The 144,179-nt window shown below is 35.9% G+C and overlaps 1 protein-coding gene across 1 annotated transcript; it reads left to right on the top strand.

Annotated features, from left to right (window-relative positions):
* Positions 1–59,864: 59,864 nt before the first annotated feature.
* On the top strand, positions 59,865–129,923 carry ANO5 (anoctamin 5). The gene is made up of 22 exons (XM_033120796.1): positions 59,865–60,659; positions 66,938–66,984; positions 78,073–78,123; positions 83,093–83,134; positions 85,648–85,761; positions 90,595–90,663; positions 92,191–92,475; positions 97,363–97,476; positions 100,564–100,679; positions 103,399–103,533; positions 103,888–103,993; positions 104,095–104,155; positions 107,586–107,737; positions 108,882–108,956; positions 110,613–110,835; positions 112,540–112,709; positions 113,385–113,482; positions 119,064–119,194; positions 121,434–121,639; positions 123,222–123,400; positions 124,823–124,928; positions 127,658–129,923. Exons 1-22 carry the CDS (start codon positions 59,984–59,986, stop codon positions 127,877–127,879), a joined length of 3,378 nt encoding a protein of 1,125 aa, XP_032976687.1. The 5' UTR covers positions 59,865–59,983; the 3' UTR covers positions 127,880–129,923.
* The last annotated feature ends 14,256 nt before the right edge of the window (positions 129,924–144,179 follow it).

Here is a 144,179-nt window from a genome sequence, read left to right as displayed (position 1 = left end):
TCTCTCTCTCTCTCTCTCTCTCTCTCTCTCTCTCTCTTTCTCTCTCGTTCTCTTTCAGAGAATGTTTGCTTCTTTATATTTAAATGAGCACAATTTCCTTATAGAAAACATAAGCATTTATAAAGAAAAAATGTTTCCCATAATGTCTCCAATCCAAGAAAACTGCTATTGGTACTTTGGTATATTTTACCCAGTATTTAATATTTAATATAAATAAGAGCATATGATACAGTCTGTGTATATATGTGTGTGCATATACATATTTGTACATATGAATACATATATGGTAACATTAAGATAGCACTGTGGATTTTTTCCTACTAATTTTTCCACATTAAATACAAAACACAATTATTTTAAATGTTCATATGATATTACATTATATATATATTTCACACTTTGTCCAACCAATCTCTAAATGTTATACATTTACATTGTTCTCAATTGTTGACATTATAAATAATGTTGTAATAAATACCCTTGTACATACATTATTGCTCACGTCTCTGATGATTTCCTCAGTTTAGAGTCTTATAAATAAAATTTTACATCTTAACATACAAGTTATTTTAATATAGACATGTATCACTGAATTGCATTCCAGCAGTATTTTATTACTATATCTTTCAATAGCCGTATATGAAAGGAGCCATGACATTACCTCCAGACTAGCAATGAATGTCATCATTAAATTATTCTTTTGCAAATTCAATAAATTAACAAGGCATATTGTTTTATTTAAAAATGTATTTCTTTAATTACTCAAATTGACTATTTAAACTTGTATTATTTATGAGACATAAGCATCAGAATTTTTGACTGTTAATAATTATGTAAGGTCCATTGAGTCAAGCTTATCTGTACAATCATATGTGGAAGGTTTCTTTTGTTTGGAACTTTATGAAAATAAAAATAATTTGTTAAGAACAAATTAATCCAAGATATGTAATATAAATTAAATACATATTATTACAAGGTCAGACAATTAAGTTTGAGAAATTGCCACCATGTGCTTACATTGGCAGCACTGTGCAAACAGCTCGATAAGGTTGCATAACCTTGGTATAGCAGTGTCTCACAGCTGTGTTCATGTCGACATGTGGCAGTGTCTTGCTGAGTGGCATTCATTATTGTTGTGTGAATGTCTGAGCTTGAATTAGAGCAAGGAACAAACATTAGATTTCTTGTTAAACTTGGCAAGAGTGGACGTGAAATCAGGGACATGTTAGTCCAAGTTTATGGGGATAATGCCATGAAGAAAATGGCAGTGTACAAGAGGATTAAATGCTTTTCTGAGGGGAGAGAACACGTCACTGATGAAGAGAGGTCAGGGCAGCCAGTAATGAGCAGAACTGATGAAAACATTGCAAAAATTCATGGAATCATGCGTCAAAATCATCAGCTGACTGAGAAGCATAGCAGACCAACATCAACAGAGAAACAGTTAGGAAAATCTTAACTGAAAATCTTGGCATAAGAAAGGTGTGTGCAGAAATGGTCCCGAAGGAGCTCACCAATGCAAAAAGCAAAGGGAGCTTTTAACCAGTAAACAAGTAACTGTATTGGAACACCCTCCCTATTCACCTAATCTGGTCACCAATGACTTCTTTCTTTACCCACAGATAAAGGAAATATTGAAAGCAAGACATTTTGATGACATTCAGGACATCAAGGGTAATACGACGACAGCTCTGATGGCCATTCCAGACAAAGAGTTCCAAAATTGCTTTGAAGGGTGGACTAGGCACTGATGTCAGTGCATAGCTTCCCAAAGGTAGTATTTTAAAGGTGAGCATAGTGATATTCAGCAATGAGGTATGTAGCTCTTTTTCTGTGATGAATTCGCAAACTTAATTGTCATACCTCATATACAACAACTAAGGAAAACTACTGAAAACAACGTCTAAAATCTATGAAACAGATGTGACTATAAAATTCCATTAAGGAAAAAGTTTGACATGTTTGAGGAATTGAAATATATCCAATATGTAGTCTGGTCCCACATGTCTGTCTATTCCTTGTTCCACAGCTATAATAACGATTTATCTGATGTTCTCTGTCTTTGATTATGCACTAATTTATTCACCTAGTTATAATGTTGAAAATTAGTTTATGCAGAGAGTTACTCATCTAACTTTGGTCTTCTGCTTTTTCTGACTGTTTTATGGAACTCCTATTCTTTCTCTCTCTAACCTGATAATGCTTTCTGGTCTGTACTTCTGAATCCTATAAGTTTTCTGTAGTATTTGATGATGGAGGGCAGTTTCAAGCTCTTAAATTTCACTTTTTTACCACACTGGAACCCTAAGTGAAAATGTCTTTTTTCTTCATCATTACACAGTACCATTATACTTTCTTTATCATACTCTACAAGTAATAGCTCAAGAGTATTTCTCCTTCATTCTTCTATGTCTTGTGTGGCTGGCTACCTAGGTTCTGCTTGTTAAATGAACATGAAATGTATAGATGAAAATTGCTGAAAATATTTCACATAGACAAGGTCAAAAGTTGTGAATTTGGATACCCCTCAGATAATATCTATGGATATTCCCAGAACTGATTATTCAAATATGAGTAGAGAAAGAGAAAAGGGGAGGAAGCAAAAGATTTACAAGGTCTGACAATTAAATTCATGAACTTGTTACAATGATGTTGCTAACCTTTTTTGATATCAGAGGGATTATTCACTATGAATTTGTACCAACTGGACAAAGAGTTAACCAAGTTTACTATTTGGAAGTGCTGAAAAGGCTGTGTGAAAAAATTAGACAACCTGAACTTTTCGCCAACAATCCATGGCTTTACATCACGACAATGAACCAGCTAACATAGCATTGTCTGTGAGGGAGTTTTTAGCCAGTAAACAAATAACTGTATTGGAACACCCTCCCTACTCACCTGATCTGGCCTCCAATGACTTCTTTCTTTACCCGAAGATAAAGGAAATATTGAAAGTGGGACATTTTGATGACATTCAGGACATCATAGTAATATGACAACAGCTCTGATGGCCATTCCAGAAAAAGAGTCCCAGAATTTCTTTGAAGGGTGGACTAGGCACTGGCGTCAGTGCATAGCTTCCCAAGGGGAGTACTTCAAAGGTGACCATAGTGATATTCAGCAATGAGGTATGTAGCACTTTTTCTAGAATGAGTTCTTTAACTTAATTGTCAGACCTCATATATATGAAGAGCTGACTCTATTTAGTTTTTTATAAAGTAAAACCTGAACTAAAGGTAATAGGTTTGATGATGAAAATGGAAGAGAAGTAAAATTTGTCAAACTCCTACTAAGTGCTAGGTACTGTATATTATATACTTGACATTAAGCTAGTGAGGAAAATAAGGATAACACTTATTTTTTAAATCAGCATTTTAGCATGTTACTTATTACATTTAAGCCATATAGCAATCCTAATTATATATATTACGTATAGTATATATTATATATGTATGTGTGTGTCCATTTATAACTGATAAAACTTGGATTTATAAATTCCCAAGATCAAATTGCTAAGTAAATGGTAAACCTAAGATTATGGACACAAATCTGTCTGACTCTAAGAGTCATGCTCCAAATTACTATGCTTTAGTGTCTCCTTGTAAAGTATGTTTAATTACCAGTTTTAGAGTTCAGAAACTAAGGGTCAAATTCATTAAGTAGCATAGCCAAGGACATTAAAATCCAGATCTGTTTTGCGCCAAAGCTCTAAATTACCCAACATCGAGGGAAATAAATAAAAAAATATTCAGTTGTTAAGAACAAATCTCTTGGATCTGAAAATATGGATGGCTAAAAAGAGCTATCAAGCAATGTTAATTAATTGAATAGAAAAGGATTACTCTTCCAGTTAAGAAAAGCAAAGGTCCTCACCAACTCTAAATTGTAAAGAATATTTTTCTACATCCAAGAAGACAAGTTCTGAAAAAACACCTACTCTTTAGGTCAGGATGTTAAATGTAATTGATTATCTCTGCTTTGGTGTGAATCATTAGAATACACACTAATCAACAGGGCAAACCACTTGAAACAAATCATTTGGAAATGCCAATGAAACAAGGAGGAAATTCTGCTCAGAAATACCAACCCCTATAACAAGTGATGGCTCCACTGTGGAAATTCTGATTTACAGGTTTTAGGACAGCTCAGTGTAAATACATGATCAACTACGTATCTCTTTCGAGTCAGAAAAACTCTCTTTCAAAAGACTTTACAGAGATCTAAAATACAGAGAATCAGAGGTTTTTTCAAAGTATAGAATTTACAGATTAGAAGTATTTTTGTTTCTTTCTAAATAAAATTACAATACTGTCCCTTATATGCAAGGGATACATTCCAATGCCCCCAGTGGATGCCTGAAACTACGACAGTACCAAACTCTATGTGTACTATGTTTTTTTCTTATACATTCATACCTTTTCACTTACAAGAAGCACATTATGGCTTCTTTTTGGCATATTCAAATTGCCAGCCTTACTATTCTTGCTCTTTGGAGCCATTATTAAGTAAAATAGGGTTACTTGAACACAAGCACTGCGACACCACAGTCGATCTGATATGTGAGATGACTACTAAGTGACTAAAGGGTAGGTAGTCTACACAGTGTGGATACACTGGACAAAGGCAATTTTCCACTTAATATTTTCAAACTGTGGGTAACTGAAACCATTGCTAAAGGAAATTACCTCACTTCCCTCTCCTAGGGTTTATCAAGTCAAGTGGGTGAAGCCAGCTTGCTCTTTTGAAAGTTAAAAAGACTGTCCACTCTGGTAAACCCTACACCAAAAGTGAATAAAATCAAAGTAAAGGAGTGTGTGATTTTAATCCTCCAGGTTAAAAATATAATTAAAAATAAAAACATCCTTATAACTGAATTGGTTTTGGGGACACATCTCACTTCCTATCTAGGGCAGACACATTCCCAATCTTGATCCTTAATAGGTAACAAATACAAATGAGTTTCATCATAAAAGCAACTTGTATTCATTGTTAATAGCCATTTCTAGTGTTTCCAATGGAACTTTCTAGAGTGAGAAAATGTTCTATATTTGTTCTGTCCAATACACTAGCTATATGTAGTTATTGAGGATTTGTCCTTAATGTTCATTAGTGTGATTGATAAACTAAATTTTAAATTGTATTAAAGTGTAATTGCTTTACACTAAATTTAATAAACAATTTTACACCACTAAATTTGACAATGTAAGGTCAGCTGAAAGACCCAACCTATCAAAACTCACTCAAGAAAAAATAAATAACCAGAATAGCTCTATATCTGTTAAAGAAATTCAATTTAGAGTTAAAAACCTCTGCACAAAGAAAACTCTAAGCTCAGGTAGCTTAATCGGTATCAAACATTTTAAAAAGAAACTATACCAGTTGTACACAAAATCTTCCAGAAAATTAAAAGGGAAGGACTACTCCCAGGTCATTTTATGAAACCAGCATTACCCTGATACCAAAACCAGATAAAAGTATTATAAGAAAACAAAATCATCAACCAATATCCCTCATGAACACAGTTTCAAAAATTTATAACAAATTTTTAGCACATTGAATCCAAAAACGTATATAACGAACATTACATGATAACCAAGTGAGATTTACCCCAGGAATGAAAAGTTGGTTTAATATTAAAAAATGAATGTATGTAACTTACCATATTAGCAAACAAATCCAAAAAAAGATATAATTCTATCAATAAATGCATACAAGTATTTGTTGAAATTCAAAATCCCTTCCTGCTAAAATCTCAGCAAAATAAGACTAGAAAGGATCTTCCTAGACCTGATAAAGTGCATCTATGACAAACCTACAGCTAACTTAATTTTTAATAGTGAGAGACAAAATGCTTTCCCTTGAAGATCAGGAACAAAGGAAGGATATCCACTCTTATACCCTCTATTTTACATTGTATTAGAGGCTCTAGCCAGGGCAATAAGGCAACAAAAAGAAATGAGGCATCCCCTTTGGAAAGGAGAAATTTAAACCATCTCTATTTGTCAACAACATGATTTTCCACATAGCAATAATTATGCTGAGTGTAAAATAGTACATACTGTTTGGCTTAATTTATATAAAATTCTTTAAAAAGCAATTAATTTATAGAGATATAAAGCAGATAATTAATTTATGTAAATACGAAGCAGATAAGTGGGTGCCTGGGGATTGGGGATAGACAGGGAAGGCAGAGCGAGAGGGAGAAATGACAAATGGGCACAAAGAAACTTTGGGAGAAGATGATGGATGTGTTCTTGATTGTGCTGATGTTTTTTACGGGTGTATACACATGTCACATTTACCAAGCTGTAAACTTTAAATATGTGCAGTTTATTGAATGTCAATGAAACCTCAAAAAGCTGTTAACATTTTATGTTTAAATAGTCACATGTAACAAGTGAGTGCAGCAGTAGACAGTGCAGATCTATGCTAGTAAAGCCTTCAAGGTTATTTACGATGCTAATGAAATAAAATGCCATGATCAAATATGATATCTGCTCGGGATATGAGAGAGGAAGCAGAAGCACTTGTGCTGTACTTGTCAGTTTTCATCACTATGTGGCTCCTTCTACTATTCCAATTGCCCATTGCCATCTGATGCAGTCATGGAAATATATAGTCTTTTGTTGGGGTCAAAAAGGAAGTCTGGAGAGGCAGAAAATGAACAATAATATTGTTTTCCAACTTTGGCAACTTTCATGGAGTTTTGCCTATAGTCATTTTATAATAAATCTTTCTTAAATCATAATTGTCATAATTTTATTGAAATGTAATTGGTGCTTAGTTAATTTAAATATGCTACAATTTTTAAAGAATGATCCTGCCTAGGTAAGCTAATGGATCACTTTTTTAAAAAACAATTTTATTCTTATTACCTGAAACAATACCACACTTCAAAAAAAAAAAAAAAGGAGTGTCATGGCTGTAAGCTTGAGGAACACGGATATAAGGTTATCTGGTAAGAGTTATCTTGCTTTTCAAGATTCATAAGAACTGAAGCGTTCATGCTTGTAGGTTATACATGGGGAAGTGAAGACAAGAGTGAACTGACCTCCTTTAGATAAATAAAACATAATTTTGCTTTCTGAGAGTTAAAACTATATAATATAGGGTTAAGTTCAGTGGTCTACACCATCAATATGGAGAGGAAAATATAAGAATATCTTCCATGATAGTAAGATAAGAGTATAACTCAATTTAAGGAATTAGAGTAATGAAAGAAATCCTGTCAAGAATGAGGGCATCAAGTAGTGACTAAAACATACAAAACTAAAAGTCAGAAGGTGTACTTTGCCTATTTCCCTTAAACACAAACCAGGGGAGAGAGTACCCTGTCAAGATGACTGAAGTAGCCTCCCAATGTAAAAGGATTTCAATCTTCAATGGAAGCAGAAGATATGAAATGGATAATCTCATGTACCCTCAGAAGAACAGAATTTAACAACAGAGAGATGGATTTCCTATAAATGCCTGATGTACTGAAGACTCAGGCTTATCTCCTGACTGACGAACACCTGCCAAAAATCCCTCCCTATCTTCAAGAACTTAATGCTTGGACCCTGTCTGGCTGGACTTCCCACTCTGTCCTCCTTGCCCGTCAACACAGCCTGCCCTAAACCCTCAGTAGACTTGTCTGCAGTGTGCTACAGCATGCATCTCAGGAATTGCAATTCCTCTGCTCTTCCCAAATAAACTCAATTTCTGGTAACTCAGGCTTGCCTCACTTCTTCGTTTAGGTTGACACCACCTTTCAGGCTTCTCTATTACTGGGATGCATAGAAGAGCATCAGAATGTTAAAACTCAAGGAAAGCAAGTTGTTTTTCTCTCCAACAACAACTGTTTCCTTTCTTCCTTAGTAAAAACAAACAAACAAACAAACATTGTATTCAAGTATCAAGCTTTAGAGAAATCTAAATCTGTTTCAAGCTTAAGGGGTGAATCCTGATATACTTAAACTAATATTAGTAGAGAGGTTTGGAAAGTATAAGCCAAGTAAAACACCCCCTTATTCTTCGTCTGAGATACTGTCATCTGGAAGTGATACTTGGAGCCATGGCAGCTATCTTGACATAATAAGGTTAGTCAGCAAGAAAGGGCAAGTCAGGAGGACAGAAAGATAGAAATCAGATCTTCAATAACATTGTGCAGCCACTGAATTTCCCAAGTCTGGAACTTCCCTCCAGATCAGGGCTACTCCATTTCATTACTATGGACATTTTGGGGTGGATCATATTTTGCGTGGGGCTGGCTGACCTGTGCACTATAGGATTGTAGGATGGTTAGCAACAGCCCTGGCCTCTGCTCACTAGCAGCACCCTACCCCTAATGGTGACAAGCAACAATGTCTCCAGACATTGCTAAATGTTCTCTGGCTGCCAGAATTGATCCTAGTGGAGAACCACTGCTCTAGGCTTATTGGTATATGAGAGAATATATTTTCCTTATTATTTTTGGCGTTTTAATTGGATATGCAGTCAGAAGCATCCAAATCCAGAACCTCATGGCATCAACCATACCTTTTATCCATTTTAACCTCTTTTTGTTCTGGTATTTTTGCAAAATAATAATAATTAATCCAACATCATCATCATCTTATCTTTCTTCTTCCCTTTTTGTTTTCCTTTCCTTGCTTTCTTCTCTTTTTACTTAGCATGTCCTCTTCCCCCTTTCTTCTTTTCCTTCTCTCTCTCTCCTCTCTTGTCTCTTCATTTCCTTCTTTCTTAATTTCCTTCCTTCCTTCCTTCCTTCCTTCCTTCCTTCCTTCCTTCCTTCCTTCCTTCCATTTTTTTCTTTCTTTCCTTCTTTCTTTTATTTGAATCAGAAAAATCATGAGTCTGAATAAAATAACTATAAGAATTAGCTTTGGTAAAGTTGAGACCATTATGAAGTATGCATTAAATCAAAGAAGTTGGAGCGACGAGGCCACTTATCAATGGATGGTTGAATAGAACGGCAACAAATGAATCACCACATCTGTTCGTCTTTCTCAGAAGTATTGCCAAGCATAAATCATGTATGCTGATTTTGAATCTCCTGGTGAGATATAATAAAATATTCTGCTCAGAAAATGGCTGAGTCACTCCAGGCAAAGCCAGAATAGATGTAGCGTAGTTGAGGAAGAAACCACACTCAAATGACATGGCTCAGCGGTTACCTGTGAATGATCCTTACTCTTCCTCACTCCCCTTGCCATCCTACTGCCACAATCCTTTCATAATGATAACAATCACCTTTATTTTTCTATATGTTTGTGGAAAAGAATTTCTTATATGAAATTACAATGAAGTTTAGCATTACCTAAATGAGTTAGTTTGAAGTGAGTTTAAGGCATGGACTAAAATGTCTGCATTACAATTAGATAATTCCCTGTCTCTAGAAGTCTTCTATGGCAGACGTAGTATACATATAATTTAACATAGTTAAAAGTAGTTCTACCAAATTCAGTGTTCTTTTTTTGTAGCAAGAATAACTTAATGTCTTCCTTCTGTGTTACAAAACCGCAAGTCTAATGGAGCATTTCTATCTCAGAATTAAAGTGCCATGCTTTTCAAAGATGTATATAAATTCAATGCCAAGGATTTCATTAGCCATGTTATGACAATTAAATAACAGCTTTACGCTTTAGGAGGCAAGTAAATATCACCTTTGAATAGAACTTGTAAATAATTGAAATCTTAAAAGACATATATAGCTTTTCATAGAGTGCGTATGATTATACCACCTGGAAGGTTTTATCACCCAAATAAATTTCAGTTCAACTCTACAACAATTCCAGTAAGTGATTATAAAACCAGGGTTCCAAAATTGGTTGCAAAGTATTCTTCCATTCTATTTTTGAAAAACTCTGATGTAATTCTTCCCTCCCTTTCTCCCTTCTTTCTTTCTGTTTTTCTTTCCTTCTTCCCACAATGCTTATTAAATGGTAATATGTAACACGTTTTGTGTGAGGTCTAGGGAGACAATACTGAACAAAGTCCAGTCCCTAATTACAGGGAGCTTACAGTCTATATCCCGAAGCATAGTAGAGTAAAAGGATAATAGAGTATAAAAGTGCCAAGACAGAGATAAACTCAAGTACATCAAGAGAGGAAATCAGCAAATCTTACTGTATTACACCCAGTGTGTCCTACACACTGTGCTTACAGCTAGGGAGCTTACACGACAATTCTTACTCATAGTAAGGCAAAATCTGCCTCTTTGTAACTTTAATTAATTGGGTCTAGTTTTGCCCTCTGAAAACACGCATAATAATTCTACTCCTTGTGCCATGTTCAATAGTCTTGTCAAGGAAGAGATTTTCTTCTTTTTTCCTTGTCAGACACTAATGAGCAAACTCAGATCGTCTATGATTATTACCAAAATGAGTCATTAACATTTTTCTGTTATGGGAAATATGGAGGAAAGGTTGTTTGGAATTTTCTATCTTTGTTCATTTCAGCTGTGAAAACAAAGCACGAAAAGGCTGTGGTCCTTCCCAATCTCCCTTTTCCAGAATATGTTCTACAAACAGTGGCATTGATGAGTCATCCTCACAATTGACACAAAAGTCAGTGATCCAATTAGTATTCCAGTCTGCATTTGAATTTCAGAGGGTAAAAAATGTCAGGCCTTTAGAGGACTACTTTTCTCCAAGTTGAATTTTCTAGATGGTATATAATAGAGACTTTAGCTTATCATCATTTCCTTTCCTTTGGTAAAAAAATTTTTTAAGTATCACAGGGAATGTAGGATTTGGTATATACATTGTTTCAAGAAATGTGAATTCACTGAATAAGCCACTGCTTGTAAATCAGGAGCTTTGGATTCTATTCCCAGTTCTGCCACTAATTAACCATGTAACCTTGGGAAAGTTACTTAATTATTTCAGGTTTTAAATCATCAACTGACTATATTGACGAACCTAATAATTCCCTAACACTGCTTTCTATGATTTTGAATTTTTTAGATTTTGAACAGTATTTATTGAAGAAATACTTTAAAAGTCTGACAATCAAATAAAAAATGATCCCGGATCTACCATGTAAGAGTTGTGGATCTTAGCTTCTGAGAATCAATCTTCTTATCTGAAATAGTAATGATAGCTAACTTTTATTGAATCCTTATTATCCCAAGTACTCTTCTAAATACTTTATATCTACAATTCAATAGTCATTACAACCCCAAGCTAGATATTATTGTTATCCCCATTTAATCTGAGATGACAGAAACTGAGAAAATGGAGGCATAGAGAATAAGAATAAGTAACTTTCTCTAGGTCATAGCTAATATGGAATAAAGTCAGAATTTGACCCTAAACAATCTTTTTCCAGAGTCCACACTCATAACTGCAATGCTATGGGAATAATATAGTACCTATCAGTGAGCGTTGATATCCAGTGGTGGTGATAGTGGTCAAAGAAGTAGTATCTGTTTTCACCTTTGAAAAAGTTACTTCAATTGTCTAGTGTTTGGTTTTCATCCTACCCTACCCATTTCATCGGAGCTATTGGGATATACAAATGAGGTAATTCATAAAACTTTAAGTATACTATAAAACTAGTGCTGTTTTATTAACATTATTATACCAAGAATGATCTCTGTCTTTCCGTCACTAACAAATCCATGAATTTTAAATCTCTTCATGGACCATCATAATCAATGCCAATAATAGATGACCATGGCTTTTAACCTGCCACAGATAACAGATATTGTAAATAACTCAACAGAAAGAATCCCAGGCCAAAACAAAAAACTTAAGTTGGTTTTGTTTTTTGTTTTGTAATGTACAGGGAGGGTATCAATATGAGAAAAAAAAATGTGTAATTTCTACTAGGTTTTAGAAAAATATTTGATGTAAGGTAGACAAAACCCACATTGCCTCATAGATCCCATCTTGGGAATTATTATGTGGGTTGGAATTATTATGAGAGGCTGAGCTGAGATGCACTTCCCTCCACCCATTCTTCCCACAGACTCAGAGATGCCAAATGGCTTCAACTAACTCAGGAAAGTTTTTACTTGCTGTTTTCTAATGTATCTCCAATAGATACGTATATTTGTTTTTACAATCACTCCTATGAGGGCTGCTTTCTCCTATGACTCAAGAGTTACAAAATCTTGCTGTGGATCTGTCCTGACTGTTGAGCTAAAAAAAATGAGTGACAATTCTTCAAGTGAGGTGTTTGAAAGTAGCTGGTGTGAATAGTCCGAGGGAGAGAATTAAATATAGTAGAGCTCTCTTCTGAAATGCAAACACTATCCTGACCTCATAGAGAAGGTAGGTTAGGGGCTACTGGGAGAGATTTCTGCTCAAATAAAATTTGACACGGACTATAGAAAACTGCTCAGGAGTTTCTTTGTTACAACAATCAGGACATACTACCCTGGTAGCTATGAACTCTAGAGTCTTGGAGGGATTCTAACAACTGGCAGCCACCATTTTCTTGGGAGTATATTGGGAAATTGTATTGGTCCTATAGCATTCCCTACACTTTAGGAGCAAAGCAGTATCTTCTTGGATCCAGCCTCAGACTGAAAACATTATTCAAGATTTTATAATTTTAAAAATTACAACAAATTTTCAAGTCCCTCCCAGCTACTACAATCCCCTTCTCAATATAACAGAATAGTCACAGATATAGTTGGGGAGAGGGTATGAGAGCAAGGGGATGATGAAAAAAAACTAGTTACTATAACTTTGTCCTTGCCCTAAGAGTCATTATCTCATCCTTTTAAGTTCTAACTAAACTATTACCAGAACTCTTGGCAGCCTGGGCTAAGCATCAAAAATCCAAAATAATACAATTTTGTTTCCCAAATTGAAGGACACAGAGGGTCTTCCACTTGCTACCTCTAATTTTGTTTATAGAGGATTGTGTCTAGGTATAGAGTATGAACGCATGTTTGTTTAATAGGTGTCATCTAACTTGGCTAGCTATGAAGGAGAGGAACAGAGAAAGCCAATGTACAGCAATGTGGTCATTTAATGCTGTTCGACATGAAGATGAAAAATTTCATTCCCCTCTCCGTTCATTAATAACTTTTTCATTAGATTTCAATATGCTTGATTATAACACAACATTATTCTATTCCAAAATAGTCGCAGCCAATTTTATTTTCCCAAAACAAGTACCAACTGTGAACATGGAGGTTGCTGCCATAGAGAGGATATTCATTAGACTTTCATTTAGAAATAATAATGCCAACAATAGCCTTATTCTCTCTTTTATTCCCCCCAGCTTACTGACCTCTCTTCCTCCAAAATAATAGTACAAACAAACATGAATGAGCCAAACAAAGCTAACCCAGCTTTTGCAGTAGTGAACACGTACTTGAGAAAAGATTTCATTTTTTTTCTAGAGATCAGATACATCATTCTAAGAACTTTGGAAAAGGGGAGAAAATTTCTGAAACACCAAACCTTTAATTCCATCCTGTATTTTTTAAGTGAAGAAAAGAATGACAAAGGATTTAATTTGTTCTTGACAAATGCTGATGAGCAATAACAAACCAACATTAGGGAAAAGTGAAAAGGGAAAGAGAAATCAGTCCTAAAGTTGCCTCTATTTTCATCTCCCCTTTCTTTATATTCCTATAGCAGAGCCTCCCAAACCAGTGTTCTACAGAATCCTGGAATGCCACGTGTGCTGAAGGCCTGCCCAGATACTGATGCCCACCTGCAGCCTTCCTCATGTCCATACGAGGCCTGGGCCAGTCAGAGCTGCAGAGCTGTTCTTCATTTATAGTTATATTCTTTAAGTGTCCCCAATGGGCTTACAAATATCATTTTTTTACATATGCCATTATACAATAAAAATTTAAAAGTACTTGCCTATGGGAATTTTACTTAAGCCTTCTCCATAGGACAGACCATCCTAATGTGGCCAGTTCTCTCTCTCTCTCTCTCTCTCTTTCTCTCTCTCTCTCTGTTATCTTTCAGAATTAGTCTAAACATTCCTAATATTTCTTGAGGGCAACAAATCAATATTATAAAAATTTGTAACTACAATTGTGCATGGTACATTGCTCCCCTCATAGTGAAATTTCACTAATACAATTCTGGTTGATGTAAGTCCATCTTGTGTCAAAATGAATATGGCAGATCACATCACCCACTCACTGAACTGAGCCAGCTCTCAGACAAATCCAGATGAGGAAATGATTCTTAATTTCAGCATTTAAGCCCCATTCCATATGCTAACCTATGTTGCAGAAAACATTTTGCATTCAATGTTTCCAGTTGTACAAATAATGATTGGCATAACAATATTTTATTAGACAAAAGCAAGGGTTAGTATGTAAGACAAATTCAAATTGCTAGCCAGGCAGCTAAAAGCTGGTTGCTGGTCCTCAACATTGCTTTAATTTTTTTTTCTATGTATGCATTTTTTTAAAAAATCTAGTCCTTTTTCTAGTCTGTGGGTTCCCCCTGCTGGCTCTTTAACTGTTAGAATCAGAAGCTAAAACACTTTTATACCTGTACACTGAAAATCAACTTTAGAGAGAGGAAAGGGATCAGAATGGTGTCTGACACTGGAAGATTCTTATTGGCAAGGGCAGAGAGATATGAAGATAGGACTAAGTCTACTTAAGCCAAGAACCAATGAGACTTAGCCCATCCTGTTTGACATGTTCATCCCCTTAGTGTTCTTATAAATTGATTGTATTTAAAATCTAGATATATAGTTTCCCTTGAAAGGCTGACAACAGTGAGCCAAAATTACCCCATGGTGTGGTAAGTAGTCTTCGACCTTCTTAGGTGGAGCACATCCTCTGGAGTTTGCCATGATTACTGGTGTTTCTTTTGACCTGATCCACACTCACCTAATGTCAGTTGCCCATTATCGTTAGGCATGAGCAGTTATTTTTCATACACTTGGCCCATTTCACTCATTATTATCTTGTGCCCAAATTCCACCAGGTATTTGATTCTTGGAATTCTGCTTTGGCACATAATTCAAGTATCACTTTCTCTAAAAACTACTATTAATTCTTCCACACCCTCACACCTCATACCTTTCAAGCTAAGTTTTTATTTTTGTTTTTCTTTTTTGACATAAAAAGGGATAGTATGCCTGGGGGGACAGTATACTATGAAGACTGTAATTCAGGACTTAACTACTTATACTGAGATAGCTCTTATCACTTGGAGTTTAAACATGAGAACATACAGAGAGTTCTCTTAATGAAGAAAAACTATCAAAAGAATATGATTTAGAGATATCATAAATCCATTTCCACAGTTTCACTTCTGAATCCATTTCCACAGTTACAGCAAGGGAGATGAGAGAGAGCAATATCCAGAAAGTTAAATAGTAGAAGAAAAAATGTACTGTAACTGAGAAAGGAATGAAAGGAATATTTGAGGTCTTTCAAGAAAAGACCATATAATCTTGCCAAGATCTGCCCTAGACAGGCTGGAATTTGGGAAACCCAAACCTCCTTTTATATGACATTTGGATAAAAGCAAAGCGTTATTTGGTCTATTATTATGTGGTCCCAAGAAACTTGAACCTGCATCTGGTCTCACTGCTCCTTGGTAATAACAATTCCAGGAGCTCATGGTTCACCAAAGCAGTTGTTAAGTTTACTTCTATATGGAACGTGAAATGAGTTTTTTTGCTTTTGCTTTTGTTTGGTTTGGTTTTGCACTGCAACAGTTAAGTAATGGTTTTCTGAGGACTTTTCTGTTTTAAGTCCCTCCCATCAAGTTCAGTTTCTTTCTTTCATCTACCTCTCACTACAAGTACCTCATTTGCCACATCTCAGAAGTTCTTTTGTTAAGAGATCACAAAATGTAGCAAGATAAAGAGTCCTGTCTGGGACTCAGGATATCTGGGCACAAATCACATTTCTGTCACTGACCAGTTTCTGGGCTGGTTTCTCCCATTGGCAAAATGCAGAATTTAGAATACAGGAAAATGAATTTTGCTTTTCTTTGGTACCTAGTATATAATTAGTTTTCTATGTACATGTGTTTATCTAGTTTAAGATTTTTTAATTGAAAACAGAAGTGAACCAAAGAGTCCACAGTGTATGAGAATTATACATGACCCAAACGTCAGTAAAGTGCATATGGAGGCCTTATTCACATCTATTTTCCTTTTGGAAGGGATCTTTCATAAGAATCTCTGTTGTTTTATGATGAAATGTTAGTAAAATGAAACCTGAACAGCTCAAACTGTATAAGAATTCCTATCATCATCAAATAAAATAATCCCTTTATCCAAGCCACTTAGCTTGGTACCAAAGCAGTCAATCTCATAGAGAAACAGATGGTTGGGTCCCAATGGCTCAAAAGATCATGAGTGGTAATCATGTTTAAAATAAAAATTCAAAAAGTCCCCAAGGCCAAGTAGGACATATCTGGCTCTTGGGGTGAATAGTGGATGCCAGGTATTAAATGATCATTAGTATCTCTTAACATGCTACTGTTCCCTTCCTGGTCCTTCTTGCTAAAGCAGTATTTTTCAAAAGGTATGCCAAGGGGAATTCACTTGGTGTTCTAAGAAAAACAAAGGGGAGTGGAGAATAGAGAGGTTCTATATTTATTTAGGATATGGTGAGTAGAATAAAAACATTTAAAAAAGGAATTCGTCTCAGAGGCTTTCATGTACTAATATACAATACGCTCTGTGAATTTGCATAAAGTGATAGCTTCATTTGTTCTGCTTGAGATTTAGTACCTCTCATCAAGGGTCATTTATAAATGTATTAGAGCAATTTTGTTTATCATGATGGCTGAGTACCTGCACTTACTTTGAAAGGCCAGGGAGCACAGATGCTAAATATCCTTCAATACTTTGGATAATCCCACATACCCAAAAATTGTCTGACCCTAAATGTTAGTAGGCTTTCATTGACATTGGCAGAGAATACAACATTTCCCAAAGGAATCTGACCACAGAGCCTTTAATTTAGAGAACAACTTGTGAGGCTAGTATTTTCTGGAATCCATTTTGGGAAAGTTAGCCTAAGGTGTATTTAAAGACTTAGATTGCAGCGCTAACCAGCCCTCCTACCATCTCACCCTCACCTATATGAATTTTCTCTTTTTTTTCAAATTGAGGTATAATTGACACATAACGTTATATTAGTTTCAGATGTATAACATACTGATATAATATTTGTATATATTACAAAACGATCACCACAATAAGTCTAGTTAACATCCATCACCAGACAGAGTCACAATTTTTTTTTCTTGAGATGAGAACTTTTAAAATTTACTCTCTAAGCAACTTTCAAATATGCAATACTGAATTTCTCTTTTTCACTGGCACTTGGTGAAGACTAAATTTATTTCAATCCCTTAAGCAAGGTGAGATGGAAGCAGTAGAAGAGAGATAGATATTCAAGGTTAGAAATTCTGCCTCAAATCCACTGAATCAGAAAGCCGACTTTGCCTCTAGAGAACATTTGTAGCCCACTCCTCTTTCCTCAAGTGTTAGGATGACTTTATAATCAAAGCCTTTCCACACTGTAGGACGAATTGCTGAAGTGGAAGAAAACCATCGTGTACTTACTGGGACTGGTGTCAGAGAAGGTACAGAATTGGAAATAACATTGAAAAAAAGAGAAAAAATCTGTCTTAAATGTCCCTACACAATCAGCTGTGTGGCACTCCCCCGCCCCCTACATCGAGAAGTCTGTTTCTTTCCACTTTTACAGAAACTTTCTCAAAATTGTGACCCCTTGGAGGCTTTTCCTTCATCTTAATTGCTGCTTGGATACAGTTTATCTGATTTCACTTTTCAATATTGAAGGGATTTTCAGGAGAGTAAAAGCGGGGTAAACCAGAGATGTGATGGCCATTTTCTTTATACTGCCTTCCATAATAATGTCCGTTAACCTCGTTACCCATTACAAAAACACAAAGCTGTGTCATCTTGGGGAAATCATTAATACTTTTGGAGTCTCAGTTTTCCTGTTTCTAAAATAGAGTGACTAAAAATACCCACTTCACAGGGTTGCTATGCAAATGAAGTGAGATCATGTAGCAAAAGTCCCTGGCATACACTTTAGTACTCAACAGATGGTAAAACGGTTACTTGAAGTATTCATAATAATGAGGCAGTTCTTCTGACTCTTAGTGCACAGGTATTTGGCTACCTCAGTGCTCAAGAAGACCCCTACTGCTTCCAGATATAGCTGAGGAGGCAGCTTTTTCATACAGCTCAGACAGTACTGGTGCAAGCAGACAGCAGATACAACCTACTAGCCTGGTGTCTCACTCACCTCCCCAGGCTTCACTTTCTCATTCCCTTCTCATCATTTAAAAAGTCAGTCAGGAAGGCACAGCAGCAGAAGCCACCAAATTAACAACTTCAATATTCAGTTCTGTGGGATTTACTACTCTCTTTTTAATCTGAACTGATCCCCAAGGCAATTTCTAAATACCATTTTACGTTTTAATTTTATTAGCTGGTTCATTTGGCAGTTTGTGGGTAATATTTGCATAACATGACTCTGTATGCTAGAGTAAAGGGATCCACAATCATCAGAAGTGTCTGTGTCTAGCAACTCGCTCACCCTCCACAATCTCAGGCCTAGAGGGGGCAGTCACCTATCCTATCCAGGCCTCACAGTGGGTACATTGTAGAACACGAACTAGAATCTGGTTCTCTTGATTCCCTCAGAACACAGAGAATACTATTTTTAGCTCAGTGTTTCCCACAGCCATAAACCAAAAAACAAACAAACAAACAAACAAACAAACAATCAAAAAAACCCAGGAAACTTCAGTTGTAAGAATCTTAATAAACTAGCAATGTATTTAGCTTAAATTCAGAATGTCTGTACATCATGTCATGTCGGGGATCCTTCCTAAGAGTATTGGACTAAATAAAACTATTTCAACAAAACAAAACTTAGACCCACCAATCGTGGCCATCGGTTATGGGAGGAAACATCCCCAAGAGGAATCTGCCCAAGAGGTCCTGGGGTTCACCCTCCCCTTGGGGTGGGGTGGGGAGAATGCTTCTTAACCAGATTCCCACAGGCAGCTGCCTCTTACATCACCTCCTTGAACACTTTGGCTTAAGAGAAGCAAAGCCATTCTCTTGCTAGACTTAACACAGTGGAGACCCAGGGAGGAATTTTCACTCCTTACCTACCTAGTTAGAGGATGCAAAAAAAAAGTGACTCTCCCCTCCCTAGACTCATCATACAGCCCTTCTTAGGGGTTTGTTTCCTCTCCTGGGCACTCCCAGGAGTCAGAGGTTGGATCTCCACAGTCCCAGGACTCACATACACCTGTTTTCTTTTGTTTGTGCTTTGGGCAGCAAAATTATGCTTAGAGACTGATTTTGTCTTTACCAGGCACTTCGTTAACATAGGTTTGTTGTGGGAATTATAATTATTTTACTGGTCAATGGCATAGAGGATAATATATCTTAATATGCCAAACAATGAAAAACACACTCCAAACAAACGATAGATTTACCACACTATTGTTCTAGGCAAGGGGAGATAAAGGGAAGAAAGTCCAAATTTAACAGGTGTACCTTTATATAGGAGTCTGATTTCTTAGGGGACAGAAGTCTTGACCAACTGCAAGCTGACTTCCAGCTGTCGGTGCGAAAAACAGAAGCAAGTCCACTGTTGCTGGAGCAGACTGCTAGGTATTGACAGACAGACTAAGGCTGCTCCAAAGGTTGTCACTCCAGGGACTGTTGCAGGGTTCATCACCACTGCTGACCAAAGAGTCAACTTGGCCACAGCAGGAGTAAACGTCTCAAGATCTTTGGAGAATGTTTAGGTCAACAAAGGGTGCCTTGCCCAGACTGAAACTCTTAATAGTTCTCACAAACTCTCATATTTCTCATTTAAATTTCTCATTTATTTGCTTCTCTAAATGTTCTCACTGATAAGCCTCCAGTGGGGCCTACTAAGTGCTTATCAATGACAACAGATGAGGTGATGACATCCTGACACAACTGACTTCATTCTTATATCAAAACAATTTTACTTCTAAAAACAACTTTTTTCTTTGTTATCTGCAAGTGGAATAAATGACTTCACTTAAGTCATAAACAAATGAATTTGAAATCATATTAAACCAATACTCAACACTCCCTCTCTTTCTTTTAGCCTTGGACTGAGGGAAGCCCATGTCAGCCTTCCATTTCTCCCATTCTTTTAGCCTCTTTCATCGAAACCTAGCTTCCCTTTTCATTTTTCTCAATGGACTTTGGTGGTTCATTAAAGTCAGATCCTAAATTATCCCCTTTCTTTGAGGGAAAAGAGGATTTAATCTTCAAACCATCCAGGGGGTAAAGAGAAACATTTACAATCAATTCTTATAGGTTAGCAAAAAAAAAAAAAAAAAAAAAAAAAAGGCAAGAAAAGCAAACCAATTAAGTTTCTATTGTAAGATCATCTGAATGTTTATAGTCTGTTCTAATTGTAAATGTTAGGAGAGTGGAGGGGACATAAAATTCTAATCCAAATTTCTCACTCTGCCAGAGCTAACCAGCACTCTGCTCTCAATTTCTGACATCTTTGATAAAGTTTCTAACTGGTAAAACCTCTTACCTTGCTTAACCTTGTTTCTTCCTTCTTGTATTCCTTCTTAGACTTATCAGTTCCAGTTCTTGGGAGGTTACAGTAGGAAAAAAATGGGGATGATCCATGATATAATCTAGGATAAGACAATAACCAACCAGAGCATTACCTTCTGTAATAATAGGTTAGATGTATAGTGTCATTATGAAGATTAAAAGGAGATACTTCATAATGAGGCAGAATAGGGTTAATAAAGTGAAATTGAAGGGGGGCTGCCCAGGCCTGCATCTCCTCCCCAGGAACTTCCCGGGCTCATCCCCTAGACATAAATCAAAATGTCCAAACACACCTAAAAAGAGGAGATAAGACCCACTGGTATTAACTGCTTCTTCACACATGGGCAAACTGTTAAAACTTGTCCATTAGTTGAACACAAGCTCCATTATAATACAATTAAAATAAAATGAACATTAAGGCTTGGCCCCCACTGTGGGTTTTTCTGTATGCATTCTGGGTAAGAGCCTGCACAGAAAGAAACTAGTTATATAACCAACATATGTCAATCAAATGACCTCAGTCTATATAACACATCTCCTGCTGTAAGGAAATTTACCTACCTTCCCCTATATAAGAAAAAGCTAACCTAAAGTTAGGTTGTCTGCCCCAGCAACTTCTATGCCTGCATCTTTCTTCTTGAATAAACTTACTTCCTTGCTCTCCTCATTTCAGGCTGAATCTGTGAATTTGTTCACATTTTGTGAATGACCAGGGGTGAATTCCAACGACACAACAATTCACATGAAGTATTTAGCACAGCTCTTGGCACCTATAATTGTCCAGTGAATGTTTACTATTATTATGTTTTTATAACAGAATTTTTCCCAAAAAAGTAACTGTATAGTGACTACCTTCCATGGAAAAAGCTAACGTTCACACTAGTACATCGCTCTCCAGGTGACAATATGTTATTTGGTATCATTAGAAGAAAAACATTAATGAATCCTTAGTGCTAGTCCCACCAGCTATGAATTTAAAATGAGATTAAAACAGAGACTCTTCCATTCACTTAATAAGGGTCTACTGTTAACCAAATATTGCTGTAGGTGTGTGTTGGCGGGGAGGGGAGAACAAAAATAAGGTAAGCAAAATTCTTGAGATCAAGACTTTACAATGTCACTAGAAAACTAATAACACTTAAACTGGGTATTTTTTTTAGGGGGGTGTTGTAATTGAAGTTTACTTTTCCCTTTTCTTATATGTTATTTATATTTGTATTCAGCAAAATTCCAGGAAAAGTATTATTTACAAGGCTTACTTCCCTGGTGTCTTTTGCCAAGAGTGTGACTTCCTGTCATTTCACTGATTCAGGAAGTAATCACCAAATAGTGATTTATATGGTTCCTGTTTCTCAAATTATCTCATAGGAATGGAATTACCCTAAACTACAAGATTCCTGAACCATTAGACATTTCCAAAAACTTTGTGTTTACTAAAAAATGAATCAGACAACTGTTCCCCCCCCGCAAATATCAATATACTAAGAAGGCCATTGGGTGATACTTCATGAATTTCATTGAACATATGCATAGTCTTCAAGAGATTTGTGTATGTAAGCATTATATAAAATACTATATGAAAGTACTACGTAAAATGTAACTATTTTATTAAATGGTGATTGCCAATGTCAATGAGAATAATGATGAAATATGTCTTCAAACACTCAGCTATAGCTATAGTGCCATGGCAGGAAGCTCCAAAAGAAAAAAATAAATAAGTTCAAGACGTTTCTAGGAATAAAATCTTTACCATACAATTATCTATTATAAGGAAGAAACAAGGGAGGTGTCCAAAACCGCAATTTGGGTCTACACAGAGCACTCAAATGAGTTCTGATTTTGAAAACAAGTATAGAAAAGAGGAGTGTTTAAGAAAACTCACTCCAGGCAAGATGAACAGAGAGAAGTTGATATTATTTCAATACCATTATCAGCAATGGGGTAGAGACAACAGAACAAATCCGTATACTCAAATTCTATAAGAAAAAGAGCTAGAGAGATTTTAATAGCTGGGGTGGGGGAGTAGGCTATCTGTCTTTGCAAAATGACCTTACTCAAAGGTAAAGAAAACTTTCTTGTACCTTCATGACAGAAGATCGTTTTACAATTTGGAGCAAGGGGTCAGCTGAAGTTAGGCCTATACCCTCCTCCAGAAACGTAGAGATAGGAGTCCGGTCTTCCTTGACAATTACATTTGGAAGAAATCATTCTCACGTCCTTGAGAAAGTCATTTTTGGGTGGTAATACTGGCAATAAATAAGTTGTTTAAAATCTTTACATCTCAAAGGAGCTGGGAAAGTACACATTTTCTAAAGTAAATACTCTAAAAAAATGGAAGTCAGGGATGTAGCATCAGGAAAAAACCTGTCCAAAATTTAGTCACGTGGAGAGGGACATTAAGGCTCCCCTGGTAAGGGCCATTCTTTTGCACTTAGGAAGCACATAAGAGGAAACTGAGAACATAGTGGCAAAAAAGCTCAAACCCAGACAGAAACAACATATGTCTGCTACAGAAAGACAGCTAATGGACCAGAAAAGCTTTTGACAAGTTGCATTCGGAACAGGGTAAAATCCTGTACGTGGATTTGAAAAATGGATGCACATTTCATGAATATAGACATTTTACCTAACGTCGTTTCGGGTACATAAAACTTCCAAGTTTCAATTGACTCAAACTCACTATAAGCCCAGAGTTATACTTGGCTTCCTAAAATAATTCAATCCTCACTAAGTAAATGGAAGGATAAAGTGAAACCTACTCTGAACTGCAATTGAATTATGCAGCCATACCTAAAGTGGCATCAAATCTTAGAAGCAGGGTTGCTGAAGTTCTGTCAAATGGAATGAGCAAAAACACAGAAAGACTGTGTTTGGGATTCCAAAAATAATCTTTTAAATAATTAGTGCTTACATCTGACTCCTCAATTTCTCACATAGACTAACTTGTAGCATTCATTCAACAAATGATTACCAAGCGGCTAGTAAGTCCAGACTCCCTTTTTGTTTACCTAACTTTATGTTCTCAAGGTGCTTACATTTATTGGGTATGTACAATAAAATAAAATAAATAAACACAAAAAAACAAGTATGTAAATATATATGAAATGGTTATAAGTGCTAAAATAAGGGAAGATAATGGAGAAGAGAAGGGCAGAGGAAGAAATGATGAGAAGGGGGTAGAACCCTACTAGGCCCTTTTCCACGGTTTGCCCAAGCTGGACTCCATCACAATAACCATGTCCCGTATTCCATTTGCTCTGACAAATGAGTTTTTGCCATGATAATAAAAGGTATAGTAAGCATAACAGATTAATTGGTAAGATAATTTTAAAGTGATCAACAGTCTGCCATTTATCACCAAAATAGATAAAGTCTTAGGCACATTTATTTCAAAACAAGAACAGTGACTTTTCACACCTACAGTGCTTATTTTTATCAATTTCTACAATATACTTTGTGGAGTTGGCCTTAAATGCTGCCTGTTTTCTTTGGAGGTCAGCTCTTCTAAAAACTGCGTTTCCTGGCATGAAAGTAAAAGCTGTACACAGTGCTTAGATTTATGTAGGGGTTTTCCTTTGAAATAATAAAAACAATAAAGGTTATACTACTTTATATATTAGTATACATTGTACTTGTTTTTACTTATGTGACTATATAGTACTTCATATTTTGAAACTACTTTTCTAGCTCTGAATTCATTTAATCCTCACAATAATCCTATAAAGAACATTTATCCCAATTTTACGAAGGAGGTAAGTGAAGGTCACTGATGACAGTGCCTGAAGTCTTACACTTAGCAAATGGCAGAGCTATCAACAGAAAAACAGGACAAACCATTCAGGGTCTTCGTTTGGAGAGGCCGCCACGTTACCAGTGCTCACTCTCCCACATGAGAAAGGAGGAGTTTAGGCTAAGTGAGGTTTAGGTCCCTTTTAGCTCTAAGCTTGTGGTTTGTGCTTTGGTGGTTTTTGTAATTACAACTTCAACTCTTTGTCCCTGTGCTATATCCTGTGGTGATATATTTGCATGATTAAAAACCTTCTGAAGGCATTGTTGTCTATCAGAGGAAAAACAACTTTCAGTTCCCTTTTTTCTGAAATTAAGAGAGTTGATGACAATATAGCTAAGGTATTTCCCAATTCTACTATTCTGCAAATGTCTGGTAAAACTAGTTTTTGTAGAATTTTATAGTTTTTATTATACAGTGCTTTTGTTTTTCTCATCTCTTTCTTCTGTTAAGTATGCTTACCAAGTTTGTATATTTTTTTCCCGTAAATTCACAAGAAAGTCTGTTTGCACCTCCTAGGTAAACATGCACAGATCACTTCAGAGGCTCAGAAACTGCCAACTTGAGTCCCCCAACTAGGAATGAATTGGAGATCTGCCTTTATTGGACAAGCTGATGTAAATACAGCTGATTCGAGAATATTGAAGTGTTCTCTTCCCAACCTCAAATGACATTTCATTCATCTCACTGAAAATTTAGTTTCTAACCAAGGACACAAATAGAACCACATTTCATTGGTTACGCTCTGTGAAAAAGATTGTACCTATACTGCATGTAGTCTGATGATCTTGGCAAAATTTCCAGATCCTTCCACACTGAGAATGTGATTTGTGGTGGCTTTATAACACCAGAGTAATTGACCAAAATCCACACCCTGCCCTTACTTAAATGAGGTAGCCCACTTCCAAATATAAAAACAACATTTATAGCACACACCTAAAGAAGCAAGGCAAAAAGGAGAGAAGAAACTCTACAACTCAGTTGAATTTATGTCCTATAGACTAGGTTCCTTTGCCCTGGAGCAAAGAAAGAAAATGCATTTCACGAAGTCCCTCTATGGCATGAGGCAAATCATGTCTGCTGTCTGGGACCTCAGTTTCTCATCGGTAAAATGAGGGGGTCGGGCCAGCTCAGTGGTTCCCAAACACAGCTGGGCATGAGACTAGGAAGGGAGAGATTAACACTCACTCACTCACGTATTCCCACACCTTATCACAGATCATTGGATCAGACACAGGTGAAGGGAGCAAGCAGAAACCTGTATTTGTAACCAGCTGTGAAAGAGGCATCACTGATCTGTAAAGTCCTCCTGCTTCCTGCAGTCCTACCCCAACACCAGCTGGCCACTGCCCTCCAGCTTCTGCCCAAATGCCAAGAATCAGTGTTCCATTAATTTACACTTGTCTACAACCCCTGCACCACTCATTCCCACCCCTCCATAAACAAGGAAGCAGCCCACCCCTGCTATTACAGCTTTTGCTTTATAGTCGTCTCTCCCTTCCATAATTGCTCCAAAATTATCTGCTTTCCCCTAATCCGAGGAACACTCCCATTTTACTTAGGAAGAATTTCTTGGCTGTAATTAACAAAATATTTGATTTAATTCACATAATGGTGAAGAACAAAGTTTTGGACTCAAACCACTCTGTCACTTACTGTCTGACATTAAGAAATCACTTGATCTCCCTAAACCTTACTTTCTTCATCTGTAAAATGAAGATAATATTATATTTTTCACTGGATCTTTGTAAGTAGATAGCTTCTGCCCCATAAATATAGCCATTGTTTTTGTTGCTCTGACTTTAAAGAGAGAAAATCCTTCCAGACGATAATTTGGAGGGGGAGAAAAAAACCAACGATTTTCAGTTAAATGAACTCATGGTAAAAATACACACACACCCTATACTGGATGGGACCTTGTCCCATCTCCTCATTGTGTAACCTTAGTCAAGTCACTTAACCTCCCAGATAGTAAAATAGCCTATCGTATAGCTTTAAGCTTTTGCCAGTTATGAATTTATTTCTTCTCATATATAAATTTATAATTTATTGCCTGCCATGAGAAAATGGAACTTGGACCTTTTAAACATTTGTTTCTTTGCCAGCTGGCACAATGTTAAGCTATGTCAGTAGAGGGCACTGGAGAAACATTGCTGAAAGAAGGGCTTTCCCTCCTGCAGCACACAGCTTCACCAGCACCCAGCTCATGTAGCAAGTGTGGCTCCCCGACAGCTGGGCTCCTGCAGTGAACAGTGGGTAGCAGCTTCTCCCAGAATCCTCTCACCGAGGCAGTTTTGCATATTGTGCCTCAGGCAAGACAACCTTCTGTGAATAATGTTCCCCAGCCCCTAGAGGGTGAATTTCCTGCAAGTTCAGAGGGCACATTCCAGCAAGTTCCACTAGTGAGACACCACAGCAAATTCTGTACCATCCAGCCAGCCACAGCAGAGCATTCAACAAGGCTGGATCTCAGCCCTTGCTTTGAGGGGAGGATCTCCCTTGGGTGCTCTATTTCAGCCCAAGAAGTGCTGGCTGATGCTTTTATCTGCTCTTCTTCTATTCTTCGGAGCTCTCTTTACCTCTTAATCACTAAAACCTCATTACTCTAATCACATTATGGTTGATAATTCTTTAAATTAAATTTTCCCTATTCAATACTGTGGAGTTTTTTGTCTTCTGATTCGACACGGATTGATATACAGCTCTAAGATTTTGAGACCCAGAAATACTGATTTCAGAGGTGATATTATTAGGAACAGGTTCTTCTAATTTCACTGCTAAGCCTCCCAGAAGGGGATTGGTTCTGAAGTGAGATGTCAGTAGAGGAAAATAAGGTGTTTAGAAGAGAACCATATTTGAAGGACGGATAAAACTTCATTTAGGATGCAAAAGATATATGCTTTTTAGAGTCCAAAATCATCTGAATAATTAAGAGGGGACATTCAAAAGCTTTGATTGATTTCTGAATAGCCAAGATTTAGTCACACTGTGAGGTTAAGGACACAATCCTACAGACTGCCAAGACCTCTGATACCAACTGCAAGTTTGGGGGTTCCCAAAACCACCTTTGGGTTTGATAATTCGCTAGAAAGACTCACAGAACTCACTATTATACTTGAGTTCACATTTATTACAGAGAAAAGATATAAATTAGAACCCGTCAAAGGAAGGGAAGCATAGAGTAAAATCTAGAAGGGGTCCAAACCTGGAGCACTCTGTCCATGAGTCCTCCTCTCCCTACTGATTTATGGACAGGGAGCATTACCTCTTCCTGGCTAAGATGTATGACAATACACATAAGTATTACCAACCAGGGCAGCTTACCTCAGCTTTGTTGTCCAGAGTTGTTATTGGGATTCATTATGTAGGCATGATAGATTGAATTACTGCTTATATGGTTGAACTCAGTCTCCAGTACTCCCTTCCTCCCTGGGATAACATCCCATGGGCCAGAGGGGTCCACTATGAGCCACCTGGATAGCAGGTAACATAAATTATCAGGTGACGTCTAAGGGGCTTCATGAATAACAAAAAGATACCCCTATCACTCAGGAAATTCCGAGGATTTAGTGGTTATCTCCCAGGAATCTGGAACAAAAACCAGAACTCTCTGTGGGCAGGCTAAATTCCGCACTACATGTACACCAAATACACTGGAGAGCTAAAGTAAAAGAAGCTATAGTAATTGTTACACTAAAACCAGATTGTATTGCTTACATAAGATCAGGCTTAGTAAAAGGATAATACAAGGGGTGATCAAAAAATACGGTGAGTGTTTAAATTACCAAAAAAAATTACAGGAAAAGATACACTGTTATCAATCACCCTCAAAATACTCCCCCTTGCTTTAAACACACATCACCCATCATTTTTGTCACTTTCTGAAACAGTGCTGGAAGCCCTATTTCATGAGTGTGCTTAGTTGCGCAGTCGTGGTTGCCTCCATGTCCTGAATCATTTTCACTTTGGGGAAGAGCCAGAAGTCACATAGTACCATATCTGGTGAATAAAGTGGATGAGGATACACTGTAATGTTTTTATTTGACAGAAATTGCCATATACCAGAAGCGATGTGTGACACGGGGCCTTTCCATTGTGATCAACAAATATGGTGAATGCTGCTGCCAAGTGCCATCCAATGGAATAGTAGGCATCTTCAATATGGGAAGTGGTGCATGGAACCTTAGTAACAGTGTGTGACAAGTTTCAGCTTGTTTAGCAGTCAGTGGGGTGTGAGCTATGGTTGAGAGAAGGTATGTTTTAAAGTGTGCCATAAATCATCCTCCATCATGACAACACTCCCTGTCACACATCACTCCTGATATACGGCAATTTCTGTCAAATAAAAACATGATGTTGTGTCCTCATCCACCTTATTCACTGGATCTGGTACCGTGCAACTTCTGGCTCTTCCCCAAAGTCAAAATGATTCAGGACATCGAGGCAGCCACAACAGCACAACTAAAGACATTCACAAAAGAGGACTTCTAGAACTGCTTCAGGAAGTGGCAAGAACTATGGGATGAGTGTGTGTGAAGCGAGGGGGAGTATTTTGAGGGGGATAAATGGCAATGTATCTTTTACTGTAATAATTTTTTTTTTTGTATTTAAACATTTACCGTATTGTTTGATCACACCTCATAGACTGCATATATATATATATATATATATATATATATACATATATACGTATATATATATATATATATATACGTATATATGTGAAAAGGCAGCAGCAAAATGCTATAAGATCTGCTGTCTCATCATTTTTCACCCATCCTTTCAGCTTTAGGACCCAAGGATTTATGCAATGGCATGAAAAATTCATTTAGAAGTGAGATTAGTCTCATTAAATCTTCATTTCCTTTCTTTCATATAACAATATTTACATTTATGTACATTAGCATACTTCATGTCACATGCTTGCCTCAGAATGCATGAAGAAACTATTCTGTGCCTCACTCATCCCTTCCCAACCCAGTGATATTTTAATGATAAAATATCACTGTCCTCATTAGATTCTGTGGTGATGTGGTTTCATCTATCCTCTTCTTGTTCTAAGTGGTTTTATATTCTAAATGATTAAATCAAATATGTTTTACATTTGTACATATTCAGTTACATCAGGAATGGCTCCAGGAAATTTCAAAATGTTATTATATACAGTGAATGGCAGACTGTTGAAACAGACATAAAATTTTATTCCCATGGTTGCCTTCTTTTTATATTTGTTCCAGCTAAACTGTGTGTGGAAAAACACAAAACAAAATAAAGGTAAGTCAGTCAAGGAAAGCAGAGTGGTTACCCATAAATTCATGGTAACCAACATTGATATAAACTCAAAACTGCCAGTCCATCGTTGTATACAGATATCTAGTCAACTCATTCTTCTTGTATTATTTTGACCTAATACTCTAACCTCAAATCTTAACTCTCCCTTCACATGTTTAAAATTATGCACACGATGTCACCACTTACTTTATAAAGTACAAGAATTAAGTACTTATATGCACATACACACACAAATGCCTCCTACACTTGCCACAAATATTCAAACTTGCCCTACATAACCAACTAAACTAACAATGCTTCTCCTTGGTTAAAGTGTATGTACAGCCCCTTGCCTATCTAAGGGCAGTAACTCCCTGCCCTTATATATATAAAAAATATATATATTTTTTTTTTTAATTTATTGGGGTGACAATTGTTAGTAAAGTTACATAGATTTCAGGTGTACAATTCTGTATCACATCATCTATAAATCCCATTGTGTGTTCACCACCCAGCGTCAGTTCTCCTTCCATCACCATATATTTGATCCCTCCCTCTATATTTTCAATCTCATCATCTTTACTCTTCTCTGGAAAATTGCATTATCGATTATCCCTCTTATTCCTTTTCTTTTTTATATATTGCAACAACTTTCTGGATTGTTCCATTGGTGTTTAAACACACTAAGTCTTGCCCGTTTAAAAATAAAACTCTTTTTCTCAGTGCTACATCCTGCATCAGTTAGCACCATACCTCTCTTCACCATTAAGGCCAAACATATATAAAGAAATGTTTCAATTGGTCTCCAATGTACTCCTCTAACTATACTAGTCTGGAGTTTGGCCTCTGTCATTTTATCAAACAGGCACTCAGAATCTCCTGCTGTAACTAGTGGATATTTATAGACCTTATCTTACTTAACTTCTAAGCATTGTTTGAGTCTGTTGACTACTCCTCCCTTCTTATAATACTTTCTTCCCCATCATCCCAGGACATAATCATAATATTTTTTTCATTTGGTTAGATCTATAGCTACTCATTTTAAATGCTTTTGCCCTCTTTACTTGGCCATTTAATGCTGAAACTCCTAAAAGTTCTATCAGAGACCCTATTATATTGTCACTTTGTTATATTATATTTTCTTTCTTGGAACAATCATCTATACTCCAGTCTCCATTGCACCTAAACAAAGACGACTCCCAAATCTGTATTTCCTGCTTAGAGAGCTCCTTTGTATTTTAAGTATGAATTTATAATAGCCAAATTGACAAATTGTCTCAAAAACATCTTCAGAGATAATGTATCCAAATCCATTCATGACTCCCCTTCTTTCATCAAAAATTTTACTGTCTAGTGATGGTCCATGTCTCATCCATTCAATTAAGACAGAAATCTGGGATTTATCCCTGATATCTTCCTCTCCCATATACCCTATATCCAATCCATCACCAAGTTGAGACAATTTTACCCCTTAAGAATTTCTTAAATATATCTACTTTTTCCATCTCCATGGACACAGCCCAGTCCAGGCACCATAGTCTCTCTATCAGACATTAACAAGTCTCCTCACACGTATCCTTGTCCATGTCTGTACTTCTTCTTACTCACACCAGTCTAATAGAGTCAACGTGCTAAAGGCAGAGTGATCTGATGATGCCATCTCTCCTTAAAACATGTTAGTAGCTTTCTATTTTTCTTGAGATATAAATAAAAATCTTGAAGGAGTTTATAAGGCGCTATTTGTTCTGACCCTTGCTCATCCCCATCCTCCCCTACATCTTGCTTTCTTTGTTTTAGCCACATTGACCATCTTCAATTAATTGAAGTGCCATGCTGCTTCTTACCCTGTGGGCCGCATAAAATACTCCTATTTCTTTGCTTTCCTCAGGTAACTCTTAACTTATCTTTAGATCCTGCTTCACTCATCACCCCCCAGAGAAAGCCTTCCTGACATTCCGGTCTAGATCAAATCTTCCTATAATGTGCTTTCATGGTAACATTTGCCTCTCCTTCATTAAATATTTCACCTTCATAATGTTATATTTATTGATATAATCATTTCCTTTATCGTTACCTCCCCTATAGGTCTTATGGAGGACAGGAAACATCAATTTTTTGTACCACCAGACTCTAGCACAATGTCTGGCTATCAATGAGTATTTGTTAAGTACATAAATGAAAGAGATTTTATTAGTGTTTGAAATGCAAAATCATATACAGAAAGCAGACTTTCAGCATTTGAGGGTAACATTTAACCACGGATGGGGAGGGGTATTTTGTAAATTTTCCTTTTGCTGCCCTTATTGGTCAAAATGTGTTCCTTAAGAACTTGGGAAGCCTCAGAGGTGATCCAGACGTCAACTGGGAGATAAACAAGAGGGAAGGTTAAGTGGTTAAGAGGGAAGGTTAAGGAATCAAAACCCCTCCCATGCTCTCCACTCCACTTGAACCAGATTAAATTTTATTTTCCATGTGTTTTACGTTAGACTTCCATGGACTACTTTGTTTGAATAAGTGCCTACTCTTCCTCTTCCCACTCAAAACAGTTTGAAGTTTACTGAACTAGGTATGTCAATGTACAATAGACTGAAAACTGAAGCCCACATTAAATAAGGGAAATAACCACATTAAATAAGTGAAATAACTGCAAGCTGCAGAGGTGGCTAATGTAGAATCTTCATATTAGATTAAATATATATATATATATTTATTTATTTATGTTGTCAAGAGGAAGAAAATCTCCTGGGAAGAATATAGTAGTCCTCTAACAACAAAGAGAAATCACTCCTTCCCCTCTTCTCCTTTCTTCTCCTTGGAAGTTCCCTTTCCCTCTTGCTGCTGTTATTTTCACAATATTTGCTACATTATCAAAAAATGGACTTCATAGATTAAATGTGAATATTTCATTTTCTGACTTTGAAAAGGAGAAGCATTCTGGTAACTAAGTTTCCCAGGCAGTTTTCATTCTCATTTGCCAGATGGAAATCCCAGATATTTTTAAAAGTCAGAACTCTCCCAAAATAACTATAGACTGTGAGTCATTTGTATTTCTGAAGTAAATTTGAATATATTCAAACATTATCTCAATCTATATAGATACATTTCTCCTTTGCCAAGGAATTCTAATAAGCAGAACACAAATTGGAGGCAAAATATGTTATCCCTTCTTTGCAAACACCAGAGGGCACTAAATACTAAAAAAGAAGTCAGAAATCTTACAAAGTGTACATAAATAGATTTGCTCACTAGAGGGAGCAAAGAAAAAGTTAAAATAATACACTGTATACTTGAAGAAATTCTCTCTAAATGGAATATACCTATGCTTCTTTAAGATAAGGGAACACATTATTTTAATCTAGAGAAACATATTACTATCAGGAAAAATATAATAAAAATCAACCAGAAAAGATAATCTCTTCCTCAAGTATCTTAAAGTCATGGAGAACCTGTATCTATATCATACATATCATTGCTATCTTGTCTTTCCCTCTCTGTCTCTCTCCTTCCACTTTCCCTCCCTCTTATCCCTCTATGTCTTTCTCCCTCTCTACACCTTTAGGTCTAGCTTTTTACCTTTATATATCTATAGATATAGATATAACATAAAGCAAATAATAAAACCCTCCAACATCTCAATAGAAAAATGAGCAAGGCATGAAAACAGAATTCACAGAAATAGCATGGAAAAAATGTTCATCTATAATAGTAATATAGCATTGCAATATTAAACAAAAACAAAATTATACTGTTCAATGCTAGTAAGCATATAGAAAAATAGACATTCTCATACACCACTGGCAAGAGTAATGATTGATTTAAAAAAAAAAAAATCTCCAGAAAACAATGTGGAGATGCATGTTTGTAGATAGATAAAGAGAGATAGCAAAATAGATTTTTTTCAAACTGAAAAATTTAACTCTTTAAATCTACCTTAAGAAAATCATAAGAAATATGTAAATATGCATGTACAAAGACATTTATTTGCCAGAGCAACATAATACTAAACAAGTGGAAATAAACTTAATGCCTTATAATAAAGAAAACTGTACAATAAATTACTATTATAGCTATAGGTAGAAAGAATTTTATCTTTCTTGAAAAGTTGTGTCTTCAAAAATTATTAAATGACATTTAATATAGTGGTAATTTTTTTTTAAATAAAATATAATTATATACACATTATGCTCCAAATGTATTTTTAAAGTTCCCTTTATTAATAGTGGTTAAATTTATGTAGTAGGATTAAAGGTACTTTTTATTTTATTCTGAAATTTCTCATACTTTCTAAATGTTCTAGAATGGGCAAATTATCAATTTCATGGTTAGAGAAAAAATATTTTTAGCTTTTATTTTGAAGAAAAATCAGAGTTTTCAAAAAGATAGAAGAATAGTAAAAATAGCTCTTATTAGGGTAAGTTTAAAGAACTGAAAATGTTCAGTATAAAAGATATATCCCAGATGATGTCATAGAAATGACAGCGTGAGGTGAACCTCTTAAAGTCTCCTTTGGAATTTACAACGAATTGAACAGCTATAATTCCATGAAGGACTCCCCCCACAGCAGACAGGCAAGACTAAGAGATGCATTACTGAAATCATCTAAAGGTGGGTATATTGGGCTAGCAGGGGAGGAGGGAAGCAGGAAGTGTGGTGATGCTGGCCGTGAGAGCACAGGACGCAGACCTAGCTTGGAGCTCCACGCTCCCTGCATTCTGGAGTTACTGCAGCTGGGAGAGGGAAGAACTCAGACTGCTAGGGCTCTGCTTATGGCCCACCATCCTACCTGAGGGATCAGCACATAATATGGCTGAATCCAACTCTCACGGCAGAGACCTAGGAGCAAAGACTGAGGGAAGAAGGGTGAAAACAGCAGTTTAAGCCCTCACTACCAAGCAGAGGACGGAAGGCATAGGCAAGAGTCTAGCCACCCCTTCCCCACCTTCCCAGAGCTTGCCCCACCCCCACCCTTCCAGTGTTAGAAGAACAGTACCCTTGTCAGATCAAAAGAACAGAATTTTGTAGTTCTGAGATCTGTGGTCCTCAGCGACAGACTTTCAGCCCAACTAGTTTGGGCAAAGGGGAGGTAGCTTTGGGTGTAGGACTGGCTGTGCCAGTGGTTGTCGCCATTGCTCTGGGCCACCTCTCACAACCCACCCCGCCCCTGCCCCCACTTATCTGGGTGGATCCCTGCAGAGGTAAACAGAGCCGCTGAAACACAGGCCCTGAATCTGGTGCAGGAAGAGCTTTGGAACTTCAGAAGCTTTCCACATCCCCCGACGGAGGCAGTGCCCTGAGACCCAGGCAACCTGCTCACAAGGAGAAGACCAACTTCCGGGGAACCCTCGACTGTATGAGAAGCCAGAATAATGCAGAGAAAATATAACACTACAGCATGAGAGAGTATTAAAGGCTGTAGTTGGAAAGAATATAAAGAATTCTACCAACACCTACTGGAAAGCAAAGGAAAGTCCTTTTCCTACCAACCTGTTGCAGAACCCACTCCTGTAGATGCTTAAGAAGTGAAATAATAATTCACTAATCACCATGAATAACCAAAGTAACAAGGCAGCTCAGAAAGAAAATGAAAAGTCTCCAGAAAATGAACCTAAAGACATGGAAATACGTGACATAAATGACAGAGAATTCAAGATTGCAGATCTGAAAAAACTCAATGAGATGCAAGAAAACACAGACAGGCATTTAATAAACTCAGAAACACAATCAAAGAACAAAGTGAACATTTTACCAAAGAGATTGAAATTTTAAAAAAGAACCAAATAGAATTTCTGGAGATTAAGAACTCAATAAAAGAAATGAAACAGCCAGCTTGGGTAATAGAGTTGAACAGATGGAGAAAAGAATCAGTGACATCAAAGACAGAAATGTGGAAATGACAAAGATGGAAGAAGAGAGAGACTAGAGAATTAAAAGAAAGGAAAGACGGCAGCTGAATGGCTCAGTTGGTTAGAGCGCGAGCTCTGAACAACACGGTTGCTGGTTCCCGCATGGGATGGTGGGCTGTGCCCCCTGCAACTAAACTGTGACTAAAGATTGAAAACGGCGACTGGACTTGGAGCTGAGCTGTGTCCTCCACAACTAGATTGAAGAACAACGACTTGGAACTGATGGGCCCTGGAGAAACACACTGTTCCCCAATATTCCCCAATAAAATTTAAAAAAAACACAATTTTTTTGAAGAAAAAAACTCTTAGAACTAATAAATGAATTTAAACTAAAAAATAAGTAAATAAATAAATGACAAGAAATGAAAGAACTCTGCAAGAACTTTCTGATTCCATCAAAAAGAGCAATATAAGAATAATGGGCATACCCGAAGAAGAAAGGGAGAAGGGAACAGAGAGTATATTCAAAGAAATAGTTGATGAGAACTTCTTAAACTTTTAGAAAGAAGTGGATCCTCAAATCCAAGAAGCAAATAGCACACCTAATTACCTCAACCCCAACAAGGCTTCTCCAAAGCACATTGTACTGAAGCTGTCAAAAATTAACAACAAAGAAAGAAGCCTCAAGGTAGCCAAGGAAAAGAAGACAGTATACTACAAATGAATGCCCATTAAGTTATCATCAGATTTTTGAGCAGAAGCTCTACAAGCCAGGAGGGAGTGGACTCAAGTACTGAAACTATTGAAAGAGAGAAATTATATGAGCCAAGAACAATATATCCAGCAAAGATACCCTTTAGATATGAAGGAAGAATAAAGACCTTTCCAGACATATAGAAGCTGAGGGAATTTTCTAACACACAACCTGCACTACAAGAAATACTGAAGGAGGCTATTTGACCAGCATAAAGAGGGATGATTTGTGACAACAAAAACATAAAACGGGGGAGAGTAAAGGGCTGAACCGGCATTAGGGAATAGACAAAGTAAACATGCTGAAGAAAATTGAATACTCTAAATATGAAACTTTCTTTTACATAAACTCAAAAAAAATCCAGAACTGAAATAGATAACATAATAAAAGAAGAAATAGAGGGAAAAATTATAGAGTACCACCACACTGAAATAATAGACAGCAACAAAAAGGCAAAGAAACAATGGAGACACAGTCCTACCAGAAAACCAAAGATAGAATGATAGGAAATCCTCATCTATCAATAATCCTAAATGTAAATGGACTGAATTCATAAATAAAAAGACACAGAGGAGCAGATTGGATCAAAAACTAAACCCAACTATATACTGCCTCAAAGAAACACATCAGTTACAAGGAAAATATAGTCTCAAAGTGAAAGGGTAGAAATTGACACTCCAAGCAAATGGTACTCAGACAAAAGAAGGTGTAGCTATACTGATATCAGATAAAACAGACTTCAGGATAAAAAAGGTAACAAGAGACAAAGACACATTTCATAACGATGAAGGGGACCATACAACAAGAAGATATAATAGTCATCAATATTTATACCCCCAATCAGGAAGCCTCGAAATACCGTGTTTCCCTGAAGATAGATCGGGTCTTAGATAAATTTTTGCTCCAAAAGAAGCATTAGGTCTTCTGTTCAGGGGATGTCATCCTGAAAAAATCATGCTAGGGCTTATTTTCTGGTTAGGTCTTATTTTCTGGAAAACGTGGTATACCAAGCAACTACTAACAGAACTAAAGGGAGAAATTGACCAAAACACAATTATATTAGGGGGCCTAAATACATCATTGACAGCTATGGATAGATCATCCAAACAGAAAATAAATAAAGAAATATCAGCCCTAAATGTCACATCAGATGAAGTAGACATAATTGACATTTATAGAGTACTTCATTCTAGAACATCAAGCTACACATTCTTTTCTAGTGTACATGGAACATTCTCAAGGATAAACTGTATGTTGGGACATAAAACTAGCCTCAGCAAATTTAAGAAGATTGAAATCATACCAAGCGTATTCTCTGGTCCCAAGGCTTTGAAATTGGATATCAACTGCAGAAACAAAGCAGGAAAAACCACAAATATGTGGACATTAAACAACATACTGTTAAAGAACGACTGGCTCAAAGAAGAAATAAGAGGAAAGACACACAGAAACAAATGAGAATGAAAATACATCCTACCAAAATTTTTGGGATGCAGCGAAAGCAGTTTTAAGAGGGAAATTTATTTCATTACAGGCCTATCTCAAGAAATAAGAAAAATCCCAGATAAATAACCTCATGTTACACCTTAAGGAACTAGAAAAAGAAGAACAAATTAAACCCAAAGTCAGCAGAAGGAAGGAAATAATAAAAATCAGAGCAGAACTAAATGAAATAGAGAACAAAAAGACAATTGAAAAAATTAGTGAGACAAAGAGCTGGTTCTTTGAAAGATGAATAAAATTAACAAACCCTTGGCTAGATTCACCAAGATAAAACAAGAAAAGTCACTAACAAACAAAATCAGAAATGAAAGAGGGGAAGTTATCAGAGATGCCACAGAAATACAAAGGATCATCTAAGAATACTATGAAGGACTGTATGCCAGAAAATTCAATAACTTAGAAGAAATGGACAAGTTCTTAGAAACATATAGCCTTCCTAGGCTGAATCACGAAGAATTGGAAAAATCTAAATAGAACGATCACCAGTAAAGAAATTGAATAAGTCATCCGAAACCTTGCAAAAACCAAAATTCTGGGACCAGATGGCTTCACTAGTGAATTCTAACAAACATTCAAAGAGGATCTAATACCAATCCTACTCAGACTCATCCAAAAAATTGAAGAATAGACAATACTCCCTAACTCAATTTATGTGGCCAACATTACTCTGATAAGAAAACCTGGTAAGGATAACACAAAAAAAGAAAATTACAGGTCAGTATCTCTGATGAATACAGATGCAAAAATCCTAAACAAAATTCTAGCAAATCGAATGCAACAATGCATTAAAAAGATTACACATCACAACTAACTGGGGTTCATCTCAGGGGCACAAGGATGGTTCAACATCCGCAAATCCATCAATGTGATACATCACATAAACAAAATAAAAGACAAAGATCATATAATTATATCAATAGATGCAGAAAAAGCGTTTGACAAGATACAACATCCATTTATGATTAAAACACTTAATAAAATAGTATAGAAGGAAAATACCTTAATATAATAAAGGCCATATATGACAAACTCTCAGCAAATATCATAATTAATGGTGAAAAACTGAAGCCCTTTGCTCTATGTTCAGGAACACGACAGGGCTGTCCCCTATCACCTCTGCTTTTCAACATACATAGTATTGGAAGTCCTAGCCAGAGCAATCAGGAAAGAGAAAGAAATAAAAGGCATCCAAATTGGGAATGAAGAAGTTAAATTGTCACTTTTTGCAGATGACATGATGCAATATATAGAAAACCCTAAAGACTCCACCATAAAGCTATTAGAAACAATAAACAAATACAGTAAATTTTCCGGCTACAAAATCAATGTACAAAAATCCATTGCATTCTTATATACAAACAATGAAATCCAGAAAACGAAATAAAAAAAAAAAATTCCTTTTGCAATTTCAACAAAAAAGAATAAAATACCTAGGAATAAACTTAACCAAGGCTGTGAAAGACCTATATACTGAAAAGCTATAAGACATTTTTAAAAGAAATTGAAGAAGACACAAAGAAATAGAAAGACATTCCATGTTCATAGATTGGAAGGATCAACATAGTTAAAATGGCCATATTACCCAAAGCAATATACAGATTTAATGTAATCCCCATAAAAATCCCAATGACATTTTTTAAAGAAATAGAATACAAAATCACCAGATTTGTATGGAACCACAAAAGACCCCAAATAGCCAAAGCAATCCTAAGAAAAAAAGAACAATGCTGGAGGTATCACACTCCCTGACTTCAGTTTGTACTACAGGGCAACAGTAATCAAACCAGTATGGTATTGACAGAAAAACAGACAAAAAGACCAATGGAATAGTATTGAGAACCCAGAAATAAACCCACATAAATACAGACAGATAATTTTTGACAAAGAAGCCAAAAATGTACAATGGAGGAAAGACAGCCTCTTCAATACATGGTGCTGGGAGAATTGGAAAGCCATGTGCAAAAGAATGAAAATAGACTGCTAACTGTCACTATGTACCAAAATTAACTCAAAATGAATCAAAGACCTAAACATAAGACCTGAAAGAATAAACTGCATAGAAGAAAGCACAGGTACTACACTTATGGACCTTTGGTTCAAAGAGCATTTTATGAATTAGATTCCAAAGGCTAGGGAAGTAAAAGCTAAAATAAATGAATGGGACTGTATCAAACTAAAAACTTCTGCACAGAAAAAGAAATTGTCAACAAAATAAAGAGGCAACCAACTGAATGGGAGAAGATTTTTGCAAACAATGCCTATAAGGAGCTAATATCCAAAATATTAGCTCAACAACAAAAAAAACAAACAATCCAATTAAAAAATAGGCAGAGGACCTGAAGAGACATTTCTCCAAAGAGGACATACAAATGGCAAATAGACATATGAAAAAATGCTCAACATCACTAATCATCAGAGAAACGCAAATAAGAACCACAAAGAGATATCACCTCACACCAGATAGAATGGCTGTCATTAACAAGACAAATAGTAACAAGTGTTGGAAAGGCTGTGGAGAAAAAGGAACCCTTACACACTGTTGGTAGGAATGTAGTTTGGTGCAGCCATTATGGAAGGCAGTGTAGAGGTTCCTCAAAAAATTAAGAACAGAATTACCATATGACCCAGCAATCCCTCTCCTGGATATCTACCCCAAAAATTTGAAAACATTTATCCATAAAGTCATACGTGCTCCAATGTTCGTTGCAGCTTTATTTACGGTGGCCAGCCATTGAAACAACCAAAGTGTCCTTCAATAGATTAATGGATAAAGCAGTGTGGTATATATACACAATGGAATGCTATTCTGCCATAAAAAAATATGAAATACTGCCATTTGTGACAACATGGATGGATCTTGAGATTATAATACTAAGCAAAATTAGTCAGACAGAAAAAGCAGAGAACCATATGATTTCACTGATATGTGGCATAAAAAACTGAAAACAACAAAAGAACAAAACAAACAAATGAAGAAACAAAAACTTATAGATGCAGACAATAGTTTAGTGGTTGCCAGAGGGTAAGGGAGGAGAGGGGAGGTAGATGATGATAAAGGGGGTCAAATATATGGTGATGGAAACAGAACTGACTCTGGGTGGTGAATACTCATTCACTCAGTCTTGCAATACACAGAGAGTAGTTTCAGAATTGCTACACTCATGCTACTGTGAAATACAAGCTTACCAAACAGAATTCCAGATTTGTTTATATTTCTTTTTGTCTTAGACTAAGGGTATAGTTCAAGAGTTATTTGGCTTAAATTTTTTAAAAAATAATATATTTGGTTAGTTCTTTTATCCCCATTAGTGTGGTTATGTTATTTGAAAAATCATTCTTCACAAAGATGATTATATTTGGTTAAATTTAGCTTATGTATATAAGCTAGTTTGAAGGTTCTTTTGGACTTATTAATGTATTTCAATTTGATCCCAAATTAGAAATAGTTTCACTTACTTAGTTTTTTTACAATGTTTATTTTTTCTGAGGATGAAAAGCATCACATAACCCAAAGTTTAAAATAAATATCAATGAGCGCATACTGATACAAGTAAATGATTAAGTAAATAAATGTGGACAAGCGACAAATCTCCCATGTGGAAGAATTTCATATAATTTATGTAGTTAGTTTGTCTTCCAGGACGTAGAGCATAACTCGATACTCCTTAAATGTTGGCTGTGAGTTGTGACTTCCTTCCAAAGAGTATAGTATGAAAAGGAGGTTAAAAGAATAACTGCATAGTTACTACCAAATACTCTCATCCAGGTTATCAAGGTTACCATCAACAGTGATGAGCCACGTTGATAGTACTTAACCCTTGAAATGATGGGATGAATATGGCACTTTACCTATGTGATCTCCCTTCCCAAAATATATTACCCCGATCTAATCAAAAGGAAAGAAAGCATTAGACAAACCTCAATTGAGTAATGTTCTAGTAAATACCTGACCAGTATTCCTCAAAACTCTGAAGGTATTCAGAAGTAAGGAAAGAATGAGAAACTATCACAGCTAAATGAAGTTTATGGAGACAGGATATACTAAAGCTAATGTGGTATCTAGCTGATTTCTTGGAATAGAAATAGGATATTAGGTAAAAAGTAAGGGAATTTGAGCTTTAGTTAATGACAATGTATCATTAATGTAATGTAATGTTAGGTTCGTGTAATTTAGTTAATGTAATTTAGGTTCACTAATGCAACAAATGCACTGTACTAATGTAAGATGTTAATACTAGGTTAAACCAGTTGTAGGGTATATGGGAACTCTCCCGACTATCTTTGCAATTTTTCTGTAAATCTAAAGCTATTCTGAAATAAAACATGTATTTTAAAAATCAGCGCAGAATATTTGGAAAATGCAAAATATATACAGGAAGACTTAAGTCATCTTTTGTACCATATTTACATAGATTCCTTTAATATTTTTAACATATTTCTCCCTCTCCTCTCTTACCTGCCTTTCCCCTTTCCTTCTTTCCTCCCTCCTTACTTGTCCCTCTATTTCCATCTTGATCTCTTTCAATATTTTTAGTATATTTCTCTTTCTCTCTCTCACATTCACTGACTCTCTTTGGGTAAGTGTGCGTGTGATTTGATCAGGATCCCAAACTAAATAGACGTGAAATTTTAACTGACTCTTGAATGTATCAAGCAAACTGAGAATACAAAAGGATTGGAAAGTAGGCAGAAGAATTAGTGAAGAGATTTCCTTGCAGAGAGCTTTTTCCTGCAATGTGATTCCTCACTTTATTGCACCCCAGATAAACCTTTACTTGAAACTCAGCCAGGCAGGGGAGTTCTCACCGGCCCACTCACAAGACTTAGAATGTGTTTTTGCAGTCAAGAACACTTGAGGACTAGTAACTGATGTGTGTGTGTCTGAGAATGCAACAAAGTAGAAGAGGCTACATTGGGATAGGCCTGAATGCTTAGACTCTGTTGCAGCAAGGGAAATGAAGAGTGTCCCCATGAACCGGATGTAAACCATGCAGGAGGAAGAGACAATCGTTTTCCTAGGTCCTGGTCAACAGAGTTGTCTAGAAGGGCAGAGGAGCCCTGGCTGCAAAAAGCTGAATATGGTCAGTAGATTCCTGGGGTCTAAAAAATGAGCTACAAGCAACCATTTGTAATGAGAAAGCATCTACTCGGTCAAGGGAGTTGCTGGAGAGAGGTGCTCATCAGTGGGGATCACTAAGGATCCAATAGCGTTTGCCAGCGTCTGAAATCACAGTCATCCAGCCTAGTCAGGAAGCCTCTGTGCCTGTTATGGGCTAAACATTTGTGTCCCCAGAAATTCATATTTTGAAGCACTAAGCCCCAATGTGACTGTATCTGAAGGTCAGGTCTTTGGGAGGTAATTAGGTTTAGATTAGGCCATGAGGGTGGAAGCCTCATGATGGGATTAGTACTCTTAGAAGAGGTCTCTCTCTCTCTCTCTCTCTCTCTCTCTCTCTCTCTCTCTCTCTCTCTCTCTCTCTCTCTCTCTGCCTCTGCCTCTACCTCTATCTCTCCACCCACACTCATCCAGGAATGGCCATGAAGACCCAGAGAGAAATAAATGTCTGGTTTTTAAGCCACCCAGTCTATAGTATTTTGTTATAGCAGCCCAAGCTAAGACAGTGCCTTTTTCCCTTCTACTTCCTTTCTTCTCTTGCCTATAGAAGCCAGAAACATCAGCTAGAAAGTAGGCATGAGTGGGGCAAAGAGAGGAGGAGGCAGTCCCATACCCTCTTTCTTGTAAGGAGGCAGCTGCCATCTGCAGACCTTAGTGTGCAGGGAGGTAAGAAGTCTTACCTTTCAATAAAGATCGAATCACTTGATTAACATCTGCAAATGTTCACATCCTAATTACTGAATTGACAGACTGCTTTGTAAATTTATGTAATCTTTAAGCTCTTTGAAAACAAAAAAAGCCTTAGACTCCTTCCAAATACCATCCAGGGTCAGGAAACATTTACCTGCACTAAATAAATGTTTCCAGAACAGTGCAAGACTAACATGAATTAATGTTTCAATTGTGTAAAATATCATGTTGTTCATTATGCTGAATATATATTCATTATGGGCTGAATTGTTTCTGCCTCCAAATGCATATGTTGAAGCCCTGACCTCCAAAATCTCATGCTGTGACTGTATTGGGAGGTAAGGCATTTAAGGAAATAATTAAGTTAAAAGGAGGCAGTTACGGTGGGTCCTAATCTAATATGACTGATATCCTTAAAGAGGAGGAAATCTGGGTACACAAAAAGACCAGGGGCATGGATGCACAGAGGAAGGAACCTGTAAGGACAGAAAAAATGGCTGTCTGCAAGCCAAGGAGAAAATCCGCAGGAGAAACGGAACTGAACTGAAACTGCTGACACCTTAATCTTAGACTTCTAGCCTCCAGAACTGGGAGAAAATGAATTTCTGGTAAGATTCCCAGTCAGTGGTATTTTGTGATGGAAAGCCCTAGCAAAGTAGTACACTATTATCTCTATATTTTTGTCACAAAACACTTAATTCCTGAACATCTTCCTGTTCTCTGTTTCTGACCTTGAACTCAACTCTTATATCTAATTCACTTTCTTTTTCCTGTGATTATTCTTGGCTTTTTTCCTTAGTTGTAATTGGCCTCCCTTCTCTTGCATTAGGCCTGCTTTTAGCTTCTACATGTACAAAACAAACAGATCTAAATGGATGCTGGCACTTTTCCTGAGAACGCTTTTACAAGGCTAATGCAATCATCAAATCCCATCCTTTCCACTCTCAACCCCAATCCGGTGATTGAATTGAACCAAAGCCCAGCAGCTACAACTTATAAACTTATCATTAACTAATATCCCACCAACACTTGGAGAAGTGAACTTCCTTCCCCATGGCATTGGAAATAGTACCAAGTCACACAAAAGCTGGAGTATAAGTTCAAAGTCTTTGATGGCTTATCAGCATGATAGGTAGGATCAGCCTTGAGAGAAGGGCTGTTCGTCTCTGACAACCTTACAATTGTTCTACACCAAAAATCTCTCCTATCCTTTTACTTTTTCCTTATGCAATGAGCATAATACCTGGAGTGGAGCTGTGTGTGGTTAGGTGACATGCCCCCTCTAGACAAAGGTTCTCTTTACATAAGTTGTTATACATGAAGCTTTTGCTTTGGCTAGAGGAAGAAAGATTTTTTTTCTTTTTCTTTTTTCAGAAAGAAGTGCCAAGGCAATGGAAAAGATGGAAAGACTAGAGGCGATGGGATGAAGTTTGCTGCCCACGAACCCCCTTGGGTCATATGAGAGCCCTGGACAAGCAAGGAGTTAGGATCTGAGCATGACAGAACACGTCATGAGGGACCTGGTGAGAGTCTAGGAACTGGCACTGCCACTATAAGTCTCAGTTGCCAGAAAGGGAAGGAAGAGGATCACTTACCTCTTCCTAAAAATACCCTGCTTTGACCTCCAGCGACTTCAGCAGCGTTTGCTCCACTGGATGTGTGCATTACCACAGGCATGCTGTTTCCATCAAGCAGCTGTGAAATACTGGATTTTGATAAGGGACAGCTTAACAAGATGCAGCAGATGTTACCTAGTGGTTTGCTGGCTGTGGTGAGCTGAGCATATTTTACAGGTCCTCTTTAAAGAGCCCTAGAAATAGTAAAGAGAGATAATTTGGTGGGCAAGGCAGTGTGGGAATACTTTGGAAGTATTGACTGGGGACAATATGAAGGTAGGAATCTACTTTCATTTTGCCTCATGTTTTCATGCAGAGGGACCTTTAAATCCAGCATGATGTCATCCCAAGATACTCAACTCAATTACTTCTACAAAGATCCTATTCTCACATAAGGTCACATTCATAGCAGAGGGCTTAGGACTTGGACATCCACTATTCACCCTGCTACACGGTCCTGCAGAAGTCGCCCTTCCATTGAGAACCACTATATTTTTTGCTCATCTCAACTAGGCAAGAAAATTTTGCCCAGATTTATTTTCTGTAGTTTGTATTATCAAAACCTTAGTGTTTTTCATTTTCTAAAAAAAAAAAAAAAAATCATGTTTCCTTGAATTTCATTTTTCAGAGTACATTCTATCTTTATCCACCTGCCATTCCTATCAGGTAGGAAGCCCCAAAATGCCTGCTACCATTTTCCCGAAAATAAGACCTAGCCGGACAATCAGCTCTAATGTATCTTTTGGAGCAAAAATTAATAAAAGACCCGGTCTTATTTTACTATAGGACCAGGTCTTTATAATATATAATACAATATAATATAATATAATATAATATAATATAATATAATATAATATAATATAATAATATAATATAATACAATACAATACAATACAATACAATAATACTGGGTCTTATGTTAATTTTTGCTCCAACAGATGCATTAGAGCTGATTGTCTGGCTAGGTCTTGTTTTCAGGGAAACATGGTAGTTACACTGTGTTCTACAGATACTTACCAAGAAAGGCAGCCTCAGGCAATTTATTACACAGGCCATGATTGACTGAACTATTTCTCTTTATTTCTGGGCACCATGCAGATTACATTTTTGTCATTCTCCTTTGCCGTTTGGAGTGGTCATACAATTAAATTCTGCCCAAAGGGATGTGAGCAGAAGCGCTGCTCATTCTTTCCTGCTGGCTCATCAAACCCCCTCATGAGATCACACATCCACGTCTCTCCCCACATTCCCTAACCTACCCCAGTCTGGATATCTACATTCAGGGAAAACTTGAAAGCCATGTGTTGATGATAGCGAATCATCCATCAGTTTGGGTCTCTTAATGATTAAGTAAAAGAGAGCTCCAACACTGATCAGGAATACCATTTTGGAATCTAATGGCATATGAAATATACTTCTCTTCCATTTAGAATTAAGTCATGGAGATTTTGAGAATTATCTGTCAGAAGGGTAAGCATTCTCTTAAAATAAGCAACTAAGGTGATAAGCAATCTATTCAATTAGATTCTTCATAATTGAGAAGGTTGAAATCTAGAGACACAGAATGGGGGCTGGGGGGTATTCTATGAAAAATGAAAGTAAAATTCAAACATTTCAAAGTGAGCTCTTAGGCGCTAATAAAAGAGTCCCTACTTTCTCCTTCTACCTCCTTTCCTGATATTCACACCTTATTTACTGTCTCTTTCTTGGACTGGAACACACCACACAGCTTTTGTGTATGCCACTTTCTCTACCTGGATTACTCTTCATTTGATTCTTTGCAAATAGCTTCTTCTCATCATTCAGGCCTCAGCTCAGATATCATCTTCCCAAAGAAGTCTTCCTACATGTCTGTATATAAACTGCATATAAAGTAACCTCTCTCATGCCTCCAACCTGATAATTCTCTTTCACATTATTCTGTTGTTGTTCCTATAACCCTTTGAAATGATCGTTTTAATTTTTTACCTGTTTATTCATCTCTTTGCCAGACACTATAAGTTTCATTAGGATAAATACCTTATTTTTCTTGGTTACTGTTGTGTCCCCAGACCTTAGAACAATGCCTGCCAATCAACGCTGAAGATGCAATGACATTTGTTGAATAAATGAATGAAGAGAGAAAAGAGTGCGAGAAAGAGAGAAATGGTAGAGCACCCAAGAAGGTCACTTGCTATATACTTAAAATTAACTTTGGTTAAGTTCTTAGTATATCTCTTCCTTGTTCTATAAAAGAACCTAATATACCGGAGGTCCTAAAAAAATGTATACACATTTTAAGAGATGTTATCTTAAAATGTGTATACATTTTATTTTCACCCTCTGTATACTATACTGTAATACTATACTATACTATACTATACCATACTATACTCATAGAGAATAATATTCTTTCAAATTACTTATCTGTATTTTTTCAATGTACCTCACATAGTAACTGGCATACTTCACAAAAAAGAGACTATACTATTTAATTCAAATCAAGGATACCAGAAAATGCTTGGGAGAAGATATCACAGTTTGAGGACAGAAAACTGACAATGAAGCTGGTTTTGGTTGCAGCACCAGGAGACTTAGTGAAAGACTGTCGGGACTCAGAGTCATCATTTCACAGGAAGGCCAGACAGAGGAATCAAAACAGTATCAAAGGGCCCAGGAACAAGAAGGACAATAACCATCTTCTGGCAGGAATGGTATGGCCAGGAGACCCTGCCTATCTAAATATGGTTGCTACCATTGTGGCATGCCTGAGCATGGTCCCTCTGTTATATTCTACCTACCACCATGGTGAATAAATTCAGATCTTCTTTTGTTTTTGTGTCCTTTGCTCAAGTTTCCAAGAACTAAATGGGAACATCTAATTGGCAAAGTCGAGGTCATGTGACTGCCCTTTAGCTGCTGTTCCATCAGCTACTATATTAGGAGGTAGGGGAGTTCCTCCAAATGAGAGATGCGTTCCAGAAAATGGTCCTTACCAAGGCTCCCAGGCATGAGCCTGCATGGTGAGTAGTTGGATGTTCTCAAAGGAGATCAAGGTGAAGAGAAGGTGAGAGCTTTGAGGGCAATAAGAAGGCTGTGGTCCAGTCGGGAAAGGTCATGTGTTCTAGGCTCAGAAATTTGGGCTTTATCTGGGAGAAAATGTGCATATTATTTCTCTAACCATATCATTAGTTCCTTGAAGATTTAGAGGCTAAAATATTTATCTCTCTCCACCCCACCACCACTCCACACTGCCAACTAAAGACATACATAGCAGTGAGCACAGTTCTTTGTACATCACAAACAATCAGTAAAGTTTATTTTTCAACTAAAGCAGAACATAGGGGATAACAAGTTGACAGGAATTCATAATGAAGGGTACAAAAAAGTTAAGGAGTACGGCAACCTTATAAAATTAGAAAGAGGGTGATTTTTCTCCATCCTCTACTATTTCTACTTTTAGGGCCATGGCTATACATCTTCCCCTTCTCCTCTTCCCTAGAACGTACCCAGGATAATGGAGGAAACATCACTTAAATATGGGGTCATTTAGATTTGATTTCTAATCCACGCTCTGCGGCTTAACAGCTATGTGACCACAGGAAGTCCTTAACCTCTGTGATGTTCAGTTTTCTCCTTCGCAAACTGGGACTCATGATGAAAATCTCATTGTTGTGCCAGTTTAAGCTAAGAGGGAAGTTCCTTCTTTCCTCTCCACCTTTCTCTCACTGAGACACCAAATCCAGGCCTGACCTCCTCGCAGTTTTCCGATGCTCCGGGACTCATTTCTCTACTTCTCCTCTCCCCATGCCTAGCTTCACATTCTTGCCCACCACAGGCATCTTCAAGAAGGTAACTTGTAATGCAAGTAAATAAAACTTTAATGGTGCAATTAGAGGCTGTTAAAGAGTTAGCTATGTCAGGACATCCCCCAGGGGCATTTCATAACAATAATTGGTAATCACTTTTGCCTATAATATATCTGCTAGGTAGCACGTTTTCAGGTGTAATGTATAAAATTAAGAAACCATTAAGATTTAGAATAGCGCAGAGTAAGAGCAGGATCTCTGGAACCGCCTCCTTGAAAATCCTGGCTCTGCCACTTACCTGCTGTGTTGTCTTGGACAAGTTACTAAAACCCTCTGTATGTCAGTTTCCTCATCTGAAAAAAGAGGGAGAATAACATCTATTGTACAAGGTTGTTGTAAAGATTAAATGAGTTAATTGCATGTAAAGTGCTTAGAACAGTGCCAGAGTCCAAACTGAAATCAGTTGATTAAAATGATGAAAAGGAAAATTCCTAAATATAAAGAAAATGATACATATTCTTGCGCTATTAACTTTCTTTTATTCAAAACAGCTGAAGCTATAGTGTGAACAGACTTGCAAACTCTGACTCAGAGGTAAACACCTCATGCTCCGACCAAATGAAGGTTAGGTACACAAAGATTAACGAAGTGTGACACATACTAGTCACTCATTCACGCATTGAGAAGAAAAATAGATGATCCAAGCCAGACACAGACATCTGTAGCCACCTGCTGTATCCTTTTTTTCCTGTCTCCTACACTAGCTCTGTATTTTGTTGTCTGAAGGACTATTAATTTTTATACAAGTTTACTTTAAAGCCATTAAAAAATTAGTATAGCACAGTACAGTATTGTATAGTATAGCATTTATGAGCATGAGCTCTGAGCCATACTTAATTTTTTTATCTGATTTGCCTGCTTTGCAGATAAGCACACTGAGACAAGGAGATGTTAAGACACTTGTACAAGATGACTGGGGAGTGGAGATCCTTTTATTGAGCATCTGTAATGAGGTAGAGGCAGACTTAAGTCCTTAGCTTACCTAATCTCCACAACAACCCTCCAACAAGGTCCTTATGCCCATTTCACAACTGAGGAAACTGTGATCCAACAAGAACTGGAAGCTTGTGCAAGATTACTAAGCTACTAAGTAGCAGAGCTAGGATTTCAACTCCAGTTTGCCCACCCAAAATGTCATTTGTTTGTTTGTTTGTTTGTTTTTGTTTCTCAATTTTTATCACTCTCTAGTAATTAAATGGAACTGTTGAAATTAATATGGAATTTATAGGTTAAATGTGGTCAAATTTGGAAATTTTATGTAATTCAGTGTATACTTAGAGATGTGTTGTGCAGAAATCATCACAACTCTTTACTATCACTCTTGCTTCCCAATCTTTTCCTTTATTTTCTCAAAGTCATGCCTTATTATCCTGTATGCATTGACACTGATCTGAATGAAACTTCATTGAGATGGATTTTGGAGGGATATAAAATATGGTCTCTCCTGTCAGATGACTACAGTCTAGTTGGGGAGATAGGATAATCACAAAAGAAGCTGTCAGAGAGCAAAACAATGATGGAGAGCTTCACCTGGCCATCAATCAATGAATATTCATATGGTATGTCAAGCCCTGTGCTTGTCTCTGGCCTATATAGCGATGAGTAAAAGAGACATGGTTCCAGTCATGTCCTCACAGAGCAACAGAGCGGAGAACAGTTAACAAATAATTACATAACTGCAGGTGTCAAATATATTCTCGGAGTTCCCATCAGTTAAACTTTCTCTTCTGGGTAAACACCCTACTTGGACAAGTCCTGGTTCTGCAGACCCTGCCCTGGGGTCCATCTGCAGGGCTTTTTCTACTCTCAGTGGAGTGGATGTTGGTCAATTCATTTTTGAAGCAGTCTGTTTTTCTTCTATAGATTCCTGTTTCTTTGTCTTTGAAGATGACTTTTTTTTGGCAATTCAGGGTTAGAGCCACCCCTTAATGTAAAGCCAATATGTAATTAAACAGGGTGGGCTCAATTTCTCTGTGAGTGACTGCTTGCAACTACAAATAACTATCTAGCTTGGGGAAACTAAATAAGGAATGTAATTAACAACTTTTCCCTTGAAATGTGAAATTACAAACCACAACAGGCTCAGTTACAAGTATGCTCATGATCTGGGGGGAGTCAAGTATATTCTGATGTTTCTTATGCTACTGGTGAAAACCACTGGGTGGAGTAGACTAAAGAGGATTTAATTTGGTGGATAATACCCCAGATGTAACTACTGAGTCAGTGAAACTCTTTAATTGCATTTTCTTTGTACTCATGGTTGAAATTATAACCAAATTAGATACTTTGAAAATAGACTATGTTTTCGTAAACGTATTTTATAAAAGGTCTGACCAATTTTAGTGTACGTAATTGTATGCTTTCACAAAGTTGAAGCTCCTATTTCAGTCAAGTTTGGTTTTATATTTAATCCAAGTTTTAAAGTCTCCTTTAGAATTTCAGTAGTGAGTATAATGTATTCTAGGGACACGAATTGGCTGACAGCATATTTGCATCCAAACATTAAATCATCTTTTAATGGAAACCTACTATTTCCCAGAAGCTTTTATTTCATTGCCACAGCACAAAATATCTGAATGCTATATAATGGAGCACTTTAATCAATATGAGTCTACTGGGTCTTAAGAGTTCCTTCCATTGCTTCAAGCAATATTTGTATTGACATTTTTATGCATCACGTACTTGATTTCAAAGTCCAGGAATCTGTGGGTTTGCTTCACAAATTACTAGAAGTATTACAGAACGAATAGAAATAAATCCTTTCATGAAAATTAAAGGGATGAGTATACATTTGACAATAAAAGGCTCCAGCTTCTCTAAAACTCTACCTCTTAAAAGCAACTCAACAATAACAATAACAAATGCAATAAAATAAAAATGGCATCCCATGGTTTAATATTTGAACAAGTGAAAACATGAGTTCTTACACTTATTGTACCAAACAACCCTGTGGGGTAGGAATTATTTTCTTCATAAGTAAGGAAACTGAAGCTCAGAAAGGTTAAGAGTCTCGCTAAATATTACACAGTTAAGAACTAAGTGAGCTCAAATTTGAAATTAGTTACATCACACCCCAGCGCTAACACACATCTCCATAAACAATATTGCCTGATGGAAAGGAAGAAAATCAACTATCAGGCTGTTGTAGGAATCACAGAAGGAGGAGGTGATAAAGTGGAAATTACTGACTTCCAGCTCGATGAAATCATTTGCGATAACAGATGAGTGAGACATTTCAAAAGAAGAAATGACAGAAAACTGGTAATTTAGATATGCATTATAAAAATACTGAACAACATCAAAGCTGATTTTAGTTTCCTTGAAAGGCTATATGGTGATTAAGAATATGAACTGTGGCGTCAGGCTGTTCTTGATCCAAGCTCTTGCTCTGTCTTCTAATAGCTATGCAATTCTGGGCAGTTCACTTTTTAGTCTGTTCCCTAAATGATTTTTTAACACAGGGATACAGTAATAATTCTGTTGTAACCTGGATTTCTCCTAAGAGCAGAGCCTGAGATAAGACTTATGTACAAGAAGATTATCTTGGGAAGTTATCCGAAGGAAGAGGAGTGGGTTGGGGTAGGGGGAGGCCTGGGAAAAGTCAAACATGAAAGGAGGGAAAAGTCAACCCAAGGGCAAATGGGGGTTGGTCCCTCTGGGGAACCCTTGAAGAGCTGTGTTAAATACACCTCCGGATTACTCCTCCAAGAAATGGAATAGGGGACTATTAATCCATTGTCTCCTATTGATCACAGTTGCCTCATGTTGTGCTAACTTCCTCCCACTTAAAGGCTTGCACATGTGTCAGAATACCAGCGTGGACATCCATAGGAAACCGCTATATGTTGGTGGAGAAACCCTGGGCAGAAAGCATGAGATACTCAGTAGAGCTGAGGCAAGGTCCTTTCAAATGATATATGTGCACAACTAATTGCTGTAGTAAAAACGGGAATTAAAAAGGTGAGTCAAAAAACTAGTCATAGAAAGAATATCAGTGATTGCCAGGCACCAGTGGTTGGGATGAGGGGATTGACTACAAATGCATGGAGTAGTTTCGGAAAATGTTCTCTATTGTAAATGTGCTGATGGTTACATAACTGTATATATGTCACAAAATTTATCTAATTGCACACTTAATATTGGTGATTTTAATTATTAATATAAATTGTAATTATTAATATAAATTATACCTCAATAAATTTGATTTTAAAAGAAAGGGTGAACCAAGGAGCCCTGGGGCACCCACAAGAAGTGTCTGATAATAAATACCTATCCATCATGAGGAATCAATGTAGTAATATATGCAAAGCACATTAATGAATACACATTTGAATTATAGCAGCTATTATAATTATTAATCACTAACTTGAGATAGTCCTGGTGACTAAATGGGAGAGTGGGGAGTTGGAATTGGTTTGAAGGAAGACTGCTTTAGCCTCGAATTTGATCAAGTTAGGGTAACGTTAGAACATAGAAGTGACATAAATTTTGTTAGGAATTTAGAAAGTTTCAATGAGAAGTGTGGACTTGGATCTTTGAGTGAGCCTCAAAGAAGGGAGAGTTAGTGGGAAAAAGAGTAAATGAGAATAACAAGGGAGATTTTGCTGAAAGAAGATGAAAGAGCCAAGGAAATCGAGTATACAAAAAAAAAATGACAAAAACTGAGTTTTATTTAATGTCTTCTACAGTATGTGCCAAAGACTTAGCATTGTTATTTAATTTTCATAACTCCACCATTTGGTGGATATGATTGTTTCCATTACAAATATTAGTGAGTTAAGGTTTAGAGAAGTTAACTTGTGAGGTCAACGCTACACAGCCAGTAGGTGGCTGAGTGAGGATTCAAACCTGGGACAAGTTTGCCTAATCCAGAATGGTCTACTTTGCATGCTGCTTTTTACATGAAACTTACTGAAGAATGGGAGAATCAGAAATATGGATGGAGACTCAGAATGGTGCAGGTCCTGATAATCACTGTGTACTTTTGGAAGGAGACACTGGATATAATAAGTGGTACAAGGGAGTGAAGGATAACCTTTAAAGGAACAGTTCTTTAAGGGGCATGACGAGAGTCAAAAAAAAATCTGATGGGAAAGAAAATGTAGAGCCAGTGGGTATAGACTCCTTGATGGAAAATTTATCTATGAAAGATGAAAGGGAAATATAGTAATAAAGGTATAATGCAGGGTCTTAGCTCCCTCTCCCCGCACGGGAACACAGGATATGGTGAGGCCAAAAAGGAACAATGGAGCCATAAATAAGGGAGTCATACCACTATATTATCGATGGTGGCTGGTTGAGACACAAAAGCAAACATCTATCAGTACCTGAACAAGGGGTCTTCCTGCACTCCAGTCTCACTGGCGGCCAGGTGAGACACAGGAAGTAGGATCAACATGATCCACAATCCACTTGCTAACCGCACTTGCTAGCCGCAATCTGTGCTTGCCAGCATAGACATGAGAGTTCTATTAGTGGCTAATGGCTTACTGGTTACAGCTGACGGCCAACTAGTTACAGCTGACGGCCATCTACTACCCGAGCCAGCACCTTTCCCCCTGAGGTCGAGAGCCTGGAAACGGCTCTCTGGGACTCCGTCCCTACAATAGGTATATCCATTCAAGGCCCAAGATCTACATGCTTACTATTTGATTCAGCCAGTGTAAACCGTATGGGTTCATTAAAAAAACATTAAAAGAAAAAATCCCCTGAGATTGGTGCTCAGATGGGCGGCAAAATCCTGATTTACTGTCTCTATCTCAGTTGATTCTAGTAGTTTCTTTAGGTAAATTTTATAGTTTCTTCAGAACTAGAAAATTATTCCTCAGAATGGCACTTGGCACTTTCAGAGCCACAGGCCACTCAGCAAGTGAGTAATATACTTACTCTTCCAGCTGCTAGAAATGAAGGGACCATGGAGGAGTCAGCAACTGACTCAGGACATAGGAAATGTGATGACAGACCTTGATCGTATCATTCATTCAGCAAATACTTATCGAGAACCTTTCTGTGTTGGGCCCCATTTTAATTGCCACAGATACAACAGCGAAGAGAACCAACAAAACCTAGATCTCTATGGAGTTTATATACAAATAAATATGTGTGAGCAAATAAATATTGGAAATTAGAAAGAGATAACAGCGAGGAAGAAAAAAATAATGCTAGGTAAGAGGATAGTGATGTGAGATAGTCTAACGGTGGTTAGCAAAGTTCTTTCCAAGGAAGTGACATTTGCATAGAAACTGAATGATGTAAGAAAGTAAACTATCAAGCATCTGTGTGAAGATTTTTATGGGGAGAACAGCAAGTGCAAAGTACTTGGGAAAATGATGGAAAAGCGCTTGCTAGGTTTCAGGAAACGTAGGAAGACAGCATGGCTGAAATGTGATTTAGCCAGAACCAGCTCGTGTAAAGGTAGCCTTGTAATACTCTTGACTAAAAAGGTATTTAGATTTTCCCTTACATGTGATAGAAATCCTTTAGCAGATTGCAAGCAGAAAAGTGTCATTTGTAACCTCAGTTGCTATCACAGGCAGGCATGGGAGAGAATAACACGTCCTGCTCCTTTTGGTGATACAGTTTCCCATGGTTTTGTCTAAGAACCAGTGCCATTTTTCTAGTTACAAAGCAGAGTAGACATGCCCTCCTAGGCATTTGTATTGGCAAATATCAAGTACTATGTTTCCCCGAAAATAAGACCTAGCCAGACCATCAGCTCTAATGCGTCATTTGGAGCAAACATTAATATAAGACGTGGTCTTATATTATATTATGTTAGATAAGACCCGGTCTTATAATAAAATAAGACCGGGTCTTATATTAATGTTTGCTCCAAAAGACGCATTAGAGCTGGTGGTCCGGCTAGGTCTTATTTTCTGGGAAATGGTATGAACATGAGTGCTAAGTGTTAAACTGGCTTTTCTGATGACCACAATGGTTCCAGAGGCCAACCTGTAAAGTGAGCTTTTCCTAATAGAAGGAAGAATATAAGACGGTAGCAAGTGATGAAGGTGCTACTGAATAGAACTAAGGTTTATTGTGAAGGTCCAGGACCTAAAAAAGTCAGAATTCAAAGCGATCCATTTTGCAAATAAAGAGATTTGGCCCCTTCTCTGAAACCAGGGGGTGGGAAGTGAGGAATCTGTATGGAGTCAGAAAGTGCTTGCAAATTTCAGAGAAATGGTTGAAGTGGCATTTTGAGGGGGTAAATAACATCCACAACTAGCAGCCTTAACTACTGGTAAACCTATCACTTTACCTCTGTCAGTCAATAAACTTTCTCATGTTTGTTACATTCCTATTGCTTCCAAAGTCCTTTCATACATATTATTTGTTTGACTTTCACAACAACTGTGGGAGATGAGTGGAACAGGCAAGAATCTTAATATTTACAGATGAAGGACCTATGGCTCCGAGAAGTAAAGTCATCTGTTCAAGGTCATTATGCTGTTCAGCTGATTAAGGGACAGAGACAAGGATAGAATGCAGATCTTTTGACTCCTGACGTTGAAAATACATGGAATAAATAAAATTTGGGAGGTTAAAATATGATGACTGCTTAGTAACCCAAAAGGAAGGAACTTACGCTAGGAGTTAAAGCCTTAATATACAGAGAAATCAAGAAAGTAGACTGATCCAGACCACAGACTGGATGCTATATCCTGAAATACCAGGAGGGAGAACGATTCATTAGGTAACTTTCTAAGGGCTTTTCCGACATCCAGAGTCTAGCTTATGAACTTGCCCTCTTCAAAGTTAAATCCATGTACTTGATCCCTCTGCTAATATAAAAAAAAAGTATTCCTGTGCCGGTGTTGCTGAAGCATATACATTTAACTTCCATACAGCTCAGGCTTTCACACATTATGTACTGACAGCCCTAACGTGCCTTTCCTATAGCAAATTTATACTTTCACTTATCAGTTGGCAAACAAGTATTTCAAGCTTCCAGTTAACAATTTTGTTTCCAAAGCATCGATACTTACATCTTTATAGCTGTGTTTCTATCATCATTTAAATACTTTTGCATCCACCCTCAGTATAAGACACAAAAGGCAAATACTTTTAAAAGGCACTACCAGATGAATATAATAACATTGAGACAAAGGATGGGCTAACATTTGGAGGGCTAAAAAAGACAACTTTTTGGCTCCAATCCAATACAGGAGGCCCACCCCCACCCCCACGCTTATCTGGCAACCCCCAGTGGATGCTTGAAATGGCAGATAGTACTAAACCCTATACAGTATATATGCTGTCTTTTTTCCTATGCATACATAAGTATGATAAAGTTTAATGTATAAGTTAGATACATTAAGCAATTAACAACAACTATTAACAAAATAGAACAATTATAACAATATACTGTCAGGAAGTCATGTGAGTGTGATCTCTCTTTCAAAATATCTTACTGTAACTATCACTTACTTGCAGTAAACGGCTTGGTGTCACTCCTTTCAAGGGATCCCTTGCTGATGTCTCCGTATAGGCTCATTGCTTTCTGGTGCAACCCATTGATGTCAATCAGAATACGTTTTCTGTTCATGGCTTCCACTCGCAAACGTCTTTTGGAAATGCCTTTTCCATCTTTACTAGGTCATTTATTAAGCACTGAGGCCATAACTTTTGCACTTTAGGGTGTGACTGAAAAGTTCACATTAATTTCCTTTTCCTTCTTCACAGTTTCATGGATAGATTTGTTCTTACCACAGATCTTAGCAACCTTAGCAAAGGTTTTTTTTTTTTTCTTTTCTTATTAAGTTGAGGACTTTCACCTTTTCATTTAACGTAAACACTTTATGGCTCCTCTTTGACATATCTGAATTGCCAACATGACTACTCTTGCACTTTGGGACATTATTAAATAAAATAAGGGTTACCTGAACACAAGCACTGAGATACCTCAAGAGTCTGCGGCCACTAAGAAGAGACTAATGGGCGGGTTGCTTATACAGCGTGAGTACGAGATTCACGCCCCAGGCGAGATTACCCGAGATTTCATCATACTACTCAGAATGGAGCAATTTAAAACTTATGAATTGTTTATTTCTGGAATTTCTATTTAATATTTTGGACATTGTTTGACTGAGGGTAACTGAAATCAGAGAAAGCAAAATCTCATAAGAGGGGGGCTACTGTACTAAACTGTGTGTTCATTGCTAAAAGAAGATGTATTCATTATTTAGGACATAATTCTGGAAATGTATGATGGTTGGAGATTGCATCTAAAGAGGCCGGGTCTAGTGATGGAGGAAATGGATACATCCTAAAATTATGAATGGATAAACAACATAAAATATTACAATAACAAGAATACAGAGAAAATTTCTCAAGATCTAAAGAATTGTGGATATTGACCTTTAACAAAAGAAACAAATTGACAAATTGTTTAACAAATTGACCTTTAACAAAAGAACACAGGGAGCCTTCAACTTTTTGTTAACAAAGTTTACTAGAAGTTGATAAAATATCAGCAAATTCAGCATCAAAATATTCCATTTAATTTTGTGCAAAGTCAATCGTATTAAATGTCTTCTCATATATGTCACTTTAAATAAGGTGCAGAATCAAGAAATATAAAACTGATAATTATATAAAACCATAGAAAAATAATTTTATTGTTTATTTTTAATTAATCTACATAAAGCCAAAGATTGTACTCATCTGTTAAATCACAATATCCACAGCACCTAGCGGAGTACCCAGTATACAGGAAGAACATGAAACACACCATGTTGTAAACATTTTATCAGTGATTGATAAGAGTTAAAAAACAAACATTTGCATCATAACTAGTGATTTATTATAATTACATGTAAGTCTATTGCTTGACTCACATTTCAAACACAATTCCAAAACGCATCCAGCAAGAAATTGCTTGTCTCAAATCACTTGACCAGAACTGATGCAGTCCTAGAGGTTTATAAAGTACAGATAACAAGATAAAGCAAAAAACAAAAATGGTGATTTCCAGTTCCAGTTAACCATGACCTTGACCAAAACACCTCTCTTGGCCAGTTTCCTCATCTGTAAAAGATAATTCTTAGTTCTAAAAATTCAATAGAAAGGAAAAGTAGAAGCACATAAAAAGGAAGAAAGGGAAAGTCTTCCTTAGTCCTCTCCTTATTCTGACATCATCCCCTTCCTAGAGTGACTCAAAGTACTCTATCCTGAGTACTAATCTCAAGGCCCTCAGCTCAGACCCCTACCTCACACCAAGGTCATCTTCACTTAATATTATTCCCTCATTAGTTCTTCAGATCACCCAATGATTGGGTTGCTGACAGCTGTTATGATCAACAACACAGAACGAATTCAGAGGACCCTCTGAAGGGTGCGGCCATTCACTCTGTTTGAGGCTGAAGTCACCAAGGCACTGAGACACTTTGAGGTAGAGCAGGGCTCAAAGTAATATGGGTTAGTTATGATAGCAGCTAAATTTTTAACACATTATGTCAGCACTCTATACTGAACTCCTTCCAACATGTGTCCTTGGGAGGTGGGTACTGTTATTGTCCGCATTCTAAAGACAAGGAAACTGAAGCATAAAGAAAGTTGGCCAATGCCATCCAACTTCGAAAGGACAGAGGCTGAATTCGAACTCAGGACAAAAACATTAGACAGAGATCAGTTCCTTCATCAGGAAGCAGGCCCTGCCAGGACAAAGGTCAATCCCCACGTGCCAGACGCAGGATGGAAGGGGCTGCTAGAACCTTGGCGACTCTGGCCACGCGCTGGCCTTAAGGGATGGGGTCCCCTTAAGAAAGGGGGCCTTTTCTCACCCGACAAAAAAATAACTACCCAACTGGGAGGAGGTTCTTTCCCAGTGCCACCTGCTGAAGGCGGAGGGTTAGGCAGCTGGAACAGGACCGGGACAATTGGTTGAAGGAGCAGGTGGCTGTTCGGCGGGGATGAGGAGGAGGGCTGGGAAGGAGGACAGGCGGCAGCCCCGGGAGAATTAGGAGTCCTGAACGTGGCCCGACCCGGTGGAATAGACCAGCAAGGCCCTTTAAGAATGGAGCCGATGGGCCAAGAGAGCCAGGGGGCGGCGGGACCCCAGGAGGGAAGGGAAGAGACCCGCCTGGAGGAGGCGCCAGAGCCGGAGCCGAAATACTCAGACCGCCAGAGCAGAGAGGACGGGGCTGGCACGCAGCCAGTCGGGCCGGGGGGCAGGGACACGGCGGCCGCGGAGGGTGAGGCCCCGGCGGGTCCCGCGGTCGCGGGGAGGAGAGAGGGGCGGGGGAAGTGGGACGGAGCGGATGGGAAAGGAAAGCCGCGGGAGAGCGAGAGTGGGAAGGACCTGGGGAAGCCCGAGGACGCGGCGAGGAAGCCGGGAGACCAGCAGTCCGGTACGTCCCGGGAATATTCCCGGGAGAGGTTCCAGGAGAGGGCCGAGGGCACGGAGCAGGTCGAGGGGAAATATCCCCTGGAGGAGAAGCCCGACTGGCGGAAGATTCCGACGCAGGAGACCAAGGAGACCAATGAGAACAAGATCTTCAGAGGGAAGAAGGAAACCTCGGCGGGCAGGGAAACCGAGCAGCTGTTCCGTCGGCCCACCATCAGATTCAGTATCCGCCCCAGACCCAGCTCCCAGTCGCTGTGGTCTGACCACTGGCACCCCTCGCCCAGTCTCTTTAACCAGCTGGCGACCATGGGCGACCCGGACGTCCTGGAGATGGTGCAGCAGGAAGGTAGGAGCCCGCGGAGTGGCGCGCGGGGAGGGTCGGACACCGCGCGCGGAGCCCCCACCGCTGGCGTAGGGACCCCGAGGGACGTTGGCGACCCTGCGGCCTGGAGCTCGGGGACGTTCGCACAGAGTGGCGCGCCCTGCGCGAGGCAGGGACTGCACGGCGAACAGATCCTGCCAGGCGTGGGTGGATGGGTGTTGGCGCCCCATGATTTCCGTTACTGCCGGGGCGAGCCCGGGACCTCGGTCCTGTGACCCTGAGGTTCCGAGAACACCCTCCTTGCTTCTATGGAGGTGGAATAATGCAGGGAGGCCAGATGAGCGGGCTGGGTGTGTGGACTTCTGTCCCCGGGCCTATGAACCTGGGCACAAGGAAGAAAGTCTCCCATAGAGAGTCACAGTTTAGGGTGCATGACAACGGATCCGTGTGTAGGGGAGCTGGCCCTTAATGCTTTTGCTGCTTTTTATTCTCAGATTATTGCTCAAGCTTTGAGATCCTTGTTAATTTTGTTAGTGGCCTACCCTAAGGTTATCAGCTTGAGATTCTTGGGAACGCTGCTGTTGTACCAGCTTTCATTGAATCTTGAGTTACGTTGAGAACTATTTGCTCATTGTTTGGTAAGGCTATTATTACACATACCTATATTCTGTGGATCTGGTTGAATACACACCTTTTCCTAAAAATGCACATATTTTCCTGGGACTACCTCCAGGACCTTCAGTGACACTCAGTTTCCTAGGTGACACTCTGTTTTCATGTCTTGTTTAGTATGAGATCTAACCATGGAAACAGTTTTTTTAAGTGATAAAATATCTAAGCAGTCTTACTAGTTACTAGACTCTAAAGGCACCAAGAAATGCAATGCATTATTGTATCCTCCTTCACTTTCTTAAAAACTTTATCGAGATATACTGTAATTTACATAATTTTAAAAGTCACCCATTTAAAGTGTACAATTTAATGGTTTTTAGTGTATTTACCGAGTTTTGCAATCATTAGGAGTCTAATTTTAGAACATTTACATTACCCCAAATAGAAACCTCTTAGTGATCACTCCCAATCCACCTTCATCCTATTTCCAATCCCACCCTCCCACCCCACACCCCACCCCTCCACGCCCCCCCCACCTTACCTCCAGCTGTAGGCAGCTACTAATTTACTCTCTCAATAGATTTACCTATTCTGGTTACTTCATGTAAACAGATTTATATATAACAATTTTTGACAATTAAACATATAAGCAATCAGTGATCTCTTTTGTAATTGGCTTCTTTCTCTTAGCATAATGATTTTGAACTGTATCTATGTTGTAACTCATATCAGTGCATCATTCCTTTTTATTGCCAAATAATATTCCATTGTATAGATATACCACATTTATCCATTCATCAGTTGGTGAATATTTGGCTTTCCACTTTTTTCTTTCTTTTTTTTTTCTTTTTTTGCTCTCATGAATAATGCTTCTATGAATGCTCATGTATAAGTTTTCGTATGAAGATGTTTTTATTTTCTTGGGTATATACCTAGGAGTTGAGTTGCTGGATCACATGGTAGCTCGATACTGAACATTTTGAGAAACTACCAAACAGTTTTCCAAGTGTCTGCATCATTTTGTATTCCCACCAGCAACATATGAGTTCCAATTTATCCATATCCTCACTAACATTTGTTATTGTCTCTTATTAATTGCCATCCTAGTGGTTATGAAGTGGTATCTCAATGTGGTTTTGATTTGTATTTTCTCAGTGACTAATGTGTCAAATGTCTTTTCCAGTGCTTGTTAGCCATTCATGTATCTTCTATGGAGAAATGTCAATTCAAATCCTTTGCCCATTTAAAAAAAAAAATGTTATTTGTTTTTTCATTATTCAATTGTAAGAGTTCTTTATATATTCTGTATATATGATTTGCAAATATTTTCTCCCATTTCTTGGGCTGTCTTTCCATGTTCTTAATGGTGTCACTTGAAGCAACTACTCCCTTTTTAAGTCAAAAAATAATTTAAGGAGAGAGGGGGGAAAAAACTCTTGAAAACTTTCAGCTTTGACTAATGGCTTTGCTAAATGATGCAATAAATTTATTTATTATTCTCTAAATAAATGATTGGTGTTCAGTGGTACAAAAGAAATCCAAAGTATAAAATTAGAAGCCCCTTTCTATACTTATTTAATGGTTTCCTCCTTTGCTGAGAATTAATTTTGTTGTAATTTCAGTAACCCGAAGTTCTTAATAGATATATATATATTTTTCATTTAAAGCATTCAGTAATTCCTTATAATCAGTCCTTCTGAAGTAAAGCTATGAGCAGGTACAGAAATATATCCTTCATTGAAGGAAAAGTGGAGGAAACAAATGGAAGTATGTAATTTTCTATATATAATGAAAAATATATACATCAATATGGCATTGCAGAGATTGACATTGCAGATGTTAGAAATATGATCTAATTTAGCCTTGGGATAATTTTACTTCCTAGAATACATACTTAAATTAGTATTACTTCAGCATAGTAATTTTACAATACTGCAGCTTGAGTCCAGGAAAGTTTTAGAACTTTTCCCAAAAGAATTTCAGTTTTCCCTTTTCTTGACAGGGAATGACTTTTATTATATTTACAGAGTTGCTATGACAAATGGCAAAGGTCTTTGCAATTTATTTATATTCCTTCTTACCGTGATCGAAGCTTTGTCTTTGATTTGGGTGGAGGTTGGAGACAAAGATACTGATGTAGAATACCGTGTATATTTGATGGTTGGTTCTGGTAACTGCATCCTCCCCAAATTCCTGTTTCCTGTTTTGTTCATAGATCCAGAATCCAAGCACAGTAGGGCTGTGTGGATTAGTGAGAATGGGGCCTAAGGAGCAGGGTGATCCAGGCCACTCAGATGACACTTATATTTCTAAATATTTTTCATGATATCAATTATTTTGCTGGGTTGATTTTATTGCCAATTATTGAGACCTCTGTTATTACTAGGGCAATGTGAAGAGTGTGTTACAATAAGGATGTATTTTTTAACGTTGACAATCCAATGGATTTTGGAAGCCCAGTTCTAAATATACAAGTATGTTTCTTCCTGGAGTTTAAGGACACAGTTATCAAAATAGAAGTGTTGGTTGAAAAGCCTGAAACATACTGGGTTACATAGCATCAAATTTTAGGAGCTACTTTTAGTTCTGTATGTTACAATATAAACAGATTCTTAGAGTAAATTTACCGAAACAGTTAAGCTTAGATCTTGTATATTATGTATTTCCTAAATCACCTTTAAAGAGTGAATATGCAAAAGTTAAACAATTGATTTACGTGTGATAGGATTTCTTCCCAGAGAGAGAATGTTAACATTCTGCCTTTAGACATAGTAGTTAATATTTCTTGGATATGTTACATTTTCTCAGTTTATTTTCTTGATTCTTAAACATATAAGCAATCAGTGATCTCCAATTAGCTGTTTTCCCACTAATAATTTTTAAAATGAAATTCCAAGGGCAAAATGTAATAGAACATTTAAAAAGTAATGTAAACAAATACTGCTAGTAAAATGTCAGTGTTACTGATATTAAACTATTGACTGGTTGACATGTTAAAGAAGTTCTGATCTGAAATATTCATTCTTTATCTGATTTGTGACACATTTAGTATTGGGAAAGACCGTTTAAGGGTTTAACATAGGAGAAGGTAGTTTTAAAGTTGAATGTAAAGTTGTCTGCATCTTTACAACTGTATTAAAGATTGCATTTAACCAAACCATCTATCTTTTGGTAATGTGAATATTTGATTGCATTTACAGTTGACCCTTGAACAACACGAGTTTGAACTGCATGAGTCCCCTTATATGCAGACTTTTTTCAGTAAATACTGTCAATGTGTTTTCCTTATGATTTTCTTAATAACATTTTCTTTTCTCTAGCTTACTTACTTTTTTGTAAGAATACAGCATGTAATACATCGGACATACAAAATATGTGTTAGTCTACTGTGTATGTTTTTGGTAAAATGCTTCCTGCCAACAGTAGGCTATTCCTAGTTCAGTTTTTGGGGAGTTGATAGTTATATGCAGACTTTTGATTGTGGGGATGGGGATGACAGTGCCCCTAATCCCGTCATTGTTCAAGGGTCAGCGGTATTTTATTTTGTGCGGCTGGAAGGAGTGTAAGCTGAGAAGACCATCTGGTAAATGCAAGGGCTATTTTTGGGCTCTGGGTTTGCTGGAGTGTGTATTCTTAGTAATGTGCTTTCAGTGAAAACGCAAAGCTCAGTCTTAGGGCTGGCTTTACTTTTAGCTCATTTTATGGATCTCCACAATGACTGGTATTAAACCCTCCATATCTCTGGTTTCTAGCGCATTAGGAAGCATATATTCATTTCCATTGACTTTAGAGGAAGTTGGAAGAATACAAAGAAGCTGATTTAGAGTTTTGGGCTTCAAATCCTACCTCTCCAGATAGGCCTCTGTTTTGACAGAAGTTTGGTGATTATGCATAGTTATCACAGCCTTATATTCTGTGAGTGAGTGTGAAAGTGTGTCTGGGTCTCGGGCATGTGTGAACATCTGATTGTGTCTGTGAGAGAGCTAGTGAACACTATGTATGAGTGGGAGCATGGCATGTGAGGAAATACATCTATCCTCTTTAGCCTTTCTGCTTTTCAGAAAAGAGCACAGTTTACAGAATGTGCTTCACCTGGCTCTCAGGGAGCTTGCAGTCTTGTGGAGGGAGGTTTCATTGGGCTAGGCATCCAGAGAGGGCTACATTCAGGGTGATACGGGAGCAGGTAGAAGGCTAACCCAGGAGGCAGATGAGGAGGTTTCAGGCGAGAACTGAGAGGAGGACATCAACACTGATATAATGTGAAAAATAAGCAATACTTAGCCTAGAAAGAAAATAGTTGTTAGTTCTAGGGAAAGGAAGCAACCTTTCGTATGGATAGGCGATAATCTGGAGGAAATATATCATCCCGTTTCCACATTTTCAGATGAACACATTGCATCAAGTCCCGACAGCAGCTTGAAAATATTTTTCAACTATATGTTAAACACAGCAAAAATAACTAGATGAAGGAGGGATTAGTGCTTGCAGATTTCAACTTTCTCTTCTAAAAAACAGAATTATAAAATACTCTATAATGACACTTGTTTGCTCTGTACTTGGAACTCTATGTATTTCTTCTGCATAATAGTGATTTTTTTTTTTGTCCCCAAGGAAAATGAAAGACTCCCTATATCAGTTCTCAAGTACTGTACATTGAGAGACAAAGCATGTATTTCTTAGAATCCAATTCTTTAACTATTTATTCTAAGAGTTTGCTAGATTAGTGTCCTTTTCATTAAAAAAAAAAATCCAATGAGAGATGGTCAAGACATTGTGGCGTTTTGAGCTGTACATCTAAACAATACTCACGATAGGACCGTATGATGTTTTGTGTTTTTCAAATAATTTGTACTTATATTTTTAATCTTATAGATGGAAAAGGCTGCACTCAGAAAAGTTATAGCTATAGGTAGTCTGTTTTCATGCTTTGCTTATAATAACTATTAACTTTTAAATTAACAGCTCCTGCAACAAAAAGATCTGAATATGAAGGAAATTCTTTTATCTTTATTCTGACATTCTAAAACTTATCCCAAAGAATCTAAAACAGTTTTGAACATTAACAAAAGAATAGAATCGATCCATCCTAATAATAATAACATCAACAAAAATACCATTCATTGACCTTTTCTGTGCCCGTGACTGCATGAAGTACTTTACATTCATTATCTTATTTAATGCTTGCACAAACATTATGAGATAAACATTAATGCCATTTATATGGTATTTGATAGCTTTGGATTTGTGTCATATTGTTAAGTTGCTTTACTTGCAGCCAGTTTGGGTCAACTCCAGCAAAACACACTGATAGAATATTAACTCTACCCGGTAAGAACTAAGAGATAGCGATGGACATCCCTGCTAGATGTTTTCCTCTCAACAGATTTGTGGCTATTGATTAATACCTGCATTTATCAGACTTAAGTTTATTTGTTAGTTGGTAAGACTGTATCCTATAGATCAGTATTTGATGTTTTCTCCCCTAGATTATAGACAGTTTTTGATACTTCTTTTGGAGACTCTTTTGAACAACTCAGCTCCAGGAAGATCTTAGGTGTTTCCTTCCAGTATATTTTCCTTTGAACTTTTTTGTTTGATTTTTGAATTCCTATTTTATCCGTATTCAGACTTTTAACATATTCTGATCAATTGGCCATGTTAACATGTTTTTTTTTCCTCATTTAATTTAGAGAGAAGATCTAGTAGGGACGCAGACTATTCTTTTGAAACGAATGAGGTAAGTTAAATGTATATTAGTTTCCTATAAGTCAGAACAAAAAAAATGAAACTAGGTTAGAAATGACTTCCTATAAATACTTAAGTCTTTGCACTTCAGTTATTTACTCATACTACATTCTTTCTATTTTGTCCTTTAACCTATTCCTTTTTTAGTAAGTAAAGCAAATTCCATGTTTCACACAGATTTAATATTGGACCTTTCTAGATGTTACAAGGGAGCAAGCACAAACTTAGATTTGTTTTGAGGCTCCCCGTGAAATAAACTCAGATATGCTGAGACTTGATATGCAAGATTGACTTATACTCTCCTAGTGTATAATACAGGTAAAATGTGACAGCTTTTTATGTTACAGTTATTAGTATATGATTAGTAATTATTGATGACTGTGCCAGGGTTCAAGTGACTCACCCCGAATTAAGTAAATATATTAAAAAATAATAAGTAATAAAATTAAATAATACTTGTAAAAATACAAAAAAATTCTTAACCAAAAGCCTTATTTTATTTATATAAAGTTGCAAATAGATACTAAAAATTTAGATTTCTTATATATAGAATATAAGCATTCTGAAAGTGCTTCAGATAAAATAATCTTTCTGGTATGCTCTTACTGACCCAGAGCAGTACTCATGGAGTTACATGTTCTTAAATTGGGTTGGGGTGCCCACCTAGATATAAAAAGATTCTTTAAAAACAGTTTTTTAGGAACGACTGAAATTTCCTCTCTGGGAAACACAACCTATCAGAGTAGGTTGGCTGTGTGCTAGTTAATTGGATAAACTGATTGGATAAACTGGTTGACTTAAGATTCTCAGACGTTCTGAGATTCCTTTAAAAGTTCAGTGATGAAAATGCTGAAAGAAACAGATTATGAGAACCAAAGGGACTGTGAAAAACAGTTGGTCCAGTAATTTTTAGTGTAATTTGTACACCACCTGAATAAGAATTACATGAAAAAGTTCTTAAAAATGCTGACTTGTATATAGAATATAAGCATACTGAAAGTGTTTCAGATAAAATAATCTGAATACTCCAACCTCAGACTACAAATCAGTACCATTGGGGATAAGGTTGAGTCATGACTTAAAAAAGGCACGCAGGTGATTCTTATTACTATTAAAGTTTGAAAACTGCTGTCATAAAATAGAGTCTCCACAACTAAAGTAATGTCATGTAATACAAAGAACATATTTTTTTGAGTGATAAATGAATCGACAATTATCTAGAAAATAAAGAACATGAAAAATTAAAGTTTTCATGTCTTTAGAAAAGACTGAGGAGAGATTTGTCTTATGAGATTGACTGAACCAATTTAAATGATAATAAAATATATTGTCATTTTCATTTTGTTCATGTTGACATAATAATATACTCCACAGATCTTTTTATGTATTGCTCAAGTTAACTTCAATTATAGCAGTCCACATTCTTTGCTATTTTTCATATTTATGTATATTCCAGACTTAAACTTGTATAAGAGAAAAACAATTTCATGTCATATTATGCTTTTCCTTATCCCTTTGCACATTTCAAGAGCAATAGATACTGTTTCCTTGCCTTCAACCTCAGGTGTTCATTTGAAACAATTTTGGTCAAATTTCTAAGGCTTTACATTTGGCTTGCCAAACTCAGACATTTATTTACTTAAATTCAACTATATTATTTTAGAAATATCATATGTCATAGGTTTTAGTTTTTTGGATTCCCCCTCCTCCCCGTAGGAAGGCAAGAAGTGACAGGTGACAGGGGAATGGATTAAGCCATGGGAGAATAGCATTGTCATACCAAACTCTCTTTTAGACTCAACCTAGACTTACGTCCAGCATATCTTTTTTTTAATATAGATTGCTTTGGAGTAAAAACAGCACCTGTCTGAAACAAAGATGAAGAATTACTGATAAAGTTTAGAGTTATTAAATGAATATATTATTGAATTAATCAGTTTAAAAATGACTATAGCTTTTGCTTCCAGAAAGATGGAGTAGATGAAGTTTTTGCTATTCCTTCTGCTAAGTACAACTAAAACACCTAGACATTATACTTAAAACAAACATAAGGAGACATTGAAAGTTAGAGAGAAGACAAACAGGCTAGCAGTCTCAGGATTCAAGGGACCACACTGAAGTTAGTTCCCTGGCTTTTCTCTTTGCTTCATATAGTGCAGACTGACTGCTAGAGAAGCCAGTAACGCAGAAATGCTAACTGGCACAGACAAATAAAGCACCAGGAGACGCCCTACTCTCTTTGACTAATGGACCAGGAAAGGGGTGACTGAGGAATACAGAAAACTTATAGTTAATAACTGCGTAATAACACCATAGGAAAAAAAACAAAAACTGATCCTATCGCCGTCCCCTCAAAAATAACTCAATTGGGGAGAGTAGACTTTCACCCCGGCCTGGTTGTAACAAGATGCCCAACTTCCCATAGAGCTGATATCGAAAAGGCTGGGTAGGGGGCCAAGATTTTCATCTCCACTGAATAAAGACATGTCCCTCCCACACACATTTGCATAGTGTCGGTGGAGAACATGTGGGCAGCCTGGACTTTCACTGTCATCTGTGGTAACAAAGTACTCAATCCTTTTCTGCTGGATTGGTATCAGAAGTGGCCTGGTGGAAAGCCAGGAGTTTCACCACTGTCTAGAAGTAGAGAAGCCACCCCAACACCACTGCCTGCCATGGTGACAGTAGAGTCCATATAGGGAGCAGTAAGCAAACACCCTTACCTTTTCCAGCTGTGTTGGGAATAGCGAAGGCCTAATAATAAGCTTGAACTTCCACCCACACCCAACAGTAATTAGAAACCCTTCCATCACCCCCACCACCTCTTCATATTCACATAGGCTGAGTGGGGCAACTGGAATTCTACCCCCACCAGGGAATAAGGCATCACTCCACTTACCCCCACCAGAGAGTGGTATCAGAGATGATTTGCTAAAACAAGAAACTTAAATAAAATCTAGAGTCTTATAACATAATACCCCGCAAGTTTAGATTTCTATAGAAAATCACATATAACACCAAGAACCAGAGGATATCAACTTAAATGAGAAAAGAAAAAACAATCAACAGATACTGATACTGAGGTGACACAAATGTTAGAATTATTTGATTAGGATTTTAAAGAAACTGTCATACAAATGCTTCGGTGAGCAATTGTGAACATTCTTGAAACAAACACACAAAAAATACAAAGTCTCAGCAAAAATATAATAGAAGTTCAAAGAAAAACATATTAGAAATTTTAGAATTGAAAAATAGAATCACTAAAATGAAAAACAGAGTGGAATGGATAAAGGAAAGAATTACTGAATTTGGAGCTAGAATGGAAATTACCCATTCTAAACAGAAGAGAGAAAGAAAAAAAAGAAACTGAACAGAGCTGGAGAGACCTATGGGACTAAACAACAGATCCTGCATTTGTGTTATTGTAGCTCTAGGAGAGAGGAGAGTGGGATAAAGAATTATTTGAAAAAATAATAGCTGGAAATATCTTAATTTGTCAAAAGACATAAACCTACAGATTCAAGAAACGGAGGAAACCACAAACAGGATAAACCCAAAGAAATTTACACCAGTCAAACTAGTTAAGAAAACTAAAGACAAGAAAACCATGGACATGGCTAAAGGAAGTGGTACAATTGTTTCAAGTGCTTAAAAAAATGCCAATCTAGAATTCTATAAGTGGTGACAATATCCTTTAGACATGAATAGAAAATCAAGACATTCTCAAATGAAGGAAGACTAAAGAAAAATTTTACCAGCACATTTACCCTAAAAGATTGGCCAAAGGAAGTTTTCTAACAGAAAGAAAATGATAAAATAAGTAATTTTGTAACATGGGGAAGGAGAGAAAACACAGTAGAAAAAGTAAAATATAAGTAAATACGAGAGACTTTCTCTTTTTGAGTTTTCAAAATTTATGTTTGACAGTTGAAGTAAAAATTTTAACAATGTCTGATGTGGTTCTCAATGTATGTAGAGAAATATTTAAGACAATTATAAATAAAGAGGTTTGGGGTTGTAAAGGGAAGTGAGAGTTATATACTTCACTTGACAGATAAAACATACACACTGTAGGCTATGGTAAGTAATGCATATATAATGTAATATCAAAATCCACCATTTAAAAAGCTATACAAAGAGATATACACAAAAACTCTTTAGATAAATTAAAATGGAATTGAAAAAAAAAGTCCCAGTAACCCACAGGAGGTCATGAAAAATAAAGCAGAAACAAAACAGAGGGAACAAACAGAAAACAAAAATTAAAATGGCAGAATTAATTGCTAATATATCAATAATTACATGAAATGTAAATAGTCTAAACACACCAATTGAAAGAGAGATTTGCAAAGTGGATTTAAAAACATTAAAAGGATTAAAAATATCTATCATGGCTGAAAATATATGCAAACATTAATAAAAAGAAAGCAGGAGTGCTAAATTAATGTCATATTAAGTACATTTTGTAGCAAAGAAATTTTAGACAGAACAGGACATTATATAATGACAAAAAAGGTCCATCCACAACATTAAGACATAGCAATGCTAAAGTTGTATGCACCAAGTAATATCATCACAATATGTGAAGCAAAAAATAATAGAATGGAAAGGAGTAATATACAAATCTATAATTACAACTGGAGATTTCACCTCTTTCTTAACAATGGATGGCACAACTAAAAAGAAAACCAGGAAAGATATAGATGAACTCAATCCATCTACCAATAGGATATAAGTGACATTTGTAACTATTCCACTTGACAAGAAGAGAAGACATATCCATTTCAAATACTGATGGAACATATGCCAAGATAGACCATATCCTGGGCCATAGAACAACCTCTACAAATTTAAAATAATTGAAATCATACAGAGTGTGTTCTTCTGACTACAATGGAATCAAACTAATCAGTAACAATGAGAACAGGAATATTTCCAACAATTGGAAACTAAACAACAATCCATGGATCAAAGTCTCAAGGGAAAAACAAAACCAAACCAAAACATTTAACTGAATAAAAATAAAAATGTAACATACTAATATTTGAGGGTTGTAGCCAAAACAATGAAAGGGAAATTAGTAGCAGTAAATATTTATGTTAGTAAGGAAGAAAAGTCTCAAATCAATAGTAAGCTTCCATCTCAAGAAACAACAGCAAAACAATAAAAATAACAGCAGAAATCAATGAATTGAAAACAAATACATATATATATATATATATGAGAAAAATCATTGAAACAAAAAGCTGGTTCTTTGAAAAGTTCATAAAATTGACAGACATCTAGCTAGACTGACAAAAAAGAGGAAAGGGAGAGGTGGGGAGAGAGAGAGGAGGGAAGCAGAGAGGAGAAAAGAGAATAGAGAAGAAGAAAGAACACACATAGCCAATATCAGGAATAAAACAAGGCATCTCATTAGATTCTGTGCATATAAGGAGAGATAATAAAGGAATATTAAGAATAACTCTACACATATAAATATTACAATTTAGATGAAATTAATAAATTCCTCAAAAAGCACAAACGACCACAACCCACTGAATAGGAAATAGTCCTATCATTATTAAGGAAATTAAATGTGTACTTTAAAGTTTTTCCCCAAAGAAATCTCTAGGCCCAAATGATTTACTGGAGAATTCTATCAAATATTTAAAGAACAATTAACATCAGTTTTATACAGTCTCTTCCAGAAAATAGAATAGGAATAAACACTTCCCCATTCATTTTAGAGGCTTGCATTACCCTTGTACTAATCATACAAAGACAGCACAAAAATAAAAAAATAGAGACTAATATCCCTCATGATTATAGACACCCAAATGCTTAGTAAAATATTAGCAAATAGAATATGAAAAAAATTTAGTATCATAACCAAATTGAGTTTATTCCAATGATGGGAGGCTCTTTTATTATTCAAAAATCACTTGATGTACTTTATCATATTAAAAGGCTAAAGAGTAAAAAAAAAGAAAAAAAATCACATGATTTTATCTGTTTTTTTCAGGAAAAAAAAAAGTTTATCAAAATTCAATGCCTAGAACTATACACACTCTCAGAAAACTAGAAATATAGAGGAACTTCCTTACCCGATAAAGAACATCTACAAGACTCCTACAGTAACCACATAATTAATACTAAAAGACTGAATGCTTTCCCCCTTTGATCAGGAACACATGGTAAGGCAGTCCTCACTTACCACTCCTCTTAAACATAGTAGAAGTGAAACTTTTGCAGTGAGGCAAGAAGATAAAATAAAAGGAGTATGGATCAGAAAGGAATAAATAAAACTCTTTCTATTTGCAGATGACATGATGATCTAAATAGAAAATCCCAAGAAATCTATAAAAAAAACAAAACAACAGCAACAATACAAACAAACAAAAAAACCTGGCTCTCCTAAAACTAAGAAATGAATTGAATACAGAAATTATTTGTGTTTTGATATATGAACATTGAACACATGGAAACTCAAATTGGTATACAGGTTAATACAATTCCTATCAAAATCCCATCAAGACTTTTTGTAGATATAGATGAGATTTTTCTAAAATTTCTATGGAAATGCAAAGGAAGTAGACGAGATAAAATAATTTTGAAAAAATTGGAAGAAATGACTCTACCCAATTTAAGACTCATTTTTTTAGTTGCAGTCTAGTTAAAACTTTGTGGTATTTGCAAAGAGAGGGACATAGATTAATGAAATAGAATACAGACTGCATAAATAGCCCCACACAGTACAGTCAAATAATTTTGCACAAATGTGCAAAAGCAATACAATGGAGGAAGGATAGTCTTTCTGAAAAATGATGCCGGAGCATTTGAATATCCATAGACAAAATTATGAACTTCAACCCAAATCTCACATCTTACACAAAAATTAATTCAACATTGATCATAGATTTAAATATAAACCATAAAACTATAAACCTTTTTGAAGAAAAAATAGAAAATCTTTAGAAAGTAGGTCTTGGTGAAGAGTACTTAGACATGACACAAAAGCATGATTCATAAAAATAAAATTTGATAAATTGGACTTTATCAAATTGAAGAACTTTTGTTCTGTGAAAGATCCTGGTAAGAACAGACAAGCTATATAGACTGGGAGAAAATATTTACACATCATGTATCTGATTAATGACTTGTATCTAAAGAAATGACAAATGGTATATAAACAAATGGAAAAACCCAATGGTATTAAAAAACAACCAATCCAAATGGGCAAAATACATGATGTGATATTTTCTAAAGAAGGTATATATGGACGACAAATAAGTACATGAAAAGATTTTCAATATCACTAGCCATTAGGGAATTGAAAAACAAGACCAAAGTGAGATATCACTGGACTCATATTAGAACAGCTAAAATGGAAAGTAGTGACAATACCAAATACTATTGGTGAGGGTGCAGAGAGATTGGCTCTCTCATACGTTGCTGGTGTGAATGTGAAATAGTGCAGTCACTCTGGAAAATTGTTGGGCAGTTTCTTTAAAAACTAAACATACACTTACAATATGAATCAGTAATCACACTCTTGGGCATTTATCACACAGAAATGAGAACTTGTAAAGCTGTTCATAACAGCTTTATTTGTAGTAGCCAAAAGTGAAACAATCCACATGTCCTATAGGTGACTAGCTAAACAAACTGTGGCACCTCACCATGGAATACTACCCACAAATATAAAAGAACAATGTATCGATATATACAACTTGAGTAGATCTCCAGGGCATTATGCTGAGTGAAGGGAAAAACAAAACAAAACAAAACAAAACCTTAAAAAGCCACATAGTGTGTGATTCTATATTTACAGCACTCTTGAAATGACAATATTATAGAGGTGGAGAACAACTTGGTGGCTAGGGGTTATGGATGTTGAGGGGGAGGAAAGTAGACATAACTTTAAAGGAGTAGCACAGGGGAGATCTTTGTGATGGCATAGCTCTGTATCTTAATTGGGCTGGATCTTACTCAAATGTACACATGATACAATGACATAGAACTACACACATATTGTACTCATGTCAGTTTCCTGGTTTTGACATTGCACTATCATGTATCCCCAAAAATAAGACCTAGCCGGACCATCAACTCTAATGCATCTTTTGGAGAAAAAATTAATATAAGACCCGGTCTTATTTTAATATAAGACCTAGTGTAATATAATATAATATAATATAATATAATATAATATAATATAATTAATATAATGTAATATAATACCAGGTCTTATACTAATTTTAGTTCCAAAGGACGCATTAGAGCTAATGGTCCGGCTAGGTCTTATTTTCGGAGAAATATGGTATAGTTATGTAAGGTGTAACCATTGGGGGAAACAGGGTGGAGAGTACATAGGATCTCTCTACTAGCTTTGCAAATTTCTGTGAATCCATAATTACTTCAAAATGAAAAGTAAAATACAAATGTGAATGCAATTTTTATTCTTCAGTGTCAACTTGATTTTCTCTTTCACTCAAATGCTGGGGGAGAATCACTCCACATTGCAGTCAATTTTTAAAAAAAGATACGCTGATAACAGAATATCCATTCAAGCTTTGGATTGAGGCAGAGATGACTAGAATCATTCATTTTATTCCATTAGCAAGTTTATAGTTATGATGAATATTTGGGCCTTTTGCAAAACTAATAAATATGTAGAAATTTCAGGCTCATTATTTTAAAATTGTTTTATGTTTTCAAAGGATAGCTAGCTTGTGCTTTCATGATTACTTAAACTTTAAAAGGACTAAATTCTAGTGTTACCTCTCATTTATAATTAATATAGGTCATCAGTGAACATTGATATAATATTGGAGATCCAGAAAATGCGTGTGAATTTAAAAGTTATGATAAATATATTTATATTATCACTATAAATTAAACAAAAATTAATTTTTACAAAGCCAACATTTATTGAGAACTTCCCATGTGTTATCTTATTTAATCTCATTGTAAAGAAATTGTGGCTTAGAGAGGCTAACTTTCTCGTTTACATATATGCATAATTGAAGAAACAGGTTATGCGGAATCTATAAAGTGAGACTATGTAATTTGGTTTATTGTTATATCTACAAAGTGTTGGTGCTGGGATTCTGAACCCAGGCAATCTAATTCTAGAGCTTGCTCTCTTATTCACTCTACAATATTACTTCTTTAAGAATGCTGTTTTAAGAATCCTGCCTAAAAGTTGTTTTTTTGTGTTATTTTTTTTCTGAATTTCAATCTCCAAATCATTGCTACTTATGTTTAGAATATTCAGGATGGCTATTCAGTTTCCATGTTGATTTATAGGTCTTCTGAATATTGTCATGTTTTGTTGCTAGTGGAAGTTTGTGTCATTCACTCATCCATTTATTCATTTCATTCCATTTTGTACCATTTCATTCAATTCCTTAATGGTTGGGTCAGGGAAAGACACAGCCTGAGACATGAAAACCATGGCCTCTGACAAGGGAAATGTAAAATTGAGAACAGCACAGATTTTCCTTGCTTGAGACTAAGGTCAGGGAGAAATGAGACTGTGGAATACTCCGCAAAAGTATGAAGGAACCTATGTTATTTTGTTTTACATTTTGTAAACTGAAGATATAACCACCATTTTTAATTGGAAAGTTACAGCAAGTTCATTTTTTTCCTAAAGTTAGAGATTGTAAAGTGTCTAGCTTGATTGCTTTTGGAACATTTTATATATATTGGTAATAAGTAAAATAACTGACTGTTCTCCAGGATAATTAAAAACATTATATTATGAGAAGTCAGTATAATGTGAAGCTATAATAAATTCATATATTACATTAAAGGCAGAAATGCAGATACACAATTGATTACTAGAGGTTGCTATTTCAGAATTGAATGATCAAGATATTAGTTATTTATTTTATATCTAACATTTTTAGGTGAGTTAATGGAATTCCTTCAAGGTCCACAGGCAGATAGAATCACCTATCAGTGAAATAGAATTTTGAGCATTTATTTACTCATAGACAGTTTTTCTACAGCTCTCCCCAGTGTTTCAGGATAACTTTAATACCATTGATGACATTTATCTTTTTATGGAATTTATATTGAATAATGTACTATGAAAATAGATATGTGTTCAAAATTATCTCTTTCCTGTCCTCCTTAAGAACACAGATAAGTTACTGCTTTTTTTGTGGCACATTCTGTGACTTAACTAGTATAGCATTGGATATATTTCCACGATGCCCTTTGAGTTCTTTTTTAAAAATATGCCCATAGTGCGTTTTATCTCCTCTTTTCAAAACTGATCTCCCCAGCATCACCTGGGTGTAATGAGATGCTGTTTGTGATATTCCAAGAACCAGGTAAGTGAATTCCCAGTCCAGGCATGTATTTCAGGTCATTTCTGCTAGCTGCTGCCTCTCCATAGCACGCTACTCTACCTGTCACTAGAAACTGCTAAGAAGTGATCTCAGGAACATGTGATGTGGTGTGGACCATGAGGATTTAAAATCCACCATACACCAAGTGAGGCATCACTATTGCTTCAATTACAAGTGGTTTGTGTGTATTTATATCCAAGTATGGTTTTTTTCTTGGGTTATAAGTACACATCCTTAAGAATTCTGGTGGTTCGTTTTCCAAGGTATTCACTTTAATAATTTCCATCAAATGTTTCTTTTCAAAGGCCTAAAATAGCCAGTTAATTCTGCCCTTCTGTTTTTTTCCAGTTCAGGATTCAACATCGTTAAAATGATGGAGCTCCTCGTTATTTTTCTGGAATATAATAGTTCTTAACCATTTCTTGTGTCTTAGATTTTTTTTTTTTACTATTTGATAAAGCTGCCTCCAAAATTCTTATACTCCCTCCAGCTTTTCCTCTCCTCACACACACGTACACATATATACCCCCACACATGCATGAATACACATACATATTTATGAGGCATATATACATATATATGTATATGCAGTCTTGCATTCCGTTTCAGGTGTTTCATAGCTGCCCTGAATTGCAGGTCTAGTATTTCTGTATGGAGAACCTAGAGTTTTGTTGAAAGTTGTGTGCACTAGAATTATCATTAACAGCTTTGTATCTTCCCCATGCTGCTATTAGCCGAGCCTGGGCAGCAGAGAGACCAGCTTGCTCATCGGTGAAGAAACATTGGTAAGCAGTGATAAGTACTGTATTTTCTTGCATGGACACAAATGGGATACCTTTTTGTATTCAGGGATGGTGATGCTCTCTTTCTCAGTTCACATTTATTGTTCAGATCCTCCTACCTGATTTTTGAGAATTTATTATTTTTCAAAATAAACAGCTTCATTTGGGGAAAAAAGTAACATCAGACATATTGATGAGAATGATACATAAAGCATTGCACTTTGCTTGCAAATTAATTTCTCAGTTTTACAAATGAGAAAATGACAAGTCTGAGAGGTTTAATGACTTGACCAAAATTGTCCAGATGTTTAAGGGGCGGATCTTGGACTAGAACTCAAGTTTCTGAGGCCTAGTTCAGCATTCTTTCTCCATACATCATTTTTCTTGCCTGTAAGTACACGACTAAGAATAACCATGAATAAGTACAATTTATATAAAAATCAAATTTGAATATCAATTAAGAGGTTAGTAAAGGGATTCAAAAGTTTTCATTAACTGCTTAGTAAATAAAAGATACTGTTTGGGAAGATGGGGAAAGAGTTATAGTCTTATATTGACAATTTTAATGTAAATGATGTTTTTCTTTTCACCAATGCACTGATCCAGTGTTCCAGAATGAAGGTTGTGGGGTTGATCAAATTATAATAATTTAAAGTTTGTTGTTTTGTTTCCTTATTTATTTGAGGTTGGATCCAAGAAAGCCTCTCAAGAATGTCTTAAGTACATGACTCTCTTCTTCTGGGTTCTAGTAACTGTTCTCTCCCCATTCCCTTCAGTTCTATGGATAATAATAGATTCATGATTACTTGATCTACATCCTGGGATTCTTTTGCACCCCATATTTGTAAATTTTGTTTTTATTAAGTCCTCCTCAATTATCCTTCTTTGAGTATGCCTAATAATAGGACCCCAATTGATACAGATTTTTCTTTTGTGATATTTCTGTGACATTAAAAGAAAACTTCCCTGGAGAAATGGCTGATCCTTGGACTGACACAGGAAAAGTACAAGATGAGCTTAGAGCATCTTGTAGTGCCAGAATATAAAAAAATGCTAAAAACAAAACAAAATATAGGGGTATATCACAGGGATACAGGGGTCAATCAAAAAAACTCCCAAGAGCCAAAGCTAGAACAATTTGAGCAACAAAGTAAAATCGTATTGGGTTTACAAAACGAAATATACAATATCTATGAGTGCACACTGATATAAATAAAAAAATAAATACATAAATAAATACACAAATAGCATATACATAAATACATGAAAAAATGAATAAGAAACAAATCTTCAATCCAGAAGAATTGCAAATAATTCATTTACCCTTAAAGAGGTGGAGCATAACCACCAATTCTTAAGTGTGGGCTACACTGGAAGATCATCGAGCCTCTCAAAGTCTATTGCTGAATCCACAGCATCAGTGTATCAGGATCTGGTCACCCATACTGGGGATTCTTTAAATTAACTTCCATTTATGAAATTGAAACTTACATATAGATTATTAAAACTCAAGAGAAAGTCAGCAATTCCTTAGGATTTAGGATTATTTTATCAATGATTTTTTTTTTTTAATTTACTGGTAACTGACTTTTTGTTGCTTTTAATATTTTATTTTTGCTTGCACCAATGGTGCACTGCTCCTACTACCCAGACTGTTGTGTACCAAGCTTGTTGTCTGTCTTTGTCATTTGCTGATAGTTAACAGGATCTACCTGGTAACATTATTAAACATACAGAGTACACAGGGTTTAGCACAAAGAAATCAAGATATGCTAACTGCTATTTAATTTCTGTGGTTTTGTTTAAATTTAGGACTAGCGTAAGGTTCACTCAGTAAGTGGGTTTTATAGTTTGTAGATTGAATATCTACATCCTTTACATCAAGGGTTAATGTAGATTTTAATATGAAATCCAAGTCTCAAAAACAATTGGACTTTTATTGCTTAGAAGTTCAGAGCATCGAGTGAGTTGTGGTATGACTCCATGAATTATTTTGATTTCCATGCTCTTAGAATATGCAATCTGGAAAAGTCTACAAGTTTGATACTGGATTTCCTCGCTAATATCTAACTGAGGATCTATTAGCTGAGACAGGAGCTGCAGTCAGCAACCTCTTAATTGCTGCCTGCAGATACAGCACCATAGTGCCTGTTATTGATCATGGCTAGCCTGTTGAAGACGTCAAAAAATGGCCAAAGAAGGGTGTGAGAAAAAAGAAATACATGAAGGAAGAAGAATATAGGAGAGTGATTAAAAATTATATATAATAAGAGAAAGATGCTATTGACAACGTCTACTATGTAGCAATGATATAGGTTTTCAACTCTATTACTAGAGAGGGTCCTCTAAATTATATTCTTACAAATAAATTAGATTGCATTTAACTAATTGAAATTATACAGACAAAATTATGTTTATGAAAAGTTTCTTATATATGAAAAAAAATTTTAATACTATGGCAATGTTATGAAACAGGCAAGAAAAAGGTGTGTGTACCTTAAATATAATTGCTTACCATTTTAAAAAATTCAGTGTTTAGACAAAACCAGAAATAAATACACCTAGTAGTTACTGAGGTAACAAGGAAATAGGAATTATTTTAAAAATACCTTTTTATTAGTTTCAGTGTTATCATCTTTTATAATAGCAATGAACATATTTAGCACATAATAGAAATATATATATAATGTTATTCTAAAAGTTTATTAGTGTATAGATTTTTAATTTTATCTTTTTATAATGAAGTCCTTTGGTGATATGCATTTAATATATTTAAAATCAAGGTTTTTTCTTTTAATTTTTATTAAATTTATTAGGGTGACATTGGTTAGTAAAATTCTATAGGTTTCAAGTGTACAATTCCATAATGCATCATTTATGTATTACATGGTGTGTTCACCACCCAGAGTCAGTTCTCCTTTCATCATCATATATTTGACCCCCTTTACCTTCATCCGTCAACTCCTTCTCCCCGCTTACCCTGTGGTAACCACTAAACTATTGTCTGTGTCAATGAGTTTTTGTTCGTTTGTCTTGTTAATTTGTTGCTTTCAGTTTTATATCCCACATATGAGTGAAATCATATGGTTCTTGACTTTTTCTGTCTGACTTAATTTCACTTAGCATGATAGTCTCAAGATCCATCTATGTTGTCACAAATGGCAACTAATATATTCCATTGTATATATGTACCACATCTTCTTAATCCAAGTCTATTGAAGGACACTTTAGTTGTTTCCATGTCTTTGCCATAGTGAATAATGCTGCAATGAACATAGGGGTACATATATCTTTATGGATAAATGTTTCAGATTTTTTTAGTAGATACCCAGGAGAAGGATTGCTGGGTCAGTACTATTTCAGGACCAACTGCTGGTGTTGAGCCCATTGGTTTTTATAGTCAGGATATCATGTATATTGGAAAAGATGCATATTAACTTGCTATTAGATGTATTTATCACAGAAGGCTTTTTACCAATCATCTAGGTAACTTTTTATACCCTGCCCTCTCAGCAGCTCTTGAATGTGGTGGTACTCAGTTAAACCCTAACCCTAGGGCTGACATCCTTTAGTCACAGTAGACACAGTGCCTCCTAGGGCCCACCATACCTTTTGGAGCCCATGGAAATGCTTTAATTTTAATTTCTTTTAAAAATCAGAATTTAAAAAATGTATATAATAGTATATACTATTATACATAGTATATACTATTATATAGGATACTATATTATATACTATTAATATATATTACACTATTATACATTATATACTACTGTGTGTGTTTGTGTGTGTGTGTGTGTGTGTGTGTGTGTGTGTGTATTTTTGTTTGTTTGTTTTGTGTGTTTTTTTAATGGAGGAAGGGGCCCATGGAGGCAAACAAGCCAGGACCCAATGGATGTCATAATGTGGGCATGGCCCCTTAGTGTACACTTGTTCATTTACCTTAATTAATTTAGGGAAGACATTGGAGAAAAACAGTAACTTGTGAATCGCATGAAAGATCCCAAGAAAACCAAAGTGTCGATGGGAAAAATTTGAACCCAACAGAAGAATTCAGTTTAAAATATGCTTCATGCGATGACCAACATCTGCCTTGTATCTGTTGTGTTTTTAAATAACAGCAATATTAACTCATCTGTATATTGTAGGCTCATCACTTTGCAGAGCAGGGATTTTCACTGTGGTAGTCATCAGTTGCTTGGGTCTCTTTAGCCTATTCCAGGAAAACAGTCTGAACAAAACTTTGCATGACAAAAGCTGAAACTATTTATTGAAAATTTTATTAGACTCATCATTTCATTATAATATAAATAAATACAATACGTGCGTTTTTGTGCCATAGGTTTGATTTTCTTTCAAATATTATTTTTTCAGATATTTTAAGATAATTACCTTGGTGTTTTAAAAATAATGGCAATGGTAACTGAAGATTAAAGACAACCCGGCATTTAAATAATTGAATGACTTTTCCATTTTTTCCCCCAATATTTTGGGAGACTATGAAATATTTTATACTATTGGGTAAACTTTCCATACCATACATAGACCCAGTATAATTGTAGTAATTTTGCTTTCTTTGCCTGATATATATATATATATAAGAATGCATATATATATATATATATATATGCATTCTTACTTTATATTTCTGTTATTCCCATGTTTTTCATTATTCTTTTATCTCCTTTCTTCTTTAATTCTGTTCCACAAATATGTATTATTGGAAGTTATAAAGGACAGGAATTTACTTTGAAGTCTTTTCTTTCTTTCTTTTATTCTTTCTTGTCTTCTTCCATTTTTTTCTCTTTCCTTCTTTCTAACTTCTCCAGTCCTCCAAACAGAATCATACACAAACATACACATTCACCTGAGTGATTATAATGAGGGTTTGTTTGTTTGGGTGTCTGTTTGGGGGGAATCTTTTCTATAATCCTGGGCAGGATTTTCTAACTCTCTGTTGATTGCTTCACAGCCTGCAAAGCGATACAATTTGTTCCTGCGGCGTCGTCTTCTGGTAAAACCAGTGTTGAATGATGCTGCTTATGCTCTGAATGGCTGCCACGACAGTCTGAGTCATTTTTATTCCAATGAATAGTATAGATTTTGGTGGGGCTTTGTTACTGATTCTTATCCCCCAGGCAATTGAAGTTTTAGAATGGTGATTTTTAATATTTTTTTGAATCTGATTAAAGCTGAGAAACCTCTGTGATACACACATACACACATACACACATGCAGTTTTACATAAAATTTCAGAGGTTGATGAACCTCTGGAATCCAGGTTCATGAACCTGAGAATAACTACTTCATTCAAAGAGAAGCCACCCAGATGTTTGCCTCATTATAAATAGGCATTTCCAAGAGCAAATATAAACACAAACTCATATACACACTGCAAAGTATGATCTTAATGTCATGTCTTGGGCAAAGCTAAAGAATGATAGCTTTTAATAGTATTCAGTTCTATGTAACAAAATTATCAGATTTTTCTGCCCCATTTGGCTTAAGCTGGTTTTAGTTAACAGTCCTGACATGTACCTCACGGTGATTTACAAGGTTGCCAGTGATTTTTCTGTTTTTTTTTTTTTTTTTTTTTTTTTTTTAATGTTACTGTTTATACTGATGGCACAACATAATGATAGAAGTTTGAGTTTTCCTAGGTAGACTTTGGCTTTCAGGAGAAGCGAAATATATACATGTAAAACCATATTGACAGAACACTCAGGAAAATAATTGGAGTCGCTAATCTTCTAGGTACTGTTTTTTCCTTAATAGTCAAATATTCTGAGTATGATTTTTGTTGATTTCTATGTGCATATCCTCTGTCACCACAACTCTCTGTGGACCTAGATTTAGCTTGTCCAAACAGTAAGAACATTTGTAAATGTATGTTTTTTATAAAATACTCTACCATGTAAAATATGGCTGTTATAGTCTTATAGTACAGGATTATTGTTGTTGTTTTTTCCTCTCATTTTTTGCTTTGAGTATATTTAGTCTAATTTGTATTTTTTTTTTTGCCCCATTTGGCTTCCAGAAGTTTTGATGAATTTCATATGTTAATGCTATGATGATTTACAAGATAGCTCAAATGATTTATTTTTGTTTTATTTACTTTTAACTTTTTTAGTGATTTATAATCAAGGTAGAACAGAACAGTTTGAGTTTTCTCAGGTTTTTTTATTTGCTTTTAGGGAGAGGGAGATGATTTTGTGTCCTTTGCTTGGGGTATAGAGAACTCAAACACAACGTTTGAGTTACTATATTTTGATATTCAGTCTTTCGACTCCCTGAATGTTTTTCACTTCTTTGTCCGTTTTTCTACTCATTTCCTCCCGTACATTGGGAGCTACTTCTTTCTGAGACACATCAACTATGCATTCATATAGATATACAGTTACTCTGTTCATAGACCACAGATCATACATGAGATCTTTGTCTTATTTGTATATGATTGTTCTACATTCATTCCTTTTTATGGTAGGGTTGCCAGGCCTGACTTGTATAAAAACAGCATAGAGTACCATAAAAGAAACTTATAAACTAATATAAATACCAGTTACAAAAATTTAAAACATCTAGTTCCCTATTCACACATTAAAGAATTGGAAAGTTGTCTATATTATAACCTTGCATTGCAGGATTAGAGAGATGACTGACATCCACTGCATAGTCTGTTTTCATCGTTCTAAGTATTACATGTGGGCTAGTGAAGTATTAAGTATTATATGTTACATATAAGCTGAGAAACAAACCTAGTCAGTCAAACATGAAATCCTTTCTTTCTGAAAATCTCTAGTGTTTTTGTAGTTTTGAAAGGGAAAGAACTAATGTACTATACAAAATGTGAAAGTTGAATTTACATGTTTGATTATTATACTGAGAGAATTGATAACTCAAATTTAAACAAAGGATTGATTTCAGCTCACCTAAGCATTTGGTGCTGAAAGGACATTTGCATGAGAGTTTTCCTTGGAGTGAAGCCAGGGGCAAGCTACCTGCTTCCTAATTTTTAATTGCAGCTTGATGTTATTTTAACTCTTCAAAAGTTGAATTAGAAAGTGGCCATTTTATGAAATCATAGTATAAGCATTAATCACAAGTTTATTTTTTAGAGTGCAATTCATTCGTTGGTTTATAATTAATTATACCCCCAAAGTAGTGTGTGACCATGCATTATTTGTTGAACTAATTGGCATGTTATCTAATGAAGATAACAAGTCTCTCTCTGAATATGCATTTGTGGATCAATGTATACATATATTTTTTGTTTTGGTATAATTGCATCATTTTGTTGTGTGTGCATGTTGTTAATATACTTCGTTTCATCTTAAGTGTTTGTTGGTTAATGGAACTTCATTTTCTAAAATAAGCATAATTTTCTGTTGATGAAAACTATTTGTCTTTATCTGTCATTCAGGACTGAAGAAAATTAGATGGTAACCAGATTTTAGCTAATTCTAATAATTTTTTGCCATTAGAAAATAAAATTGTAATCTAAACATATGTCATTCATGTCTCCTGCAGTTTAAGAAAGACAAACAAAGCAAAGATTCTATCTTCTTCCGAGATGGGATTAGGCAAATTGATTTTGTGCTTTCCTATGTTGATGATATAAAGAAAGAGGGAGACATAAAGGCGGTAAGTACCTATCTGAGAGAAACAGGAATAATAAAAAGCAGCACATTCTGTAGTTTGGCAGGGATGTTCCCACTGAATTATGTTGTAGAAGTCAGAAGCTTCTGAAGTGTTACTGAAACCTGAAACTGAGTGAGAAGACTACAAAATGGGCAACCTAAGAATGGATGTGTCAAATCAGTTTTATTTTTTGGACATTTTGAACACTAACTTCTTTTTCTTCTTCCAAGTAACTGGTATATTTTTATATAGTTTACTTTAAATATGACCTCTAAAATTTGAGTGGTATATCTAAATATATATTTTCTGTACGCAATTTTCATTTCAATTTTCATTAATCCAGTCTATCTGAAATAGACTTTGCATTATGCTCTCTTCTTTATTTCCCTTTCATTATAACATATTACTTTCTGAACTTACTTACTAATTTTTTTTACTTGTTTCCTCTGTCAAACACCATAAATTAAGGTCATAAGACCAAGGACTTAGTCTTGTTCATTGCTGTCCTCATATATCCAAATGCCTAGAACAGTGGCTAGAGCATAATGGATGCTCAATAAATATTAGATATTTCAGATAATTAATATATTAACTCATGTGTGTAAGCATATACACACATTTACTCACATACTTACATAAGAAATAAATATCATATAAAATATGATCCCTTATTATTGTCCCTTCTCCCTTTTCCCTGGAAACCCTTCCAACAGGTCCTCTGAAATTTATTCATTTTTATCATTTTCTTCTCCTCTCTGAAAGTCACCTTCACACCTGGCTCTTCATTGAAGTTCCTTGCCTTCCCCAACAGTCTTTTCAAGTAATGGTGGTTTTTTCCTTACAGAGCCCTTTTCTGGAGATGAGTAAATGCTTGCCCTGTCTTATAGTTGGTTACAGTCCATTCTCCCTTCCTCATCCCTAAAATTCCTGACCTTTAAATCTCATCTGAGCTATCACTGCCCTGCATTGTTGCTGTCATGAATCTGTCTCTGGATCTTCCCTTTTATTTCTCAGCAATTTTAGCCCCTGGGTCACTATCACTCTTTCCACCAATATTTCTTTTTTAGTCATTGATAATCCCATGCGTATATCTCGATGATTATTTTGGCATCCTAATCTCTCTGTTCCTCGCACTCCCATTTCTAATTAGTCTCTAACTCAGCCATGCACTCCCCTAGAGCTTATCATTAGTTAAAACCCACCTCTTTATAATCTCATTCCAGACATCCATCCATCTGTCTGACCAACCCCTCAAATCTTTCTGACCGATACCCTCCTTCCTTCCAATGCCCCAGGACCAGATAAGATACAATTATCTTTACTGCTTCTCTATATCTACCTCTTTCCTAGACTGATCCAGTTTGAATCTCATGTCAACAAATGTAATCACTCTATTACATAGGCCATCAAATCCTATGCCCTTCTTTCAATTATTCTTACTTGGCAGAGCAACAGTTTTAGTTAAACCCAACTCTCCCTCTACTGTATGCCAGAACCATGCAGAAAGAAAAGCATATAGTTCACCTACTGATTTTACCTCATATTTGTGTCCTTGGACCTCAGCTGAGTCCTAATGCTTTGCTCTCTGGCAATCATACTTTATTTCCTTATTCTATTCTGCTTCCCACTTTGTGAGATGACTGTTTTATAACTTTTTCTCTCTTCCCACACCTCCAGTACGTCCTTCCCATTTTCAAGCTTAGCTGATCAGACTTCTAGTTCACTGAGAAAACTGAAGCAAGTAGAAGAAGAATTCTACATTTCCATCACCATAACTGTCCATCCACCAGCACATTTAGTTGTATAGTCTACCGTTCTTCCTGTTAACAGACAAATTATTTATCCTTATACTAAAAGCCACCATCCCATTTCTTCTTACTTACTATTCAGGAGTCACCAAGACTACCCTCAGGTTTGGTGATTCATTAGAGGGACTCATAGGGCACTGCGTATAGTCATACTCAAGGGCTGCATTTTATTGCAGTGAAATGATACAACACAAAATCAGCAAAGGGAAAAGATGCATGTGGCAAAGTCCAGAGGAAACTAGGAGCAAGCTGACAAGAAAAGTTTTCTCTCAGTGGAGTTATATAGAATGTACTTAATTCCTCTGGTAACAGGTGAAGTGTTATCTACCAGGGAAGATCATTAAGGACACGCAGTGCCCTAGGATTTTATTGGGAGCTGATCAACTTCTGCCTAGCACATACCAACATTTCATAGTTCCCGAAGGAAAGCAGATATTTAGCATAAACTACATTGTTTGTACAAACAGTTAAGGTAAAGTGAGTGCTTTTATCACTTCTGGCAATGGTGGGAACCCTCCCCAAAACAGGTTCCCAGACACCACAGCCAAACTTGCAAGCAGGCCTTTCTAAGGATATCAGTTTCAAACCTGTTACGTTAACTTTTTTCTGTATGCCTGCCTCGGGATATTGCTTGTACAAGTCTTTCTTCTCCTAAATTATATTTTGTGTTGTTCTTTACTGGACATTTCTTTCAACAGCTTATTAATTCTTCCATATTAAAAAAAAACAATAACAAAAAAAAAAACCCAAGAACAAAAACCTTCTCTTGATCTCAATTTCATTGCCAGCTACTGTTCATTTCTCAAATTCCTTTCTGACTAATTTTCTCTTAAAACCATTTTTATCAGGCCTTCAGCTCAACCACTCTGCTGATCTTCATATAAATAAATCCAGTGATTAAGTCACAGCCCTCATTTATTTGACCTATTAGAAGCATTTGCTACAGTTTATCATTCTCTTCTCTATTACGTGTGTGCTTCACTTGGCTTCCAGGACTTCTCATTCTCTTGTTTTTTGTTATTTCACTAGTTGCTTCTTTATCTTTTTCTCTCCGTGATCCCTTATTATTGCCGTGCCTCAGGATCCAGTTCTTAATCCTCTTCTTTTCTTAACCTACATTGATTTCTTTGGAGATATATCCTATTTCACAGTTTTAAACATATACCTGTGCTATTTCCAAAGTTTACCTTTCCAGTCCATACTTCTCTGCCATATGACTATTCTGCATCTCTGCTTGGAATTTTTACAGGCATTTCAGAATTGGCAGGTCTATGATGAATTCATGAACTTCCCATAAAAGCCTGAACTATCTAAAAATCTTACACCATCTACTATTATTCATCATACATTTCAATAGTTCCAAAGGATGTAATTTACACTATATTGTAAGTGGTCCATTTAAATCACTTTTTAGCATATATCCATAGAAAGTAAATTCCATGGAAATTTGATACCCAACATCATTCATTTAAAATAATAAATTATATGAATAAATCCTTCTTTAACACTTGAAATTTTACATCATTTATTTTTACTCCACCTAAAATTTCCATTCCACTTTCCCCACATAAATTTTTCTTAATGTAAATGTTTTATCTTTGGTAGTCTTTTATTTTTGTTCAGTTGTAAGTCTCTACAACAAATAGATGCATTTACATTGAAATGTTTTTATTTCCTTTAACTATAACAGTCTAAGGCTTAAACTTTTCCCTTTGTTTTGAGTTTTTTAACAATCGTACAAGTATATAATGGAGAAAACATCATAAATCAATTACAAAATTTGACAAGTAATTATCAAACATAAAAAGTAAACTCATCGTAAATGCATCAATTAATGAGATGGGCAGCGGGGCTTTAAAAAAAGATTTTCTTTATTCATAGATGAATGAGAATTATTCCAAGAATGAGATGGTTCAGCTTCAAATATATTCCTGTTTTGTTTCTATATATGTTAGTGTAAGTTAAGCTTATTCAGATAAATAGATTCGAATAGAAAGAGTATCATTTTAGCAGTTTTAATCTTTTTTGAGCTCCTGAGTTATACAAATTAGAAAGTGATTTATCATAAAAGTAATGTTTAATGATCTGTGAACTAACAGTCCTATTAGCCCTATTGCAGGGCTCAGAGAATTGGCAACTATATGACTTGCAGACACATTTGTTACTACAGTGAGAAGAGTTACTTACTTTTCAGTACTGATGGGGTATTTTTAATGTCCCTCTCCCACCTTTTTTAGTTTCCTGTCTGCCTTATTTTGGTAACGTAGGAGAAGAGTAATTATGAAAGGGTCGCCGGGAAAGGAGAACTTACACCACTATCATATAACTCTTCTTACATGTATAATAGTAAACATTGGAAGGAGAGAAAAAGAACACATTAAAAATATATTTTATTCCTGGTGAAGTTTGAAGATATCTCAAGGTAGACATATGCGTTTGAAGATGAGAATCCTAGAATATCTTAATGAAGCCTTTTAAAATTGCAGTTATTATGAAATTTTTCACACTTAAATCATAATTAAAGTCAAAAGATTTTTCAACCATCAAAGCATTGCTTTGGAGCCCACAAGTAATGATTATTTGTATTTAATTTAATTTTACTTTCCATAAGTGAAGCTATTCTGTTCTTCAAGATTAAAAAGTCGTAATGATATTTTAGCTGAAAATTGCATTAAGAATATCATTTATTTGGAGAGTACTGATATCTTTGTAATACTATGTCTTTCCAACTAGGAGCATGATATGGCTCTGTTTCTCAGGTTTCATATATGTTATTTAGTAAATTTTTTTCAGATAGAAATCCTGCACATTTCCTGAATATTATTCCTAGAGGTATTGGATTTTTATAGTTATATTGTGAATTATAGTCTAGGTGAAAAGTAGTACATGACACTAGGTTGGGGATACTATATAGAGTGCTTTCACGTGCAACCAGGGGAAGGCAAGGGGCACAGTCATCGTGTGACAAGTGTATTTATCAATGCGTGAATAGTGTTCTACATAATTCTATTGATTTGTGTTTTCATAGGAAAGAAGAAAAGAATTTGAACTTAATCTCAAAAAAACAGGTCTTGAGTTGGAAACTGAAGACAAAACGGTAAAAGGAATTGTGAATTTATACCAGAATCTTGGTGTTTGAAGTGTTGTTTTCTCCTCTCTGGCGCTTGAGTGGATAAACTTTGTGTTTGGGAGCATTACAATAATATTTTTTTGCGACAGATATGTACACGGGGCATGGTAATGCCTGTGGTTGTTCAGGGAAGTTGGTCTTTGCTCCGAATATAAGATGATGAGTAGAACACTTTAAAAATAGACATAAATAATTCTATTCAGGATACAAAGGAAGTGAAGATGTGGTTTTTATTTTATATCTGTCTCATTTTGAAGGCTGCCTGCAACCCGGCACCTTAACTACTAGTTATGCTGGCTGTTTTGTAGCACAACAGCTGTTTAAGCCAAGGCACTTTTACTGCTCATGAATATATGCCAAGTTCTCTTTCTCTTTTTTTTAACCTCCTGTCATTTACGAGTTTTCTAGAATTTCCTTCAAAATTGTTTTTAAAGACCTATTTCAGATCTCACTCTGTCCATGAAACTCTAATGCTCTCTAGTTCTAAATTAATACTCTCTAGTTCTTATTTTTCCCTGTTTTTACTGAACTAATAAATATGTGTCACACCACATAATCTATAACATAGTCCTTCTCCTGTTTAATGAACCCTTATTATCTAAAGTTCTTCCCTTAGATGGAGAGACTGGGTAAAAGAGTGAGTGCATCTTATACTTTGCATGTATCCCTCATATACCCTAAGCCTAATTCTTTGTGCATAGCTAGTTGCTAAACACTTAGATTGCCCGGTACAATGTATGTATTTGTGGGTTTCACATTAGTGTACATTGACCCTGAAATATATTTTAAAAAATATTCTCTCTTTGCCTCTCTCTGTATCTGTCTCTCTCTCTCACACGTATATAAAATATATATACATACGTGTATATGTAAGTATAATGTATAGTATATTCTCTGTTTCCCCGAAAATAAGACTTAACTGGAAAATCAGCTCTAATGCGTCTTTTGGAGCAAAAATTTATGTAAGACCCAGTCTTATTTTACTATACTATAAGACCGGGTCTATAATATAATGTAATATAATATAAAATATAATATAATACCAGATCTTGCATAATATAAGACCGGGTATAATATGATATAATATAATATAATACAATATAGTACAATATAATACCGGGTCTTATATAAGACCGGGTATAATATGATATGATATGATATAATATAATACAATACAATACAATACAATACAATACAATACAATATAATATAATACCGGGTCTTATATAATATAAGACTGGGTCTTATATTAATTTTTGCTCCAAAAGATTCATTAGAACTGATTGTCCAGCTACGTCTTATTTTCAGGGAAACACAGTATCTGTTTTGAGCATTTGCTCTTCTAAATGTTTTGCTAAAAATTTCAATAAGTTGAAAATCCTGCGACATCTTTAATTTGTTTGAGATTTTATACAATTTTGTTTCTTTTCTTTAATTAGCTCAGCAACAAACAGATCAATAAGCTTTCTGTTATTTTGCTTCCTTTTTATACAGAACTCTGAAGATGGAAAAACTTATTTTGTCAAGATCCATGCCCCTTGGGAGGTATTAGCTACTTATGCTGAAGTGTTGGGAATCAAAATGCCTATTAAGGAGAGTGATATTCCCCGACCTGAGAAAGTCCCCTTTAGCTATATGCTTGGGCCTCTGAAGCTCCCAAGGAATGTGAAGCATCCTCATCCTGAATATTTCACTGCCCAGTTCACCAGACATCGCCAGGAACTCTTCCTCATTGATGACAAGTCAAGCTTCTTTCCATCCTCATCCAGGAACAGAATTGTAGGTAGAGAACACCTTCGGGCTAAGGGATATGTGCCTGTGTGTGATTTTATACATGTGCATATGCAATTCTATGTCTGCAAGGTATTCTGTGTAGATTTTTGATAATTTATTTAGTGGTGTTGGATGGGTTTGAAAGTCCACTTGGACTACTTAACCCTGTTAACCTCCCTGCTTCTCAAACTATTTTTTTAAAACTGAATGGTTGACATTGTGGACATAGTAAGAAAGAGAGGCATCGTGCAATGCTGGGGAAGCATTTAATTGAAAGACAGGACTTTGATTTTATAAGAGCTTGTAAAGTGGTTTTATCATCTTAGAGTTGGTTTTATAATTTTAGTGCAGTGTAGGAGGACTATTGGTCATTCCAAATGGCAATGGAATGTTTTAAGTTCTTTAGATATAGATAACATTTGAGAAACCTCAGAACTTTTTTTTTCACTTAAAACCATTTTCAGTCTTTTGAATAATAATATTTCTTCTCCATTTGTAGTCCTAGGATCTTTAAGTTTACCATTTAAAACCGTCTAAAGAATCACAGTTTCTGTGCCATAGTTTCGTCATGTGAAGATAGGAATAATATTCACCTCATACACTTAGGTTACCCTGAGAATTAAATGAGTTAAGGTTTGAAATGCTTTGAACAGTTTCTGGAACCTACTAAGTAAGTACTTAATAAGTGGTTGATATTATTATTATTGATCTGATTTTAGAGGAAAAAATTCAGGTTCTTTGTTGCTCTTACCCTTTCCATCTAGTGCCTATTAATGTAATTACCAAGGTTCTAACAATCACAAGACCCTTGATTTTATTTATTCTCTTTCGTTGAGCAATTAGAGATGTCATTCCCTTTAGGTTCAGTACTCTTAAGTGTCTTACAAGGATTTTGAAATAATCACTTTTTCTAGTTCCTACATCTATTTTTTTTTAAAGTTTACTGAGAGGAATATTAAACAAAATGTAATGCCTGGAATTTATGTATAAGAATGTGAATCTACAAACTGAAAAGTGTCTCCCTTTTCTCCCCAGGATTAAAAAACAACAACAAACCTAAGAGGCAACCTCTGAGGGAATAAAGAGCACATGACATGGAATCAGAAATCCTGGTTTCAGGTCATAACTCTGCTACTTTCTAAATAAGATAACCTGTCTTAAAATAGAGATAAAGATAATACTGGCATTACTGGGAGAATCAAATGAAAAAATGTATGGGAGACACTGTGCAAACTGTTAAGTACTTCAGATATACTTGTAACACTGAAAAGTTGCTAACTAAAGACCAGTGAACTTGCAGGAACAAATTAGGAACTTGATCAGCAATAAAAATGTCAGTATCCGTTTATCTTTACTTGTTCTTTGTAAAGAGTATCAATACCTTAGGTTAATTCAGCATTAAAACACAACAGTTTCCCCTCCTGCACGGTAGAGCAATTCTATTCTTGCTCTATTGAAGAAGTCATTTGGAAGATTAAGCTATAACACTCCCTTCTTTCCCATCCTTATCCTGTGGTTTATGTATGTACAGATTAAACAATATTACAAGAGCGTCTTACATTAGTATAAAATGTCATACTTTTCAAAGCATCTTCACAACCATCATATGTACCTCATGATACATATTTTGTAGCATCTTGTATATATATAACATAATTTTACTAAACATTTCAATTTTTGACAGCTATTGAGTTTGTTTCCAACTTTGCTGATACTACAAACAATCTTGCAGTTTTCAACCTGATACTTATATATTTCAGAATCTATGTAAATTTTTTTACAAAATGGATAGATACCACATAAAATTTCTGAATCTAAAGGCATTCACATTTAAAAGTGTATAGCTATATATCTAAATGTAGCTATATAGATATATAGATAATAGATTACACTATCACACTGTAGAAAAACATGTACTAATTTAGAGTCCTAGTAACAGAAGTCGAGATAGACCCACAAGTTATAAGTGTATACATCACTGAATTATCACCTCACAAAATGCCCAGCCATGTAACCACCACCCAGATCAAAAGAGAAAACCTTCCTAGCACCCAGAAGCCCTAGTGCCTCCTGCCATCAGTATTCCCATCATCCTCAGCAGAGGTCGACTCTGACTTCTCACAGCAGCAATTCATTTAGCCTGCTTTAAATTTTATAAAAATGGAGTCATGCAGCATGTATTCATTCTTTTGAGTCTGGCTTTGGCCCAGCATTTATTTGGGTGATTAATTTTGCTCTGTATGTGGTTTTGTTCATTCACTTGTGTTACTTCATATGGAAATTTATTTGTGTATGTGTTATTATGGGTTTAATTTGCATTTCTCTGATGTAAATGAGATTGATCTCCTTGTATGTATTTATTGGGCATTTAGAGATGCACTTTCATGAAGTGCAGGCTGACGTCTCTTGTCTGCTTTCCAGTTAGGTCTTCCCTAGTTGATTTGTAAGAACTGTTTGTATATATTTTTATATGAGCCCTTTTTGCATCGTCTATTTTACTGATCTTTTCCTACTTTGTGCTTCCCTTTTCTTTTTTTTAATGGTTTCTTTTGATAAACAGATGTTTTTAATTTTACTGTAGTCAACTTTCTCAAGCCTTTACTTTATGAATAATGCTCTTAAACTTTAACGACCACCAAGGTCATGAACTTAATTTCCTATATTATCTTCTATGTGTTGCATTATTTTGCTTTTTACATTGAGAACTACTGCCCACCTGGAATTAATTTTTATAGTTTGAGATGGAGGCCATTTTTTGCCCATATGTGTAGTCATTCAACTTGCACACCAATTACTGAAAACATTTAATACTTTTTTATACTGTTTTACAATTCTTTCTTTGTCATAATCAAGTATCTACATCGTCACGAGCCTATTGCTGGGCTTGATTTTGCTGCTTTGATCTCTTTGTCTATTTTTGTGTCAATACTGACAACGTTGAACTTTACCTGAGTTCTGTAGTCCTGGAAAACAGGGACAGTTAAAGAAATCCCCCACTCTCTCATTCTGGGAAACTGCTTACTATGAAGAATTACCCTTCTCCATATGACTTAAAGCATATTCATAGATCAACCGCCCCCGCCCCAGACTGATTTCACAGCACCATTTGCCACATAGTTCATTCCAAATTCACCTGGTAATTGAAGTGTTTGTTGTCTTTCTCCAAAAAAATAAAAAATAAATAAAACTTCTAATATGTCTGTGTCAAGCAGATAGTTACAACTTAGATCCAGGTACCTGCACTACGCTCACATAGAGACAGGCAGATAGGAATGCCATCTTTCTTGATATTTACATGTAAAAGAGACAGCTCCTAGAAAACTTAGGAAAAGCACTCCTGGGGTGTAAAATTGGCAAGAGGCTTACTTAGCTTTCAAAAAGACTTAACATACCTCTCAAAGGGATAGAGAAAGAATTTATAATTATAATTTCTCTATAGGAAATGCTCTAAGAAAAGGGAGTTGGATGAATTCTCATTCCCTTTTGGCACAAGATAAATTTCAGTTATCTCATATCTATAGTAACCCTTACAATTTTTCCCCATCGTTATTACTGTATAGTAATAAGGGTCAGAATCAGACCTTCCACATTCCCATTCTTTGTTTCATAAATGTTTGGCTGAATTATTTATCCCCATTGATTCATAAAAACTTGTTAGCTGAATTGACCAAACTTTAATTAAACTTCTTTCTTCTCTACAGGACCCTAAACTTTGATCTACCCCAACCTGAGCCAACATTGGCTTGTAGAATAGCCCTTTCTTAACACAAAGAAAGATACTCTGGGATCCTGGCTTACTTCTCCCTGTAAAGGCAAAGTCCTTTTCTGCCTAACTTTGCAGGTGTTCACAGATCTCCCTCTTGCAGTAGTTCCTATCCCTCTCACAATAAGGTTTTTGAATGAAATCCTTTCCTAAGCCTGGATTTGTTTTTATTTGACAATACCATGCTGTATTTATTACCATAGCTTTATAATAAGTTTTAATATCTAGAAGGGTAAAATTTTCCGCTTTGTAAATATCCCAATACAACTTATTTTGGTAAATCTTTCCTAAGGAAACAATATTTATCACATTATTTATAAAACTACCTTATATAAATTATGATTTTTTTACCAAGGTGGAATAGTAAGTTCCAGTGAATAACCAGATTAGATAATGGCGGTTCAAAGGCAACAACCATTCCAGTCAACAATTCCTTAAATGATGAAATATTAAAAAGGGGGGGAAGGGAAGTATATCTAAAACAATGCTAAAAAGACCAAATTCAGCAATCAGACAAGCAGAAATTCTGCAAAGTTGCTGGAACATGAAAAGCAGGTAAGATTGAATTGACAGAAATATAAGAGCATAGGACACCAAAGCCCAAATTATATGGCGGAGAAAACGGATATAAAGATATAAGTGATTGCAAAATAATTGTAGAGATATGATCATCTTGAGTTAATAAATGCAGATATCAGGAAAAAGCCCCATATAAATTATCAGAGTAATTAATTAAAAAAGTATTCAAGACCGCTTGCCCAAGTATCAATTCTACTCCATATTCTCTTAACTGAATCAGTAGCAGTGATATTAAACTCCAACTTGAAGTCTTGATTATAGTATGAATTCTGGCACAAGAGACTCTGAGGAGCTTGGGACAGGAGAATAAGTTATGATTCATTCTCCCCTCTCCCCGATGAAATATGGAGCTCTCATACCCGGGAGCTAAAATACCTGCAAACTCCTCAGAGCCTCACCTTCTCCATCTTCCCTCAAAAAACAAAGGGAACGTTCCCTCTGTAATCAGAGCCTCGATCTACATTCGAAGTAGACGTTATTAAATTATGATTGAAAAAAGTGTGGGAAGCATGAAGTTTTGAAATGTGTGTCTCTTTCTGCTTACCTTGTAGGTTTATTATATTCTCTCACGGTGTCCTTTTGGCGTAGAAGAAGGGAAGAAAAAGTTTGGAATTGAAAGACTGCTAACTTCGCACACTTACTCATCTGCCTATCCACTCCATGATGTAAGTATAATCTTGGTTTTAAAATATTGAGCCTATTTTCCTTCTTCCACATTCAGAAGTTGCCTTGTTAGGAGAAAGAATCTTCCATTTGCTTCCTCTTTTTTCAACAGTTTGTTTAATTCTCTCATATGTTGGGAAAATCCCTGAGAGCTTTACCAGCTATGCTGAGACACATAGTTAAGACATCTTCATATTGAGCTTTTAATGGAAATTCACTTTGAAAAAAATTATTACAGTTGCACGTGATTTTTCTTTAGGACCCACATTGAAAATAGCAGTTCTATTAAAAGAACATTTTAGAACGTAATATTTGGAAATTTCTATCTTAATTCATCAGATGTTTTCTCATTTATAAAGTTTTGAAGCTATAAAGGACTTAAACTGCCTGCATGCATTAAATGCATTCATGCATTCATTCATCAAAGGCATAATTGGTTTTAATTATATGTAAAGCATTCTGTTAGGTATTGTTAGATCATAACCATGAATCCAAGCTCACAGACTAGGAGTTTCTGGGAAATAATGCATGTGTGCAATTGAAAAACAAGCTAAAGACTTCAGTCCTAAGAGACAAATAACTGAGATTTAGAAGAAGGATTCTTTGAGTCTGGTGGATGATTGTACAAAACCACTGAGCTTTATGAGTTTAACAAAGAAGTTACGTATGTGATGCACCTATTTAAGCAAGCCTGAAAGCTTGACAGCCTAGTTTCTGGGGGTTTCTGAGAGAAACCTTTACTTTTGGATATTCAGTGTTTTACATATGACCACCTGTTGGCAGTAAACATCATGCGACTACATGATCATAAACTACTTTAAGATCATCCCTTGGAACTTTCGTTTCTTTTATTCCTGTTTCATCTTAGATACTTATAAAACACTTTTTGATGATGTGCTGTTTTTGTAGAAACATTTTCCTTAGGAATGTTGAAGAACCAAGTATTTCCATTTAAACATGTGGCATCTAAATCATTGCCCATTATTTTGAAGGTAAAGTTGCTGTCATAGTTTCTAAAAGCCCAAATCCAAACTCTTTCTTTTCCAGGACTTAAACTATTATGCCAGCTTTCTTCTGTCAATATTTATTCAACAGGATGGTAATTGACTCCAGTCTGTTCAACACTGGTTAGTTGATTATCTTTGATATATTTCCTATAAGGGTACATCAGAATTTTCCAAAATGAATGGCAGTTTTCAACAAGAGTATCAATTCAGGTGAATTTAGCTTAAGTGTTAGAGAAACCATCCTCTCCACTGCCCTCAGTCCATGCCCCTTTTCCTTCCCTCCTATGTTTTCCCTGGGACAAAAGAATTTCTAGGAGATTATGGATTCTAAATAATGCCATGGCCATTTGGTAGAGAGACTATAGCAGGTTAACAAACACTGCAATGCATTCCTTGTCAATCTTTCTTCACAGAAGGGCTCATTCCTTTTTTAAAGATTTTGAGGATTGTTTGTTTTTAGGGCGTTAATTCTCTCTAGTACCAGATTATGAATCCGAACGAAAATGACCAAGTATCTCAGTCACCAGAAATTGTAATCCATACATGTAGCCTTCCAGTAGAATCCTGGTGTGTGGGGACAGAACCAGGAGTGCAGTTTCCAGGCTCTTGGCCTCACGTGGAAAGGTGCTCACTCGGGTAGTACATGGCCATCAACTGTCATTGGATGGCCGTCAGCTGTGGCTAGTTGGCCATCAGCTGGAGCCATTGGCCACTAATATAACTGTGGCTACGCTAGCAGAAAATGGGGGCTAGCAAGAAGATGGTGGCTGAGCTAGCAAGAGTGGATTGCAGTTCGCACGTCGGATTGCAGTTAGCAAGTGAGGTTGGTTGGCAGAGAAGCAGGCGGCAGGTTGCAGATTACGTGGATCCTGCTTCCTGTCTCCAACCCAGCCACCAGCGATAGTCTCTATATTTGTATGACTCCTGTATCCATGGCTCCATGGGTGTTCCTTTTTGGCCTCACCATATTCTGCGTTCTTAAGTGGGGAGCGGGACTATAGACCCCAGAAGAGACCCCGCACGACACCCTGCATGACACATGGCGCAGCGAGCAGGGTCCCCCGCGTGACATGGTGCTTACTGGAAAATCACTATTAGTGAGCTAGCGATAGCTATAATGTACTGTTACTGTTACTTTTTTTCCTTTCTTTTCTCCTCAATTCAAGTTTAGGTACTGGATTTTCCCTTATGTACTTTAAAGAATCATTTTTCTAGATATACAAATAGGTTGCTGTTGTTTTTCTTTTTTTTCTATTTCATGTCTCAAGATTCAGTACTAAGAAGATAACTGTTGGAATCTGGATGATATACAATCTCATATCTTATCAAATAGAGACTTTGGACTTTCATGTGTGCTTAATTTTAAATTGGATATTTATTCAATGTTATGTTCAGGAGTTTACTTGTCTAGGCGAACAATTAAAAAGAAGGTATTGAACCGCTGTGTGTAGTAAGTGTTTTGCTAGGTCCGGACGGGGTGTTAATAAAGCTACTCAGTACTCAGTAGTGAGGAAAATAACTTATGCATGAAACAATACTGAGGCTCATAAGTGCCAGAGTTTGTTGTATATATTTTAAGTTCTTTGGGAAATGGATATCAGTGAGGACAAGATAAGTTCGCTAGATGAGATACCTGTCACAGCAGTATGACTTTGAGTCATTCACTTAACTTCACTTGTGGTTTAATTTTTCAATGTATACAATAAAAGTGTTCACCTAATTCTAAAGTCACAGCCAGTTATATAAGTATATGAATCCCTGAACTGTGAATATCACATTCGATTTGAGTAGAGAAGAAAGGACATTCCAGGTGAAAGGAAGAGCTCTAGGAAAGCCAAAGTCTCAAACTTTAGCTTGCATTTTTAAATAATTGGGTGTGAGAATTTAATAAGTAAATCACTGTTATTATCGTTTATTACAGATTTTAGTAAATAATTTCACATCACTGGAATATGACAATCCAAGTCTAAAAGGAAAAGAGAACATTCACCTCATTCACTCACCTCATAAAAGCCGTCATGGCTTACTTCACCCTGGTCTTTTGCTTCGTCATTCACGTATTTTCTTCTTGAATATCTGTAGGGTCAGTATTGGAAGCCATCAGAACCTTCTCATCCTGTCAATGAACGGTACATGCTTTGCCAGAATTGGGCTCGGTTTTCCTATTTTTACAAGGAGCAGCCTTTAGATTTGATTAGGTAAGTTTCTTACAGATGAACAACCTGACTAAAACTGGACAATGTGATTTTCATGCACAATGGCATCATATTCCATTCTTTTTCACTACTGTTCTCACCGACTATATTTTACACCTTCCCAGTTTTGTAGCTACATTACCAGTTAGTCATTCATTTGTGAACAGAATGCTGTTGCCAGAATGTTCTTAACCACCCTGCAGAGATAGCTTGCCAGTTCAGAGGTTGGGCCTGGGTATTTAGGTAGGCTGGGTTCAAATCCAAGTTCTTCCTCTTAAAACTATCTAAACTTTTTTAAGTTATTTAACCTCTTTGAGAATGACAATAACAGTAGTACTTTCCTTACGGGGTTATTTGATAACTAAATGAGGTATGTATATTTTTTAGCAAAGAGGCTAGCATTTAGTGCTTAATACATAATACTTTTGCTTTCTTCAGTCCAGGAATTTAGAACATAACAGAAAGGTTGTATATGGATGTTTGTGAAGGCAATTGTTCTATAACCTCAATTCTATTTTTTTTTTTTTTATCTTTTGGCTCAGGCAATGACAAGCTTAATGTCTGACCCTGTCTGAGTCCCACGCTCTCTGACAATGTCTGTAGACAGTTTTATTAGCTAAGCAAGAAGACTATGGCCGCAGGTTCCTGCTTTGAACTATAGCAATACTACATACATACAGGATGTTGGGAGACTCCTGCTATGATTTCAGTAAAGGAATAATCAGATCTGAACAGTGCACTTAGTGATTCATGCTTGTACTATGATGCTTCCACAGGCTCCCAGCATCCTTTTTAGGAGACTGATTTTGATTCATACATCCAAATCAATGGAAACGTCATCTCAACAGCTTTTTTTTAAGACAAGTAAGGGGAAACTTTAAGAATAAATAAAGGCAACTGAAGTATATAAAATGATGCTTTCTGTAAATCATTATATGAACTCTTTTTTGGATGGATGTTTTACTTGTTTTTGAGTAATCATTTAATTTTTTAAATTATAAACGTAGCACATTTGTCAAAGAAATTTCAACTAATAAGGAGATGTGCAAAGTTTTAAGTGAAATTCCACTTTCATTGAATTTGTGGAGATTACTACTCTTGACTTGGGAATAGCCATTCAATCTTATTTTTATGTGCATGCATAATAAAACATACAAACGCATTTTTCCCCTAGAACAATGGTATCTTTATTTATTATGTGCTTAATTTTTTTGCACGAAATAATATATTATTGGTTCTCATCTCAATGAATACATGCAGATCAGAATGCTTTTTAACAATACAGAGTGCCATACTATAAATTTTGCATAATTCATTTATCTATTTTTCTACCGAAAAACATTAGGTCAGGGGTGTCCAAACTGCGGCCCGCGGGCCAACTGCTGCCCGCAATCCTTTGTTAATTGGCCCGCAGCAAATTCCAAAAATATATTTAGTTTACTTAAATAAACCAGGTGAGGCAATACGTACTTCACCTCGAGTGAGTGGCCCGGCTGTTTGTGTACTTTACCGCATATGGCCCTTGGTGAAAAACGTTGAAAAAAGTTTGGACACCCCTGCATTAAGTTGTCCCAAATTTTTCACTATAAGATCAAGGCTGCTAAGAACATCTGCAGACATTGCACCCGTGGAGAATATTTTCATAGTATACTTTCAAAGAAGCAATGTTGTCAGAAGGAAGGTTTACATAGTTTCCGTTGTTAAAAATATATTGAGAGTGTTTATTAATCTAACATTTTTAACTGTCTGCAGGTGTTTCTAATTTAAATGTTCTCCAAAGGTTTGTATTTACAACCCTAGATATATGTGAACGCATTCCGTCTCAGGTCATGCTATTAGTACTAAAAAGGGATCATATCTATCTGCCTAGGAAACCATGGGAAGGCTTTACCGATTTGCTGAGGTGAGCTCTATATAAATAAGGAGGAGGATTAAGATGATTTAAACAAACAAAAAACGACCTCTGGTTTTCTGAGGCAGAGAAAATTATATTCCCTTGTTCCTTAAGAGATTCCTTAAGGGGTAGTAGGTTTAAAAGCAAAAAAAAAAAAAACCAACAACGCAAACTTGATTGTAAGACTTAAACATTTATGCCAAGAAATATTGTTACTTTTCAACTCTTTGTAAACAAGAGCAGGACTGTATGTTTTATGGAACTTTTACTAAGCAGTCAGTTTTAATTTCTTAGTGTGCTTCCTGCTTTACAATTCTGTAAGTATCCATCAGACATCCAAACTTGGAGGAAGATGGAATTTTATACATACAACCACTCTTGCCCAATGTGGTCAGAGTACCTTCTTCAATTTTAGAAAGAGAAATAAAGCAAAAGTCTGTGCAGATTGTGAATATAATTTTGGTTTGTTAAGTTAATTGCTAAAAGTTACACTGCAGAATGTTCTGCAGTTTATTTCGAAACTCTAACATTTGGGAGCTTTTCAAATTACCTTATTATTTCAAAATTAAAACTTAAATTTCACTCATTTGGCTCCTACTTAGATGTGTTATCTTTTTGAATCCTTACACCAAGTCTGCGGATAAGCATCATCCTGCATTTTATGATGTGAAAACTGAAGCTTCAAGTGTTTATTAACTTTACCAAAATTATACAGCTAGAAAGCAGTAGAGCCAAAATTAGAGTACAGGCTTGTCTGAATACAAAACAAGGCTGTCTGGACTGTATCATTCTTCCAACCTCTGACTCTATTTTTATCTTCTTTCATAGGAATTATTATGGAGAAAAAATTGGCATCTATTTTGTCTTTCTTGGATTTTATACAGAAATGCTGTTGTTTGCAGCTATAGTTGGTTTAGCTTGTTTCGTTTACGGCTTATTATCAATGCATAGTAGCACAAGAAGGTAAGTGCCACTGAGTTGCCTAAATAGAGAAAATGTCTTGATCTGATGCTAACTGAAACTGGTGTTGTTTCCCTGGAGTTGGTTTCAGAATGCTTCTTCATGGCAGCAGGTATTTCTGAAATACCCTACCAGCTGCCCCTCACCTGGTGCTTTATGGAAAATCTGTTTGTAATGATTAGTTCTAAAGATTCTGTTCCCCAAAGCATGACTTGACCAACTACAAAAATTGCTGCTTCATTACCCCTTCTGCCATATATGAGGAGCTGTATAAACAGTTGTTCTGGTAGGGACAGCTTTCACCTTTCACGCAAACACACATCACTTTTCAAAATAACTTTGCTGTTCCCTCTGCAGTACTGAAATCTGTGACCCTGAGATTGGAGGTCAGATTATCATGTGCCCACTCTGTGATCTAGTGTGTGAGTTTTGGAGACTAAATTCTACGTGTTTGGCTTCAAAGGTATGTATGTATTTTGGTATGTTGAAGAGACTTAGAATTTCCCTCCTTTTGCGTTACATTGAAACTAAATAGTCTTTGTGATGCTCTTTTTGTTTTTAAAGGTCTCCCATTTATTTGATAATGAGTCAACAGTGTTCTTTGCAATATTCATGGGAATTTGGGGTAAGTAAATAGTCACGTGAAAAACAGCTTTGTCCAAGTTCCGTGTTATATGGCACATCTATCTGTACCACATATACAGATGGAATGCCTTCTGTACCAAAGGTGATTTTAGATCTCTGTGTCTTTGCTAGTGTCAGCATCCTCATGGCGTCCACTAACATGTTCTTTAGTCTTCGTCCTTGGTCCACGAAAGGCCTTTATTAATCATCTGCTCATTTCTCTGAGAGACAAGATAATTTTTGAAACCTCATATGTATTCATCTCACACTGTCTCCCAGCACTCTAGTGAGAAACAGGCTCAATAAGTACTTAATTCAGGAGAGAATAAACATCACTATTTGGTGGCTAGAGGATACAGAGTTAGGGATACAAACTGGAATACAAACCAAAATAAATGATCGAGGGCTAATAAATCAATGTTTGAGTCTGAGTTCCCTGTGGCCAATTCCAGCTTCCAGTTCCAATTGATAAAAGTCTCCCATGTAAAGTGGAATTGCCCTTGATTTTGGAAATGTCCCAGTTTTTCATTTTTATCATTTCGCAAGGAGAGTAGAAGTGTTAGGAAGTTGCTCCTACCATCAGTGAGGAAAACATCTTCTGTAAGAGTAACTCAGCAACAAGAGGCCTAAAGACTTCTAAAACACGTCCCAAAATTCAGGGGACTCTGGGAAAAATAGACTTTTTTCTTTTCAATTAAAAAAAATGAAGTCTATAACAAATACAAATATGTGCATTTAAGAACTGAGCAAAGGGTAAGGGTAGCTTGATCCAGGCAAAAAGACAACAAAATTTGTTGGTGTGTATGTGAAGCAAAGGAACGTATGAGTTGCTGTCACTTCTGCTTGGGTGCTGTCGTCTAACGAGAACAGCCCAGATTCAAAAAGAACAGAACAGGGGAATCTTACTAACAAATTCTCCAACAACCCCAAGTTTGGTCAGTTGGTGTATGGACATCTCTTCATCATGTGACTGCCAAATCCTGCCTCATCATAAATTGGAATCAGAAGTGAATGATAGGTGCACAAATTAAAACAAATCTGGTAGTTTTCAATTGTTTCCCTGAGAGAGATTGTACACCAACACCAACCTTGCATTTCATCGCAAATAGAGCAACCATATGTAGAACACCCAGCAACACTGTAAGTGTTTTGAAGACATGCTACCATCAGTTAGTTCTTTCAGAAAAGTTTATTGTAGCAGTGACTTGATTTAGCTTTGGTTATTGAGGATGTTGGCCAAATTCTATGAGAACAGAACTTCAAGGTATTTGTTTTAGTACAAATACTAATAAACAATTGAGCTGAATCAAAGGATGGGTTGACAGAGTAGGTGTGAAGGAAAAGTATTCCAGGTTAAAGGACAACACTAGTCCAAGAGACTGAGACCTGAATTTAATGTATACTATGCTTTGTACTGGAGGAAAGGGAATGGGGTTTTTTTTTTGTTGGTTTTTTTTTTTTGGTTTGGTTTTAACTCTTTGGCTTCTTTATGATGAATAAATATATATACCTACCACAGGAAATTCAAATTCATATAGAAATCGAAAGAAAATAATAAAATTACCAGAAGTAGAGTTTATTATTTTGGCCATAATTTTTCAGAATCTTTTACTCTCTGTGTGTGGGCATGTGTATTCATATAATCTTACATAAATGGTATAATATTATACATAGTTTTAAACCTACTTTTTTATTCAACAAACAATAAATGATGGGACTCCTTCTATAACAGGAGTGTGTGTGTGTGTAAGTGTGTGTAAAACTGAATACAATTGTTTTTTATGAATTTATCACTCTTTATCTAACCAGTTCTGTATTGTTGGACATTTATGTGTTTTCTGCCCCCCTCCAGTTTTATTGAGATATAACTCATTAATAACATTTTATTAGTTTAAGGTGTATAACAAAATTATTTGATATATTTATGCATTGCAAAATGTTTACTACAATCAGTTTAGTTAATATTCATCACCTCACAGAACTACAAATTTTTCTTCTTATGATGAGAACATTTAAGACTGACTCTTAGTAACTTTCAAATATCCGGCACAGCATTTTTAACTATAGTCACCATGCTATACATTACATTCCCAGAAATCATTAATCTTATAATTGGGCATTTGTACCTTTTGACCACTTTCACCCACCTTCCCATTCCCCTACCCTCGTCAACCACCCATCTGTTTCTATGAGTTTTGTTTTTGTTTTTTATTAGATTCCACACATAAGTGAGATCTTACGGTATTTGTTTTGCTCTATATGACTTCACTCACTTAGCATAATACCCTCAAGGTCTGTTCATGTCACAAATGGCAAGATTTTTTTCTTTTTTAACGGCTGAATAATATTCCATTGTGTATATAAACCAAATTTTCTTTATCCATTCATCCATCAATGGATGACTATTGTAAATAATGCTGCAATGAACATGGAATATATAGTCTCTATATGTGTGTGTGTGTGTGTGTGTGTGTGTGTGTGTACATATATATATATATGGTGCCAAAAAAAATATATACAAGTGAACACTGGTCAACATTGCTTAAGCAGTAGTTCGCTGTAATTAGAAGTGTCTGGACCCTAATGGTAACCACTTTGAGCACCTCTTGTAATTGCAGAAGTCAAATGTGACTTGTGTTCATCTTTTGTTATCGGTATATATTGAGTATTACAATTTTAATAGTCTTTTTCCTTTCTTAAAATGTGTATACATATTTTTGGCAACCTCTCCCTCTCTCTATATATATGTGTATACATGCATATATATATATAGATATAGATAGATAGATTAGATAGATAGATAGATAGATATCGATATCTATATCTATTGTTATAGATACCTATAGATATATAGATATCTATAGATATAGATATAGATATAGATATCTAGATATATACAGATATCTATATATATATAGATGTATATATATATATCTATATATAGATATCTGGATATATATATATATATATATATATATATATATATATATCTATAGAGAGAGAGAGAGAGAGAATGTACTATAGAATGGCACTTAAATTTTTTCTTAAAGTTCCCTAAGGTATAACTGCTTGAATGATTTTAGTAAAAGACTGATTTTGCAAACAAAATCTATATGTTAGTAAAAAAGTTAAGTTTAAATATTACTTCAAAACTATCTTCATGAAGAGACTAGCAATGAACCTGAAATTTTTTTCTGGCATAGAATGCTATCTAAGAAGTTAACTTGAAATTTTATATATGAGTTATTTCAATGTTGTTCCATACTTACGTCAAGATTAATAATTTTATCATTAAACGTAATAGTGACAGAAGAACCGCCATACAACCAAATCGATATTTAAAAATAGAAGAAAAACTCAAGTTATTTTCTTGTTCACTTTATTTCTCCATCACTTGATTATATTTTTTTCATACATTTATTTGCCTGCAGTCACATTGTTTCTGGAGTTTTGGAAACAGCGACAAGCCAGACTGGAATACGAGTGGGATCTGGTTGATTTTGAAGAAGAACAGCAGCAGCTGCAGCTCAGACCTGAATTTGAAGCTATGTGTAAACACAGGAAAATGAATCCAGTGACTAAGGTACATTAGGCAACTGAAACAAGCATCATATCTCAGTGGCCATGCTATTGCAGGTTACCTCTCAAATAACAATATATATTTTAATTTGCCCTTAAAATATTCTCCAACATACCAATCATATAAACTTCTTTCCATGTTTCTATTCTGTATTTCAAACACATACGGAAGTAAATAGAAGAGTATAATGAACCCCAGGATGGACCCACCACCCAGCTTCAATTAATACTAATTCATAGACAGTCTTTTTATTGATACGCCTCCTTGCCACTAGATTATTTTAATGTAAATCCAAGGCATCGTGTCATGAAATATGTCATTTTAATGCTAAGCGATATAAAAGAAAAATGGAAAATAGTGTGTATGTTGTGGGCTGTGTATATATAAATATGTTTCCTTGGGAATGATACTAAGTTAATATGCAAAGATTAAATTAGTATTGTGTTAAGGTGGTTGGGCTTATGAGCCACTGTTTTATTAGACCAAATTTTATTCAATGAGTCCCTTTTAATTGATTATAATGGGAAGATCATTGCATTGCTGTCTGGGAGTGAAAGTCTTTATTTTGGGATCCTTAATTGGCATGGACTGCTATCTAAGAAGTTAACTAAGAAACTCTACATGCTGTTGACTGAGTAATTTGACTTCTTGGCCTCAGTATTTTTGCATATGAAAAGGGAAGGTAGTTTCCCATGAAAACCAGACCCTTGGCCGCATATCCTTAGAGTCTATCCCTTTCCATAATCTATAGTCACTGTGTCACCGGATGCTGTTACAGGGAGACTAGAATGTGTCTCTAACACAATCTCTTCAGTAGAATGCCCTACTCTATTCAGGACACTGTTCTTGCAGTATAATATTCATTCTTTATACAGTTTATGCATTTGTTTGACATTTATTAAATTGCATTGAAACATTGCAAAAACTTCAGTAAATGAATAAAGGAGGAAAACACCTGAGAAAATTCATTAACAACTTGGGTAGCAATTGCTCTCCATCCTTGCTAGGCTGTAGCTTGCCTTGAGCTGCAGTGAACCCTTTGGAGAGATTTTCTACTTAAATGGGGCTTTGTCCTTTTGATGGCTACTTGAAGTCCCAACTTTGAGGGTAGCTTTTGAATTTTGTTGTGATTTCTTCAAAATTACAGGAGATGGAACCTTACATGCCTCTACATCGTCGTATTCCATGGTACTTCTTATCAGGAGCCACGGTGACATTATGGGTGAGCATTCTTTTTAAAACTGTTATCACCTCTTGGACATGTGTTCGGTCGTATTAGGATTATCTCAACAGTTGTATCTGAAATGGCTCTTGAGTCCCATCTTTTCCTTCTCTTCCCTTCCACAGTCTTTTTATCTTGATAGAGCTCTTATATGAAATCAATTGTAATTTACATGGATGTGCCACAATTGAACTTTGGAAAAATAGCTAGGGGAGGGAGAAAGAGGAGTTTTATCTTACAGCCTGTCCATCCCCTTCTGCCAACTCTTCATTAATTAGGTAATAACTTGAAAGCACCAGTTTAACAAACAATTTGATTGCAGATAATTTGGTCAGTTTTTTCAAAATCATTAATTTATCTTTATCTCCACGTAAAATATCTGCACAAAATGAAAAGGAAAACCCTCATACTATTAAAGTTCATTCTCTTGCTGAGAGAAACAAGAAATGTTACTTCTACTTGATGAATTTGATTACCATATCCCATTGTGAGGGAGCCATACCTTTTAGCTAATAGATTCCTCAGTCACCATACTCTATTTTCTGCCCTCCCGTTTCCAAATTGGTGCCCTCTTATAGTTGGACTTTAATTTTAGGGAAAGAGGTAATGTTACCCTCAGAGTTTAGCATGTTGAAGTATAAAAAAAAAGCAATTATAGACCATAGTTGAACCTCAGCAATCCATATTGTCCCATAATTTCTTATCTTTAACATTTCTTGTTAAAGGTACTAATTTTTCTATTTTAACTATGTGTTTTCTTAGATGATTGAACAGTCATTGAGGAGAGAGGATGGAATAAAGGATAAAAATCAATTCAGGACACTTCTTGAGAAATATTCTGGAATGTGGTCCCAGAAACATTATTCTTTTATTTCTAGTATTCATTCAATGTGATGCAGTTCTTCAACTTTCAGAATAAATTTCTCCAGTCATTGATAAAGCCATCCCTAGATTTTTTTGTTTTTACATTATGGGAAGTATAAAATTTAGTAGCAAATCAGTATAAATTAAATAAGCAAGTCAGTAGCATAGCAGTATAAAATTTATAGCACATCTATACAAATGTCTAAACTATCAGGCCTATCAGACCACTAATGGCAACATTCTGAAGGGGAGTGAAATACAATCTTTAAATGTATTCTCCTTGGGAAAGTAAGTCATCTTCATACCACATATTTAACTATAATCTAGAGCAGACATTGGCAAACATTTGCTCTAAAGGAGCCAGATATATTTTAGGTTTTGTGGGCCACAAATAGTCTCTGACATGTCATTGTCTTTATTTTTCTTTACAACCTTTAAAAGTGCAAAAAACTTTCTTAACTCGAGGGCCACGCCAACACAAGTATGGCCATGGGCAGGATTTGGCCTTCTAGCTAGTTTTCTTAACTCTTGCTCTAGGATGGGCCTAGCGGATGGGCCATGAATACTTTTCTGCTTTAGATTTACCCAGCTGCTACCCTCTGCCTTATCTCTAACCCTTGTAACTTACTGGTGTTCATTTCCTGACATGTGTGGAGAGAGAGACTGACTTGGGTTGCTTTCCATGTCAGAGCTGCTAAACGTAATGAGATGAAGAAAATAGTGTGTTTCAGACATGTGTGCAGCACACAACTCCAGAGACCAGAGTGACTGATTCTGTGTCTTCTTCCGCAGATGACTCTTGTCATTGCAAGCATGGTGTCCGTGATTGTATACCGCCTGGCAGTCTTTGCTACATTTGCCAGCTTCATGGAAAGTGAAGCTTCCTTGAAGCATGTCAAAAGTGTCCTCACTCCTCAGATCACCACATCACTCACTGGATCCTGCTTGAACTTTATTGTCATCTTGATCTTGAATTTCTTTTATGAAAAGATATCTGCCTGGATTACAAAAATGGGTAAGCCTGCCAAATCATTAGTGGGACTCTGCAAAAGGGTTCCTACCAATGCTATACATTCATTTTGGATCATTACCAAGGGTGTTGATTTTTTAAAGGGACATTTTAAGATAGTTTTGCTCTATAGGAAGGCCCATAGCCTGGTACTTGAGAAAATCCCCTAACAGCTGCATTCAGGCCTACTGGAAGCGGGAAGAAGATCTAAAAAGAAGAATTAGAACTCTGTAGATCTTTTTTATTCTTTTCTTTATCCTCCCTTGATGGGGTTAATTGAATCCTAAGTAAAATCCTCACTTTTCACAAGGCACAGATCCTTTTTATTTCTTGCGTATCGTTTTTACAAGGTGTTTGGTTTTGAAAACCATCACGGGAAAAATAGAACAATCAGCTTCTCCTGAATAAATCTAAAATTTAGTGCTTCTCTTTTCATTTGCCACGTCTGAAAAACCTGGATTGTTATTTTTTTTTTAAATAATTAAATTTTCTCCTTAAGCCATGAGGGAAGATGAAGGAGTCACAGGTGAAGTGGGAGACTCACCTGTGACTCGGGGAGAGTAGCACACAGTTGCTTCTGGTCTTAGCAAGTTGGGAATAGAGCAGACTCAACTCAAGGCCTCAGTTTCTCTGAGTGCTCTCTCCCGGAGCTCCCCCTCTAAATTCATGCAGTGACATCATGCCCCGTGTAACCAAAGGGAGTATATTTTTCACTCAGCACTGGAGTAAGCCCTGGGAAGCAACTTTAATTAAAAATTATCCTCCGATTTGGAGTTCTGCTCTTTCAAGTTTACTTCTTTTTTTTTTTTCCTGCGAGCAACAGGAAAGAAAAAAAATCATAGCATATAACACCTAAAAGTGAAGAACTTAAAAAATTGCAGCTTTCTCAATGAGAAAAATCACTCATATTCACTTTAGAGATTTTGTAGGAATGCAACTAAATTTTACTGAAATGGAAGTATTATCTGTGTCTTTAGAATAATATGTGTTACTATTTCAGTATTGCTAAAAATTTCATGGTTTTGGTTGGGTCAGCTCGTGCTATTGAGAGATCATCAGCTCAGACAAACAAGTTCCTTTACTATTTTCTGCCTTATGATGCTTTACTGTGGTAAAAGAATCTAATATTCTCGTAGCTTTGGAATTCATTAAATGATAGATCATGATTAGGAGAGGGAAAATGGGTATTATTACTGCCACCATTTTCATGACATTGTTTTCAAAATTAACACAGCCATTTAATTCATGAGAGGAAAACAGGATTTGGTTTGGAAATCATCCTTTGCCTTTGATATGAGTTTACTTTGTTTAAACCTGATTGAAACAGACGAGAGAGACAGAAAGAAAGAGAAATAGCTGATGTGTTTACAGGATATCATATATAATGTGTGGGGATGAGCATAAGTCTCTTCAGTCTGACGTGAGGCTGATTTTAACTGTGTGACTCCAGGCAAGTATTTCATCCCTCTAAATGTAATAATGACTGCTTCCTAGGCTCCTCCAGTGATGAAATTAATACAAAGTCTCCAGTGGAAAGCCTAGCACAAATCTACAGTTAACTTAATATTGACCTGTTATAACCAGAGCGGGAAGCATTGCAACAGGCTTTCAGAATAATATGACTAGGTAGCCACTTGTCCCAGGGATTACAAAATTTAAGGAGAAACAGGAAGGTTCATTATTAAACCTTGGTGTTTTTTACTTACCCAGAAATTCCTCGAACGTACCAGGAGTATGAAAGCAGTCTGACCTTGAAAATGTTCCTGTTTCAGTTTGTCAATTTTTACTCATCCTGCTTCTACGTAGCTTTCTTTAAAGGGAAGTTTGTGGGCTATCCCGGAAAATACACATATATGTTTAATGTGTGGAGAAGTGAAGAGGTAAGAATTCTCTTGAGAGGTAAGGTTTGTGGTTTCAGTAACTCAGTTGTAAATAAATACCTTTCTGTGTGTGTGTGTGTCAGCACTAACTCAGATTTTCTCAAGTTGCAAGAGAAGTCTAAGACGCTGACCAGGTCCACAGAGAATACTGAACTTAAAATCCTGTCATCTGATAGATTTTTCAGGTCCTTTTGGGCAAGAAGTTATATTGTGCTTATTGTTTGGTAGAAAAATGTGAGCTGTGAAATGTGATAAGTTCTATATTCCAGAAGGCTTCCTGCAAAGGATGAATGATAACTTTCTGGAGGTATAGCAGAAAGGGCTCTGCCATGGGTAAGAGTTAAACCAAATCAGTGGTCTCCAAACCTGGCTGTGCATCTAAATCACATGGAGAAAATAACAACTTCCAGCCCTAACCCAGACATAAAGAAGCAGAATTTTCTAAGAATGAGAACAAGAAATCTGTTATTAGTATATACACAGATGAACCTAATGAAGCTAGCCTGGCACTGATCTGTTAGCATGCTTGGACCTGTCGAGATAAATATCCCTTTATGTCCCTTTAATAGCCCTTCCCACCCAAATGTTCAGATTCTGATCTGAATTGGGATTTTTTTGTTACTGCTAAAGTCCCATCTCTCATCATTCACTTTTTGTCTGCTCACTTCTGACTAGTGTGATCCTGGAGGATGTCTAATAGAATTGACAACGCAGTTGACCATCATAATGACGGGGAAACAGATCTTCGGCAACATTCAAGAAGCCATTTACCCGTATGTATTCTTGACGAGTGTTTGCTTGATTTAAGTATCTGTGAGAGGTTTCCTCTGGAAGAAGATGGGATTCTTTGATTATCGTGATACCTTCATTAGCAAATATTTAAGTCAGCAAACAAACAACAAAAAAAGTAACTTCACTTTTAATCAACAGTCAAGAATGTATTAAAGTAATACAGGCTTTTAAATTTCTGTTGCTTGAGTGAAGTTGAGGGAAAGGTCATTATTCCCCTCTCCTGGGAAAATTCCACTGGGAAATACAAATAGTTTCTACATTTTCTACATGTTGCATGTTATTTCTCAAGATAGCAAAAAATTCAACTCTGTAAAAAAGTATCCATTGTTCATGGACACATCTAGGCAGAAAAATTGGTCATGAATGAAATGCTGGTACGTGAAGGGCTTGTTCCAAAAGCATAGCAATAATGAATACGTGATAAAAAGAAAAACACAAAATGACAGTTGATCTCAAATGAAAGGTGAAAATTCCCATGGATACAAAGAGAAAGAATCATAAGCCTGTAATCCCGCAGGGCTCCAAGTGAGGAAATGACAGTGTCAGGGTTTAGTACTGTCAGTGTAAAATGGGCTAAAAGTGCTTCGGTAAGACAGGTGACTGGCCAGTTTAACTGTATTTGAAACCAGGGACTGCTATTATTTTTGCTTATTCATAAAAGAAGGTTGAAACCACCCCCCCTTCTGCTCCCACCCTACCCCCACAGCTACACACTACCCCCACAGCTACACAGTGCTCCTTTGGTTCTATTTCATGTGCTGACAAAGAAAGAACATAGACTTATCCTGTCACATAGTATTTGATACACCACAGACCTAATATTGCCACAGAGAAATAACTCCAAACTGTTATTTTAAGTCTTAGATCTAGATTGAGAACGTGGAGGGCAGAATGGAGGTAACCGCTAAACCAAACACAAGAGGGAGAATATGCAAAAAGAGAAAAAGAGACGGGAAGTAAAAGAAAAAAAAAGAAATGAGTAAAATTAAGCCTACAAACCAATATTCCAAAACTTATGATGAGATTTGATGCTACCAAAGCTGCTAAGAAAATCCATTTTTAGAAAGTGAACTCACTCTAGCTAAAAGATTCTAGTAAAATCTAAAAACATAAAAGGAAGTGATATTGTCATTTAAAAGGATCGGGAAATAAATGAAAACAGATATAAATGAAACAAGAACACATGAATATGAAAAAGAATCAATTATACATAAATGAAAAATCATACTTTAAATAAAGAGCACAATAGATGGGATCAGTTACAGACTGGACACAATTGAAGAATGAACTTGTGAATTGGAAAATAGTACTGAGAAATTCCCACATTGTACACAGCAATAGAGAGACAATGGGATTAAAAAAATTAAAGTGACTGGACGCTATGTTAATAGGCTTCCACTTAACCACTATGTAGAAAGTTCCAGAAAAAGAAAATTAAGTAAATGGTAGAGAAAAAATTTCTTTGAATAGGTAATTACTGAAAGTTTTCCAAAAACGAAGACAAACATGAGTTCCAGATATGAAAATGAATCCTGAGTATGAAGCAAGATAAAAAAAAATTCACACCCAGATACGTTATGGTGAAACTACAGAACATCAGAGATAAACAGACAATCTTAAAGTCTTTCCAAAGAAAAAGAAATGCATTCTACACTATCAACAGATTTCTCACTAATAGCATTAGATGCAAAAAACAGTAGAGTACTTCCAAGATTCTGAGTGAAAATAATGTTCACCTTAGATTTCTAGAACCAGATTAACTATTGTATAAAGTGCAGGTGAAATTGAGGCATTTTAAATATAAAAGAACTGTGAGTTTACATTCATAGACTTGACGCTCATTGGAAAAATAATGTAAGATGTACTTGAGCAAGAACACAAAATAAAAGTGTGGGATGCAAAAAACATTGGTCAGTAAAGAAATTTTTAGCTCCAGAAAAATGAAATACTTTGGTATAAATCTAAAAAATGTGTGGGACTCTTATGCTGAAAACTATAAATCTTGATGAAAAAAATTATTTTATCTATATAAATGGAGAGAAAAATGTTCGTGGATTGGAAGACTCAACATAGGAAAGATGCCAATTATCCTCCAAATTGATATATAGATTTATATATTGATATATATTTGATTGTTATTCCAATCAAAATAGCAGCATTTTATAGACATAGACAAGCAGGTTCTAAAATTTATATAGAAGGCAAAGGAACTAGAATAGCCAAAACAAGTTTCATAAAGAAGAATAAGATTGGAGAAATTATACTACTCGATTTTAAAACTTACAGTAAAACTATGTTGATCACGACAATGGAATTGGTGAAAGGATAGATATATACAAAGGGTGCCAGAAAAATGCATACACATTTTAATAAAGGAAAACTATTAAAATTGTAATACTCAATACACACTGATAACAAAAGATGAATACAAGTCATGTTTGACGTCTGCAATTACGAAAGGTGCTCAAAGTGGTTACCATCAGCGTCCAGACACTTCTGATTATGACGAACTACTGCTTGAGCAACGTTAACCAAAGTGTCCACTTGTATACATTTTTTGGCACCCCCGGTAACTCAATGGAACAGAGTAGAGATCACAGATATAAATCTACACAAATAAGGCCATTTTATTTTTGACAGAGGTGCAAAAACAATTAATTAAAGAAAGAATAGTCTTTTCAACAGCTGGGCTAGAATAATTGGACAGCCATATGCGAAATAATGAAACTTGATGTAAATCTTACACCTCATTCAAAAATTAACTAAAAATAAATCATGATGATAAATCATTTTTAAGAAAGCAAGGAAGGGATTATTATAAAATTGGAGATAGTGGTTACTATGTGGGGACCAAGGAGTTTGTAATTGGAATGGAGCACATGGAAGCCCTTTGGGAATCTTGGCCAAATCCTCTTTCTTGAACAGGGTGGTCTCCAATGCCCATCTGTTTCATATTTTCTCAAAATTCTCAGGTGTTCTGTTTCCTTTTCAGCATTCTTTTATCTCTTTGTATTGTAGTTTGGATATAAGCAGTATAAAAGTGTTCTTTTTAATCCACATTGGCTACAGTACTTATATTGTCTTATTTGTTAATTTTTGCCAATTTGGAGAGTATAAATGAAATCTCATTTTGGTCTTATTTTGCATTTCCCTGATTAATAACATGAATGAGCTTTTTTTTTTTTGCCATATGTTTCCTCATCAATGAAATGCTTATTCATGTTGTTTACCCATTTTTCTACTTGTCTGTCTTTTTCTTATTGATTTGTAGGAATACTTTATAACTTCTGGTTACTTTGTTTTTGTTTATTTGGTGATAGCTGTTGCAAATATTTTATCCCAACATAAGTTTTCTCTTTATTTTTCAATAGTGTCTTTAGATCACAGTTTCTGAACCTCAGCGCTAATTGACATATTTTAGTCCAAAGCATTTAGGTAGATGCTTTGTTGTGGGGGTCTGTCCTTTTCATTGTAGGATATTTAGCAACATCCTTGATTTCTACCCACTATATAGATGCCAGTAGCCCACCTTCTCCCCAGTGGGACAATCAAAAATGTCTCCAGATACTACAAATGTATGCATGTGGGATAAATCACTCCCAGTTGGGAACCACTGATGTAGATGGACAAAAGTACATACTTTTAATATATTAGAATTTATTAATCTTTTATGGGCTCACATTTTTTTTTATCTTATTTAGTAAATCCTTCCTTACCCCAAGGTCAAAAAGATATTCTCATATATTTATTTCTTAATTGTTTAAACATTGTAACATTATTATCTTTCTCTTTTTATTTCTTAATGTATAAGGAAGAAATTTTGCATTTGCTATGAAATTGAAATGTAATCTTTTATACACACACACACACACACACACACACATACATATATTGTTGGTTACCATTTATTGAGAAGTTTCTCTTGCCCACTCTCCATGATCTATAACACCATTTATGTCATATAGCAAGTGCAAGGCTATTACTAGGTCTTCATTCCACTCCATGATGTGTCTGTCCCTGCACCAATACTACACTCTCTTAATACGGCTTTATAATAAATCTTGATATCTGTTGGGGAATGTTTTACCAACTTATTCTTCATCTATAGAAATATCTTAGCTATCCAGTCTTTTATAAATTTTAGAAACATGTTGTCAGATTTGACATGGAAAAACATTTTTTTTATTGAATTTACGTGTTTCATTAAAATTGAATTACAGTTTCATTAAAATTGAATTACAGTGTCAAGAAAAACAACTGACAATTTTATAACGCTGAGTCTTTTTATTCATGAACAATTATTTTGGATTTTAATGACTTTAAGTGAAGATTTAAGCTTCCAGATATAGGTCAAATAAGTCTTTTGTCAAATCCAATTCTAAGTACTTTTAATTTTAGTTCCTATTATAAATGGCATCTTTTTAAAAATTATGTTTTCTACCTGTGTTTTGTGGGTATGTAGGAATGAAATATATTGATATACTCTACTAGTACTTCTAATAATTTTGTCTAATTTCATTTGCGTTTTCTATGCAGATAATCTAATCATGTGATTGTTAATCATTGATTTCCCCTTCAATTCCAACTCTTTTGCTTTTTTCTTTTGCGTCTTATTGTGCTGGCTAAGATCGCCAGTGGAGTCTTAAATTTGATCATGCCCACTCTTATTTTGTTCTTGATTCTAAAGGGAATGCTATTTAGAATAAGGAACTTTCCCCTATTATGAATGATATTTGCCCAGGATTTTGGTAGAGGTTTAATAGGTGCTTGAAATATATCAAGTATAGTTTTCTGCAGCAATCGACATGATTTTATATTTTGCTCCTTAAATCTGTTAATGTAGCCTATTACATTGATAGATTTTTTTTTTTTTTGTAAAAAACCTTTCTGTTTCTTAAAGTAATCCAACATTATCATGATATTGGGTTGGTGCAAAAGTAATTGCAGTTTTTGCAATTATTTTTAACCTTTTAAATCGCAATTACCTTTGCACCAACCTAATATATTACTTTTTTTATATAATGTGGAAATTAGGTAATATTTTGTTTAGGATTATTGCATTTATTTTCATATGTTAGATAAGCCTCTGCATTTCTTTTGTCATGAATTTCTGTTGTAACCAATTTCTCGTTTCCTTGAGTGTCCTTAGTATCATGAGAACCTAAAGGTTAGTGAATTAAACAGAAAACAAACGTCCTGTGGTGACTCTCTCCTCTACATGCACTTTAACAGAACTGTCTCTGGGTAAATATATTCCTATGGGGAGATTCAGAGATGTTTTATTTTCTTAATCACCTCAATAAAGAACTTTTGACCTCAGCCTGTGTTGTGAAAAGAACATTAGACTTAATGTGGACTTTAGCTGTAGCCATATCTCTGCTTTGCTCTGTGATCTTAGGTTATGTAACCTCTCTTACTGCCAACTTCTAGATCAAACACTGTGATTCTGTGACACCCCCTACACACACACACACACACACACACACACACACACACACACACACACACACACCCCTTTTCTAAAAGCTTTATTTCATATATTACTTTTATCACTTCCAATAGTTTTATTCTGAACTGGTGGAGACGCCGAAAAGCTCGGACCAACTCTGAAAAGCTATACAGTCGATGGGAGCAGGATCATGACCTTGAAAGTTTTGGATCTCTTGGGCTATTCTATGAATACTTAGAAACAGGTAATTTTTCAGTCACTTGTATTGAAATGTAGAGTCAGGCTGCGTAAAGTAAGTGTTTTTTCAGCTCTTAATAGTTCTTCCTGCCTTGTACATAGTAGGTGTTCAACAAATCATCAGATGGTGGATGAGAAGGTAGATGGAAAGATATAGAAAAGATTGGTTCAACATTTACATTACCTATGAAATAGACTGCAGAATGAAATTTTGTTTCAAAATACCAGTCTTCGAGATATTTTTCCTATCAAATGAATGCTAATATTGCTGAACCAAATGAAGTAAGGATCACTTTTTAATACCTGTCTCAAATTGGCTTAAATAGCCAATTTCTCCTTTTGTTTGCCTGAGTGACATCTCAGAGAGAGAATGAGTTGAAAAACATTTCCAAAGTCTTACATACTTTTGGTGTATGTCTGTTATTTCAGTCTGAAAAGAAGAAGACTAAAATTAATTATTCAAGAGAAACCCAAACAGAACACAATAAACGTGTTAAGATATTCTAAGGACTGAACACAGAAAAGAACTTGAGGTGAAATTTTAGGAGAGAGAATGATGGGGACAGCTTGTGTAGTCTACTCAGAGTATTACCTTTCAGTGACTTTGCATGGAATGAAGGAAGACAATTTCTTAAGCTTATTCTTAAGGCCCATAAAATCATGGTTGAATGAATGGGAAGACCTGATGATTAATGATTCTCCACTGTAATGCACACATATGATACCTGGTTTGCAATAGGACATTTAGGACAAATAGAACATTTAGGACAAATAGAAAGAAGTCTGTTAGTACAGATGGCTGTAAAATTAGGTAGTCCTTGCTTTATGAGGTGATAAGGCTGTAATTTTTTAAATAATTGTGTAAGTTTCAAATGAATTTGTATATAAATCCATCAGAGATTATCACTGAAATTAAAAGATGAAATCAAGATTTCATAAGATTAACTATCATTTATTGAGACACAGCTAAGAGTTAATTTATTCTGGATGTGTTACATGCATTATGTCTAATCTTGAAACATTCTATGGAGTAGTCATTATTCACTACGTTTCATTTTAGAGGATACTGAAACATAGATAGGTTAATTAATTTGCCATGGTCCACAAAGGTTTTAGGTAAAGATCTGAATTTGATCCTGAAAAGTCAAGCTGTTTCTGCATAATACTTCCTCTTAACTTTTTATCTCTTGGTTCAATACAGAGAGCAAGAAAGGAGGGAATTTGTTCACTTGGTTTAGTAGATGACAATGCTGAGTCCTAGGAACAAATTTTACGAGAAAAGCTGAAATCCAGAAACACTTGAGATTCATCTAAAACTAGAGGATTAGTGGAAGTTTCTTTCTTCCGTCCTTCAATGGAAAGCCATTCCTGTATCTCTTTTATTTTTTATTTCACTCATAAAAAATATGGGAAGCCGGACTACCAGTTAATGACTCTTTTATCCCAAACATTGTTGGAAACAAAAGAACAAAAATGGGGAGCTAAGCTAGCTTACACAGGTGTTAATTCTAAATGAGGAAAGAGAGTAAAACTTATTGAGAAAGCTATTAAGATAGTACAGAGGGTCAGGACCTTAACAAATAGCAAATTCCAGAAACCATATCTTTCCTTTGCCCACGTGAAATTTATATATATTTCTGAGGCTTTAGATGATTCATTTTCTGGTTTATTTTCAAATATCTTGTTTTGTGCTGCCGTTTTATGTGTTAGTTTCTTCAAATCTTGCATAATACATTCATTCATAAGGCTTGTAGTTGGGTACTTTTCTATACCCATCACAGGATGGCTAATGGAAGTATGCAAATAAATCAGTCATTATCCATGATCTCAAAAAAGTACCTAGATTAGCAAGACAGGAAAATGTGATTACCCCACTAACGTGGCAATACCAATGTAAAGGCTAGATCACCATAGACCTAAACATAGCCTATAAAAAAAGACTATGCTTTAAGAAGACTATCTTATCTAACAAGAACAGATGCTTTCCTCAGACAAGCAGAACTCAAAAGAAACACCAAGGATGGAAGTGAGTTATGCACGCCCTGTTTCTCCTTCCTATTCTAGCAAGCAAATAAGTTTCTCTGCTTCTTAAGGGGAGGAGGAAGTGAACAGATGGAAAGAGGCCTGGCGTGTTTTGCTTGTGCAAATCCTTCCAAAAGGAAGGAAGTGGCAAAAGTTGGGCAGAATGTTCCCCCTGTTCCCCTCCCCAATAATGAACTTAACGGATTATTCTTTTTTCCCTACAGTTATCCAGTTTGGATTTGTGACCTTATTCGTGGCCTCTTTTCCTTTGGCTCCTCTTCTTGCTCTCTTGAATAATGCTATAGAGATCCGGGTGGATGCCTGGAAACTTACTACTCAGTACAGGAGACCTGTGGCTGCGAAAGCTCACAGCATAGGTGTCTGGCAAGACATTCTTTATGGAATGGCCGTCCTTTCTGTTGCCTCTAATGTAAGTAGACCTATTTCGGTGAGGTGACTATTTTGTTTCATTTTCTTGGGGATAGGGAGCGTTCATAAAGATAAAACACCCCTAAACTTTTATGCACTAAACAACATAGAGAAATCTGTGACATGTAAGCTCTTAGAAATGCAAGTAAAATTGTAAAACCACTCTCATCAAAATACCACGATACAGTTTCATGGCATGTGACAAAATAGACAGGAAATGAAAAATGATATAAAGGATTTGGATCATAATATGAAAGCTTGATTATACTCATATGTATCGTTGTATACTACAAACAGAGAATACACAACATCGACATGTTATGTCTAGGGAACACTTACTGAAAAATGAAAACTGAATTCCCAAAGCAGACAATGTACAATGCATATTCACCTACATAATAGTATGAAAATTAAAGTTGATAATAAGAGCCAAAAGAAGACAAGCAAGTACTTAACATTCACAATTCTGAGTCAACTTTATTATATAAAAAGGAAACAAAATCGAAATTATGGAGAACACTTAATTAAAATGAAAACCTATAGGAATCAGCTAAAATCACAGGAAGAGAAAATTTATAGCAATGAATGCTTTTATTATAAAAAAAGAAGCCTGGAAAACATGAGCTGAGCACATAACTTAAAAACTAACGAAACAAAAGTAATCAGTAGAAAGTTGTAAGAATTAATAAAGATATAATCAGGAATAATCAAATTAGAAAACAAACAAAAACAATATAATTGTTAAGTAAATCAAGAGTTGGCTCATAGAAAAGACAAATGAAATAAGCAAAACTCCAAAACTCTCAAACAAAGAAAAAAGAGTAGCAAGATACAGGTGAGAAAATTGAGAGACTGTTATGTGTGTATTTATTCCAATAAATTTTAAAATCTATTTGAAATTGTCACTTTTTTAGAAAATAAAAGCTGTCAAAGTGTATTGCAAGTGATAGAAAACCTGAATGGACTGGTAGTTATAGAAGTAAATTAAAAGTTTTTAAAATCTACCATTGAAAATGTAGATGGCAGAGCCAGATGGTTTTAAATTGACTTATCTACCTGAAGGAAACATGTTATTTATACTATTTAGAGCTTAGGATAAAATGCGGAAATACCATTCCTATGAAATCAAATACTGAAATTAATTGCACTGAACTGTGGGAAATATACCAGCTCATGGTCTGTCTCTCCATTCCCTCCCACCAACGCCCCTTCCCACACACACACACATAGACACTGTCTTAGCCTCTAGAGTTGGTCTAGGCAAGTGAATTTGGTTAAAGACGGTACAATTGCTCTGAAATAATAAGAAATGTAAGAAATAGAAAGGCATGGTGAAAAGAGCATGGTTTTTGGAGGTTCAATTTTCAACTTAGTCACTTTCTAGCTATAAAATCTTAGAATACTTGTATACTGTAAATGAACTATTTCATGTTTTAGGCCAAAGACTTATATATTAACATGATTTATAATAACATTTTAGTCATTTTGCATGCATATCGTACATAGAACTGAGAGATATACAAATCAGACATTTCTAAAACTAGATTATTAGCTCATAATCTCCCTCTTGCTTTGTCCTTTAGGCTTTTATTGTTGCATTTACATCAGACATCATTCCCCGTTTAGTTTACTTATATGCCTACTCAACAAATACCAGTGACCCTTTGAAAGGATACGTCAATAACAGCCTGTCAGTATTTCTGGTAGCTGATTTACCAAACTACACTGCGCCTTCGGAGAAAAGAGACTTCACCACTTGCAGGTTTCGTCTTGTTCTCTTAGGTTTTCATTTTGCCCTTTAAATGTACTCCTTGAGTTCTCTATAACCTTCATGACTTACAATGTAAGCGATTTCCTTGGGGTAATAAAAATCCTGGATAAATAAAGTGCATCAATTCTAGAATTCACACATTATATGATTCTGATTTGGAAAAGTCAAATGTCCTAAAGTAAGAGAATATTATGGGTAAATAATATCACTTTGAATTGTTTCTTACTTCCTAAAATTATTAGAAAGATTTCTCACCAGTAAGTGCCAGTTGATCCCAAGTTGTAATATCTATAGGTGATACAGCACGATTGTATTTTATATGCATTTAACCTACTTGAATTTAACTATAGGTCCTCAAGAAAAGATAGAGTGAGAAAGAAGTAAAAACATGATTAGTTCACCACCCATCCCACTTGAAGGGTTTCTTCTATATAGGGATTGTGAAAATAGATTTGTGAACCTACTGTTTCCACACTTAGCTTCTCATGTATTGTGAGGATCTTTTCACTCTAAGTTTTAAAGAATATATGTGTATAATGTTTATGTAATATGTATAGAATTATTTTACTATATTTTATTACATAGAAAGATAGATGATAGATAGATAGATAGATAGATAGATAGATAGATAGATAGATAGGACATCAAAGTCCCTTAAATCTTAAACCAAGTCCTTCATGTTGGATTCCAACAAAGAAACAGTAGAATGTTGCAACACAGGTAGATAGAGCCTGGTTATATTGCATATTTGCATATAGAGCCATCAGCATAGTCTTTAAGAGCATGGAGACTTGTGTCAGATTTCTTGGTGTCATCACTTCCTGACTGGACTAAAGCATTGAAGAACATCAATGTCTAGCAACTTTGTAGAAAATAACGAGCTTACAAAGTTGAGTACTAGGAAAACTTCAGAAAGATGGTAAGGAAAACAAAAACAATGCAGTGTCAGATAAGCCAAGAGAATATAGAGTTTCAAGAAAATAGAAAAGGTCAACGATATTGAGTTCTATTCTTGAAAGATCAAATAAGATGAGGATTAAAATGTCCCTTCAATTTAATGACAGGACACAATCTGTTATGCTGGGGTGATGGGTAGAACCAATCATGTTAAGGAGTGAGAAGAGAGGGAATGGAGATAGCAAGATTTATCTTTGAAGGTCAGGAAAGGAGTTTCCACTGTGTCTCCTGCTACATCTACACTGTACATAAGAGACATTTGGCCATGATTTTTATCTATACAGGAAAGATAAATGTTTAATAATAGTATTATGATACTACTATAATTAGAATCATTATCTTACTATGACTTGACTTTTGTTGTCAACTAATAGGGTCTCTTGAGGAATGATAAGAATTTTTGCTAGGTCTCTCTGTTTGAAGCAATAGCTAATTTTTTGCATTTCTGGTTTTCAGGTATAGAGATTACAGATATCCTCCCGAGCACGATCAGAAGTACTCTCATAATATGCAGTACTGGCACGTCCTTGCCGCCAAGATGACGTTCATCATAGTTATGGAGGTGAGCCTTTAACTTTCATTCCAGTTCATCTCCCTGTCGTCAGATGTTTCTAAAAATACCTGCTCAACAGAAAGTTCACATTATCTTAAATTGTTTTCACAGAAGGATTTGTTGTCATAAAAAGTGCTTAGCGATATTTTCAGTACAATGGATTGCCTGATTTTTCACTTACTATTGTTGAGGATGTCAGGGGGACAGAAAAGAAAAAAATATGACCTCATTCCTTGAGGTCAGGAAAAGGGCAGAGGACCCACTGATTTTACTGAATACCTGTTATATACTCATTCCAGAAGCTATAATAATAACCTTGTAAGTTAGACTTTATGACTCAGCCTTGAAAAAATGAATCTGAGACTCAGCAAAATTAGGTATTTGGTTTAATGATAATCCCCTAATAGTAGACCTGGGTTTCAATGCCAGATGACTCACTCCCAGGCTTCTGCTCTGTCCACTATATTATGTTTCCTCCCTTTGGAATATCTAGTACTATTATGGATATAAGACATGCAATAAAAGATTTAATACAGTGCTCACTTGGGCAGCACAAATACTAAAATACAGAGGTGGTATTTGACTAAGCTGCAAATTGAATGCTACATGAAGACCAAAAGGAAGAGATAAATCAATGTAAGGCACTTTTTCTCTGTACAGTAAAGCCCAGTAATGGACAAGTCTGTGCAAGCACACACAAATTCCAATCAGTGTTTGTTTAACTTATTTTATTTTTATTAAGGTTATACATGTAACTAATTTTAAAAAGTCAAATAATTCTACATGATGAAAAAGAAAGCAGTCTTATGTAATATTCCTCTCCATGTTTTTCCTCTCTCTCTCTCTCTCTTTCAGTTCTTTATGAATTTATCACTCTTTCATTCCCACATTTTTCATCACAAGTTTAGATCACCTTTCAGTCTGGTAAATTGCACCAGGAATATCTTGATGTTTTGTTCTTGTTTGTTTATTATTATTACTAATTTTTTAATCATCCCAGGCTCTGATTCACCATCATTCTGAGACTTCTCTTCACCTTCTCTTGTATTAAACACTATTTTTTCTGCAATCTATGTTTCTCCCATTCTTAGATTGCTAGCTTATTTTAAGAAAGCACATCTTTCAGTAATTTTGTGAGGAAAATACAGGTGGTCAGTTTTTGAGATGTTGAATATTGAACATTTCTTTTCTTTCCTTATAGATGATTAATTGCTATACAATTCAAGATTGGTAGTTATTTTAACCTGAAAATTTCTCAGCAATCTTTATTTATGTATTCCTGAAACTTTTGAAGACATTGCTCTATTTTCTGTCAGCTTCCAGTTTTTTTATAAAATGCAATACCATTCTGATTCCCCAGTCTTTGTTTATGATCTTTTGTATACCATACTCTTTGAGAATTCTCTCACTAGTCCTTCTTTTATGAAACTTCACAAGGCAGTTCCTCTATAGTGGACAATATTGATTGTTCTGGACGCTCACGAAACCCTGTAGATCTGAAAACATATTTAACCCTTCAAGTTGAGAAAACTTGTTTGTATTCTTTCTCCGATAATTTCCTTCTATTTTCTGTTCTATCTTTCTGGAAGTTCTATTATTCAGATGTTACACTTCCTCTTTTGAAATTTTAATTATCATTTGTGTTCTCTTCTACAAACAGACAGATTTATATCTTTGTTTTTTTCTATTTTACTGTTCTTTTGCTCTCTTATCTCTGTTTTCTCTTTGTTCCTGTTTTTGTGTTTCAGTCTTTTTCTTTCATGTTAGATACTTTTTACTTATTCAGTGGTTCTTAGCCATCGGCTTATATTTAAGAGTGAAGCAATGAAAGCTGATTATGAGCTTTGTGTGCATGCATGAGGAATGCTGCTTGGTGAGTTTCACTGTAGTGTGATAAGGTAGAGATGGGACCTTTTCATTTGAGACCTACAGAATTTTGATATCTATAGTTCTAATTTCACCGACTAGTTATTTTCCCCAGGGAAAAATCCTCCAACCTCCTGCCTGTCGAGCTGTTTCATTGCTGCCTGTGTTCTGAGAGCTGAGCAAGGCAGAAGGGACTAAGGATCTCAGAATTCCGTGGGCTGAATTTCACTTAGTTGCCCTGTTTTCAATACGGTGCCACGTATCCGTCCTTTACCATCTCTGGTGCTTCTGAATCCACAGTTTCTGTTTTAATTCCCAGGGTAGGACTGGGGAGAAGTAATACCTGGAAATGGATGGGAAAGAAGTTCTGAAAATTCTACTGCTTTTCATACACATTTTTAGCTAATCCTCTTGTTATCAACTCCACCCACAATTACGCCTTCAGAGCCTTTAATATCTTTATTCCTACCATCACCCTATCACCAATTGCAAGTTTAAGTGCCACTTTCTTTACTTTTTTGAGTCTGTTGTCACTATTCCTTCCCTTTTCTTTTTGTCTTTGTGAGTTGTACCATTGTTTTCAATTCCTTTGCAAATATTTCATTAGGTTTTCAGGAGGGAGCATATAGAGTATATTCAATAACCATGTTCGACTGGAATTTCTTTATTACATGTTTTAGTATATATTTATTTATTTAATATTTGTTGGTCTCTAGGAAAGTTCCAGGACAGGGACCCTATATTTTGCTTTTTCTTGTACCTCCTGTGTTGAGCACATTTTATTGAATGAATTAAATGATTTGAAAGAACTTCTTACTGAACATTTGACAATTCTAACAGTGTCTCTGATTTTCTGTTATGTTTCCCTCTAGCACGTTGTGTTTTTAGTTAAATTTTTGTTGGCCTGGATGATCCCTGATGTTCCAAAAGATGTTCTGGAGAGAATCAAGCGAGAAAAGTTAATGACTGTCAAGATTATCCATGACTTTGAGCTTAACAAATTAAAAGAGAACTTGCGAGTGGATTCTAATGAATTTGCCAAGGAAGTCATGATTCAGGAAAACAAAGTACAGCTGGCTAAATCAACAATTTAGTCAACATAATGAGTATGCAGCTGGTTGCCTGTCTGGCTTCAGTTTTCCCTGGGTTGGGGCCAGAGGCCAGAGCCATGTGTCAGTTTTACCCCTTCATCTTCTTTTTCTTAAAGTTTTTGTACACTTTTATAGAGGCCAGCTTTGAGGTTGGAAGAATACCACTTACCTGCTCCGTTGGCTGGGCCCTCCGTAGAGATTATTTCCTGGGATTCTGTAAATGGTTTTTAAAAGTGCATGTGGAATCAGAATATTGGAAAATCATCGAATGTTGCAGTTTATAGTTAAATGCTGGACTTGGGCTGTCCTATCACCTTCTAGTGCATCTGCACATTTTCGTGGTCTTTTAGTGGGTTGTTTTATATCTCTTTTTCCATCAAGAAAAATGTTGGGACAAAAAGTAAAGAAGTGAAGGGACCTAACGAGCCACTTTTTCCTGCCATTTTACACTACACAAATGAAAAACCAAAATCGGATGACATAAGAAATGCACATATTAAAAACACTGGGTAAATATCATAGCGAGGGTTTGTTTCGGAAATTGGCCTGAATAAATTAAACTTCCATCAGAATTCCAGGTGGTCCTTCTGGGTAAATACAGAATTGATTTTTCAAGAGAGTTTGGGTTTCAAACGTTTGGGTTTCAACAAAAGACCAAGTCAGTAATTTAAAGATAACATTTTGGTAACAGTAGTTTCAAAACTAGACTGTCTTGTCTGGAACAGAGCATTAAGTTATTAGATTGCTTCTGGTCTTCACATTATGGAAGAGTGAATGTCTCTTCTTAGTAGCTAAGGAATGCGAGACAATGTATATTAATTTATTTTCCTTAATATAAAAAAGTCTTTGAATTATTTTAAGAAATTATTTGTCTTCTACAATGCCTGTTTTACATCATGAAGCCTGTTTGAGCATTAGCTCTTCTTATAAGTTAGGTACAAGTTGTTTATGAAATCTGATCTCTTTGTTTAAAGCAATCTCAAATCTTTTAATGAATTTACAATCTTTCCTATTGATTCATACCTTCAAAGTTGGCTTTTGTCTTGTTGGTTTCTACCCTCACCATATCACCAATTGCAAGTTTAAGTGCCACCTTTCTTTACTCTCTTGAGTTTGTTATCACTATTCCCTCCCTTTTATTTTTGCCTTTGTGAGTAATACCATTTTTTTAAATTCCTTTGCAAATATTTCATTAGGTTTTCAGGAGGGAGCATAAAGAGTATATTCAATAACCATGTTCAACTGGAATTTCTGTGTTACATGTTTTAGTGGCTTTTCCTTATGCCTTTGACACACAAGTGGTGTTGTGGTTATTGCTTTGATGTGATGTAAAATCTCAAATGGGAGCTGGCTTTAGAGAAGTTGGCAGTTTAACATCAATCACAGAGTTTAATACCAAAAATGGATCAACTAAGTAAGAAGGTGGTGGTGAATTTGATAGCTAAGTGAAAAAAATTTTTGTTGAATAGTTTCTCTCATACTTAGTCCTGTGTTATATGTACGCTAGTTTTGTTTTCCTTTCCCTTAAAAAATGGCTTTATTTATATTTTTTAACACTATAGAGTGAGAGATACACTTCATTTATGTATTATTTGAATCTCTAGTTTCAAATTGCACTTCGGTTCCAAAAGAATAGTGTTTTTAATTGCACATGAAAGAAGAAACTTTATCACATGATTTTCTTTTTTAAAGTAGTGTTTCATTATTTGACGCTAATATATTTTTGTGGAATTGCCAGTATTAAGAACTGAGGATTATGAATTTTATAAAACCATGAGACAGTTTCCCCAATATTGGCAGTAATGATTTGCCCTCCATTGGGTAGATTTTATGAATATCTTTGTGTAATTTGGAATGATTTCATTATTGAAGCATGATTTCATTTCACCTGTGGAGGGATATATTTCTTGGTTGAGAAAACCTGTCAGTATTACTATTACACAGATGCAGTATCTTTGGCTTGTTAAACTCTACATTACTACGATGTTGCACATTGTGCACGGCTCATGTTGTTTTCTTCCTGGGTGCTAATAAAAATAAGAGTGTGGAAATTGGTTTCTTACATCATTTAATTTGTATAGCCTAATAGTATTTATAGAGCTAGATTGTAAGAATATACAGTCTCACAAAGTTATCTGTACACTGCAATCTTAAACCAACTCAAATGTCGGATTTCTAGGATGTATGGAGAGAACAAGAGAGGAAATAATTTTTAAGATCAGTTAATAGTTCCTATGATTGGTAAGAATAGTCTCCCTTTAAAATATTATCAGTAAATATTTTGGATTTATGTTTCGATATTCTACCAAGAACTTTCTCCTTGTTTCACAGATTTTAAAATGAAATAGAAGTATCCATCACTTTCCTAAAAGCTTGTAGCCAAAATCTGAAGCCAAATTGACCCAGATAGATTTGTCTTATCTAATTAAACCCATTGGCTATTATGAGGGCTGAATTAAGACCACCTGACTACCATATGTAAGTTGATGTTTATCAGCATGGCAGATGTTTTTATCATCCAATCAAACCCATAGTTATTTTTTCAGAAATGTTCAGGAAGCATTTGAGATTTTTTAAAAAATAATTTTAAGTGCAAAAGCCGAAAAATACATAACTCTTTGCAAATGTCATCTCTAATCCTTGCCTTCATCAGTTTTTCTTTGAGCACAAGAAGCAGAATCCACTTCAAAACATTTATTTTAGAGGAATCCATCAAGAAGGAAATATCTTAATGAAATGGAATGCTGCATCTCATGACTCCTCCTGGATTTAGCATTCTTCTTTTATCTACCCTATTTCCCTGAGAATAAGACCTAGCCGGACAATCAGCTCTAATGCGTCTTTTGTAGCAAAAATTAATATAAGACCCAGTCTTATGTTAGATAAGATCCAGTCTGGTATTATAGTGAAATAAGACTGGGTCTTATATTAATTTTTGCTCCAAAAGACGTATTAGAGCTGATTGTCTGACTAGGTCTTATTTTCAGGTCTTATATTGTTTTTTGATCCAAAAGACAGATTTAGAGCTGATTGTCCGTCTAGGTCTTATTTTCAGGGAAATACGGTAAGCAGTGAAGTAAGTTATCAGGGGGAAAAAGGGAAGATGATAAAGAAGAGAAGGGACAGAGGAAGGAGATAAAGGAGTTCTCACCTTAGGAACCTGTACCTATTTCCTTGGGGAGAGAGATGTTGTGAGGCAGCTTCTCTGTGCAGCACTGGGGGCCGGGGCCCAGGGTGGGGGTGGGGGGAAGGGGTGTCTCTTTGTCTCTTTCCTGAGCCACCTAATGAGGGTGAGAGAAAAGCCAGAGATTTCAAGTTGGAAACTATTGTGTCAAAAGTAAAACTGATTCCAAAGTGATTTTATAGTGTCAAATGTTATGTGTAGCCCTGGATCTCTGTTGATTGACTCCAGTTGAGGATGAGGAATTTGTACGGCTCATTCAAAAGAGTAGTCTATTGTTTTGAAGAAAACCTCATCTATTTGTTTTTAACTAGTTGTTATAGTATCAGATCATGTTATTAAGGAAAATCATCGGGAGAAGTACTATTGGCCAGGCTTAGAAGTTTGCTACCATGATTCAATGTAAGTATTATATTAATCCTTTTATAGACAAATGATTCTTCTTCTACTTGATGTGTAATAATTTAAGTATGTCAGTCTTTCCAGCATTATGTAAAAATTCATGAGGAGATTAAAAAGAATCGTGTGGTTCAATTGCGTGAGATACCTGCTCTCATCCCCCCAAAATATTTGACTAAGTGTATCTTTCCTATTAGTGATTATATGCCAGGCTCTTAACCAAGAAAATGAGTTCTGCTTTTTCTTTTTTCTGTATGTGTGTGAGTATGTGTGTGTGTTTGAATGTGAGTGTGCACGCATGCACGCGAGGAGGTGTGTATGCAGGTTTGCAGGGAAAGTTGCTCTTAAGTAACATGAATCTCGAGAGATTTAAATTCATGCAGTGAATAAAGTAACATTAATTTTCACATATATTTTGACATGAACTCAATTTGTTCTTATAATAAAATGTTGATGTAATTTGTCTGAATTTGAGTGTTCAAAGTGGTTTAAGATTTTTTATTAAAATATAGCTAAGACACAATATTATATTAGTTTCAGGTGTACACAATAGTTATTCAACATTTATATACCTAAGGAAGTGATCACCATAAGTCCAGCAACCGTCTGACACTGTACAACGTTATCATAGTATTATTGACTCTGTTGACTGCTGTACCTTACATATCCATGACTTGTTTGTTTTTTTTAATTTTACATTAGTTTCAGCTGTCCAGCACAGCGGTTAGGCATTTATGTAATCTATGAAATGACCCCCCTGATAAGTCTAGTACCCATCTGACACCCTACATTGTCTTTACAACATTATTGATTATATTCCCTATACTGCGTACATTAGTGATTATATTTCCCACACTGTATTTCCCATCCCCATGATTATTTTGTAACTGTCAATTTGTACTTCCTAATCCCTGCACCTTTCTCACCCATTCCCCACCCCCTCCCATCTAGCAACCATCTGTTTGTTCTCTGTATCTAACAGGTTTTTAAATCCTTTTTTGTTTAGGAACATTAAAATGCATTACATGTAACATGTTTAATTCATGAAATTACGTTTATCATATTTAGAGATGTAAATTTCTTGAAACAAGGATCACATGGTCCAGAAAATTTGAAGATGATAGTAGTTTTTGTTGTTTTGCCTCATTATTTTTTCTACTTTGGGAAGTGATATAGGTGAATAGAAAGTCCCAAGTAAATAACTAGTATGTTGAGATATTTTCTTAATGTTTTTCTAGTCCCATCTTTCCCCAAAAGAAATCCACAACTACCTTCCTGGGATACTTGTAAGAAGTGTATATCCCTCAGTCTTATCCTAGATCTCTAGGAACAGAGCCTCTGGGAAAGGAGCTTTAAAAAAAATCTTCAGGGTTACCTTTGGGAGTATAAGACTGATGAGTATTTCATTAAAATGCCAAATTCCCTAGCCTAAAGCATTTTTTGTAATAACTCTCAAACATTCATTTATCATTCCAACCCATTAGGGAAGTATGTCAAGTCACGGAGACTCAAGATTTCCAAAGCTGTAGAACTGCTGTAATTCTGCAGTATGCAGAAGTAATTTAAATCTTATACCCTAAAAGCCTTAGACTTGTAGTTTCTACTTAATTGGAAAGATGGGGGCAGGAAAAGAGAAAATGTACTTGCTTTTATCAATATATTCAAGAAAAGTGCATACTGGCCAGAAATTAAGGTAAAAACATCACATTCTAAGTATTTGAAAAAACAAATAGATTCTTACATAGGATTTAATCAGGATAGTAAAACTACGATGAATGCTGTAGAATATAGGATTTGTTATAGAAAATAAGCCTTTTGAAATTGTAGCAGGAAGTGGGAAAGTAAAGGTCTGGAAGGAAGATTTGGAGAAAAGGCACCATTTGACTCTCCTGAAACAGAGCCATAGGTGGACAAATTGGAGCATGTACAGATATACAAGTGCTGGCGTGAAACTGGAAGGCAGGCTAGTGGAGAAGTCTATGGAAAAGTGTCACTTCTGTTTAGCTACCACTTCTGAGTATTTGCAGCCAAGACTCACTTAGGGGCTTGGGGTCACTTCTGGTCGGGAAGATCTGACCTTGGATTGGAAAAAAGTGAGAGCAAGCTCGAGCCCATTGGATGGGACGTCTTTCACTGTGTCCTTCACCACATCTGGCTTGTGTTTTATATCTTATGATCCCATTGAACTAATGGGGGAATTTAGTCACAGAAGTAAACTAACCTAGCTAGGTATTGCTAATAAATGCCAAAAACAGAATTTAGATTCAGGGCTAAGTAAGACTGGTTCTTAAATACTATGTAGTATTTTCCACTATGTGACCACTTTCATGAATTTTTGTTGGAGGAATTTCTGAAGAATAAGAATCTGTGATAAAACTCCAATGTTATCTGCTGATAGAGTTGGCTATTTTAAGGGATGTCACCTCCTAGCCCTGGAAATTTTCTTTGTGCCCGGGTTCAGACCATTTGAGTCTTTCATTGCTACTCTATTTGTCACAACATTTTCTAAGAATACTTCTAGATGTACTCCTCCACTCTGGCAAAACCTAGCCTCTCTTAGAAACATCAATGCTAGGATAGTTGGGATCAGAAGGGTGAAATCGGCATTTGATTATTTGCTAGGCACTACGTTAAATTAAGCACTTTACTTATTATGTACTATTTCTTTTTTGTGAACGCTATTTTGTAAAACAGAGATTGCTGTCTTTTATGTCACATGTAAAAAAAAACAAGTTCAAAGGGATAAAGCATCTTCTCAAATATGTAACAATGGAGCCACTGTTTGTTTTTAAAACCTGCTCAAAGGTGAAGTGAACTAGTTATCTGCTAAAAAAGTAGTGTACATAGTTGGGGATTTTAGTTGTAATGCAACAATCTGTGAAGGCTTCCCTGGAAGATTTATGGGTCAGAAATGATCACTATTTATCTTCACAAATAATGTGAAAGCAGAGGCAGGATGCTAGAGAATAAGTTGAGGGGAAGCAAAGATCCTAATGGCCTATGGTAAGGGTGGCTTCTGGTTCCAGGTACCAGAGACACAACTCCAATACGTCAGCAGCGAGTGCCTTTCTCGAGTCTCTGATGAATCACGGACCCTGAGAGAGCAGGGCTTGATATGTGGGAATGAGGTGTCTGTAGCACCAGTGTCCTTGCAACAGGAAGGTTCTGAAGTAAAGGGAGACCTGGACTGGAAGCACTGTGCTTGCTGACAGGTTCTTGTCTTGGCATAATGTTCTTTCTGGGAAGATAGAGGTCACCTTGGTTCTTAGGAAATCACTGACATACTGAACAGGGCAAAAACTACAAGGGTAACTGAAAGAGGTTTTAAATAAGATGACAGTGAGGGTTTAGCTTATAAACAAGTCAGGTCATGTATGTTTAGAATCACTTGCTTTCCGTACTGGAACTTCAAGTTGGGGTACTTTTTTTTTCTTGCATCCTTCATTATTTTTGTTCCTTTACTTTTTGTCTTACTCTTCTTCCTTCCCTTTCTTTCCTCCCCCACCCTCTTTTATAAAATTTTATTTTATTATTATTTTTTTTATTTCTCTTCTCCTCTTTTAATCATCTGATCAGAGCAATCCAGTACAACTTCTCATAACTGAAAACTGTCTCAATCTTTGTTTGGAAGAGATATAAAACTTTTTTTGTTTGTTTTAAGATTTTATTGGGGAAGGGGAACAGGACTTTATTGGGGAACAGTGTGTACTTCCAGGACTTTTTTTTTCCAAGTCAAGTTGTTGTCCTTTCAATCTTAGTTGTGGAGGGTGCTGTTCAGCTTCAAGTTGTTGTCCTTTCAGTCTTAGTTGTGGAGGGCGCAGCTCAGCTCCAGGTCCAGTTGCCTTTGTTAGTTGCAGGGGGCGCAACCCACCATCCCTTGCAGGGGACCGGCAACCTTGTGGTTGAGAGCACGCGCTCCAACCAACTGAGCCATCCGGGAGCTCAGCGGCAGCTCATTGACTTCATTCTAGTTGTGGAGGGTTCAGCTCGCTGGCCCATGTGGGAATCCAACTGGCAGCCCCGTTGCCCAGAGCTTGCGCTCTAACCAAGTGAGCCACCCACCCCGACATAAAATGTTCTAAGCTGTCTCTTCTAGGACTAATTCTTCAGAGTCAGGACATAAAGTTTTGAAGGAACAAAAAAGACGTGAAGTAATTCCTTAGTTGTGCAGAAATCTGTGCTGCAGCAGAAATTATCACCAGCTTTTAAATAGCAAGTTTTTTTATAATTTAAAACTATTGTATGTCTATTGCTTATCAATACCTTCAAATATAACTATATTTTTATTCTCATGTTTTATTAAGATTTTAACAAGCAACTAAGATGAGACACTGTCGCGTCCAGCGCAACACAGGCAGTGAGGGAACGAGATGGGGCAGCTTAGGTTAAGTTTTAAGAAAGAAAGAAACAGAGACTGAATGCAGTTGAATCTCAGAGGGCCAAGGGTCTCACAGTCATGAAAGACTAGAGCACAAAATCAGGCCGACTGGTGGCTTTTATTGATTATACAAGGGAGTAAAAATTATCTTATCTACGGTCTGTGAAACTCATCCATCATATCACAAAGGTGATTTAATCCAATTATCCCTGTCTGCAAAGAGCCAGAGCAAAAAGTCCTATGATGACTCATTTAAGGTGTGTACCCTCCTGGGGATAAGTCTCTCATGATAAAACTTTGTTGTTGAGCTAAACAGGGAGAGCTGATATTATGGCTCTCCTAACTTCTCTCACAATCAGGTGAGAGGGAAAGCCAGTGTCAGCAGTGGCTTTCTTTAAGCAGGGGGAAGGGGAGGTACTGCTCCTTCGCATATTTTCTGTAGTAGCTCATTGGGGGTCCCCACACAGTTCCACCTGTCTTAGGTTGTTCCTACGTGAGAAATCTTACCCGTCCTTGGCTGGCAAACCATCTTTTGGGGACCGGACAGAGAGACATGAGGTGTAAACATAAAGATGAAGCAAAGTCCCAAGAAGGCACAGTCTCACAGACTCTTCTTTCCTTAGGGAAAAGTGTGAGGGGACAGTCGGCTAGACTGCTGCATGACAACAAGACAGAATCACAAAAAAATATTAGAAAACTGTTCAAAACAGATGCATAAAGCTTTGTGGGAAAAGAGGACCAGACATCCAAGGAAATTTAGGGTTACCATCATCGTGGTTGCTGTCAACCTACATTACTGGCAGAGAAATGTGAAGTTACGTAGTATTTTAAGTGAGGACAAAAGCAGGTTATATATTAGCACGATTAGCATGAGCCTGTATCAGTTAAAATGGCTATTTAACTGGAGTGCAATGACTTAAAACTAGACGTGTATTATATCAGGTATAAGACATCTTACGGATAGGCAGTTCCAGGATTTGCTCATTGTTTTAATGATACCAGCAAAAACACAAGCTTATTATTTCCTTCCACTCTGTCATCCATCACTAGTGGTTTTCATCCTCCTTTTCATCACTTCGTTTTATAAGATGGCTACTATATCTCTGTCATAGTGATATTTGAAGCAGGAAGAGTGTATATTAGTCAGGAACCTTTGTTGAAAACAATAAATTTACTCTGGCTAGTTTAAGCTTAAAAGTAACTTACAGTGTATTCAGCAGCTCATGAAACCATTGATTGGGGGAAAGACCTTCGTTTCAGCTTCCAAGAAAAAAAATTCCAAAATCCAATGGCGAAACACACCAGAAACTTCAGTGAGTGCTTATCACAAAATTCCAGCAACTTGGTTGACTGAAACTTGAGTTTACTACTAAACATGCATTGACTGTATCACCCTCGCTCTCGGTTAACCAGCTGTCCAAGCTTGCCTGGTACTGAACAGGTTCCTGGGGACACAAGACTTCCAGCGGCAAACTGTTAAAGCCGTGGGCAAACCAGGATGGCGAGGTCACCCTACCTCACCATTGCCACTGATGATACCAAAACCCAGACCCCTCAAACCATCAACCATCTATGATCACAAATGGAAACTCTACAAGACCTGCTTTCCCAACAGTGACCAGTTTCAAATCATTCTCCTGAGGGTGTCTGATAGATGGGGTTTGACTTTGTACGCGTGTCCAGTTACAAGAACTTTATAGCGAGCCATTCAAAAGATAATCAGCCATCATAAATATGGTAAATCTCTACTTCAAAGGGTAAAGGGCCAGTGGCAATTAGTCTGCCCCTGTACCTTTCTGTTCTGCCAGGAAACAGATTAGATTTCTGAGAAGCCAAAACTGGGTTATATTGCCAACTGTAGCTGCAGGGGAGACAGGGCCGCCATAGGGAAATCCCTGTAGGAGAAGGCCACAGGGAGAAACGAGTTGGAACTGGCACTGGAGAAGTCAATTAGCCTTGTCCACCACAAGGACACATGTAGACCCTTTTCCATATTGGCAACAACAATTGTCTACAGCAGTACTTTTCTTGCTTTTTTTTTTTCCTTTTTCTTCAAGGTAAGGTCTGCAGATCAGCCTTTGGAATTGCCTCTGATAAAAAAAAAAAACACACAAAAAAAAACAAAACCCTGATACTTTAAATTTATTATCCTTGACCCACCCTTGAAATACTAAGTCACAACCCCTGGGTGTTGAGGCCTGAGGGAATCTCTCAGCTCCTCCAAAACAGCAAATTTAAAACCTATGTGATTCATGACTCACTTTAAAAGAAAAGTGACATTTCCACCGGTGTTTTAAACTGGGTCAGTCTTGATGGCAAAGCTGTGCCACTAGTCACTTCTGCTGTAAAGGCAATGCAGAAATAAATATTGCATGCTCATCAATGGTCATATTTGCTCCACAACACCAATTTATTCTTAGGGTAGTGAATAATTGTTTGTCTCATTCTCTCTCTCTCTCTCTCTCGCTCTCTCTCTCTCTCTCTCTCTCTCTCTCTCTCTCTCTCTCTCTCTCTCTCCTTCTTATAAATTTTAAAGTTGCCTGTTTATGTTCATGCAACATTGTTTTCTCCCTAGACTATAGAGAAGCACTTTAAAAGCTACAAAGTCCTGATGAGTTTCTGTCCCCCTCACGCTACAGCATTGTTGCCTGAAGTCACACTTCAACTGTTAAGGAACCAGACTCGCCTTAGCCTGATCTTGTTCACTGCCCTCCCAGAAGCCTTTCTCCATCTCTGAAAGACCACCCTAGAGCTAGAAACAAATTGAATTCTCTGAACTTTTTTTTTTTTTTTTACTTCTGGTTCTAAATGGGATTGTGAAGGTTATAATAGAGGAAATTATTTGGGGGCAGTGGTGTTAGGCAGCTCTTCCCTTGGGTTTTTTTAGCTCCTTTGGTTAGAGAAAAATTTCTAATGAGGACAAGGTCACTCACTGGAACCTATTGAACTGCCACACTGTTCTGTGGCACAGATTCTGGTCCTAGATTTGGCCAACAACCTGGCCCTTTCATTCATTTAATCAACTAGATGCCAGAGACTCAAAAGAATATATTCATATTAATTAGCAATTTTTTGAGCACTGAGGATGTGCCAGGCATTGTGAGCTCTCTGTTTTACATACAAGATCTCATTTAATCCGCACAACAATTGCTTGAGGTAAGCATGTTCTTATAGCTGTTTCATAGGAGAAAACAGACTTGAGCAGATTAAGGTGCTCACCCAAGGAGGAGAAGTGAAGGAGCCAGGATTCAATCCCAATCAGCGTCCTCATCCAACTAAACAGAATTCTTGTCCCTGTGGAGTGTATAGCTCCACAGGGTGCCAGATATTAAATGTTCCTACCTAAGATGTATTCAATTACTATTTGGTTGTCATAATTCATCAGTCATTATACAATTGTGATAAGGAATGAAAGGAAGGATTGAGGACTATTAGATTTTCTTGAGGATGTCAGAGAATGTCTCGCTGAAGAAGTTAACCTAGATTGAGACGCAAATATTAAGAAGGAGTTAGGTAAAAAATGGGAGGAACGGGGAGTTTTCCAGGCAGAGAGAGACCTGCCCTATAAAAAGAAAACAATAAGAAGCCAGCATTTATTGATTGATGAATAACAACCAGGCTATCCTAAGCCTTTTATAAGGATTAGCTCTTTTAATCCACGTGGAAACTCTTTAAGGTAAATATTATTCTAATCCTCATTTGACTTATGCAGAAACTGAAACTGGGTATAATTAGGAACATAACCAAAGCCACATATCCACTAAGGATAGGGCAGAGCCTAAACCTATGCAGTCCAGCTGTAGAATTTGTATTTTTAATTACATTTTTTTATAAGTGGGAAGGAGCCTTATACATAGCTGTCGTGGATTGAATAGTGTCTTCCCAAAATTCATGTGCACCCAGAACCTCAGCGTGTGACCTCACATGGGCCTTGAGATGAAATTTGTGCCTTGAGGTGAAATGATTCCAGATTTAGCGAAGACACTAAATCCAGCAGCTGTCCTTGTGAGAAGAGGGGACACAGGGACAGAGAAGAAAGCAATGTGAGGTGGAGGCAGGGATTTGAGTGACATATCCATGAGCTAAGGAACTCCAGGGCTTGCCACCAACCACTAGAATCCAGGAGAGAATCATGAGACGATTTCTCTCTCACAGAAGGAACCAGTCCTGCTGACACCTTGAGTTTGGACTTCTAGCTTCCTAACCTATGAAAGAATCAATTTCTGTTGTTTTATTGTGGTAATTTGTTATGGAAGCCCTAGGAAACTAATGTAATGAATACCCTTTGCTGCAAGGGGAGCCTAGTCATAAAGTTTAGGAGGGTTGATTTATTCCACCTTGTTCACTGTTTATAATGTTTGTCAGATATTTTGGCAAGAGTTATGGAAAATGCACATGACTCACATATGGACTCCATTTTCCAAGACTGGAAGGTAGGAAGCCGCAAGTGTCATATGAGATGTTTAGATAAATAATAATATGGACACAAATAATAATATGGACCATCATGATAATAATGGCTCTCATATATTAAGTACTTAATGTTTCAGGCACGGGGAGAGGTGGCTTACATGCATTATTGAATTTAATCTGCTAAAGGTAGCTATAACTTATTCCATTTAACATATAAAGAAACTGAGGCACAGTGATTTCTAATTACCTTCTCCAAGGTAATTAAATTGCCATTTCTTCCAATGGCAATTAGGGCTGGATTTCAATTTCATGTGAAGGGATAAAGGAAGGAACTGCACTGAAGAATGCATTTGACCTTGGACTTGAATGATAAATAAAATTGGACATTGGTGAGTGGAGGGAAAGGGGAATGGCCTTGGGAGGAGAGTCATGGTGATCATAAAGGCAGAAGAGCAGGGACTGGGGCTTTTTGTGATTAATAGAGTGCTCTGGTGTGTTGGAGTATGTAGAACACGAAAAAGGAAATGTGGGAAATCAAATTGGAATGAAAGATTCAGATCAGTTGTTGATCAACGAGCAGGTGTTAGGAAGAACCGGGAAAATTTCAGAGAATATTAAATATTATGAGTATTTTTGAGGCTTTAAAGAAGCTAATACTTTCAATCTTTCTAATATTCTGTTTTATGATTACTCTTATATAACCCTTCCCTTTTTCCAGTGTTTTTAATTTATATTCCAAAACTTGACTCTGTTCATCCATTTTTTTCCACCCATACATTTACCCATCCATAAAATACTTTTGAGGTGATATATAAATATTCTCTCAGTTGAGGGTAATGGAAATGCCAACTCAAATTGGCTTAAATATTAATTACAAGGGATTCATTGGCTCAAAATTTTGGAAAATCAGTCTAGTTAGAGAGCACGTTTCAGGTGTGGTTTGATAAATCTCCGATTCTGTTGTTCTACAATAAATGACTGAAGGGATTGACGTTTAACATCCAAAGAGTCTCAGTGAACGACTACAGCCTTTCCATTTTACACAATAAGACCTACCCACTATGGTTCTCGCCATAGTATAATGCAGTCTTTACCATTATGACCCCCCAGGCAGGCATGAAAAATTGTGCAAGTTGTGACACAATTTTTAAATACCGATTAATCAGTGCTCTTTGTTTTTTTATGCTAGGAAAGAAGCCACACATATAATATGAATAGCATTTGAAACATATTCACCTGCTTGCTTTCAAATAATTCAAATCAACCTGCCTTAGGTCACCCTTTTCAATTCAAAGAAATCTTTTTCTTCTTTTCACCACTAGAGGGCAGCAGTTAGGAAATATTTATAGCCACCACTGTATTTCATTACCTTTTTTTGTTGTTGTCTTTACTTCTCCAAAATTATGATTAAAGTATGCTTACAAAAGTAGCATATTCTGTATTTTAAATATTCTTTCCTATTACCAAACTATGTAATCGTATTTTTACTTCGGAAAATGTCACTCTAAATATTCTAGACGTGAAATCCCCCACCTTCAGCCTCTGATACCTTAAGTAACTTAGAAAATACTGTGAAGAAATAAAACAGAAAATCTGTAGTGTTTGCAGCCAAGTGGGAGATTTCAATAATGTTAGACGCTTTTCTTCAAGGAATACAGTATTCCACAATCTGGAATGACAAACACATGGGACCTAAAGGAAGAGAATCAGTAACCCAGGATGATGAAAACAAATTAGGATCCTATAGGATCCAGAAAGAGAGAGACACATTTCAATTAGGCAAGATTTTATCAGACCCAAAGGATAGTATATATTATTTATCACTTAGTTAGTTAGTTAGTTAGTTAGTTAGTTAGTTAGTTAAATACCTGAAGTACTGATGATTTCTGCCTTTGTCTTCTTCATATTGAAGTATATAGTATTTCTTTTATTCTCTTAGCAAGTTACATCTCTTTTCTAGTCTTAATTTTTCCCAATATTTCCTTATGTAATCAAAATTTTTACTTTAAGAAAGTATTTTTGAGACTTTACTTAAGGAGGCTGATACTTTCAAAGTCCTTCTGTAATTTATCACATTACTGTATGTATATAATGCGGGATTCAAAAATAGAAATATTTTTCTGTCATTAAAAGAACAGCATTTGGTCTCCATTCACTTTAAAAACCTGGACTTTTCCCAAGGACAGCGGCGTGCAGTGAATAGGTCTTTTTTTTTTTTTCTTGAGTGCAGAAAGGAATGACTGGAATTAGATGTATACCTCTTTCTAACAATAAATTATACATAGTAAGATACACACAAAAAGGACACATTGAATATATGATTATATACATACATTTTTGGTAGTTAAATATATATTTAAGACTACAATGTATATTTATCCTGCTTCCAGTTTTTTTTAATCAGACAGACCAGAGACAAACCCAAAGACATTTTATATTTGGCGACTAAATATAGCAGTGCAGAGAATTCGAGGTTATGTACACAGATGAGAGTAAGACAAACTAAATTATTTCTTCTATTTCTGGCTCTCAAGAAATTGTATAACAATAATTTATTGGAAATGTCTCTGAGGCTAACACTGCAAAGTAAAGTCAAATAAAGCTGAACTGAAAACTGTCCACTTAAAAACCTTTGATAAGAAAAATACCACAGATGAATCCTTGAGCTTATTTGTATAGCCTCAACGTGAAAGAAGTGTATAATTATTAGCATGCACGTTGATTTAGAAATTCAAAGTCAAATAAAGCCATATTGTAAAAGAGCTTTTCAAAGCAGATTTCTCTGTAGGAATGTGCACTCTCAACATTTATTATAAAAACCTATAAAACTGTGCTGAGGTAATTGGTTTACTATACCCCTGAAAAGGAACTAACAGTAGATGCAAATATCTGTTGAGTTAATATTTGTTGAAGCAATAAATAGAAATTTTTGCACACAAAATAATCTCAGAATTAGACACCTTGGAGTATTTTTGAAATAAATTTTCCTTAAAAACACCTTAGAAATAGTTTATGAATACCATTACATATGATGCCCTTAAATATATATATATATATATATATATATATATATATATATATTTATCAGACCCAAAGAATACTATATATTATTTGTCATATATATAGACATATATATAGATATATATATAGATATATATATATAGATATATATATATATAGTGTGTGTGTGTGTGCACACCCACGCATACACACACACATACTCAGTGATGGAAAAGCAAACATATTACTATTTTGAAATATTTAAAAATTATCACAATTCATTCTATTGCAATTAGAAACTTTAACCTATTTTCCCCATGTGATTACCATGCCATTTCTAAATCTTAATGGAGTGAAGTTTCCTTATAATAACTTTTTGGTGAACTGAGGGATTCTCAGACAAACAAGTTATTTCTAAAAGACATTTAGTACATGGTCAGGCAATAGCAAATATTATCTTGCCCACAAAGATACTTCATATTTTTATCTATAAATTTTAATTTAGCAAGTACCAAAAAGAAGGAGGAAGAGGGGAACAGAAAAAAAAAAGGAGTAGGGAGGAATATGGGGGCGGACGAGGAGGTAGAAGAGGTGGAAAAAGAAAAATAGAAGAAGGAAAACAGTACAGTAGTTTTAATTACATAATTGACTACAATTGTTTCTAAAATAGTAATGTATCCTTCCACCAGAGGGCAACATTTGCAAGACATTTAAGTGATCTCAAAAATATTTCCTCACACAAGGATATAAACAAATATAAACCTATCACATTGCTATTAGGTAATGTCTCATGTAAATTAAAAAAAATTATGAAGACAATTATTTAAACAATTAATATAAAATTTAATATCTATTCATAGTAAAAACAGAAGCCATAATTTTAATTTAAATATGTAAGAAGACAGAACTTTCAGAAAGGAGTACATTTCTCT

The sequence above is a fragment of the Rhinolophus ferrumequinum genome, chromosome 11, assembly GCF_004115265.2.
Source record: "Rhinolophus ferrumequinum isolate MPI-CBG mRhiFer1 chromosome 11, mRhiFer1_v1.p, whole genome shotgun sequence".
In the NCBI taxonomy this organism is placed as follows: Eukaryota; Metazoa; Chordata; class Mammalia; order Chiroptera; family Rhinolophidae; genus Rhinolophus; species Rhinolophus ferrumequinum.
This window is presented reverse-complemented; position numbering and strand designations above follow the sequence as displayed.

Excerpts from the sequence above, each read along its gene's own strand:
- ANO5 (XM_033120796.1), top strand. The coding sequence starts at position 59,984 with ATGGAGCCGATGGGCCAAGAGAGCCAGGGGGCGGCGGGACCCCAGGAG. Across the intron at positions 90,664-92,190 it reads TGGAAACTGAAGACAAAACG|AACTCTGAAGATGGAAAAAC; the intron begins GTAAAAGGAATT and ends CTTTTTATACAG. Across the intron at positions 92,476-97,362 it reads CCTCATCCAGGAACAGAATT|GTTTATTATATTCTCTCACG; the intron begins GTAGGTAGAGAA and ends CTTACCTTGTAG.